A 144,179-nucleotide genomic window follows, 5' to 3' on the forward strand; every position below is an offset into this window, starting at 1 on the left:
CGGCTATCAAGGGCCCGGAGACTTACCAGCTGGAGTTACCCACATACTTGCCCATACACCTCTTGTTCCCCAGATCGGCGCTTTGGAGATGGTGTGGTGCCTCCAGAACATACATTGCCAATATCAGCGGCGTTCGTTTGCCATCAACCTGACATGCAGGTAGTTGCAGGGGTGAACTCTGGATCTGGGTGTCAAAGTTTCTTAAGCTGTGTGCTTAAGTTTGGCTTTGCCCCCGGTGGCCATTAGGATTATTACACAGTGGTGTCTTTTGTTCTAGTTTGACCCCGGTGGTGGTTAGCGTTATTACACAGGAATCACTAACAGGTGTGATTCCTCTGGCTTAACTATAAAGGTGTGTCATGTGCTCTCACTGGTGTTGGTGATAGTGTTCATTTCAACCATCCCTGGTGGAGAAAGGAGCTAAAGAGAGTTCCTTGCAGCACAGTCAGAGTCCTGGTGTGGAAAGAGTCAGAGGGGATTTCCTTGCAGCTCTGACAGAGCTTGGTGGCAGCTATTCAGGAGGAAAGCTGCATTCTGGTGGTGGACTCTGTTGCTGGGAGCAAGAGCAACAGAGCAAAGCTAAGTGGTGTTTCCCTGTTTGTGCCTTTCCTTTATGTGTTTTTAAGTGCAGCGGTGGGATTAGTCTCTGCATCGGCCATTTCACTAGAAAGGGGTAGGTGCAGGGCGAGCTAGGGTTTAAAGGTAACCTGATCGGCGCCCGGTGCGGAACCGGCCTAGGGATCGGTAGGAGTTTAGACACTGACTCAGAGGAGTGCAGGAGGTCTCCACTTGCTCGTTCCCTATCGCAGGGCCTACCATTGTAATTGTTCCCTGGTGTTTCCCCTTATTATTTAAATTCGCCCTGCTGGAGGCGGTGTATCCAGTTTCACGTGTATTTCTGAAATTCGCCTGCTGGAGGCGGTGTATCCGGCTGCACGTCTTATTATTTAAATTCACCCTACTGGAGGCGGTGTATCCAGGGTCGCGTGTGTCATATAAATTCGCCCTGCTGGAGGCGGTGTGTTCAGTCACACATTGACCATTACAATTACTGAAGCTTGTCAACCTTAATTTACTTCATAATAATAGTTACGCATTGGGGGTTATTTGGCTAAAGTTGTGGAGGGGTAGGGCTGGCTCCAGGTTTTCGTGTGCCCTGGGCCAAAGAGTGTCAGTGCGCCCCTTTAACACATACCACAACTCATGATGCTCCGATACGGCACAGAAATATAGGTATAGTAGAATGACAAATACTTCACTGCTTACATGACATGACTGATCTATTTTAAATTGTACAATAGCTCAAAAAAAAGACAGCATATTACTGCATACAGTATTATGGCTACCACATTGTGCACCATACAGAATAATGAGCCCCATATATTTCTCCATGCAGAATAATTGGTCACATATAATGTTCCATACAGTATATGATGAGCTCCACATAATGCTCTAGTATATGATGGGCCTCATGGATGATGCTCCAGTGTATGATGGGCCCTAATAATGCTCCATATATAATGTGTTATGAACGGCAGAACACGCTAAATAAAAATATAAATAAAGCGTGTTCGCCGCTCGGGGTCCACCGTGCCGTAGATATAGAAACCGCTGCTAGAAGGTAGCAGAGCACTATGACGGTAATGTGCACAAGGTTTGATATCACCCCGGTGCAACAAGCCAACTCTGTTAAAGACCCAGAGCTGCTATAACAAATAATAAATATAGTAACGCTGAGCCTGTTAGCAGCACAGGGACACAGCGGCACACACGTGGTAGATGGTCACCGGAGTAGTTATATATAACGGCACTACATCCGAAAAGACCTACCATAGTTACTAGTGTACAGAGCGTCGCAACCGCGGGCGCACAAATAGGCTGCAACTGCAGCGCGGCGAGGAAAGTGCCGCAGAGAGTCACTGCTAAAAACGCAGGTGCGATGTCAGGCGCTAGCAGGTGTGGCTGAGGAGCTATGGCGCTGGCGCAAATACTGGCTCTATCTCATTCCCTCACACATTCGTAATATCATAGGAATGGGGGTTTCAAATGAGTCATTCACCAGATCATGCATCCATCAACAAACACACAGCAGCAAGTATGACTATACTAGCGCATGGCGGAACAGCCATGCGCACTTTTTATAGCGAACGGGACCTTCCAGAAGTCTCCAGAACCCTGAGCTGGACCAATGGAATCAGGAGCAGGACCTGAGCACCTGACTCCTGAACTCCAATGGGAGGTCGTCCCACGAGCATGCTCAGAGGATGGGATGAAGGACTTAGCCTCCGGAGAGAGTTGCTGCAAAGCAATCTCCTCTGCAATCTCTTCTGCAGTGGACAGAGAGCAGGAGACTGCAGAATGTGAGGATCTAGATTCCTGCATAGTCAGGGCAGAAATCTGACTCCTAACATAATGGGCCCCATTTCTAATGCTCCAGTGTATCATGTGCCCCATAGATGCTGCTCCAGTGTCTGATCTGCCCCATTTACAATGCTCCAGTATATGATGGGCCTCATGGATGATGCTCCAGTGTATGATGGGCCCTAATAATGCTCCATATATAATGGGCCACATTTCTCATGCTCCAGTGCATAATGGGCCCTGTAAATGCTGCTCCAGTGTCTGATGTCCCCAATCTGGAATGCTCCAGTATATGATGGGCCTCATGGATGATGCTCCAGTGTATGATGGGGCCTAATAATGCTCCATATATAATGGGCCCCATTTCTAATGCTCCAGTGTATAATGGGCCCCTTAGTTGCTGCTCCAGTGTCTGATCTGCCCCATTTACAATGCTCCAGTACATGATGGGTCTCATGGATGATACTCCAGTGTATGATGGGCCCTAATAATGCTCCATATATAATGGGCCCCATTTCTAATGCTCCAGTGTATAATGGGCCCCGTAAATGCTGCTCCAGTGTTTGATGTCCCCCATTTGGAATGCTCCAGTATATGATGGGCCCCATTTTTTATTAACCCAGGCATGGTATGTGAAAAAAGTTCCATGGAGTAATCTGAAGTGTGTGCTGCCACATCCTTCACTTTTGGTGTGGGTGAATGACACAAGGAAAGGGGTTGCTCCTGACCAGAAGCCTGCACTTACGACTCAGTGCTTGCATTTTGTTAAACTTCAGAAGAGGAGGCGATAGAGCTGGAGGCTGTTTCAGAAATGTAAGCCAAAAACAGTTCCTGATGTTCCGGCTTTAAAAGCAGTCTACCTACTCCCAGAAAACGGAGCCTTACAGGCCTTCCAGAGCTACACCATGACGCAGGCTCAACACCTCCTGCCTTAGCTGCTATTGTGTTTTTGGCACTACCAGCAGCTGCACCACCACCACCATCAGTACCAGGTGGCCCCCCACGATCACGTCCGCGTCCTCTTCAACCATACTTCCTCATGTTTTGGAAAATGGACCCAAAATACCAGCAGCTATATAGTACTGTATCAGAAGCGTACAGCTCTATACAGTCTAGGGATAACAGTAAATCTCTGTATATATTTCATGATTCATACACAGACGCTCACAGGCTCAGTATGGATTACCCAATAAAATAAAATGTTGAAAAAGGGTACACTATCACCAGATACAAGGTATATATAGTATAGTGTAAACATTCTGAATCTCCGTATACATTTCGGGAGGCAGACACAAACGCTCTCAGGCCCAGTATGGATTACACAAGAATATGAAAAGCTGTAAATGAGTAATGTAACACAAGCGTACAGCTGTATACAGTGTTGAGGTAATCTTAAAGCTCCTAATATATTGCCGGAGTAACAGACAGACGTTCACAGGCTCATTATGGATTACACCAGAATCTAAATAGCTAAAAAGGTTACTGTATCAGAAGTGTACAGCTGTATACAGTGTTGGCCAAATTTGAAATCTCGGTATATATTTCCGGAGTCACCCTCAGACGCTCACTCAGTCCGGGTTTGACCATAATAAAAAATGTTGTAAAAAAGGTACTGGATAACAAGATAGCAAGTGTATATATATTATAGGGTACAACTGAAATCTCCGCATACATAGTCCCGCAGTCACTCTCAGACGCTTTCTCAGTATGGATTTGACCGTAATACTAAATGTCGAACAAAGGTACTGTATAACAAGATACAAGCTGTATCGAGTATAGGGTAAAAATTGGTATCTCCGATTCACCGTATATATAGAAGGCGTAAACAACACACGCTCACTCACTATGGATGATACCGTAATACAAAATTTTGAACAAAGGTACTGTATCAGCACATAGCAGGTGTATCCAGTCTAGGGGTAATTGTAAATTTCCGTCTATACTTCTGGTGTCAGACACAGACACTCACAGGCTCACTATGTATTACACCAGAATTTAAAAAGTAGAAAAAGGGAAAGGTAGTCGAAGCGTACAACAGTATACAGTGTTGTGGTACTTTTAAATCTTCGTATATATTTCAATCTCAGTAAGCCAGTCCAGACTCTCCGCTAATGGAAACTACATGGATACAAGTACAGACGGAAAGTCGAGTGTTAGCAGAAATTTGGGAATTACTCATTATGGGAAAACCTCCCGGTAGATGTTGTAGAGGCGATGCAGGCCCTCAATTACTGTGTCTGTGGAGAGAGCAAAAATGGTTCTTTGTGAAGAAAGGATTGCTTTTTCGTAGTAGCGTGGATCACATCACCGTTACTCGTCTCCATCAAATTGTGATCACAGGGAGAGATGTAGACATGGTCCTCACTGCCTATCATGATGTGTCTGGTCATTTTGGAGTGCAAAAGACAGATGCCACAGGCCATAGGCGATTCTATTGGATTGGCATGAGAGGAGACATTGAAAAATGGTGGCAGAAATGTCACACGTCTGTGACTATCACAACTGTGAAAGGTGATCATAAAGCACCACTGCGTCCGCTCGTAAGTTGACGTCCATTACAAATGGTACCATTGATCATCTGAAGGTAGAGGCCAGCAGGACAGGCCATAGCTACATCTTAACCATCATCGATCAATACACCAAATTTCTAGTGGCTGTCCCTGTGAAGGATTTTACTGCCCAGACTACACAGCGGTGGAGCAGGGAGAGGTAAGTATTGCAACTTGCAAGTGATGTGGCCATGACTAAGCAGGGGGGCACACTCGTGGTCGATGGTACTGGCACAGGGCCCCTCATAGTACGCTGGTGTGTCTGACGACGAGTGGGCCCTCCCACCATCAGAGACACTGTTTTGTACTATGAGGGGCCCTGTGCCAGTGCTGTCGGCCATCAGTGGGCCCATCCACCTGTTCAGAGCAACGGCACTTGCCCGGGTGCGCCAGGTGTTGACCCCAGTCATTGGGGGTGGGTGGGCAGCCCACTTAGAGAGGTTTAAAAAATGGCATATGTTGATGTGTTGGCTGGAAATTCAGCTGTTACAAAGAGCGGAATTGGGCAAGTCCGAGGAAGAAAATGACAAAAGCGAGGCAGTTTTCTGGCAACCTATGTGTCATCAGGGGAAGATGGGACAAAATCCTTTGAAACCCATGCATGGTTCATTTTAATGAAGGTTAGATCATCAACATTTTGGGTCGACAGACGGGTCCTTTTTTCTGTCAGGATTGATCCAGCAGCACTGAAGACTCTTTCAGATAACACACTAGCAGCAGGGCAAGCGAGCTCCTGTAAGGCATATTGTGCCAATTCAGGCCAGGTGTCCAGTTTACAGGCCCAATAGTCAAAGGGGAATGACCTGTGAGGGAGAACATCGATATTGGAGGAGAAGTAGTTTGTAACCATAGTTGACAACTGCTGTCTCCTGTCACTTTTAATCGATGCAGTATTAGCAGTCGTGTGAGTGGTACTTGAGAAATCATTCCACAACATGGTCATTAAACCCGTCTCCAACGCCACTTCGGCTGTGTGCACCACGAACACCTCTTTCATTGTGCCCACTACGGCTCGTGTGAGAACCAGCACCGCTGCTGTGTGCTGGGAAAGCCTCAAACGGTTTACCAGAGTTGCTTGTTTGTTAGCCAATATTATCTCTAGTTTCTCCTGTGGCATGATGTTGTGCAATTTGCCTTTGTAGCGTGGATCGAGGATGCTGGCCAGTAGTCGTCATCCCTCATCATTTTGGCAATGCGGTGGTCCCTTTTTAGGATCCGCAAGGCATAATCGCACATGTGGGCCAATGTTCCAGGTGTTAATGCTGCACTGCCACTGCTGGGTGGAGGAGCACTTTCTGGCAAATCCACATCCCTACAATCACGCACAAACACTGTACCTGACCTTGGAACACCAACATTTTCTCTTGCCCCCTGAGAAGCATCCTCCAGCCCAAAATAATCATCCCCCTCCTCCTCCTCCTCCTCCTCCTCTTCGTCTTCTTCCTCCACCTCGTCCAGGACAATTCCCTGACCAGACAATGGCTGACTGTCATCAAGGCTTCCCTCCTCCTCTTCCTAAGCTGCAGACGCCAGATCCTTAATGTGTGTCAAACTTTTCATGAGCAGACGCATAAGTGGGATGCTCATGCTTATGATAGCGTCGACTGCGCTTACCAGCAGTGTGTATTCCTCAAAACACTAAAGGACTTTACAGAGGTCTTTCAGCTTTGACCACTGCACACCCGACAATTCCATGTCTTCCCTCAAACTGCCTGCCCGTGTATCCTCCCACAAATGCATTACAGCCTGCCTCTGTTCGCACAGCCTCTCAACCATCTGCAAGGTTTGCAACAGAAGGGGAGAATTTCGCCCCCATGGAAACACCTGAATTCTGTAAAAAAAATTTGTTGTTGAAAGAAAAATAATTGTGAGTAAGAAGAAAACTCAAAACCTGCAAAATAAATCCAGAAAAATCACTGGTAAAATGACCATATTTCTGTAAATGAAATTTAACAGCTGTTAAAGCCACATGATGAGGTATACTAGTATACAATGTGTTACGATAATTTGAATTGTAACACAGATCATGTAGTGTATATTATAGAATGCAAACAATGCAATTTAAAATATGTAGGTTCCACCATCAGAAAATTAAAGGAACGTGTCCGAGAACACATCTATGATGTTATTAACCCTACAGTGCGCAGCATATCTAATGCTTCCAAACACTTTATTATGTCACACAATAGAGATTTGTCGTTTTTCAATGTTTTTGCTATTGAACAGGTAAAGAGACACATTCGTGGAGGATATAGAGAAAAACAACTATGGGATAAAGAAGCCTTATGGATTCTTCTTCTAGATGCATGTGTTCCCACAGGATTGAATTTACGGAAAGAACTCATGTTGCATTATTGATTGTGTTTGTTTTATTTGGTGGTTTTAAATGTGCATCACATGTTAATTAGTGCCACCTGTGTGTACTAGTTATATTCTCACACCCCTTCCCTTAGAGCTATACTGAGTTTAAGAACTTTTCGTTCGAAACGCGTACAGTGTCTCCTCAAACTTCCCTCCGGTTTTCCGGTCGGGTATATGCATTTTTTGTATTTTGTATACCTATTTTATGGATATCTGAATAAAATATTTTGGATTTTATCCTTTTGAGCTGGACCGTCTTTTCCATATTTTGTCTACTGCCTGACAGAGCTGTGGCCCGTGCTTGAAAGCAACATGGAAGTACAAAGGGTGATCTGAACACTTTTTTTTTTTCTTGCACTTGTTATCACCGACTGCCTTGCCTGTCTCAAGATGTAGACTGCCCAGCCATGACTCAGTTTGTCGCTGCAAGTAGTCGGCCAGTACCTCCGCGGTGTGTCTGTTGTCGCCCAAAGACATCATCTTTAACACAGCCTGCTGACGCTTACCACTAGCTGTTCGATAGCAGGACACCTCGTGTGCAACACTGCCAGCTGCGGATGGAGTGCTCGTGCGACTGCGCTCTGTGGACGAGCTTTCGCTGATGGAGGAGGAGGAGGGTCGAAAGCCTACAGCCAACTGTTTCCTATACCGTGGGCTAGGCAGCACTGTTCTACTGCCGTTGTCCCCTGTGGAGCCTGCATCCACCACATTAACCCAGTGCGCAGTGGTGGACACGTAATGGCCCTGGCCATGCCTACTGGTCCATGCATCTGTTGTGAGGTGCACCTTTCCACTCACTGACTGTTTTAGTGCATGGACAATGCGGTCTTTCACATGCCAGTATAGGGCAAGGATGGCTTTTCGAGAAAAGAAGTGCCAACTGGGTATGTCATAGCGTGGGACAGCGTAGGCCATGAGCTCGCGGAAAGCTTCGCTTTCAACCAAATGGTAGGGCATCATCTCTAATGACATTAATTTGGCAATGTAGGCGTTCAAACACAGTGTACGCGGATGAGAGGATGAGTATTTTCTTGTCCTACTCAGAGTGTCTGGTAGGGTGAGCTGGACTGGAGAGCTGCATATGGGGGAAGTAGCGGTGGATCGGACGGAATGAGAGGGGGCTGGTGATGGTATTGGTGGTGATGGCCTAGATTCAGTGTTGTGTTGCAAAACCATTGTGATTCCCTGAGTGCTTTGGCCTTGCAACGACACCTCCACATTTAGTGCTGGTGGTGTGCTTAACGGTGGCGGTGGTCTTACAGTGGGGGAAGCGATGGAGCGTTGCTGGCTACCTTCAGTCGGAGCAGGTGCACATGTGCTACCTGAGGTTTTGTAGTCTGTCCACGCTTGCAAGTGCATGTTGATTAAATGTCTAAGCATGCAACTGGTATTCAAATTTCTGAGTTGTTTACCTCGGCTAAAGGTCCTTCCGCACTTTTTACAGGTAACCTTTGCCTCATCAGTAGGATTTTGGACAAAGAAGTGCCACACTGCACTCTGTCATGGTCACGTGTGACTGGACACACCGCCTCCAGCAGGGCGAATTTATATAACACGCGTGACCCTGGATATACCGCCTCCAGCAGGGCGAATTTAAATAATAGAACGTGCAGCTGGATACACCGCCTCCAGCAAGCGAATTTCAGTAGTACACATATGTCTGGATACACCGCTTCCAGCAGGGCGAATTTCAGAATAAAGGGGAAAACCAGGAAAACAATTACAATGGTGGCCCTGCGATAGGGAACGGGGAAGTGGAGACCTCCTGCACCCCCCTGAGTCAGTGTCTCTACACTCCTAACGATCCCTAGGTCGGTTCCGCACCGGGTGCCGATCAGGATACCTGAAATCCCTAGCTCACCCTGAACCAATCCCTTACTAGTGAAGTGGAGGGTGCAGAAACTAATCCCACCACTGCACTAAAACACACATTGAGGAAAGTGACAAACAGGGAAACACCACTTAGCTTTGCTCTGTTGCTAATGCTCCAAGCAAAAGAGTCCAACACCTGAGTGCATCTTTTCCTCCAACCGGATCCAAACCTGAGTGCAGCTTTCCAGCAACAGAGTCCCGCATTTGAGTGCAGCTTTCCAGCAACAGAGTCCAGCATCTGAGTGCAGCTTTCAAGCAACAGAGTCCAGCATCTGAGTGCAGCTTTCACCATAGCTGCCACTCCACCAAGCTTTGCAAGAACTCCTCACTGACACCATAGCTGCCACTCCACCATGCTTTACAAGAACTCCTCGCTGACACCATAGCTGCCACTCCTCCAAGCTTTGCCAGACCTCCTCGCTGACACCATAGCTGCCACTCCAGGATTCTGACTGAGCTGCCAGGAACTCTCTCTAGCTCCTTCCTTCACCCAGGATGGTTGGAAAAGACCAATATCACCAACCGTGAGTGAGAACACCTGACACACCTTTATAGTTAGGAGCCAGAGTCTCACACCTGTTGTAGATTCCCGTGCAATAACGCTCACCACCACCGGGGGCAAAGTAGAACAAAAGACACCACTGTGTAATCCCCCTAATGGCCACCGGGGGCAAAACCAACTCTAAGCAACCAGCTCAAAGGAAAAAAAAGGTTACTTATTCAAAACCTGTCATATCCAACCTGGATCATGACACACTCTTCCTAGTATGGTATACATTTTCTGGCCTTGCACGCTGTGCTAAGTTGACCGTCTGGCCATGCTGTCCTGCAACTCATTTAGTTTTTGTTCCATGTTTTTGGACAGCTACGGGCCTGGCAGATAACCGCTGCTGCGATGTCAATGCCTGCTGCGGATCCTTCTCCTTATCTGAACTATTGCCAGCGCCACCCTCCTCCCCCAATGGATGCCAATCTGGGTCAAGAACTGGGTCATCCATCACCTACTCTTCAAAGTCATCTGCACCTTCCTCTTTACCTTCCTCTGTGTCACCGTGTAAGGTGGTATAGTATGCGGGAAGAGGCACCTGAGTTTCATCAGGGTCAGATTCTGGCTCAATAGATTGCGAGGGCAATGTAGTGCTCTGGGTCAATGTACCAGCAGAATCATCTAGCAGTGGCTGTGCATCAGTGCACTCCAAGTCAGATTCATCTTGGACTGGGGAATTCGGGATTTGACTGGATAACCCAGGCATGGTATGTGAAAACAGCTCCAGAGAGTAATCTGAAGTGTGGGCTGCCGCATCCTTAAGTTTTGGTGGGGGTGAAGGACACAAGGAAACGTGTTTTTCCTGACCAGAACCCTGCACTGACGACTCCGTGCTTGCAGGTTTCGAACGTTCAGAAGAGGAGGCAATAGAGCTGGTGGCTGTTTCGGCAATGTACGCCAAAACCTGTTCCTGATGCTCCGGCTTTAAAAGCAGTTTTCCTACTCCAAGAAAAGACAACCTTACAGGCCTTCTTGGGCCAGATGGTGACGCAGGCTCAACACCTCCTGCCTTAGCTGCTATTGTGCTTTTGCCAGAACCAGTCGATGCACCACCAGCATCAGTACCAGCTGCGCCCCCCTGCCCACGTCCGTGGCCTCTTCCACCATACTCATGTTTGGGAAAATGTACCAAAAATGCCAGCAGAGAGATGGTACTGTATGAGGAGCGTCCACCTGTGCAAGGTGTATTAAAAAATTAAATCTACGTATATATTTTGTTAGTCACAGACGCTCTCACAGTATGTATTTGACCGTAATCCAACAAGCAGATATACGGAACTGTATCAGAAGTGTACAGCTGTATGGGTTTTTTGTGTAACTAACAATCTCCGTATATGTATTGTAGGGATTCGACTCGCTCAACTGCAGCGGGAGACAATCATGAGGCAGGTTCTTCCCAAAGTTCAGGAGGTTTATTTGCTCCATAAACCATAAATCTGCATATCACCAAAATAGCCTCCAGCTTAGGCAAAACAGAACATAAACATCCGTGGCTTCAGACTCGGACCGAGAGTCTCAGCTCATGCTGGGAGGTGTAGTCCTCCCCATATACAACTAATATACCCAGCTCAGGGCAATGTCCAGAGCAGCGCTCCATCTGCAGCTGCAGACACAGGAAGGCTTCTCCTTCCTTAGCACACAGGCCACTCTCTGTAGTGTCCCACCTGGACACATGGAAGTCTGTCCACACTCTGACAGACAACCTTACACTCTCTCACATGTGCCAAACACCTCAATTGCATAGCCCTGTAACCACACCCACAGGTGATCACATGGCTATGACATCACTAAAGGTTGTATTGCACATAGACACACACAGGCTTCCCTGACACAGTGTAACAGAAAGATCAGCAGTACCTCTGCTGATCAATACACCCTGGAGCCTGCATCCCAAGGCCACCCACCTTGAGACCCATAATGGTCATTTAGGACCCTGCTCCTGTTACCACACTGAATGTGCCTGTACACCCATCCTGGGACACCCACACAGCGCCCCCTAGCTGACATAGTGGTCACTACACCACATACCTCCCCCCTCTGTTCAAACTTGTGGGGTTGAACACATGACATCACCCAGGTATCTTGAGACCTGGCACCCATGTCACCTTGCCCTACAAGTCAAGAGGACCATCTCCGTCTGTTTTGGTAGTCATACTGCATCATATTTACATTAGGCCTCCCCCGCCCCCAGTGGTCAGTATCTCGGCCCTGGGCTTTGGCCTTCCCATCAACATCCGTCAGTGTGACCAGACACTCTTTAGTCTCCACCTGTCTGCAGTGCGCTCCGTCACCTGACCTTTTTCTCACTGGCCGGCTCTCTCAGTTTGTACGGTCATGAGTCCCACGTCCAGTCGGGCTAACTGGCTGGTCTGAGTCTGACCCTCTGTCGCTATGTCCACCACCGGGTCTCGTGCCTATGTTACTAAGATTAGAATGTCCACTTGCGGACTCTCGACGTTCTTGCCTTCGACTACCTGTCCTTTCATTCCTTGGAGGATCCCTTTGGGTCCTTACATCTTGGGTTGGAGGTGGACGCCACCTGACGTTCTGTATCTGCTTATTCATCTGCAGTCGATCCTGTCTTAGCTGCTCAATCTCCTTCAGGTACGCTACCCGATATTCCAGGAGCATGCGGAGCTTCCCAATGCTTTCCACCGAACCAACCACAATGACAGGAACCATGTCATCTTCAACAACGACTTGGATTTCACCAGCAGGTGGGATCCTCACTCTCTTCACACTGGATCGATTCACCATCTCCTGCATCACCTTTCCAAGTCTGCCAACGACTTTCCCCACCAGATTTCTGGGTACCGGAATTATGTCTTCCACAAAGCCCAGCCGACTTTGAGCTTCCCTTGCAAGCTCCAGATGTCGAGCGGCTTTCCTATTACGCTCCACGAGCATCTATTTTGTGCAGAGACATTGTAGGTGCATCTCCTTCAGGACAGCCACCCTTCTCTCTGTGTCTTCTGTTTCTGCCAGTATCACCAACTGGTTTGTTTCTGGTGCCCAGCTCACACTATAGGCTTTTACTGCCTTTTTAAAGGTCTCATGCACACCTTCGCTGGCACACGCTTCTCGCACGTCTTCGGGTACCTCCATCACGCACTTGAAGGTCATGGACTTGCTCTCATCCTGGACAGATGGCTCTGGGTTCCCCACGGACACTTCCCTCAAGGTATCTGCCAAGACCGGGTGACTGTCTTGTGCAGCTCTTGGCTCACCATCTTCCTGAGATTTACAGTCTTCAGGACCCTTTTCCAAGATGGGCTTTGGCAGTTCTGCCTTGCTATCAGTCGGGCACGGCTGCTGTACGTTTTCGCCCATCCACTTTTTCTCCCGTAGAAGACCTTTTACTACTCCACTGAGTTCTTGCAGAACTTTATCTCGCTCCTCTGCCAGGTAGCGATGCTCATCCTCTCTCCGGAGAATCTCCTGTTGATGCTTCTCTTGGGCCTCTCTGAGCACCTCCATATCCTTCATTATAGCTTTGTGTTTACAGCGAACCCTGATGTTTTTCTCGGTTAGAGAGAAAACGAGAGGAGTTCCTGTCAGAGTCACCTGACTCTCTGATTCCAGCCGACCAAAGGCTCCTTCCCAATGCAGCATCACTGTACACATCTGTGGCCCATCATTACTCCCCGGAAAGGATATTCCACATTCTGAAAAAGACCTGCACATACACTGCGGTACTCCAGACATACCTAATGAGTCACCCAGTGCTGTCACTTCTTCACACTTGGCCCCTTTCTGGACCACCACCCCACTTTGGGTTGCCACTCCAATTTGGGTCACCGCCCCCTTTTGGGACTCCACCCCTTTTTGGGTTACCACTCCAATTTGGGTCACCACCCCTTTTTGGGTTACCACTCCAATTTGGGTCACCGCCCCCTTTTGTGACTCCACCCCTTTTTGGGTTACCACTCCAATTTGGGTCACCGCCCCCTTTTGGGACTCCACCCCTTTTTTGGTTACCACTCCCTTTTGGGTCACCGCCCCCTTTTGGGACTCCACCCCTTTTTGGGTTACCACTCCTTTTTGGGATTTCCCCATGTCCGTTCTGCAGAACTTCTTATGCCACAGTTCACACAGTACAGTTTGTCTTTTAACGATACCACACAAGTCTTTGTTGGCACCCCCACAGCTCCTGCTGTCACCGATCACCGGCACCTCCGGCTGCTGTTCACACACACACAGCGGCTGGTGTCACTGCAGCTCCTGCTGCGCCATCTTCGTGGACCCGCCGATCCACCGAAAGCCGCTTGTCACCTTCGTAACCCCGCCGGGTTACTGGACGCCGCTTGTCACCCTCAAAGATGAAAAAAACACAAAAGTGTGCCCATAGGGCCTTACCAGTGCAGGTATAATGGGTTATGAAGCAATAATTCAGGGTACTCACCCTTAATAGTTGTGTAAAGCCACAACTACTGTATCCGCTTAGTCACATGCAATAAAGCTGCAGCAGGATGGCGTAGACAGACAGCGTCTGCTACCAATGCTCCCAGGGCAGATAACAAAAAGAAAACACCAGGTCCCTGTGCTGCGAGACCTTCGTGACCCCACTGAGCCACAGCAAGCACCTTCAGGTTTTGCAGAGGAAAAGAAAAAAATACACATGCACAGTCTCTCACGTGTCCTGTTCGTGTGCCACTCAGGACGTACCGTCTCCACCTGAGAACGTCCAACACACAGGGCACACCGGGTGCTATTCAGGGAGCCGACCCTCCTCCCAGGGTCTCCCAACACACCGGCCTCACCAGGTCCAGGGGCTCAGCGGGTGCTCTTCAGGACATCCGCCTCCGCCTGAGACTGCCCAACACACGCCTCACCAGGTCCAAGGTCATATCACATGTTCCAGGGATCCGATTCCTCTCCCAGAACCTCCCAACACTGACCCTCCAGGACCTTGTTCACTGACCCCTCCAGGAACACAGTCTCTCACTGACCCTGGTCAGTGCAACACAGACTCCTGTCTGTTACCTGTGTCAGCCACACAGGTTCTCGGATGCCTCTTCTCCTCAGAGGTATTCCACAAATATTAACACAGTCACTTTCTCTGACCTCGGTCAGTATTACTCACGGTTGTCAGACCGTCTGCTCTCCTGGCTCAGAATCGCCAGCACTGCCACACGTGCTTCTGGGAATCGCTGCCCGCAGTCTGTCACCAATTGTAGGGATTCGACTCGCTCAACTGCAGCGGGAGACAATCATGAGGCAGGTTCTTCCCAAAGTTCAGGAGGTTTATTTGCTCCATAAACCATAAATCTGCATATCACCAAAATAGCCTCCAGCTTAGGCAAAAAAAGAACATAAACGTCCGTGGCTTCAGACTCGGACCGAGAGTCTCAGCTCATGCTGGGAGGTGTAGTCCTCCCCATATACAACTAATATACCCAGCTCAGGGCAATGTCCAGAGCAGCGCTCCATCTGCAGCTGCAGACACAGGAAGGCTTCTCCTTCCTTAGCACACAGGCCACTCTCTGTAGTGTACCACCTGGACACATGGAAGTCTGTCCACACTCTGACAGACTCCCTCACACTCTCTCACATGTGCCAAACACCTCAATTGCATAGCCCTGTAACCACACCCACAGGTGATCACATGGCTATGACATCACTAAAGGTTGTATTGCACATAGACACACATAGGCTTCCCTGACTCAGTGTAACAGAAAGATCAGCAGTACCTCTGCTGATCAATACACCCTGGAGCCTGCATCCCAAGGCCACCCACCTTGAGACCCATAATGGTCATTTAGGACCCTGCTCCTGTTACCACACTGAATGTGCCTGTACACCCGTCCTGGGACACCCACACAGCGCCCCCTAGCTGACATAGTGGTCACTACACCACAGTATTTACGAAGTGTCACAAGCTGACTCTGTATAGATGTGACTGTAATGCGAATGTCAGATATACAATACTGTTTGAGAATCGGACAGCTCAATACGGTGTCTGTATGGAAAATTGTCAATCTCCGTCTATTTGTATACGGACTGACACACGCTGTCTCTGTCTAGTTTTGACCGTAATCAAACAGCAGATATACGAAACTGTTTGAAAAGCGGACAGCTCTATAAGGTGTAGGTCTGGAAAAATGGAAAAACTCCTCGGCTTGTTTTTCCAGAGTCACACCCAGATAGCTTCTATTTGTCCATGATACCAGCCGGTACATGGTAGTGTGTGAGGAGCATACACCGCTATACGGTGTGTGTATGGAAAATTGTCAATCTCCGGACTGACACACGCTGTCTCTTTCTAGTTTTGACCATAATCAAACTGCAGATATACGAAACTTTTTGAAAAGCGGACAGCTCTCTAAGGTGTAGGTCTGGAAAAATGGAAAATCTCCTTGGCTTGTTTTTCCAGAGTCACACCCAGATAGCTTCTATTTGTCCGTGATACAAGGCGGTACACGGTAGTGTGAGGAGCGTACATCGCTATATGGTGTCTGTATGGAAAATTGTCAATCTACATCTATGCAATGCAGCTAGCAGGTAGCCTTAAAAGGCAGCCTAATCACCACCAGCGCTGCTGCACAAATCTTCCCCTTTCACTGCACACTAACTGTACAGTGAAAAGCGCTATCAGCAGAAGCAATTTTTTTTTCTTCTTCCCTCCCTAACGCTCTCCCTATTCAGAATCATCATCAACAGCAGCACCTCTCACTATTCTAAGATCGGCAGAAGTAAGATGGTGGTCGGCGGTCACGGCCTTTTATACCCACTGTGACGTCACACAAAGCCAGCCAATCACTTCAATGCCCTTCTCTAAGATGGTGGTGGCCGCTGCGCATGTCATCGCATTGCCCACAGTGTGCATCCTCCATCATTGGCTGAGAAAAGGCACTGGAAGCATTATTTGAAACGCGACTTTGGCGCTCTGCTCGGCGACCTCATGGCCGACCTCACGCTATGGTCGGGTTTCGATCGGCAAAACCCGACTTTAGCTAAAGTCAGCTATTTTTTAATTTGACCGACCCGTTTCGCTCAACTCTAGTCGCAACCACTCTAATGCTAGCGTGTCATGTTAAGAGAGCACCGAATCTCGTACACTGGATGACCTCACCTAGGATTAGACTTAGCATTGATCCTAAAGATATCCTGTATACAAACAGATGGATGATTGTTTGCTTACTGTGTGGTGCTCTATTAACAATTGTTCACAGCAAATAACACCGTTATACAACATCTTACAATGGATACCGCATGTACAGTTCAAGTAGATTTTCGTTATATAATAGGTTTGCACATAAAGTAATTCTTCATATGTCTGCAGGTTGGTATTGCATTTCAAATTGTATAAATCTCACAAGCTGATTCAGTCTCACATATAAACATTAAAGGGGTATTCCTGTTTAGATCAATCAGCTATTCACTGAATTGATGATAAATTGTAGAATGTGGACTTGTGAAAATGACTAGGAGGAGCTGAATGGAGCAGCTGGTCGCACATGTGTCCTGCAGCTCCCTTCAAAGTTTATGCCACTAAATTGTGGCTAGGATTATGCCAGGTTAGAATGGAGTACGTTAATTCCTCTTTCTGGCAATCAGTGAGGGTCTTAATAGTGGAATCTACACTAGTTGAACAATTGTTGCCAATTCAGTGAATAGCTGATAATTTATTTAGAATACCTATTTAAGGCTGACATTAATATTTAGATACATGGAAAAGCACTATATTGTATTCACCTCATCCAGACATGTGATGCACATTTTGCTGTTACATGGGGCAGTCTCAGGAGCTGAGCCTACTCCATACATGGTGGGTGCTGGTAGTGTTACACACTCATGGCCAAAAGTTTTGAGACTGACACAAATTTTCATTTTTCATAAAGTTTGCTGCTTCGGTGCTTTTAGATCTTTTAGCCAGATATTTCTATTGTTATTGAAGTGTAAAGGGGAGTGGACTGTAGGGTTGCATTAGTGCCCCTGAAGACACCAATCGCATTGTATTGTAGTATAGACTATGTCATATGTCTTTTATATACTGTATATATTGTGTATTGTGATTAGGTAATGTATAGTGCATAAGTAATGTAAAGGTAATGCATAGTGCTGGTAGTGTACAGTGTAGGATAGCATAGGGTAAAACATAGTATAGGGCTTAGGACACCAGATAGGTAGTATAAGGTATTGACATTACGGTAAGGTAAGAGTTGATTTTTGTGACTAGCCCATAGTGGGAGGGGCTATGCAGGAAGACAGTGACGAACTGCCTGATAGTTAGTCAGATAGGGCCAAGGTCACATTCATGTATGAAGCAGCAAGGGCTGGACAGCAAGAAATAGTACATGCACATAATAATACCAGCAAAAAATCTCAAATGCCCATGCTATATGGCGACTCAATATGATACTACAAGCAAGGAGAAACAAAGAGTATATGTTGCCAAAAATTCAGAAAAAATGTATCTATCAGAAATTATTTTTAATAAATTATCAAAAAATTGTACAAAAGTTATGTAATATATTAATCACAAAACTGCATGGGCATATATCAAAATCATGTGACTAACTCCATGGGTCAATAAAATGACCAGGAGATACAGGACCAGAATACATAACAACACATGTACCAATAAAAATGTCACCATTAAAGATCTTAAATCATTCCAAACCATGTGCTTAATGATATAGAGAGAGCAAATAAATGAGAATACACAGTGCTAAAATCACCTAGTACATATCAATCACTATACCGCTAGGTAAATATCATATGATAAGGGTAAGTAAATATTGCCAATACTATAATTACCTCATATTGACTAGGCTGAGAATCCCTGGGACTGGAAGAAGTAGGGCCGGCATGGATAGTCCAGGTAGAACAGAAGGAAAATCTGGAAGTGTACTATGCTGTGGAAACAAGAAGCGGAAAGTGTTGTGCCTGATATTACGAGTTGCATTATGATGTACATGGACTGTTAAGTAAAGTTCTTTGTGATGAAACTAAGTTTGTGTCCACTGATCCATATGCAGCGGTTCCTGATACTGAAGGCCTGGAGGTATCTGAGGCCTGCGGCCTACAAGTGAGTTCAACGCACCCCACACATCACACCACATTTGAAAGGGATCACAACTTTGCTGTACAGTGCCAGGCCGACAGAGAGCAGGAGCTAGCCCACTTCTACCACCCTCTGGCACTTTTCAATTGGCATAGCCAGCAGGATTGATGGATGCGAGGAGGGCTGATGTGATGAGAAAGATGGCAACTGCGGCGTGTTCAAAGATGGCGGATGAAGGCACACTGGGAGGAGGAAGCTCTGCCCATCGTCGTGTTGAAAGACAACAAGGGTGGCAAGATTCATTTGGCCTGGGAAGGGTCCTGTTTGGAGAAGTCGGCCTCGGGTGAGTGGGGCCTGTCCCAGGTAGGCGTGGTGGAAGACAAAAGAATCCTTGCCCATTGCAGTAAGCCAATGGAGAACAGGAGGTAGGGGAGAAGAACGCCTACAGCAGAACGGGTTGGCGCCATTGTTAGTAAGGCTGATGCAGAGATAACACAAAAATTAGGTAGAGGTGCAAGTTCTTCCCGGAAGTAGACAGTTGGTGATAAAGCGCAACATTCCTCAAGGGACCAGGAAGGTCGATATCATGGGTTTACGGCAATAGAGAGGAGCCAGAAGACTGCAGTGTCTGATTTCTCCTACTCCTGCACTGATTAGAAGAACTTCATCTTCATATTAAACTGTGTAAATTTCTTTTAGCAGTGCAGGGGTTAATTGGCTCACTTGAGAGCTCCTGGAAGCTTTCCTGGGTTAAGGCTCAGCTGTGCACTGTTAGCCACTCCCATCTCGTGTATAATCTGGGCCCTGCCTAGCACTCATTGTCAGAGAAGGCTTATGCTACGTAGCTGGAGGTTGTGGGTGGTTGTTATTGGAGAAGGCGTTTGGTGGATTTATCTGTGACTCTTGCTAGGTTTTGAGTGTGTGATAATTCCCCTTCTCCTTTAGTTTACCCCATCCTCCACTCCCCAGTGTTTACCTCTGTTGTTTATGTGTGTATATTTGTATGATTGGTATTTTCCTTTATCCCTGTTCGTAGTACCTTGTTAGTCTGGTTGGTGTATTAAGGTACACTATTAATCCCCTCTTCCCTTGGTGGGGGAAGTGTACAGACTGAGGCCAGATTCTGGAGATAAGGTATGTACGTGGTCCTGGTGTCTTCACCATCAGAAGTAATTTGGGGAACAGGGTGAGCTAGGGTGCCCCTAGTGTTAGGGAAAGGGAAGGAGAACCTGGTCTTTGGACATCCGACAACAGAGTCGTGACAGTCGAAGTGGAGGTGATGGCTGGCTCGGCGACTGGAGGAGGTGTGGTCAGGTGGACTGGTGAAACCGGAGGTCCAACAAAGGGTCCACTGTCCGTAAATTGAACTCAAGGGAAAAATGGCCATTTCTGTATGGCCGACGCCCTGCAGCAGGGCCGAACGGTTGAAGACATAGTAACTCACAGCCCCCCAAAGAGGTGCCTTTCAGGAGGCAGCTCTGATAACATGGTATATGTGGAGGAGCAATCCCTGGCCCCAGACCCTGCAAAGGCTAAGTGGGTAGCGAGAGTCATCCAAGAGAAGAAGAAGAGAAGGAACAGTGGGTGCTGGCACAGTTAGAGTGACTCATGGAGCTGTGAGGCACTTTTACCCCAAAAAGGGTAACTGGTTCTCCCAGGTAGCAAAGACTGGCGACCGGGTGTATATCTATGCCTACTCCCCGTGCTATGGAGCCAAGAGACTGGGTCCGATTTGTGAAAGACGATGGGCCAGGGGATACTTTGCGGTGGTCATGACACTGATTCGGCTGGAAGATGGGGATCAACAGGCAGCCACCTAACTTTGTGGAAGATACCTGAAGCCAGAGCCCCTACACTCCTGACAGGATGGGTTAGAAAGAGCAGCTAATAGACCACCTCCAGCACCTCGGTCTCCAGTGTAGACGCAAAAACCTCAGGCCTTTCAGAGATGGCAGGTTCTCCGGCAATAGTATTTGTGAGCCAAAGTCCCTATTCGGCTATTTATGCAGGATGGGTCGAGGCAAAGGACACCTGGGTCTAAAAGCAGACGCAGTATACAGTATGGTGGCTTGACGTCAGAAGTCTGCCCTGTAAAGCTCTGGTTGTGCTTGTTGAACTTTAAAAGAAAAATAGGAACTGTTCCACATTCCTATGGGCTGTGTAAAAAAGACCCAGCATGTACCAGGAAACTTGGTTTTGGCCATAAGCAGCCGAAGATTTTTGTGTCCTCAACCCACCTGTTATGTTTTGCGCATGTTGCTAAAGGGTCACTCCCAAGCTATTTTGTCCCCAATGGATTGTGAGTTTGCCACATTGGCATAATTGCACAAATAAAGGGATTGTTATCCACAAAAAGGGGGAGGGAGGGAAACGGATGACCCGATGTTCTGGCCAGGTCAAGACTTTATGGACTGTGCTCTTGGATGGCTGGATCTGTAGAGTGTTGATCTGTGGGCCTTTATTTAAAAGAACTTGGACACTCTGTTTTGGGGTTGTGATGACACATTTAATCTCAATTGTCCAGAGGTTTATTTTCAGTAAGCCAGTAGGCATAGACTGTTATCTTTATGTTGACTCTTCTTGTAAGTTGAATTGATATTTGTAAATTGATGAATGGTCAGCCCTGAAAGCTCTGAAGTCACAGCTGCTCTTATCCTGGTGAGTCAGCGGAAAGGTGAGACTCTGTAATTTTGCACCATCTTGGGTATTTTTTTCCTGGGTCTGTTCTATGTGTTATTTACCCGTTTTGTGGTTCAATAACGTATTGCCATGCTGTTTTATCCTCACCCTGTGTTGCCCACAGTAAAAGGAGAACGGGCGTTCGGTGGGATGAGTCCTGGTCCATGCAGTTTTGGGCTAGCGGACTAAAGCACCCGCTGACCCGTGTCTCCATAGGGGTCTTGCAGACGCATGATAGAAAGCGGAAATCTGAACCAGCCAGGAAGAGGAGTCGGACGTTGATGTGGGCCTAGTCATGTTGGTTGCACCTGTCTGCTGGATGGAGACCCACAGGATTTTAAATTTCCCCTTTCCCAGTTTTATTGTGCTTTCTGTGCATCCCCCTGCTTTCTTGCAGAGACAATCCAGCCGCTGGAGGGTCCTACACCCTCAGACAAGGACTGAATCCTGGTCAGGTGGAATTAATGAACTGTACCCCATCCTATTGACTGATGGGGGCCAATGGACTGTGTCCTTGTGGGGGGAGGGGTGATGAAAGACCCAATGTTCCAACTGCCCCAAACCGGGTTGAAGAAGTTGGACTGATGACCCATTGTTTTGTTGGTTTGAAGGCCGTTATTCTGAAAGAACATGAACTCTATGTTCCAGGGTCCCAATCTAATGGGACCAGTGTCAGTGCTGACCAATAAAGCACACTTTATACCCCTGGAGGAAGGGACAATTATTTATGTGTATTTTATGTATGCTGTGTTGTATTGGTGTCTTCCAGGTTCCTGAATGGTTGAAGATGACCATCAATAAAGAGGGGAGAAATGTAAGGGGGTGTGGACTGGACAGTTGTGTTCCTGACTATGAAGACAGCAATCGTGTTGTATTGTAGTGTGAACTATGTCATGCATCTTTAATATATTGTGATTTGGTAATGTATTGCGGATGACTGATGTAGAGGTAATACTTAGTTCTGGTAGTGTACGGTGCAGGACAGCATATGGTATAACATAGTATAGTGTTTAGGACACCAGATAGGTAGAATAAGGTAATGACATTAGGGTAAGGAAAGAGTTGATGTTTTGGACTAACCTACAGTGGGATGGGCTATGTAGAAAGACAGTGGGGAACTTCCTGATAGTTAGTTAGATAGGGCCAAGGTCAAGTTCATATAGGAAGGTGTTGTGAATTCACTTTCTGGCCTACCTATGGTTGCTAGTGAAGGTAGTGGAGCTGGTTGTATTGACAGAGGAGTCGCGAGTTCTCTTTCCGGGCTCCCTCTGGAGGTTACAGGAGGTAATAGAGCTGATCTAATTGACAGAGGCCTGCCACCTGATAATGAGGACGACGATTGGACATCTAGAGTCTCTGACTGGATTTAAGACAGCCGACTCCCTCTATCCCTGCTGGTGATTTTTCCTGCCTTCTGAGGTCTTAGTTTCCAGTTCAGTCCCTGCATGCTCAAGCTAAGGGTTCTTTGCTATTGTTCACATTTGATTTGGTTTTGTCTATTCAGTTTTGTGTGGTCAGCCAGCCCCGGCTGGGGCTGTGCTGAATTTCCTTCCTTATGTTACTGTTTGTGCCAGTTTGTTTTTTGTCCCTTATTAGATTGGCCTCTTTTTGCTCTGCTTTCAGAATATGCCAGAGTGCTGATAGAGTGGGTGAAGTCTAGTGACTTCAAAGTTTTTTGCTATCAGAAGTGTTGGACATTTTTGCAGGGTTTTTTGCGTGATTGCAGACAGTGTCTTTCCTTTCCTGTCCTTTCTAGTTAGTGTGGGCCCCATCGTTTTCTCAGCCTATTTTCCCACCTGTGTTTTTGTTTTCATCTTGTCTCACCGACAACATATGTTTGGGGGCTATGTATTCCTTTGGGGTCTGCTCTGGGGCAGTTTAGATTTCCCCTTTTCTTGCTTTAGGCTTATTTAGTTCTCCGGCTGTGTCGAGGCATCTAGAATCATCATAGGTATGCTCCACGGCTACTGCTAGTTGTGTGGATAGGATCAGGGGTCTGCAATCCGCTTAGTTACCAACCTCTCTTGTTTTCTGTGGCTTAGCTTGGTCTTGTTTTCCTCCTCGGTGACCCAATCATAAGAGGAAGGGCTGGACAGCAAGGAATTGTACATGTTGTTCTGGGCCGTACAAGGCTGTTATGAATGGGTCACCGAGGAGGATAGCAGGACCAGGCTAAGAAAACCAGAAAACCAGAGAGGTTGTGTCATGTCGGACGCTGTTCACACCACAGCGTCCGGCAGGCAGAGGTAGTTCCACCTCCAGCCACTATAGCCTCAGTGGCGCCGGCCTGATCTTCAGGCTCTCGGGGGTTAATCCTGCTGGAGACCAGGTTGGATGGTTAGTCACGCCCACGGTCTTTAAATAGTCATGCTGGCCTATGGGCGTCGCCGATTATAGCGTGTGTTTCATACCAAGTGGTTCCGGTCTGGAGTGGAGGTGTTGCAGAGAGAGAGATTCGTATCTGGTGTCGTATGATCCGTCGTTATCCTTTCTCCTTCCCATATTGGTGTTTAGTTGTGCCCTGTTCACATTACTGTATATTCCTGTGTGTGTGCGGCGCAGTGCAGTTTAAGTTCTCCCTGTCTGTCTTTATTTGTGTGGGGGCTTTGGTGGTGTGTCTCCTCACTGGGTGGAGGGTGGAGGGTTAAGTGCAGGGCTGAGCAGGAGACAAGGAAAGGTTGGAGGCTCAGGCATTTGCACCATCAGCAAAAACCCTGGGTTGAGGGTCAGACAGGGTTTTCCCTAGTTATAGGGACATCACAGGGCCCCCGGGTATTACAGCCTTAGTGGGACTAAGCTCCACGTGACAGGTTGGTAACTAAGCTTATTGCAGACCCCTGATCCTATCCACACAACTAGCAGTAGCCGTGGAGCATACCTATGATGATTCTAGATGCCTCGACACAGCCGGAGAACTAAATAAGCCTAAAGCAAGAAAAGGGGAAATCTAAACTGCCCCGGAGCAGACCCCAAAAGAATAGACAGCCCCCAAATATATATTGTCGGTGAGACAAGATGAAAACACAAATGCAGGCAGAAAAATAGACTGAGCAAATGATAGGGCCCAAACTCACTAGACTGGACAGGAAAGGAAGACACTGTCTGCAATCACGCAAAACCCCTGAAAAATCCAACACGTCTGATGCGCAAAAAACACTGACGTCACACGACTTTGCTCCCACTCTATCAGTACTCTGGTATATACTGAAGGCAAAGCAAAAAGAGACCAATATAACAGGGGACAGAACAAACTGACACAAACAGTAACATATGGGCGGTGATCCAGCACAGCCCCAGCAGGAGCAAGCTGACCCGCACAAAGCAGAGACAGAAAAAAACAGATCAAATGCAAAAAGCTAAGCAAGCGAACACTTAGCTGAACCATGCAGAAACAGAGCAGGAGACATCAGACATCAGACCTCAGAAGGCACAGGAAGAAAATCACCAGCAGGGATTGAAGGAAGTCAGCTGTCTTAAATACACCAGTCAGAAACCCCAGATCTCCAATCGTCATCATCATTATCAGGTGGCAAGCCTCTGTCAATCTGACCAGCTCCACTACCTCCAGTAACCACCAGAGGGAGCCCAGAAAGAGAACTCGCAATACCTCTGTCAATCTGACCAGCTCCACTACCTTCAGTAACCACCAGAGGGAGTCCAGAAAGAGAATTCACAACACAAGGCCTTACTAAAATTCCCTGGGCAAATATACTTCTGAAACGTCTGGAACTTAATGCTTGATTCTGGTGCTATGGCAAGCACTTTAACACCTCTATACAGAGGAAGATTGACATGGAAATGCATCTGGGAGAAGTAATTGACCTCGGAAGTACTGCGGGACTAGGCTGGGAATCCCTGGGACTGACAGAAGTAGGGCCAACAGTGATAGTCCAGGTAGAATGGAAGGAAAATCTGGAAGTGTACTATGCTGTGGACACCAGAAATGGAAAGTGTTGTGCCCGATACTATGAGTTGCATTATGATGTACACGGACTGTTGAGTAAAGTTCTTTGTGATGAAACAAACTTGATGTCCCCTGATCCATGTGCAGCAACTCTTGATACTGAAGACCTACAAAGTGAAGCCTACAAAGTGAGTGCAACGCACACCACACATTACAGCACATTTGATCGCGTACACAAATTTCCAGTACAGTGCCAGGATGACACAGAGTAACAGCTTGCCCACGACTACTGCCCTCTGGCACTTTACAGAAGCACAGTTGTAATCATTTTATATTTTTTAACACTTTTATTGACAAATATTGTACATTACGTTTATGCAAAGACTCAATACATGTGTGGGATGGCTTTTCATCCATGGAGTGGGCTAAGTTGAGTTTCCTAAGAACATGAATAAAGAATGGTATCTAAACCTCCTCCAACGGCAACTTCTCCCAGTGATACATGAGCAATGTAGTGATGGACAATCCTTCTTCCAGCATGAAGGAGCTCTATGTCACAAGAAAAAGTGATAAATAAGTGGCTTGGTGAACAAAACATTTACATTTTGGGTCCATGGCCAGGAAACTCCCCATATCTCAATCTCATTCAGAATTTGTGGTAAATCCTCAAAAAGCGGGTGGACAATCAGAATCACAGAAATTGTGGTAAACTCCAAGCGCTGATTAGACAAGAATTTGTTGCCATCAGTCAATAGTTGGCCCAGAAGCTGATATCCAGTATGCCAGGGCAAAAAGTGAAAGGCTTGAAAAATAAGGGTCAACATTTTAAATTCTGAGTCTTTGCATAAAGTTGATGTATTTGTCTATAAAAGTGTAAAAGCCACAACTGTACAGTCGCAACAGCAGTGAATGGAGCTAGATTTGGAGCGACAAGTCCCATAAAGGAGAAAGAAAAATGTGTAAACAATTGTTAAAATAAAAAGCAACCAAAGTATCATTTGGACCCCAAAAAAGTACCAATTAAAGCACAGCTCGCCATACAAAAAGAAACAAGCCCTCATACAGTTTTATATAGGTCCATATTTGCATATCCATGATCGGAAGTTTGTGGAATCGGGGGTTTGCTTGTACAGTATCCTTGAAGTTTCCGGATAATGTCCAATATCAAAACAACATTGGAAAGATAGTAAGAAATATTCATATTGATATTAATCAAGAAGAACTACAACAATTTACAAGAAGAGTCTTGAAAAATATACCAAAGATGGAAATTATTGAATATTTGTTGGATAATTCTGGACATTTGTGTAATAATTATGCTGTCTCTACTTTTTATTCTAGTGACAATGGGAACTTGATATGTATGCTTAGGTGGTTTGTTTCCAATTTGCTTTAGCTCAGTTGTAGGGATCAAGCTTTCAAGCTAGGAGAGTTCATCATGTTCATTATTTGATGCAATTGGAGGGATATTTTCAGAAAACCTGGTATTGAAATGTAATATTCCACTAGGAAAAGGGGTTTGAACATTTTCATTTTAATAGTTACATATTATAATGAATATGCTGATAGATGCCTTATATAATATGGGTTAATTTTTTGCATTAATAATTTAGATATCTATGCAATTTTGTTAGTAACAATCTTTAAATACTGTATCTTACTATAGGTGTATATTTGTTATTAATTCTATTGGGGATATAGATTATTTTTATATAAACCATATATCGGTACTGCTTTGGGTACAATTTCACTTTATTTTTATTTTTATTTCTTCACAACAACATCTTGGTTTATGGTGTATTATTTATTATTATTAATCACAGTTCACTGTATTGTTTTGACATATATTTCTATTGAAAGGAGTTATATTCATTATAATAAAATTGTCACTCTCCCCAAGCCAGAGCTGGCATGTCACTCTCCACAAGGAGAAACCTTACCCCTTAGGCCTGTTTCACATTTCTGTTTTTTGACGTCAATCAAAATCCGCCAATTTTAGAAAAAAACGGATCCGCCAAAAAAGGGGCGGATCCGTTTTTTTCCCCATAACCTTACACTAGTGGAGGATCTTGACTGACGGCCGTCCGTCCCAGCCGTTTTTTGACGGATCCGCCAAGATTTTAGCATCTCCCGTGAGAATGAGACAGACCCTGCAATGCTTTTTTTCCTTGACGGTCCACTTTTTATAAGTACGCATGGCCGGAAGCTTTACTCCGGGAAGCATTTTAACCATGAAATGCCATTCTGGGTCTCTCTCTCTCGCTCCTTCCGGACCGCGATCACATTTAATTTCCAGCACATTTCATCTTCGCCGGATCCGACCAAATTAACGGCCGCTGACATCCATATGTCACAACCGGAGGCGGATCCGCTACTTTTCATTTTTGGCGGATGTAAGCTGTCCGCCAACAACGGAAGTATGAAACAGGCCTTAGACCTCAGTCCAGAGCCTCTCACCTAGCCAAATCAGTTCTCATACTTTGCACTGATGAGAGACAATAGCTCGAAACACTGTGTCTGCAAATTGAGATTCTGATTTGGCTTTTATCCTAAGTCATATTACAAGACTCGTTAAAGGGTTGATTGTGACTTGTAGGATCGCTACTACCAACAGGTGGCGCTATAGCGTTAAAGTCCTCTTTTTCTCTGAAGAGGTAATTTGCATATTATTTTCCCAGAGGAGCATTGCACGGCGAATAAGCCTCCTTACCTTGACAAGCCAGAGCTGGCATGTCACTCTCCACAAGGAGAAACCTTACCCCTTAGACCTCGAACTAAATGTAATAGAGACATATGCATTTGCTCCAAATATAAATGAATATGCTATGCCGTTTTTGATTCACAACTTTTGAATTGCACGTAACAAGGATTGGTATATATTAACATTTGTTTTTGATTTGGTGACTAAAGGTTTTTTGTAACATGTCAGCGCTACACGGCAATGATTAGATGCGGTGTAGCTGCTGGTAGTATACCACCTGTTTTAATTTGTTTGCAAAGGCTAAAAACCCGCAAATTGGTTTAGTTTAGACTGGAGGTTTTTTTGCAACATGTTAGTGCTACATCGCAATGATCAGATGTGGTGTAGCTGATAGTAGTATGACACCTGTTTCAATTTGTTTGCAATGGCTGGAAACCCGTGAATTGATTTAGCCGAGTTCAGATCACTCAGCTACAACCATTAGATTATATGAATGAATGAGTCATCTTGGCTAAACCTTTCCCCCTTATCATGATTGGTCATTGGATTATACAAGTATGGTGATAGTCCATCACATAGACACACTGGAGGAAGCATTGACAGCGAAACGCGCGTCGGGGTTCAGGAGTTTAACCGGGCCACTTGGCATCTATACGTGCAAAAAGCTGGGAACAGGATATATGTATTTTAAGAGATAAAAAAGCATTTTCTATATATTTGTCGGTGGGCTGCGATATGGTTCAGTATTGTGTGAAGCACACAGTAGTAATTGCAGCCATTTAAGTGCGCTCGTTTGCCCATGTGTAAGGCATGCACTTTATTGAGCTATGCGGCTTTCTGCAATATCATGCTTTTGTATTGGAGTGCTAATTTTTAGTACATGTTGTGCAAAGTATAATTTATGAGGCATGTTGCAATATAATTATATAAAAAAGGAGCGCTAAATAAAGAAATAAAGAAATTTTTCTATTGAGCACACATACAAAATAAAACAAGGATATTTTCTCTGGTAATCCTTGTCAGTAATTGTAGCTGAATGGTGCGCCTTTCATTCATGTGCAAAAATATGTTAATGCAGTTTGTGAGACCCTGCGGTTTTCTTGCAATATTATACTTTTGTATTAAAATGTTATTCTAATTATTTAGTGTCATGCAAATCGTATCCTATGAGGCCATGGGGTCATTTATTTCATAACAATTTTTTGAGTGCTAAAAAGAAAAATTCCTATTACTATAAACTATATATGCAAAATTTTGACAGATATATATTTATAAAAATATGTCATTTATTTCTTCTATGTTTCCTAAATTATGCTAGGCTAAACTCTGATTTTTTTCTATGGTGTGAGGCATCTTGTTCTTTTTAAATGTCTATATGTTGTTGAAATACAATTTGTATTTTAATTAATTAGTGTTTCTATCATACTTTTTTGATCTGGATGTAGTTTAATTTCTACAAGGATCAGTGTGTTCTAGTTTTATAAACAGAACAATAAAAAAATGGGTTTCAGAAAACACAAATTAATTTTTATTTTTTTTAGCATCCTTCGAATTGTTTTTAAACCAGATCAATTTTACTGTACAAGAACAAAATAAATGCAGAACTCACAAAAATGGAGAAAATGCTTTTTTTCACCATGCCACACCACTTTTTTTTCTTATTTTCCAGTACATTATTGTTACGGTTCCACACCTCAGTGTGTCTAGGATGTGGTTACTGACAGCTCGGCCATCCAATCTGGTATAGGGATGTGCTGAAGCTGTCAGTACTTTTTTTTAAAATTTGCTTGTTAACAACAAAATAGAATGTTCATACTTGTATATACAGTATTATTAATACACAAAATAGAATGTACACACTCATATATTTTATTGAATATAAAATAAAATGTGTACTCTCATATACATCCAAAATGACACGTGTGACCTACAGAGCATTTACAAAAGGACAATAAGTCGTACACATTAAATCATTTGTACCATGTAGATCAGTGGTCCCCAACCTTTTTTGCACCAGGGACCGGCTTCAAGCAAGACCATTCTTCCATGGCCCAGCAGGGCGGGGATGGAGGTGTGACAGGGGCAGGCTTTGGTCATAAGGGAGCGGGGCTATGGACTTGGTTGTAGTTTAGCAGTGCATACTTATCATTTAATTATAACATTTATAATGTGACTCAACTCACCATAGGTTTTGAATGAGTGGGAGCACCTGGCTTGTTTCTCTGTTTCAGTGGGAGCACTGGGCTACTTCTACTGATTACCCTCACTGCTAATGATGATTGGAACCTACAAGAAAATGTACTGTACATGCTGATTATTTTCTAATCATCAGAAAATGTATGTGTGGTTCCCCCCATCCTGTCCAGCTCTGTGTGGCTCCCCCTGTTGTATGCATGGCTCCCCTGTCCCATCCTTGTATACATGGCTCTGCTCCCACTCTCCCATTCTGTATACATGGCTCTGCTCCCATCCTGTATACATGGCTCCGCTCCCACCCTCCCTTCCTGTATGCATGGCTCTGCTCCCACTCTCCCATCCTGTATACATGGCTCCCCTGTCCCATCCTATATACATGGCTCCGTTCCCACTCTCCCTCCCTTGTATATATGGCTCCGCTCCCACTCTCCCCTGTATGCATGGCTCCGCTCCCACTCTCCCTCCCTTGTATGCATGGCTCTGCTCCCACTCTCCCTCCCTTGTATATATGGCTCCGCTCCCACTCTCCCTCCCTTGTATATATGGCTCTGCTCCCACCCTCCCTCCCTTGTATATATGGCTCCGCTCCCACTCTCCCTCCCATGTATTTATGGCTCCGCTCCCACTCTGCCTCCCCTGTATATTTGGCTCCGCTCCCACCCTCCCTCCCTTGAATATGTGGATCCGCTCCCACTCTCCCTCCCTTGTATATATGGCTCCGCTCCCACTCTCCCTCCCCTGTATATATGGCTCTGCTCCCACTCTCCCTCCCCTGTATATATGGCTCCGTTCCCACCCTCCCTCCCTTGTATATATGGCTCCGCTCCCACCCTCCTTCCCTTGAATATGTGGCTCCGCTCCCACTCTCCCTCCCTTTTATATATGGCTCCGCTCCCACTCTCCCTCCCCTGTATATATGGCTTCACTCCCACCCTCCGTCCCTTGTATACATGGCTCCGCTCCCACCCTCCCTCCTTTGTATATATGGCTCCGCTCCCACTCTCCCCCTGTATATATGGCTCCGCTCCCACTCTCCCTCAATTATATATATACGGCTCCGCTCCCACTCTCTCTCCCTTATATATATATGGCTCCGCTCCCACTCTCCCTCCCCTGTATATATGGCTCCGCTCCCACTCTCCCTCCCCTGTATATATGGCTCCGCTCCCACCCTCCCTCCCTTGTATACATGTCTCCGCTCCCACCCTCCCTCCTTTGTATATATGGCTCTGCTCCCACTCTCCCTCCCCTGTATATATGGCTCCGCTCCCACCCTCCCTCCCTTGTATACATGGCTCCGCTCCCACCCTCCCTCCCTTATATATATGGCTCCGCTCCCAACCTCCCTCCCCTGTATATATGGCTCCGCTCCCACTCTCACTCCCTTATATATATGGCTCCACTCCCACTCTCTCTCCCTTATATATATGGCTCCGCTCCCACCCTCCCTCCCCTGTATATATGGCTCCGCTCCCACTCTCCCTCCCTTGTATATATGGCTCCGCTCGGCTCCCCCATCATACTTACCCTCACATCGCTGACCTTCCTTCCCGTCGCTGAACTTCCCTCCCTGCATCTCGCGGCGCTTCAGCTCCTGTGCGGAGCGGTCACGTGCTACCGCTCATTAAGGTCTATGAATATGGACGCCACGCCTATGGGAGATGAGTGGCATCCATATTCATGACCTTAAATGAGCGGTACACTTGACCACTCAGCGCTGGATGAAGCCGCCGACAGGGACCGGTGAGTATCAGCTGCTGCACCGCCGCCGGCTCCCCTTGTGTCTGCGGACCGGCAAGGGCACTGCAACGGCCCGGTGCTGGGCCGCGGACCGGTGGTTGGGGACCCCTGATGTAGATTATACAAGCCCTTATATTGTTACATAAGTAGTAAACCTATACAAATAAACAAGGAACATTGAGTATCATTAAATCTTGTGCATGTTCGGAAAGGTACGACTCCTACGAAGTCCCTAAACTACAACTACAACAACTACTATCATGCCGCCTAATATTTTACATTGTGTTTTCTTCAATGTGATGTCCCAAAACAAAAATCGTAACATTTTACGATGATGTTGAGTCATTACGCATTAATAGAGTAAGGTGGGAAGAGTTCCACCTATCCCAAATTTTATCAAATTTTCCCAGACACCCCCAATTATCAAATTTTCCCAGACACCCCCAATTCTGATATAGTGTACGGAATAACTGAGTTCACCAATTCAATCCAGGCTCTGAGGGAGGGACGTAAGTTCCCCATCCAATGTAATGCCAATACTTTCCGTGCGATAAAAAGCGTCTCACGTAAGAAAATCCCAACAAAGTGCCCTCAAGTTTCCTCATCCCACACCCCAAACAAACAGACCATTGGTTCAAGAGGAACAGGAGTTTGTACCAGGGATGTCAGCAATGATGTCACCTCTTTCCAATAGAAAAAGGTAACAGGGCACACACATATCATATGTATAAAATCTGCATCTAATGAGTGACATCGCAGACATTCCGATGATTGGAATCGACCCATCTTGAAGAGTCATGTCGGAGTTAAGTATGTTTGGTATATTATATATAACTGGATCAGTCTATTATTGATAGATGTGGACACCCTGATTGGAGACTCCGGAATCTCTTCCCATTCCTCTTCCTGCACATCAAGCATGAGCCCCTCCCACTTTCTCTTGATAGAACTCATAGCAGATTCAGTTCCCACTGATAGCATGTATGCATATAAGGAGGAGATAAGGCCCTTAGGACCTTGTGAGTTAAGAATTCCTATCAAAGGCAGAGACAAGATAGCACGGCCCATACCCATATAATGTATATGTGACTGAAAAGCTGATCTTAGTTGGAGATAACGGAAAAATTGGGATCTCAGGATACCATATTTTGCCTGTATTTGCTCAAAGGACATTAAGGTCCCATGATCATATAAATCGCCCACTGAGGAGACATCATATAGAATCCCGAAATCAGTAGATGGGTGGTTTAACAGCACCTGGAAATAATTGTTGTTCCACAAGGGCATTTCAGCTATGATGTCTTCAAATCTGATAACTTTTTTAATTTGTCTTCAGACTGATCGTGCTAGTTGAAGTAGGGGCAATTGACGAGGGACATTAATTTTATCAGACTCCAGGAAACCCAGGGGGCAGCATGAAGAAAATGACTCTCAGAATTGGGTAAATAGTTATCAGACATCCATTTACTCAGTGCTTACTGACTCTATCAGCCCCCCAGGATACTCCATCCAGCACCGCAGTTTCCATGAGACCCATCCCATCTCCCTCATGTGTTTCCACGTCCAGCTTCCACTTGTTGGAAGAGAATAAGGAAATGCTTCCCAGTGTCTGGTTCAGGCCATAGACCCTAGACTTTACAGAAATGTCTGCTGAAGACAGTCGCCGATGTTCTGATACTGCATGAAGAGTTCATACTTCTTGTGCCTTACAGCCCTCTGGCCTTGAAATCTTACTAAAACTTTATCAACTTATAATCTAATCTCCAACTGACGAAACCAGGAAGTGTTTTCCCTTTTTGCTTGTCCTAGACCCCTCACAATCTGCACTAGATCAAACATTAATTGTCACTTTACTGTGTCTGCCCCAACAGTCTGAAATAAAAATGAGCTTTCTTTACAGATTTTCTGGATAGGTTTGAATGAATAAGATGTGAAAATAATGCAGATAAAAAAGACAAAGAGGAAATTCATCAAGACTGGCGTGGCACACACTCGCAATATACCAGTCTTCATGGAGTACAAGCGACGCTAAATTCATTGAACCGTGCAAGCGAAGGAATAAATTCTGCCCTTCTTCTGAGTTGTGTGCGAAACAGCATAAATGCTACTCTAGTCAAGGACTGGAATAACATTTTTGATGTACAAAAACGCTGGCAGGTTTAATGATTTAGATGGGCAAAATGTGGCTATGCCGTGTTCCTGCTCTGCTCTGTCCTAGCTTTGCCCATTTTGGCAGAACTGATCCTTACTGGTGTGAAAATGTGCAAAACTTTGGCTCAGCTTCATGTTAAGCAAATAAATTGCGACTTTCATAGCTTTTAGGCTGCAAAAGGGGCATAAAAAAGTTGATAAATTGAACCCATATTGCTCTTATTGTGTTTCTGCTGCAGAAACACAGTAAAAATGCATGTGCTCAGCACATGCTGCAGCTGGAAGTTTCCAAAACAAACTAGTTTTATTTAAAACTTGACCTACCTAAGAGATGAACACACCACAGCTGGAAATGAGTTAAAATGCATGTAAAAAAAACCACACAATGAAACCACAAATAGCCTACGGTAAATTAGCTAATTGGTTCAGAAGCGCTGCTGAGTATCCACAGCATCACAAATGCACCAAATCTGCACCATGAAAACGTAACCGAAAAATAGAGTTTAATTTCCTTGTACCACAGCCACAGGGAAAATCGGGAGTGCCCATATATATCAGTGGGTTGTTCGTGTCTCCGGGAAACCCTTCTATTTACCCAAAATTCCCTAAAATATATGTAAATGGATTTTCAAGACAGCTTTTCCCTAGGACATTGTCATAATAAAAAATACAGCAAAAAATTTGTAATCATTCCACCTTGGTGAGGGGTAAGTGAATAACTGAAAACTTGGGGGACACTATAAGAGGGAGCAACTCCTTCAACTCAGTGTCGGTTGTAGCTGAAACGGTGGCTCTTCTAAGATACATAGGCCACCAGGTAACATCTACGCTACTGTCATATAGTATTTTTGTATAGTATGGTTGTGTCTGGATACATTGTTACATGGAATATATATAATTAAATATTGTTTTCTCTTTGCTGAAGGCATTAATTCATTGGTGTCTTACATAACAAGCATAAGAAGAATAAAATATTTATAAAGGAAAAGCAGCCTTTGGCATTAAACACTCCTTTTCTGTGTTACTCACATGAATTTTGGCTGCCGGTCCTCCTCTTCTGATGAATTTTATATCTTTTTAACAAGGGAGATCCTCCATGTATCTGGAGCTCCGGCGTCTGCATCTGCAGGGGATGATGCTCAAAATGTACAAGACATCGATAATAATAGCAAACCTCAAAGCCATTTATGTTGAGACACCTGATCAAATAATGAGCGGTATTGGATGGATTTTTCCGCTCTCCATTATATTTCGAATGCACAATATTTATTCAGATATATGATCTGTGATCTTTTATCCTATACAGTGTCACAGGGAGCCTGTGATATGATGTGATATTGAGGGTAAACTGATTAAATTTGCTGATGACACAAAGCTAGGAGGGATAGCTAATACTAGAGAAGAGAGAGAGAGGATTCAAAAAGATATAAATAAACTGGAGCAGTGGGCAGCAACTAACAGAATGGTTTTTAACAGGGAAAAATGCAAAGTACTACATCTGGGCAATAAAAATGAAAAAAGCATATACAGAATGGGAGGAATAGGGCTAAGCAACAGCACATGTGAAAAAGACTTGGGTATACTAATAGATCATAGACTTAATATGAGTCAACAGTGTGATGCAGCAGCAAAAAAGGCAAATGCAATTCTAGGATGTATTAACAGAAGCATACAGTTTAGATCATGTGAAGTCATTATTGCCCTCTACTCCTCTTTTGTCAGACCTCATCTGGAATACTGTGTCCAGTTTGGGGCGCCACATTTTAAAAAAGACATCAACAAACTGGAGCAAGTTCAGAAAAGAGCGACCAGAATGGTGACCGATCTGCAAAACCTGTCTTATGAGGAAAGGTTGCAGGATTTGGGAATGTTTAGCTTGCAAAAGAGAAGACTGAGAGGAGACTTAATAGCTGTCTACAAATATCTAAAGGGCTGTCACATTGTAGAAGGATTAACTTTATTCTCATTTGCACAAGGAAAGACTAGAAGCAATGGGATGAAACTGAATGGGAGGAGACACAGATTAGATATTAGAAAAAACTTTTTTACAGTTAGAGTGATCAATGAGTGGAACAGGCTGCCACGGGAGGTGATGAGTACTCCTTCATTAGAAGTCTTCAAACAGAGGCTGGACAGATATCTGTCTGGGATGATTTAACGAATCCTGCTTTGAGCAGGGGGTTGGACCAGATGGCCCAGGAGCTCCCTTCCAACTCTACAATTCTATGATTCTATGATATGATGTAGGTATTATCTGTTGACATAGATACATGTTCCAAAGACATACTGATAGGGAATTTAGATTGTGACCGCCATCGGGGACAGTGATGATTATGTGTGCAAACTGTAAAGAGCTGAGGAATATGTTAGTGCTATATAAAAATAAAGATTATTATTATTATATGATAACAAGGACACTAGCAAAGCGCTCAACTCTTGTTTTATTCTTCTGTGAGGCTGGTTTCACATTTGCGTTTTTTTTCGCGGTATTTTAGCGCTAAATAGCGCATGCGTTTTTTTCCCCTATACTTTGCATGGGATGCGCTTATGTGCGCATACACATGCGTTTGTACGCGTTTTTCCGCGCATGCGTTTTTTTGCGGTATGCGCTCGGGCGCACAAAATGCAACCTGTTGCATTTTTTGGGCATCCGACTTGCCTCAAAAAAATGCATGCGCGCACAATGCGTTTTTTTACAGCAAGACACCCATTATAAGTCTATGGTGAGCATATGTGCGCATTGGCATGCTTATGTATGCATTTTTTTGCACATGCGTTTTTCTTTTACCATTAGTTTAGACAATGGAATTTAGGGGTTTGGGTTAGAGTTAGGGTTAGTTAAGGGGGTTTAGGGTTAGGGTTAGGGTCAGGGTCAGGGTTAGGGTTAGGATCAGGGTATGGTTTGGTTAAGGGTTAGGGTTAGGGTCAGGGTTAGGGTTAGGGTCAGGGTTAGGGTTAGGGTCAGGGTTAGGGTTAGGGTTAGGGTCAGGGTTAGGGTTAGGGTCAGGGTCAGGGTTAGGGTTAGGATCAGGGTATGGTTTGGTTAAGGGTTAGGGTTAGGGTCAGGGTTAGGGTTAGGGTCAGGGTTAGGGTTAGGATCAGGGTATGGTTTGGTTAAGGGTTAGGGTTAGGGTCAGGGTTAGGGTTAGGGTCAGGGTTAGGGTTAGGGTCAGGGTCAGGGTTAGGGTTAGGATCAGGGTATGGTTTGGTTAAGGGTTAGGGTTAGGGTCAGGGTTAGGGTTAGGGTTAGGGTCAGGGTTAGGGTCAGGGTCAGGGTTAGGGTTAGGGTTAGGGTCAGGGTTAGGGTCAGGGTTAGGGTCTGGGTTAGGGTTAGGGTTAGGGTCAGGGTATGGTTTGGTTAAGGGTTAGGGTTAGGGTCAGGGTTAGGGTTAGGGTTAGGGTCAGGGTTAGGGTTAGGATCAGGGTATGGTTTGGTTAAGGGTTAGGGTTAGGGTCAGGGTTAGGGTTAGGGTTAGGGTCAGGGTTAGGGTTAGCGTCAGGGTCAGGGTTAGGGTTAAGGTTAGGGTCAGGGTTAGGGTCAGGGTTAGGGTTAGGGTCAGGGTTAGGGTTAGGGTTAGGGTTAGGGTCAGGGTCAGGGTTAGGGTTAGGATCAGGGTATGGTTTGGTTAAGGGTTAGGGTTAGGGTCAGGGTTAGGGTTAGGGTTAGGGTTAGTAAAGTCATGGTTTGGGTTAGTGTGAGGGGCCACCTAATGTTGGAAAAAAATGCAAACGCGGTAAAAACGCACTAAAAACGCATACAAACGCATAAAAACGCTGCGTTTTTTTCATGCATGCTCATAAAAATGCTTGAAAAAAACGCAGCATCTGTATGCGTTTGTATGCGTTTTTTCAATGCGTTTTTTTGCGGGAAAAACGCGCTGCAAAAAAAAGCAAGTGTGAAACTAGCCTAAGCTTGCTAGATGCTAAGCAGAGGTATACTTAAAATGCAGACAGTGATATAATCTACATTATTTTGGTCAGCATAGACAATGGTAAATCTGCATACACATAACATTCATCCTCATGCACACTGTAAAGTCAACAGCCACTATCGTACTCTATTGTGGAGCATAAAAGGGGTTGACTGGTTCAAGTTATCAAGTGACTACATTGATTAGAATGAATGAATAATATCTTTAGCATCTTTACAGAGTGCCAGCTTTTTTCATCCCTTGATTCTTATTGAATAGTACCTTATCAAAGCGCTTGCATATTCTCAGAGTGCTAAACAAGTTATCACCTATCCATAGGATAGATGATGGCTTATAGTTTGGCGGGGGTCTGACCTATGGGACCCGCACCAATTGGCCAAACAGGTCATTTTGTTTTTCGGAATAATGGAGAAACAGTGTTAATGCTCTACCTGTTCTACATTCATTCTCTATTTGGCTGTTGAGTGCTGTTCTTGATTTTTTTCTGGCAGCCCCATGGCAAAACAGTAGGAAAGTCAACAATCAGCAAGTTATCACCTATAATGTGGATAGGTGATAAATAGCCTTGACTAGACTACTCCTTCAAAGCCCACATACACATTACATAGCTGTTGACTGCACAGTCGTTCAACCGACAACCATCTTCCCCTGTACACAGGAATACTTGGAGCACCCGATTGCTTTCATGCTCTCTATGGGAGAACAAGTGGTCTAAGTAGAGTCCAATGGGACCCAGAGCAAAATTTTAACCTGCCCCCACCCCGCATGTTAGTCAGATATATGGGACGCTGTAGCATTCTAAATACTACAAGGACAAACGTATTTCCCCCGCCTCATCTCCTATAATGTCCTCTGTCCTTTACTAATGTACTCCGTCCTGGTATATACAGTGATATTTAGCCAGCCCCAAAGCATGATATTGCCACCCCCATGCTTCACAGTAGGTATGGTGTTCTTTGGATGCAACTCAGCATTCTGTCTCCTCCAAACACAAGTTTTGCTTCTACCAAACAGTTCTACATTGGTTTCATCAGACCATATGACATTCTCCCAATACTCTTCTGGATAATTCAAATGCTATCTAGCAAACTTCAGACGGGCCCGGACCTGTACTGGCTTAAGCAGGGGGACACGTCTGGCACTGCAGGTTCTGAGTCCCTGGCGGTGTAGTGTGCTACTGATGGTAGCCTTTGGTATGGTGGTCCCAGCTCTTTGCAGGTTATTGACTAGATCCCCCTGTGTGGTTCTAGGATTTTTTCTCATCATTATTGTGATAATTTTGACCCCATGGGGTGAGATCCTGCATACAGCCCCAAATTGAGGGAGATTTTCAGTGGTCTTGTATGTTTTCCATTTTCTAATTATTGCTCCCACAGTTGATTTCATCACACCAAGTTGCTTACTTATTGCGGATTCAGTCTTCCTAGCCTGGTGCAGGGCTACAACTTTGTTTCTGGTGTCCTTCGACTGTTCTTTGGTCTTCACCATAGTGGAGTTTTGAGTGTGACTGTTTGAGGTTGTGGTTAGGTGTCTTTTATACTGATAACAAGTTCAAACAGGTTCCATTACTATAGGTAATGAGTGGAGGATAGCGAAGCCACTTAATCAAGAAATTACAGGTCTGTGAGAGCCAGAAATCTTGCATGTTTTTAGGTGACCAAATACTTATTTTCCGCCATAATTTGCAAAATAAATCTTGCCAAATCAGACAAGGTAATTTTCTGGATTTGTTTTCTCATTTTGACTCTCATAGTTGTGGTCTACCTATGATGTCAATTACAGGCCTCTCTCATCTTTTTAAGTGGGAGAACTTGCACAAATGGTGGCTGACTAAATACTTTTTTCCCCACTGTATGTCCCTTGTCCTGCTATATATGTCTCTCATTCGAAGCTCATCTTGTTACATATGTCTCCTGTAATGGAACCTTTCCTAATATATACAGTATATCCCACATCCTGAGCCCCTTCTGTTATGAATGGGTCACCGAGGAGGATAACAGGCCCAGGCTAAGCCACCAGAAAACCAGAGAGGTTGGTAACTAAGTGGATTGCAGACCCGTGATCCTGTCCACACAAATAGCAGTAGCCGTGGAGCATACCTACGATGATCCTATACACCTCGGCACGGCCGGAGAGCTAAAGCCTAAAGCAAGAAATGGAAAATCTAAACTGCCCCGGAGCAGACCCCAAAGGAATAGATAGCCCCCAAACATATATTATCGGTGAGACAAGATGAAAACACAAACGCAGGCAGAAAAATAGACTGAGCAAACGATGGGGCCCACACTGACTAGACAGGACAGGAAAGGAAAGACACTGACTGCAATCAGGCAAAAAACCCTGCAAAAGTCCAACACGTCTGATGCACAAAAACACAGAAGTCGCACAACTTCGCCCCCACTATATCAGCACTCTGGTATATTCTGAAAGCAAAGCAAAAAGTGTCCAATATAACAGGGGGCAAAACAACCTGGCACAAGCAGTAACATATGGGCGGTGATTCAGCATAGCCCCAGCCTGAGCTGGCTGACCCGCACAAAGCAGAGATCGACAAAACCAGATCAAATGCAAACAGAGTAGCAAATGAACCACTTAGCTGAACATGCAGGGACAGAGCAGGAGACATCAGACCTCAGGAGGCACAGGAAGAAAATCACCAGTAGGGATAGAGGGAGTCGGCTGTCTTAAATCCCAATCTGAAACCCCAGATCTCCAATCGTCTTCCTTATTATCAGGAGGCAAGCCTCTGTCAATCAGATCAGCTCCACTACCTCCAGTAACCACCAGAGGGAGCCCAGAAAGAGGACTCACAACCCCTCTGTCAATCTGACCAGCTCCATTACCTTCAGTAATCACCAGAGGGAAGCCAGAGAGAGAATTCACAACACCCTTCCTAGTATATATGTCCCCCAACCTGGTATATATGTCCCCCATCTTGAGCCCATCCTGGTATATATGTCCTCCATCCTGGTATATACATCCCACCTCCTGTTAATTAATGTCCTCCATCCTGGGCACATCCTGGTATTTATGTAACCCTTCCTGATTTACTGTATGTCCCGCATTCTGTTGCTGCTCTTTAACTCATAAAAAAAACCTTGATTCTAGTCAGCTTCTCACACTTCAATGATGCACGGTGTCCTCTTCAGTAGCCGGCAGCTGACTTCAGCATTCAAGTAATGGGAAAAAAATTTCACACAGTTGATGCCTAAATCGAGTGTCTGCAAGTGAGCACCACCATCTGCATAATAGGAAAAGAGAGAGAGAGCAGAGAGAATTACAGTAGTAGGGACTGAAGAGTGAAGTTTATGTTCCCTGAGGGAAGATATTGTCGGAGACTCCAGGTCAGGTGATAGTTGTGGCTGCCATTATGAGTGAGGAACCACGTAACCAGACCCGAGTGAAGAACCGAGTAACCAGACCAAAGTGGGGAATCGAGTAACCAGACCAGAGTGACAAACTGAGTGACCAGACCCGAGTGAAGAACCAAGTAACGAGATATCAGACTGAGTGACCAGAACAGGAGATGGGTGACCAGAGCTGGGAGATCTGAGTCGAGTGAGCAGGGCCAGGGCTGAGAGTGAGAAGCAGGCCACAGGAGAGGAACGTTCGTGTTAGACATAACTTCCAGTGTAAAATTACAGTACAAAGAGGATTTGGGCCATGCAAAGGGAATTGGTGCCATGCTTAAGTGGATGAAGGCGGCCAGCTTGACAGATGTACAAAATGACTCATTGACAGGGCTTGGGACAAGTGGTAGGCAGGGTAGGCACCTGCCTATGGCACTATCTCCAGCTTCCCTGAGGGGGGTGCATTTTTGGGTCTATAAGGTGGCTGTGGGGGGGGCAATGGAGAAGGAGGAGCAGGGTCAGGAGGAAGGAGCAGGCTACGGCCAACACATGTGCCCGCTATTAAAGAGAATTAATATTCACTGCTCCCCACGCCCGTAACCCCAGCCACCTCTCTGCACTTAAGCTGGCGCCGAGAGGTGGGCGGGACTATGGGAGTGGAGAGCAGTGAATATTGATTTCCCTTAATAGCGGGCACACGTGTTAGCTGCAGCCATGGGCTTCCTGCTGTGGCTGTACGATCACTTGTGTCTGCTATTAAGGAAAATGAATATTCACTGCTCCCTGCGCCCATAATCCCAGGCATGGGGAACAATGAATATTCTGGATCTGATGTTGGTGTGTGGGGGCGCATGGCAGTGACATCACGCGCTGCTTACATGCTGAAGTCAGCTGCCGGCATCAGAACAAGTTGCCCCCCTGTGAGAGAGTGGAAGGATGGTGAGTAGAATCTTTTTTTCATTTTATTTTTTCATGTGTGAGGCGTGATGGAGGCCATATATACCAGGATGGGGGAGAAATATATCAAGATGGGGTGCCATCTATACAGGGATGGGGCACCATCTATGCTAGAATGGGGGGCCATAAACACCAGGATGGAGGACAATATATACCAGAAAGCGGGGCCATATATTCCAGGATGGTTGGCTATGTATACCAGAATGGGGGGCCATCTGTAACAGGATGGGGGGCATCAATAACAAGATAGGGGGGACATCTATACCAAGATAGGGGGGCCATCTATACCAGGATTTGGGCAGTATATTAATATAGGGTAAGTGAACTGACCTATGGACCTGTCAGCAGCAGCAATGTATATGTACAATGTGCTTGACGTGGACTGCTGTATACGAATGTGGGAGACAGCTGGAGACAGTAGAGGATGGTGAAGTACTGGGTTTGGCCTCTAGGAGGAAACCAAGAACAGCAGGAAAAGAAGACGGTGTAGTACTGTAGTTTGGCCACAAGATGGAAGCAGGGAGCAGTGAGGAAAGGGTTTAACATCAGCTTAAGGCTACAAAACCGCAGAGTAATGGGGGGCCGAGTTACAGGAGCTCTAGAGGGGAATTCCCAGGGAGGGGAATATAATATAAGAAGAGGTAGAGAGTTTCAGAAGCCAAGCCTGTCCAGGAGGAGGAGCTTAGGAGAAGAAGAGATGGAAGGGAGAGACAGACAGAAGAGGAAGCTCCAGAAGGGACTGAGGAGAAAGACAGTCAGGGGGGTGGCCCTGACAGGAGAGCCGTGGACAGAGAAAGCCCTGGGGGTACCAGATGGACAGACTCGAGCAGGGGAAGCGCTGTGTTGGTAGACCTAGGGCAGCCACGTTGAAAGAACCACAAGTGATGTCACTGTAAGAGAAAAGAGAAGAAAAGTGAAAGGTACCCTGGCCTGTGCGTGAAAGGTGTCGTGCAGCTCCTGTGTGGTGCTGCGGTCGTCGAGAGGATGGCCAATAAAGAGGACCTGTTGAACGCACATCTGTCTCTGTCTCAAGTCTGTTCGCGGCGGCAAAAAAGGGACCACCCCCCGTACCTACATTAAATCAGTATCTGTAAGCCAAAATCATGAGAGGAATAATTGTAGAAACAGTATAAAAGAAACACGTCACCACTTCTGCATTTTTCACCTCCTCCTAATTTTGATGGAAGTCATTCCTTTACCCCTTCCCGACATGCGCCATACATATATGCCTGTGCGGGAGCTGCATTCCCGCAAACAGCAGTATATGTACGGTGGCACGATTGTGCGGCCTCACACCCATTTACGGGTGTCAGCTCTGTCTGCGGGCTAACACCCCGCAGCCATTCCCATGATTGGTGCTAGCACTTAACTCCACTGATGCTGCTGTCACTAGTGACAGCGGCATAGAGGAGCATCATGCAGGGAATGAGCTCCCTGCTCTCCTCCATCGGGACAAAGTGTTTCGATTGCATTGTCCTGAGTGTCTTTATGGAGACTCCCGGAAGTAACATGGCAGCGGGGTCCTTCAGGGTACTGCAGAGTAGATGGCTTGTGAGCGACTGCTGAGAGTCCTTACCAATTTTACCACACACTGAATTGTTGTTTTTATGTTCATTCTATCTCACAAAAATCGGGAAATTTACTCTATAGCAAAAAGAAACACTTAGAACAATGAGGGTAATGTACTAATAAAAATAATAAAATGAAAATCCACAACCCCTCTAAAAATGTGGATGGCAGACCATCCGGTGAAAGAACCCAATACCAATGAGTATGGTGGAAGATGATACTGACAGAGTGCCAAGTGGAAATAATATATACTGCAACACGTGGAAATAAATAAAAACACCTTTATTGATATATAAATGGGTGTACACTTAAATGAAATAAAAATTGATAAAAAGGCATCCCAAATAAATGGGTAATATTAGATTATAATAACCTACAACATAGGGTTAAGTATATACCCATGAGGTACAGGCTCAAAAGGAATGTGAAAAAAGAAAATTAAAATAAATATTAATGGAACTTGGCACTCTGTCAGTATCATCTTCCACCATACTCATTGGTATTGGGTTCTATAGCAAAAAGGCATATTTAGCGTTCCCCCTTTAGCAGAATTGAGTCGTTTTAAAATTCCGGCATAAATAGGGTTAAAGCCCTTTTTTTCTTTTTTCCATATTTTTAAAAGATATATATATATATATTTTTTATGATTTCTATCATCTCATATTTTACATTTAAAATATGAATATTTAATTGGTGTATCGGGTATGTGTAAAAAATGTTTTTCTAGTTACGTTTTAGTAAATAAGTATATACAGTTTCATGTGTTTTTTTATAATGGTTTGTTTTCCTTGATTGTTGCAGCCTTCGTGGGTGTTTTTGATGCATACTCATCCGTGTGGATTTTTTTCCCGACACAGGGAGCAATCTTGTTGTGCACTTGTCATTTTTTTTTTTTTTGCTGTGGATCGGCCCTTTGCGATCCATGCCACTAATGATCATAAGTTGCTGGTAGAAGTTTTCAGTGTAAGATGAGGAAAATTAACTTCCCCCTTTTCTTTTTCTTCATCTTTTTATAAATACGGGGAGAAAATTTGTTGTGCTCTTGTCTTTTTCCTGGCTGTGGATCAGTCCTTTGTGATCGATGCCACTAATGATAATGATTTTTAGACAGAATTTTTCAGTGCAAGATAAGGATAATTAACTCCCCCTTTTCCTCGTCTTAGTTAGATTGATTTTTTTATAAACCCGACATGAAATTCTCTCCGCTATAAACATTGGAAAATTATCAATTAATGATTATATACACAAAATCATTTTTAAACATATATTTTTATTTTTTTATTTTTTCTGCGCAGCTGGTGGATATGTGTTTATTCATATATATACATATATATACTGAATATATTTTCAATATTATTCACATATCTACATGATCTTTTTTATTGCTTCTGATTTTCTCTTTCTTCAAGTGAGATCATTTTTTAGGATGTAATTAAAAATCTTTTTTGTTATATATTTTTGCATTTCTTTCTTCTTTTTTTCTTTTCTATATTTTATCTGTGAATGAATAAAAATATGGTTTTATATTTATATTGAAGATTATGTTTTAAACATGTGATTGATCCATACGTCATTTGAACTTTGACCGCTTGTAAAAAACATGTGACTATTGGCACCAAATTTCAAATATGGAGTGTATTTAATCTGTGAGCAACGCTATTTTTTCATGTCTGTCATCCCCTGAGGAAGAAGTAACTATTACTTGAAACGCATTGGGAATAAAACAATAATCCTTCATTATAACTGGAAATGTGTCTATTGTTCGGCAGCAAAGTCCATAAAAAAAGTTCCATATGGTTTTATCTCACAAAAATCGGAATAGAAAACGATCAAAAAATGTCATGTGCCCGAAAATGGAACCAATAAAAACATCAGCTCATTCCGCAAAACACAAGCCACAACATAACTCTGTCGGCCAAAATATGGAAAAATTATAGCTCTCAAAATATGGTGATGCAAAAACTAGTTTTCACAATAAAAAGCATCTTTTAGTGTGTGACAGCAGCCAAACATAAAAACCCGATATAAATCTGGTAACGCTGTAATCGCATCGACCTGAAGAGTAAAGTCACCTAATGACTTATACCACACAAGGAATGGCGTAAAAAATGAATAAAACCAACTCTTCACCTGCTGTTGATTTTTTCATTCTGCATCCCAAAGATTGCAGTAAGACTCGGCGCACATTTATCCTGCACTCTGCGCTGAGCGCTTACACTGAGGTTACCATGTAAATCTCTGAAATATGTGATTCAGACAGAACCCCGATGGAATATTCCCTATAGTAAGGTGGATGGAGGCACTGTGAACACCATAGGACCTGTGATGCAATGGTGTCTGTCTTTTTAGGATTGCATAAAAGTGCCGGCGGCTACAGTTTTGTGCACTTCTGAAAAGAAGGACACCGCTGAACAGAGGCCAGACATAACTGCTGCCTCATTATAGTGAGCGCCTCCCTCGGGGGTTTCATCTGTCACGTCACTTGGAGATTTAGATGGAAACCTCGATGTAAGTGCTCAGCGTAGAGCACCGGATAAATGTGACCATAAATGTTATGTAAAATGTTCCCAATAAAAGCTTCAGCTCAATCCACAAAAAAAGTGAGTCCCCACTTAGGTCCATCATCTGTTAATGGAAATATAGGAGGCTTCCCCGTTACTGGTAGCACAAAGGTTCTGGAAAAGCAAAATGGCTTCTCGCCCGCCAAAAGAAATTCCAAATCCAAATCCCTCCGGCCTTCTGAGCCCTAGTGTGCCTAAACCACATTTAGTGCTCACATGTTTGGCATTTCTGTAGTGATGAGAACCCGCCTAACTTACGGATGCATGTCTAAATAAACATGAGAAGGGTATAACGTACTAGTCACTACCATAGCAGTTTGCAATTTTCACTCAGCAACATCCACTGCTACCTTTTTCTTGAAAACACCCAAGGAGTCAAAATCGTCACTACATCTGTAAATAAATTCTCAAAGGGTTATAATTTCCAAAATAGGGTGACTTAAGGGGATATTCTGCTTTCTATCACTTAGAGGCTCTTTATATGAAATCCATAAACTGTTCTCGGAGGCAAATGGCATTCTGTCCCTCCCGAGTCTCTCCATATGGCTAAACAGTACTGTACAGCCACATATGGGGTATTGCCAAATTCAGTAGAAATTGTGGGACAAATTTTGGTGCCATTTTTACCCACTTCTTGTGTGAAAATGTAAAATCTGGGGCCAAAAGATTTTTTGCAGGAAAATATGATTTTTTTTTATTTTCACGGCTTAACGTTATAAACTTCTGTGAAACACCTTGGGGTTCAAGGTATTCAATACCCATCTAGATAGGTTACCTACTGTAATTCCACTGTTTGCTTATCCCTTTCATATTGTGTCATAGGCATCACATATATCTGTGTTAATCAAATAAATATCTGTTGGTTAAGTTACCACTAGGTCATCATTCTCTGCGCTGTGGCATCCATGTACAGTATCTGTTTACAGTCGGACCCTCTGTGACTGCAATCGTTATGTCCCTGGGGTAAGCCACTGTCAGACTCCTCTGGTAGTGTCTTATCTACACGCAGAACAAGAGGAATTCCAATGGTCAGATTCTACCTTCCCCGACATAAAATGACTGGGAAGAATTGGGAGGCCCCCATTAGACTGTCAGCTAATGTCAGCAGCTTCGGACCACTTAAATGCGTATGTGGGCTTTTAGCCGCTCGGTCTGCTTTTATAGAGTCTTCTTTAGATTACCCATTTAACATGACGTGCAAACAATGGAACATGCATTTTTTTTTTTCTTATAGATTTCTTCATGTAAATACTCTGTATGAAAGAGGAATCGGGATAATGTATAATATGGACCCATACATTTCTTAGGATGCCGTACGTTTGATTAGTACAATGTGGATTCATAACACAGCTGTGTTCTGCATAAGGCACTAGCGTCTAAGGCAGTGTTCCACAAACAGCGGCTTAAAGTCACTTCTAATTCCTATGTTCCTGCACACTAGTAGAGATGAGCGAATTTGTTCAGTTTCGAATACGATCAGATTCGAATATTGTTTTTGCAATATTTGTCGAACACACCAGAACGTCATTAGAGTCAATGGGAGTAGAAATGACCGAATATGCTCGGAACCGATCAGAAGGCATACAATTGGCATGACTAGTGTTCGAATATGGCTTGAATATGTCAAAATCAGATTTGGGGGCAAAATCCGAACAAATGCGCACATCTCTACACACTAGATCTTGGCACTTTTAGATAGAAATTCAACCCAATTGTCTAATATTAACTAAAGCCTGGAAGTGCATGATCTTGCCACCAATGCACCTCCAGGCTAATTTGCATATGGTGCAAAGCTTGATTTCTCAGTGATGGCACATCGGTTTACTTCAAAACTGGTATTACTTTTATTTTTGTGCTAGGACCTATACAGCCAAATCGCTAGTTTCAGTAGTAAAATCATCCTGACAGGTTCCCTTAAGGCAGTGTTTCTCAACGCCAGGCCTCAAGACCCACCAACAGGTCAAGTTTTCAGGATTTCCTTAGTATTACACAGGTGATAATTTCATCACCTGTTCAAGCATTAACAGCATTAAGGCTGGTTTCACATTCGCGCTTTTTAAGCGCACGCACGGCCGGGGGTAGCTCCGCCCCCGAGCCGGCTCTCTGCCCGGCGTGCCCGCCCCTTCCTTGTAGCGCCGCCTCCTAGCGCACAGCGGTGCCTGCGATCGGCGCACCCTATCTTTAGCATAGGGTGCGCAGATCGTGCGCAGGCCGTGCGCTAGTTGCGCTTTGACCTGCGCTGCGCACTTTTGACGGTGCGCCGTGCGCGCCAAAATCCGAAAAGTTTGATTTTGGCGCGCACGGCGCACCGTCAAAAGTGCGCAGCGCAGGTCAAAGCGCAACTAGCGCACGGCCTGCGCACGATCTGCGCACCCTATGCTAAAGATAGGGTGCGCCGATCGCAGGCGCCGCTGTGCGCTAGGAGGCGGCGCTACAAGGAAGGGGCGGGCACGCCGGGCAGAGAGCCGGCTCGGGGGCGGAGCTACCCCCGGCCGTGCGTGCGCTTAAAAAGCGCGAATGTGAAACCAGCCTAACCTGTGCAATACTAAGGAAATCCTGATAACATGACCTGTTGGTGGGTCTTGAGGACTGGAGTTGAGAAACACTGCCTTAAGGGCTCATATTCACTTGCGAGAGACTTGCACGAGAAAACCTGACACTACTGCTGGCACTGGGACCGGAGCGTGCGGCTACATGTATTTCTATGCAGCTGCACGCTCTGGTCCCGAGTGCCGGTGGATGTGCCAGGTTTTTATGCGAGAGACTCGCACAAGAATCGTGCGAGTCTCTCGCAAGTGACTATGAGCCCTTAATGTGATTTTAGAACTGACTAAGAAAATGACTCATGTCATCCTCAGAAGTTGACTAACTTAGCTTGGCACTTATCAGTAATGGGGTCAGAGGTTAACCCCTTTACACCCAAGCGTGGTTTGCATGTTAATGACCGGGCTTATTTTTACAATTCTGACCACTGTCACTTTATGAGGTTATAACTCTGGAACACTTCAATGGATCTTGGCGATTCTGAGAATGTTTTCTCATGACATTTTGTACTTCACTTTAGTGGTAAAATTTATTCGATATAACTTGCGTTTATGAAATAAATGGAAATATGACGAAAATTTTGCAATTTTCAAACTTTGAATTTTTATACCCTTAAAACAGAGAAATATGGGACACAAAATAGTTACTAAATAACATTTCCCACATGTCTACTTTACATCAGCACGATTTTGGAAACAAAAATTTTTTTGTTAGGAAGTTATAAGGGTTAAAAGTTGACCAGCAATTTCTCATTTTTACAACAAAATTTACAAAACCATTTTTTTAGGGACCACCTCACATTTGAAGTCACTTTGAGGGGTCTAGATGCCAGAAAATACCCAAAAGTCACACCATTCTAAAAACTGCACCCCTCAAGCTACTCAAAACTATATTCAGTAAGATTATTAACCCTTCAGGTGTTTCACAGGAGCAGAAGCAACATTGAAGGAAAAAATAAACATTTAACTTTTAAGTCACAAAAATGATCTTTTAGCAACATTTTTTTATTTTCCCAAGGGTAACAGGAGAAATTGGACCACAAAAGTTGTTCTCCAATTTGTCCTGAGTACGCTGATACCCCATATGGGGGGGGAACCATTGTTTGGGCACATGGCAGGGCTCAAAAGGGAAGGAGCGCCGTTTGACTTTTTTCAACCTAAAATTGGCTAGAATTGAGATCGGATACCATGTCGCGTTTGACGAGCCCCTGATGTGCCTAACCAGCAGAAACCCCCCAAAAGTGACCTTATTTTGGAAACTCTACCCTCTAAGAAACTTATCTACATGTGTGGTGAGCACTTTGAACCCCCAAGTGTTTCAGTAAAGATTATATTGCCCGGGCCTAAAAAAAATAATATTTTTTTTCCACAAAAATTATCTATTAGTCCCCAATTTTTTATTTTACCAAAGGTAGCAGAGAAATTGTACCTGAAATGCTGTTCTCCAATTTGTCCTGAGTACGCTGATACCCCACATGTGGGTGGGAACCACTGTTTGGGCACATGGCAGGGCTCAGAAGGGAAGGAGCGCCGTTTGACTTTTTCGACCTAAAATTGGCTGGAATTGAGATCAGATGCCATGTCGCGTTTGACGAGCCCCTGATGTGCCTAAACAGTGAAAATTCCCCACAAGTGACCCCATTTTGGAAACTAGACCCCTAAGGAACTTATCTAGGTGTGTGGTGAGCACTTTGAACCCCCAAGGGCTTCACAGAAGTTTATAACGCCCAGGCATGAAAATAAAAAAATCATATTTTTTCCACAAACATGATAGTTTAGTCCCCAATGTTTCATTTTTCCAAGAGTAATAGGAGAAATTGGACCCCAAAAGTTGTTCTCCAATTTGTCCTGAGTACGCTGATACCCCATATGTGGGGGAGAACCACTGTTTAGGCACACGGCAGGGATCGAGCGCCATTTGACTTTTTCAACCTAAAATTGGCTGGAAATGAGATCAGACGCCATGTAGCGTTTGACTAGCGCCTGATGTGCCTAAGCAGTAGAAAGCCCCAACAAGTGACCCCATTGTGGAAACTAGACCCCCTAAGGATCTTATCTAGATGTGTGGTGAGAACTTTGAACTCACTGCGCCTGTCAGGTGCTGGTTGCAGCTGGACTGGGACCAGAATGAGAGACCAGTGGGCAAATTGACAGGTCTGGGGTCATGAGTTTTTCCAATCTTTCCCTTCTGAGTTTTTTTCCTCTTGAAAAGACCCAGAGAGGTGCTGAGCTTGTGCCAGCAGCCTTTCTAGGCTGTGTGTGAGTGCTTGTGTCATTTGCTAAGCTGGTTGTAGCTGAACTGAGACCAGTGGGCAAATCGACAGGTCTGGGGTCATGAGTCTTTCCCTTCTGAGTTTTTTTCCTCTTGAAAAGACCCAGAGAGGTGCTGAGCTTGTGCTAGCAGCCCTTCTAGGCTGTGTGTGAGTGCTCCTGTCAGGTGTCATTTGCTAAGCAGGTTGCAGTTGGGCTGAGACCAGCAAAAAATCAACAGGTCCGTTGTCTAGCATTTTTCCCTTCTGAGTTTTTCTCCTCTTTAAAGACCCAGAGAGGTGCTCAGTTTGTGCCAGTGGCCCTTCTAGACTGTGTGTGAGTGCTCCTGTCAGGTGTCATTTGCTAAGCTGGTTGCAGCTGGACTGGGACCAGAATGGGAGACCAGTGGGAAAATTGACAGGTCTGGAGTCATGAGTTCTTCCAATCTTTCCCTTCTGAGTTTTTTTCCTCTTGAAAAGACCCAGAGAGGTGCTGAGCTTGTGCTAGCAGCCCTTCTAGGCTGTGTGTGAGTTCTCCTGTCAGGTGTCATTTGCTAAGCAGGTTGCAGTTGGGCTGAGACCAGCGAAAAATCAACAGGTCTGTGGTCTAGCATTTTTCCCTTCTGAGTTTTTTCCTCTTGAAAAGACCCAGAGAGGTGCTGAGCTTGCTCCTGCTGCCCTTCTAGGCTGTGTGTGAGTGCTCCTGTCAGGTGTCCTTTGCTAAGCAGGTTGCAGCTGGGCTGAGATCAGTGGGCAAATCAACAGGTCCGGGGTCATGTGATTTTTCCGTTCTGAATTTTTTTCCTCTTGAAAAGACCTAGAGAGGTGCTGAGCTTGCGCCAGCAGCCCTTCGAGGCAGTGTGTGAGTGTCCCTGTCAGGTATCATTTGCTAAGCAGGTTGCAGCTGGCCTGTGACCAGAATAGGAGACCATTGGGTAAAGCGACACGTCAGTGGTCATGTGCTTTTCCAATCTTTCCCTTCTGAGTTTTTTTTCTCTTGAAAAGACCCAGAGAGGTGCTGAGTTTGCACCAGCAGCCTTTCAAGGCTGGGTGTGAGTGCTCCTGTCAGGTGTCATTTGCTAAGCAGGCGGGAGCTGGGTGGGGACCAGAATGGGAGACCAGCGGGCAAATCGATGTCATGCGTCTTTCCTTTCTGAGTTTATTTTCCTCTTGAAAAGACCCAGAGAGGTATTGAGCTTGCACCAATGGCTCTTTTAGGCTGTGTGTGAGTGCTCCTGTCAGGTGTCATTTGCTAAGTAGGTTGCAGCTGGCCTGTGACCTGAATGGGAGACCAGCGGGCAAATCAACAGGTCTGGCGTCATGTGTTTTTCCCGTCTTTCCCTTCTGATTTTTTTCCTCTTGAAAAGACACAGAGAGGTGCTGAGTTTGCACCAGCAGCCCTTCTAGGCTGTTGGTGAGTGCTCCTGTCAGGTGTCATTTGCTAAGCCAGTTACAGCTAGGCTGGGACAAGAATGGGAGACTGGTCTGCGGTCATGCATTTCGCCCAATTTCACTTCCGATTTTTTTTTTGTCTTGAAAAGACCCAAAGAGGTGCTGGGCTAGTGCCACCGGCCATTCTAGGCTGGGCGTGACTGCACTCATCTGGTGGCAGCTTGATCCTGGGCTACAATTTGAATGGGAGACCAGCCCATGCTTGCAGGTCCAGGCTCATGCATTTTGACCTATTTCACTTCTGTTTTTTTTATTATCTTCAAAAGACTCAAAGAGGAGCTGGGCTAGTGCCACCGGCCACTCTAGGATGAGCGAGACTGCATTTGTCAGATGCTGGTGCCAAATGGGAGACCATCCCATGCTCACAGGTTTGGGGTCATGCCTTTTGCCAAATTTCACTTCCAATTTTTTTTGTCTTGAAAAGACCCAAAGAGGTGCTGGCCTGATGCCGTTGGCCATTCTAGGCTTAGTGTGACTGCATCTGTCAGGTGGTGGCAGCTTGAGCCTGGACTGGGCCCCAAAAGGGAGACCATCCTGTGCTCGCAGGTTTGGGTTCATGTATTTTGCCAAATTTCACTTCCGATTTTTTTTGTCTTGAGAAGACCCAAAAAGGTGCTGGGCTAGTGCCACTGGCCATTTTAGGCAGAGTGTGACTGCATTCGTCAGGTGGCGGCTACTAAACAGCTTAGGCTGAGACCCGAATGGGGGACCGGTCTGCAGTCTGCAGTCATGCAATTTGCCCAATTTCACTGCCGATATTTTTTTTTCTTGAAAAGACCCAAAGAGGTGCTAGGCTAATATCACCAGCCATTCTAGGCTGAGTGTGACTACATTCTTCAGGTCCTGACTGCTAAATAGCTTGACCCTTGGCTGGCACCCGAATGGGAGACAAGCCCATGCTGGCAGGTCCGGGGTCATGCATTTTGTCCAATTTCACTTCCGATTTTTTTGTCTTGAAAAGACCCAAAGAGGTACAGGGCTTGCGTCACCAGCTATTCTAGACTGAGCGTGACTGCAATCGTCAGGTGGCAGCTGCTAAGCATCTTGAGCCTGGGCTGGGACCCGAAAGGGAGACAAGCCTGCGCTCGCAGGTCTGTGGTCATGCATTTTGCCCAATTTCACTTACAATTTTTTTGTCTTGAAAAGACCCAAAGAGGTGCTGGGCTAGTGTCACCGGCCATTCTAGGCTGAGCATGTGTGCATTTGTCAGGTGGTGGCCACTAAGCAGATTGAGCCTGGCCTGGGATCAAAAGGGAGACCAGTCCAGGGTCATGCATTTTGCCCAATTTCTCTTCCGATTTTTTTTGTCTTGAAAAGACCCAAAAATGTGCTGGTCTAGTGCCACCAGCCATGCAAGGCTGAGCTTGAGTGCATTTGTCAAGTTGCAGCCATTAAGCACCTTGATCCTGGGCTGGGACCCAAAAGGGAGACCAGCCTGCACTTGCAGGTCCGGGGTCATGCATTTTGGGCTAGTGCCACCAGCCAATCTAGGCTGAGCATGAGCACATTTGTCAAGTGGCAGCTGCTTGAGCCTGGGCTGGGACCCAAATGGGAGACCAGCCCCTGCTCGTAGGCCTGCAGTCATACATCTTGCCCAATTTCATTTCTGATTTTTTTTTTCTTGAAAAGACCCAAAGAGGTGTGGGGATTGCGCCACCAGCCATTCTAGGCTGAGCGTGACTACATTCATCAGGTTGCAGCTGCAATGTAGCTTGAACCTGGGCTGGGACCCGAATGGGAGACCAGCTCGCAGCTCGCAGCTCGCAGCTCACAGGTCCAGTGTCATACATTTTGCCCAATTTCCCTTCCAATTTTTTTTTCCTTAAAAAGACCCAAAGAGGTGCTGGGATTGCACCACTGGCCATTCTCGGCTTATCGTGACTGCATTCCTTAGGTGGAGGCAGCTAAGCAGCTTGAACCTTGGTTGGGAGACCAGCCCGCACTCGCAGTTTCGGGTTCTTGCATTTTGCCCTATTTCCCTTTCGATTTTTTTTTTCTTGGAAAGACCCAAAGATGTGTGGGGATAGTGCCACCGGACATTCTCGGCTGAGCATGACGGCATTTGTCAGGTGTCAGCCACTAAGCAGCTTGAGCCTGAGTTGTGAGCCAAATGGGAGACCAGCCTGAGCTTGCGGGTCCGGAATCCTGTGTATCGCCTAATTTACCTTCTGATTTTTTTTTTTCTTGAAAAGACGCAAAGAGGTGCTAGCTTTGCGCCACCAGCCATTCTATGCTGAGCGTGACTGCATTCGTCAGGTGGTGGCCGCTAAGCAGCTTGAGCCTGGTTTGGGACCCGAATGGGAGACCAACCCACATCTGGGGTCATGCATTTTGCCCAATTTCCCTTCCTATTTTTTTTTCTTGAAAAGACCCAAAGAGGTGTTGGGCTTGTGCCACCAGCCATTCTTGGCTGATCGTGACTGCAATCGACAGGTGTTGGCCGCCAAGCAGCCTGATCCTGGGCTGGGAACCGAATGGGAGACCAGCCTGCGCTCGCAGGTCCAGAGTCATGCATTTTGCCTAATTTCCCTTCTGAGTTTTTTTCCTCTTGAAAAGACCCAGAGAGGTGCTTAGCTTCCGCCAGCAGCCATTCTAGGTTGTGTGTGCATGCTCCTGTCAGGTATTATTTGCTAAGCAGGTTGCAGCTGACCTGGGACCAGAGTGGGAGACCAGCTGGCATATGAACAGGTCATGTGTTTTTCCTATCTTACCCTTCTGAGTTTTTTCCTCTTGAAAAGACCCAGAGAGGTGCTGAGCTTGCGCCAGCAGCCCTTCTAGGCTGTGTGTGAGTGCTCCTGTCAGGTGTTGTTTGCTAAGTAGGTTGCAGCTGTGCTGGGACCAGAATGGGAGGCCAGCAGGCAAATTGACAGGTCCAGGTTCATACATCTTTTCCTTCTGAGTTTTTTCCCTCTTGAAAAGACCCAGAGAGGTGCTGAGCTTATGCCAGTGGCCCCTCTAGGCTGTGTGTGAGTGCTGCTGTCAGGTGTCCTTTGCTAAGCAGGTTGCAGCTGGCTTGAGACCAGCAGGCAAATCGACAGGTCCAGGTTCATGCATCTTTCCCTTCTGAGTTTTTTCCTCTTGAAAAGACCCAGAGAGGTGCTGAGCTTGTGCCAGCGGCACTTCTAGGCTGTGTGTGAGTGCTTCACTAAAGTTTATAATGCCTGGGCGTGAAAATAAAAAATCCTATTTTTTGCCCACAAAAATGATCTTTCAGTCCACAATTTTTAATTTACCCAAGGGTAAAAGTATAAATTGGACCCCAAAAGTTGTTCTCCAATTTGTCCTGAGTACACTGGTACCCTATATGTGTGAAAAAAACTGTTTGGGCACACGTCGGGGCTCAAAAGGGAAGTAGTGATGTTTTGGAATGCAGACTTTGTGGAATGGTCTGTGGGCGTCATGTTCCGTTTGCAGAGCCCCTGATGTGCCTAAACAGTAAAAAAACCCCACAAGTGACATCATTTTGGAGACTAGACCCCCAAAGAACTTATCTAGATGTGCCCCCTTTGGAACTAATCTGTTTCCTGTAAAGTAAATTAGTAGTGCATGGAGGTGTGGTACAGTTTGAAGCAATCCTTCATACACAGGCCAGGTTTCTCGGGGCAGGTGTTGCATTGATAAATGGTGTGCTTGCGTATTCCCTTTTTGTATTACCTTTTCTTCCAGTTGGCGGGACCACCCCCAGAAAATGCTGACCTGGTACAATACGAATACCTTCAGTTCCGGAAGTACTGGGGCCCGCTCCTTCCGGAGTGCCAAACATCAAGGCCTTAACCACTACCTCCTGGAACTGAAGGTATGACTTATCGCACGGAGGCGCCGCAAAGGGGGGTGGAGGGGGGTAAAAAGAGGGAGTAGGAGGAAGGGGGAATGGGGGGATTGGGGGATGAAGATAGATTGGGCAGGGATCAGGGATCAGGTAACACAGTTGTAGGGTTTTTCTTCTTTTTCTTTCTTATTTCTTCTGCAGGGATTGTGGTGCTACAGGCTGCTGTGGCACCACAATACCAGCACAGCAGGAGATCCAGCAGTATGACCGCTCGTAGGGAATCCTCAGCTAGTGTGAGGACCCCCGAAGAGCGGTCAGACAGGTTACTGGCAGGTCAGGGACAGGTCACAGAGCGGTCACATCACTGCTGTGACCTGTCATTTTTGGGATTGAATGATCACATCGATCCCACCAATCACTGCTCTGCCTGGTGACCATGGCAACTTGCTAGCATCGGAGCTCGCAGCTCCGATTCCTAGGCAGGTCACAGCCAGGTCACCAGCAGGTCACAAAGCGTTCACAGAGTGACCACGGCTGTGTCCTGTGATTGGCGGGATCGACGATGACATCGATCGTGCCAATCAGCTCCTGTAAGACCTGCTGGGCCTGTCCTAGGCTCCAGCCTAGGATCAGTGCTATTACAGCACCGATCCGGGTCAGTACTGGCAGGGCACAGCGGCGGTATACGGCCGTTGTTCCCTGCGATTGGTGCGATCGGCGATTGCACCAATTCGGGGGGGTTTTGCCGGTGCCTGGCGTTGCTAGGCACCGGCCTAGGATCAAGTACATCGGTACTCGATCCTAACCTGTGATATCATTGTTTCAGCGGCTCCAATTGGCTGAAACAATGAGAAGCGCTCGGGAGGAAGGGAGGGCGGCGACAGACCCCGTGATGCCGAGGCCATCTACCCTCAGGTAAGATGGCATCGGAATTTTAATGTGATCACTGTGACTTAAGTCGCGATGTCGCATTAAATGCCATGACGTACTATTCCGTCCATGGGTATTAAGTCCCAGGTGACATGGATGGGATAGTACGTCATACGGCAGAATGGGGTTAAACATTCTGGTTTGCATTTTTTTCAACTAATTATCTGTATATGTAAGTGGAGCCTGCCTTAACACTTTTAAGCCTTTTACACCCAGTACACAATGCTGTTTTTTTCTCATAATAACTAGGAATAATTGGGAATAGAAGAAAAATATCCTCATTTTGGGACTGCAATTACACTTATGGGCAACAGGTGGAGATCCAACATTTCATCACTGCTTACCAACAGATCCATTGCATGTATCATCTAATAAGAGAAGTTTCACCTTTAATTTTGCAAAAAAAAATTTTCATTCAACCAAATCCGATTTTTTTGGTGATTAGCTTCATGCAAATAAAGCAAAATGGTGGTCAGGAAAAGGGTTAAAAAATTATATACTCACCTACCCTCGCAACTCACAATCTGGTTCTCAATCGGCTCTCACCAGCTCCGGTGTCTTCTGGTCTTCCTGTCCTGTTCCACATCTGTCCTCACTATGCGATGGCCTCATGTGGCGCAAGTTATAATGTCTGGACAATACATGAAGAGACCAAACTCATCTTCTTAGGTCAGCAGAGGATGGAGGAAAAGAGGTACGGTGGCACAAAAAATGAGTGGTGAGTAGAGTATGCTATGGCCCCAATTCTTCATTGCCTTTTCACCTGTATTTTGTGCAGCTTTGTGTTCTTTGTGCGACTCATTATTTTATTTGCACCTTATTTAAGTCTATTTTATATGTGCTTGCATTTTTTTTTGTTTTCCTCTTTCTGGCAGAGTTTATCGATTCCAGATGTTTTAGCCCAATTCATCAACTGCTGCTTTTAAAAAAAGTTGCAGCATTTTGTGAAATGTGCAACTTTTGGCAATAATAGGTTGCAAAAACACTTGGAGACAGAAAAAAAAGTACGGTAAATTTTGGATTTTGGGAGGAAGAAATTGGCGTCTAAAACTGCAACTAACACCTGAAGAGATAAAGGAAACTGAGTTTAAAAACATCCCCAAATGATGAATCCAAGGTCTATGTCAAATTTTGTAACTTGCACTGCATCAAATACTTGGGAGGCTATAGTAATATTAATACTGTGACTTCTTTAAAGGAGCCTCTCCATGAATGTTTCTTCATTCAATATGTGTATGTGTTTGTGGTGTGTACTGTCAGTATATTAATATACTCACTAGAGTGACCGGATCCCATATGGGGGGGAAAAAAATATCAGAATCTTGTTCGTCTGGACCCCACAAAACGATTCCCCTTTCCAGATATTGAGAGAGCCAAAATTTGAGCTCGATCAAACGACGTTAACCCGTGCCGCTCGTCGCTCAAAGTTTAAAAAAATCCAAATTGAGGTATTTTAAGATTTAGGTATTTTGCATAGTCTGTTAGACTATAAAGAATGTTACAACAACATTGCAGAAATAGCCCTGACCAAATTTTCGAACCATTTGTGGTATTTGAATGCAGAGTTGGTGGGATTATCGTTTTTTGATCCCACCATTACAGACAATGAAAAGTTGTTAATGGCTAATAAATTGCTCAGTAGCACAGATGAACCATCAGAGCACGCTAACCTACATGAGTTGATAATTTTACATAGTTATCTAATCTATTCTATTCTAATCTATTCTGCTGCATTGTGCTTAAACATAAGATTTCAGAGAAAATCAACTCTGTTTCTCCTGGACTCTTATTACAAGTCAGTGTGGCCGAGTTGGAACTATCTAAGGACGTATTGCATGTGAGTACAACAATCATACAGATATCTAAGGGATTGATGGCTAAGGATTTAGAGACTCACACTGCCTTGAAGAGTCAGAATACTATCAGCCTGCAAAAAATGATTGTTCCATAGTGGGACAAAGTAAAAAAGTTTGAAAAAAGTAAAAAAGAAATGTTTAAATAATTGTAAAAATATTTAAAAAAACAAAAATAATAATGATAAAAAATATATTGTATTTTAAAGCAAATATTTGAATAAAAAAATAAACGTACACTTATTTTGTATCACCACATCCGCAATGACCCAACCTATAAAACTGTCCTGCTAGTTAACCCCTTTAGTGAACACCATTAAAAAAAACAATGATTTATCGTCATACCGCCAAACAAAAAGTGGAATAACACGCAATCAAAATGATGGATATAAATAAACATGGTACCGATGAAAACTTCATTTTGTCCCACACAAAAACAAGATGATATACAGCGGAAAAATAAAATAGTTATAGCTCTCCAAATAAAGCGATGCAAAAATTATTATTTTTCCTATAAAAGTTTTTATTGTATAAAAGCACCAAAATCTAAAAAATGTATAAATGAGGTATCGCTGTAATTGTACTGGGCAAAGGAAGAATTGGTTCCAGCTGCGTATAAAATCCTTTTCTTTTTTATTGAGGTGCCATAACAGACAGAGGCTACGCGTTTCGACCTTGTCGGTCTTTAACCAAGCCATACTAGTACATATACAGCTTATCTCTATATAGAAAATTGTAACCAATCACAACACAATAGTATATCACATGACAGATAAGCAGGTCCTATACAAAATTTAAAAGCATTAACCATGATATTTAAGGTACAAAACAAACATAAAAATTAATGAATAAAAAAATAGAAAAATAAACAAAGATAAAATTAAATTAAAAAATTATGAATGAATGAGAAAAAAAAACCCATGGTAAATTAACATTTCTTGATTTGGAATTAACTGGCACAAATAATCAAAATATATTTACAAAAACCTATCATAAACCACTGAGTGGCAATACTTTATTGCATGCCACCAGTAGTCACAGCAGACACACAAATCTATTACACTGGGAGAACTCACCAGAGTAAAACGTAATTGTAATGTGGATGGGGATCTAAAGAAGGAATTTGATTTTGTTACAGAAAAATTAAAAAATTGCAAATATCCATGCTGGGCACTAAACAGAACACAAAGGAATGTGCAACAAAAAAAAAAAAAAAAAAAAAAAAAAAAAAAAAAATCGCACTGATCTAATCAAATCATCAACCAAAAAACAAAATGAGACTTTTACAAACAAACCATATATCTGTTTTCAATATAGTCCTCAGTTCACAAAGATCAGAAAAATTGTAGATAAATATCTTCCAATTCTATTTGAAGATGACAAATTAGCCAGTATTTTAACCCCTGGTATTAAGGTGGTATCAAGAAGGGCTCCAACATTGGGGAACAAATTATCTCCAAGTTTAGTTTTTCTGGATAAAAAATCCCCAAAAAATTGGTTGAACTGCACTGGATTTTTTAAATGCGGGTCTAATAATTGTAAGACGTGCAAATATGCATTATTTCAAAATATTTCTCAAATACAGACAACAAGGTCAATTTTAAAATAAAAAATTATATTAATTGCAATTCAACCAATGTTGTATACAAAATAGACTGCAAAGCTTGTAATTTATCATATATAGGTTGTACTTCTAGGACACTAAAAACATGAATTAGAGAACATCTTAGTGATATTAATAATACCAACAGTACAGACCGTAATGTATCAGCAGCTTCTTACCATTTCATATCACAGCATGCTCGCAATACAGCGCATTTTCGGGTACAGTGAATAGAACGTGTCACCATACCTTTTCGGTGAGGGGATGCCAGATGGCGTCTCCTTACCAGAGAAGCTTATTGGATCTACCGCTTAAAGGGAATCTGTCACATACCCTTTGGCGGGAGATGAAAACGAGGTCGGTCCGGTCCGATGGGCGGTGTTCCCGATGTGTGCCGCCTCCCCATCCTTGCCCGCCGTCCACAGGTTATTGCTGAATTGGAGTAGGTGTACGACATTTTTTGCGCGTGTGCTAAGCATTCATAGCTAGCGCAGTATGCTTTACCCAACTGCGGGCAAAGCCGAAAAGCCGGACTGCGCATGCGCCGGTTAACTAAGCCCCGGAACACAGCAATACTTCCGGGGCTTAGTTAAACGGCGCTTGCGCAGTCCGGCTTTTCGGCTTTGCCCGCAGTTGCAAGGCTTGCTGCACATTTAACCTGCACTCTGCGCTGAGCACTTACATCGGGATTTCCATGTCAATCTCTGAAATACGTGATTCACGTGGAACCTCTGGTGGAAGATTCCTTATAATGAAGCAGTTGGAGGCACTGTGGACGCCGTGTGACCTGTGATCCGGCGGTGTCCTTCTATTTAGAATTGCATAAATGTGCCGTCAGCCACAGTTTTGTGCACTTCTGAAATGAAGGACACCGCTGAACAGAAGCCAGACAAAGTCCAGAGTAACTCTGATGCCTCATTATAGCTAATGGATCCCTCAGGGGTTTCTTCTGAATCACATCACTCGGAGATTTAGATGGAAACCCCAAAGTAAGGGGCCATTGTAGAGCGCCTGATAAATGTGATCCCAGAGATTATATAAAATATTCCCAATAAAAACTTCAATTTATTCTACAAAAAAAGCAAGCCCTGGCTCAGGTCCGTCATCTGTATATAGGGGACTTCTACATTATTGGTAGTACAAAGGCTCTGGAAAAGCGAAATGGCTCCTCACCCACCAAAAGAAATTCAGCAAATTCTCGGTTCTGAAATCCAAATGTCCCCTCTCCTTTCTGAGCCCTACAGTGTACATCTTCCACATATTGCGTCCACGCTTGGCATTTCTGAAGTGATGAGAGCCTTCCTAACTTATGGGTGCATGCCTCCAGAAGCATAGGCGAGCCATAACGTTCTGGTGACTGCAACTTACCCGTCACTACAGCGTACTGGTCACTACAACGGCAGTTTGCAAATTTCACTCGGCAACATTCATTGCTGCTTGTTTCTGGGAAAACACCCATTGAGTCAAAATCGTCACTACACCTGTAGATAAATTCCCCAAGGGGTATAGTTTCCCAAATGGGATCACTTGAGGGGGGATTCTGCTCTTCTAGCAATTAGTGACTCTGTATATGGAGTCCGCAGACTGTTCTAGGAAACTCTGCGCTCCAGGAGGCAAATAGCGCTCCATCCTTCCTGAGTCTCTCCGTATGGCTAAGTAGTACTGTACAGCCACAGATGAGGTATGGCTATGTTCAGTAGAAATTGTGGGACAAATTGATGAACTAGTGTGACACCCGTGGTGTAAATATTATCACTGCACCCCTAGACAAACTCATTGAGAGGTGTAGTTTGTAAAATGGGGTCACTTATCGGGGTTCTGCTGTTCTGGTACATCATGGGCTCTCCCAGTGGGCCATGGCACCTGCAAACCATAACAGTAAAATCTGGTGCTCCTTGCCTTTTGAGCTTTGCACCGTGCCTGAAAAATATTTCCAGATTACATGTAGGTTGTTATGAATGAGTCACCGAAGGAGGAAAAAACAAAAATACAAGCTAAGTCCAGAAAACCGGAGAGGATGGTAGCTATCGGATTGCAGACCCCTGATCCTATCCACAACAACTAACAGTAGCCGTGAGGGGTTCCTACGATGCCCTAGACCCCTCGATCACAGCCGGAGAACTAAATAAGCCTAAAGAAAGAAAGGGGAAATCTAAACTGCCACAGAGCAGACCCCAAAGCAATAGGCAGCCCCCAACATATAATGACAGTGAAGCAAGATGAAAACACTAACACAGATAGAAAGATAGGTTGAGCAAATGATGGGGCCCAAGCTAACTAAAAAGGACAGGATAGAAAAGCTGCTGTCTGCAATCCGTAAAAAGCCCTACCAAAAAATGTCCCAACCGTCTGATAGGAAAAACAGGCCCTGAAGTCGCTAGGACTTCAAAATGACTATATCAGCACTCAGGTAAATTCTGAAGACAGAGCAAAGAGACAAACTGATCAGAGACAAAAATGGAACTCAGCACACCCCCGACCGGGGATGGCTGAACTCCAAAAAACAAGGTGAACAAAACAAAACTAAAAAGTTCAATAGCAGAGCAAAAACTTATCTTTGGGAAGCAGGAATCAGACTGGTCTCCAAGAATCCAGCAGAGAAATCACCAGCGACTCAGAAGGGCGTCGGCTGCCTTATATCCAGTCAGAAGTTCCTGTTACCCAGTCATCATCTACCAGATCAGGTGTTTGGCAATCAGCCTCACTACCTTCCTTCACCAGAAGAGGGAGTTCATCGGACATCGACGGTGAAGGGGAAAATGAACTCACAACAGTAGGGCATTGGTGCACTCAGGAAAAAATGGAGCTCAGTTTGTTGTAAAAAAAAATCCTATTAGCCCTTAGAAAAATTAAAAACCTTGAGGCTAAAGCAACATTTTAGTGGTAAAAATGTAATTTGTTCTTTCTTCACCGCTCAGTGGTATAAAATTCAGTGAGGCACATGTGGTGTTAATACGATCACTTCACCTCTAGATGAATTCATTGAGGAGTGTAGTTTGTAAAATGAGTTCACATATAGGGGGTTTCTCTTGTTCTGGCACCTCAGGGGATCTGCCAATGTGATATGGTAACCTCAAACCATACCAGCAAAATCTGAACTCCAATATGGTGCCTCTTCCCTTCTGAGCTTTGCACTGTGCCTCAAAAGTAGTATTCCCCCACAAATAGGGTATCAGCGTACACAGGAGAAATGGCACAACAAATTGTATGGTACAATTTCTCCTGTTATCCTTGTGAAAATGCAATATTTTGGGGTAAAAACAAATTTGTGAGGAAATTTTTTCTTTTCTTTCTTTTTACGGCTCAACATTATACACTTCTGTGAAGCACCTGTAGGTTCATTGTGCTCACCACACATCTAGATCAGTTCCCTGAGGGCTTTAGTTTCCAAAATGGTGTCACTTGTAGGGGATTTTTACTGTTTAGGCACATTACAGGCTCTCCAAATGCGACATGGCATCTTCCGATTGTTCCAGCAAATTCTGCATTCAAAAAGTCAAATGGCGCTCCTTCCCTTCTGCTCTGCCGTGCACCAAAACAGGCTTTATCTCCCTCATATGGGGTATTGGCATGCTCAGGAGAAATTACACAGCAAATTTTGAGGTCTATTTTTTTCTGTTACCCTTGTAAAAATAAAAAAAATTGGATCTGAAGTCAATTTTTTGTGAAAAAAGTTAAATGCTATTTTTTTTTCAAAAGATTCCTGTGATGCACCTAAAGGGTTAATAAACTTCTTGAATGTGGTTTTGAGCACCTTGAAGGGTGCAGTTTTTAGAATGATGTCACTTTTGGGTATCTTCTTTTATATAGGCCCTTCAAAGTGACTTCAAATGTGATGTGGTCCCTAAAAAAAATGGTTTTGTAACTTTTGTTGGAAAAAGTAAAAATCGCTGGCCAATTTTTAACTCTTAGGCCGGAATCACACTACAGCGAGATACGGCCGGGTCTCGCAGGTTAAAACCAAGCTCTGGTACTGGCACTCCGGAGCGGAGCGTGCAGCTGCACAGCAATACATGGAGCTGCATGCTCCGCTCCGGAGTGCCGGCACCAGAGCTTGGTTTTAACCTGCGAGACTCGGCCGTATCTCGCTGTTTGTGATCCCGGCCTTAGGCCGTCGTCACACTAGAGAGGAATACGGACGAGGGAGAGGGGTTAAAAAAACGCATTGCACACGGACCAATGATTCCCTATGGGGTAGCTCCCATCAGCTGTATTTTTCTTGCGTATAGTTTACTGTCCATGCCAATCGCAGCATGCTGCGATTGTCAGCTTACTACGGCCGTAGTACGCCAATGCAAGTCTATGGGTGCGCAAAAAATACGGATTACACATGGACCAGATGTGTGACTTGCGAGAAATACGCACCCGGTGACTTTTAGAAAAGCCGGCAACTCAGTGCGCTATACAGTAAAATCACACTGACAGGTTTAATAAAGATACAAAAGAATAGATATAGACACATAGAATACATTGCCGTAGTACGTCAATGCAAGTCTATGGGTGCGCTAAAAATACGCACGGTAATTAGTTCATCTACAGGCAGCCATTGAGGCTGCGCAGAGCTGAATCAATTGATTTTGTAGTAGATTACAGTGAGGCTGGTCGCATTAGCACCGGTCCTCATTGTAAACTATTTAACCCCTTCTGATGGATTGCAGCGTGGGACATGACTGAACAGCAGAGAGGTAAGGATATTGGTGATTTTTTATGTTATTTCTGTTGCAGGTCATGGTTTTATTTTGGATGACCAGACTAATAAAAATTTGTCAAAAACTTGGTGTCTTTATTTCATTAAAAGACTTTTTAATTAATGTCTGTGTGTGGTTTTTAAGCCTTAGTATAGGGTTAATAATGGATCGGTGTCATATTGACACCTCTCCAGTATTAATCGGCTTAATGTCACCTTACGATCAAATGGTGACATTAACCCTTTGTTATATTAACCCATTCGCCACCGCTACAGGGCAATGGGAATAGAGAGGATAAGTGCCAGAATTGGCACATCTTATAGATGCGCCATTTCTGGGGTGTCTGGGGGCAGATTTTTGTAGCCAGGGGGGGCCAAAAACAATGGTCCCTCTCATGGCTATTAAAATCTGCCCTCACTCACCTGCTTTACCTCTCTGGTTGACAAATTACAGCGGGAGCCCACGCATTTTTTTACAACGAATTAACCCCTTAAATTAGCACCTACACCTCCCAAATTTTGCACACAAACCCTCATCTATTAGTCAGGGACATATAAAAAAACATGAAATGAAATGGTTTACTGTATGTAACCATGTGTCATTTCATGTCGGGTTGGGGAATGATTTGACAGAAGCCGGTAATTGAATTAGCGGCTATTCTGCTATGAAGAACTCTGTGAAACATAAATATATATATATATGTCTCAATGACATGTGTATATATATATATATATATATATATATATATATATTCAATGTGTCTAGATCTATTCTTTCGTTTGGATTTGAAAACCTGTCATCGGGCTCCATTATATGTCCGTTTTGCAAGTCTGCGATAAAAAAATGGTATACGGATGCCATATGGATTACATACGCATGCTTACATGAGAAAAATACGCGGCCACACCCTGACAACGGATGACATACGGAGCACTATTTAGGGACCATTTATGCGTATTACAGCCGTACAATACGGTCCGTATTTTTCTACATTGTGTGTGACTCCAGCCTTATAACTTCCTAACCCAAAAAAATTTTGTTTCCAAAATTTTGCTGATGTAAAGTAGACATGTGGAAAATGTTATTTATTAACTATTTTGTGTGACATATCTCTGTGATTTAAGGGCATGAAAATTTAAAAATTGAAAAATTTTCGCCAAATTTCCATTTTTTTCACAAATAAATGCAAGTCATACCAAATAAATTTTACCACTATCATGAAGTACCATATGGCATGAAAAAACATTCTCAGAATCACTGGGATCCTTTGAAGCATTCCAGAGTTATAACCTCATAAATTGTCATTGGTCAGAATTGCAAAAATTGGCCCGGTCATTAACGTGCAAACCACCCTCTGGGTTAAAGAGGTTAATAGCATGGTTTCTGGTGACAGGTTCCCTTTAATACACTCACACTACATTACATACACATATGCACACAATTAATAATTAAACATATTCATGGGAGTGCTTCTATAACTCTTTCCCAACCTTCGACGTATCCATAAGTCCTGTTGGGAATGACTTCCTGACCTTGGACGAGTGGATATGTCTTGATGATTTTGCGATCACAGCAGCTGTGCATGCGCGATCACCGCCAGGTGTTGAGTAATAGTACGCCGATGTCGGACTCCCTCCCTTTGATGTGGGCTCCAGCAGTGAGTCCACATCTTTCCCTGCATATCAGCTATTTTGAACAGCTGACATGTGCCTGGAACCACCCACAGCTATTAACCCGTTAAATACCGCTGTCAAACTCTGACAGAGGCATTTAGGCTATGTGCACACGGTGCAGATTCTGCTGCAGATTTTCCCGCGCAGATTTTACTAAATCCGCAGATCAAATGACCTGCATTTTTCCTGCGGATTTAGTGCATATTTTGTGCGGATTTACTGCAGTTTTTGTGCGGTTTTACCCTGCGGTTTTCCACCTGGGGATTTCTAGAATGGAGCAGGTGGAAAAATGCAGCAAAACCTCACAAAAGAAGTCACATGCTGCAGTTTTCAATCCACAGAAAATCTGCGCAGAAAAATCCGCAGCATGTGCACAGCAGATTTTGCTTTACATAGCCAATAATGGTATTGTACATCACCTATATCACCTGCAGTTCTGCTGTGGATCCGCAGGGACAAATCTGCTGCGGATCCACAGCAGAATCCGCACTGTGTGCACAGACCCTTAATATGCTCTTCCGAAAAGCGCGCCTGAAATCCGCCCATCGGTGACATCGGTTAGCATCAACTTGTTTGGCATTTCTGTAGCGATGAGAGCCCGCCTAATTTACTGGTGGATGACTCCAGAAGCACAAGCTGGGCATAATGTACTGGGCACTACAAAAGCAGATTTGTAATTCTCACTCAGCAACATCCACTGCTGCTTGTTACTGGGAAACATCCATGAAGTCAAATCATCATTACATCCAGAGATAAATTCTCAAAGGGGTTTCATTTCCAAAACGGGGTCACTTGAGTCGGGTATTCTGCTCTTCAAGCACTTAGGGGCTTTGTATATGGAGTCTGCAAACTATTCTAGGAAAATCTAAGCTTCAAGAGGCAAATAGCTCTCCGTCCCTCCCGAGTCTCGCCATGGGGCTAAACATTAATGTACAGTCACATATGAGGATTTCCACATTCAGCACAAGTTGTGTAACAAATTTTGGTGCCATTTTTTAACCATTTCCCAGTGTGAAAATGTAAAATCTGGGGCAAAACAACATTGTGTGGTAAAAATGTAATTCTTTTTTTTTTCACTTCCCACTGGTATAAAATTCTGTGGTGCCAATATGATCATTGCACCCTTAGATGAATTTATTGGAAGGTGTAGATTGTAAAATGAGCCCACTTATAGGGGGTTTTTGCTGTTCTTGCACCTGAGAGGCTCTACCAGTGTGTCATGAGACCTGCAAACCGTAACAGTAAACTCTGCATTGTAATATGGCGCTCCTTCCTTTCTGAGCTTTGCACTGTGCCTCAAATGTGGTTCCCGATTACATATAGGGTATTTGCTCCCTTAGAAGAAACTGCACAACAAACTGATAGGTCCATTTTTTCATATTAGCTTTTATAAAAAATAAAAATTTGGGGCTAAAATGGTAAAACAGCAAAGCGATAAAAATGTAATTATTCTTTTTTCACAGTTCAATAGTATAAATTTCTGTGAGGCACATGTGGTGTTAACATGCCCACTGCACTCCTAGATTAATTAATTGAGAGGTGTAGTTTGTAAAATTACATCAGTTATGGATTTCTGCTGTTCTGGCACCTCAGGGGCTCTGCTAAAGTGACATGGCATCCTGAAACCATTTTAGCAAAATCTGAACTACAATATGGTGTGTCTTCCCTTCTGCTCTTTGCACTGTGCCTCAGAAGTAGATTTCAATCACATATGGGGTATCTGTTTACTCAGGAGAGATTGCACAGTGGTCCATTTTGCTCGTGTTACCCTTATGAAAATGAAAAGTTTAGGGCAAAACCAACATTTTTGTGGGTAAATTTTTTTTTTCATTTTCTGATTTCAACATTATGAACTTCTGTGAAGCACCTGAGGGATTAAGGTGCTCACCACACATCTAGATACATTTCTTAAGTGGTCTAGTTTCCAAAATTGTATCACTTGTGGGGGGTTTCCACTGTTTAGACACATCAGGGGCTCTACAAACATGACACGGCGTTAACAATTCCAGCCAATTTTGCCTTCTAAAAGTCAACAGGCTTTCCTTCCCTTCCGAGCCCTGCCGTGCACCAAAAAACTAGTTTTCCTTCACATATTGAGTATTGACGTACTCAGGAGACATTGCACAACAAATTGTATGGTGCATTTCCTCCTGTTTCCCTTGTGAAAATGCAAAATTTGGAGGAAAAGTTCTTGTAGGAAAAATGTGATTTTTCTATTTTCACAGGTCTGTGTTATAAACTTCAATCAAGCGCCTGGAGTTTCAAGGTTCTCACCACACATCTAGATACATTCCTTGAGGGGTCTAGTTTCCAAAATGGTGTCACTTGTAGGAGTCCCTATTGTTTACATTGCCCATTAGGGGCTCTTCAAATGCGACATGGTGTCCGCTCTCTTTTCCAACAAATTTTACGTTCAAAAAGACAAATTGCGCTCCTTTTCTGCCGAGCCCTGCTGTGTGCCCAAACAGTATTTTCCCTCAACATATGGGGTATAGGTATACTCAGGAGAAATTGCACAACAAATAAAAAAAAGGCGACTAAAGCAAAATTGTAGTGAAATAAAGTAAAATGTTCTGTGACAAAGTCACTGGAGGGGAGATATGTTTTACTGAGGCTATTAGCTTCAGTGATTTGAAACCTGAAAGTTTGCTCCAGCATACTAAGTGCTGAGAGGGGTTAATTGGCCATTTTAATGGCTAGGCTGTTAAGTGAACAGCTGAAGAGGTTGGTAGGCTGTTTACCACATCTCCTTCACAGGGTGGGTTTTAGGAGGTAAATAGTCAGCCTTTTGAGTCATTCAGTGTTTTGTGTTTCTGAGCCGGCAGCTTCAGAGAAGTGTTTTGTGGTAAACTGTACTGCACATGGTTGTATCCAAAGCAGGCGGATCCCCGTGGCTGCAGGCATATGGACTGTGCTATACTTTGTTTTGTTTTCCCTTTATGCCAGAAAGGCTGTGTTTATTTTGTTGAGCCTGCAGTGGTTTATGCCATATTTTAAATAAACCAGTAGAAGAAACGTGCCTGTGTCTACCTCTGTGAGCTGCCGAGTGAGTCTATCTTCCACAGTTCATTTTTTCTTTCCACATTGGATTAATTCATGTGAAGCACCTGAGGGTTTAAAAAGCTTCTTGAATGTGGTTCTGAAATCTTTGAGGGGCGCAGTTTTTAAAATTTTGTCACTTTTGAGTATTTTCTGTCATATAGGCCCCCCAAAATCTCTTCAAATGTGATGTGGTCCCTAAAACAATGGTATTGCAAATTGATAAATTGCTGATTAATTTTAACCCTTCTAACTTCCAAACAAAAAAAAAGTTTTAAAATTGATGCAGATGTAAAGTAGGCGTGTGGTAAATGTTATGTATTAACTATTTTCTGTAACATAACTCTCTGGTTTAATCGCATGAATTCTGATCATGAAGGTGAAAACTGTCTGGATTGTGAAGGGGTTAAGTAGAGAAAAATGTAGTTTTTAAATTTGCCTTTTACATAGTCTAGGTGAGTTAAGGGTGGAGTTACACTCTAATATTTTCACCATCCACATTGGTGACTTGAGTATAGCCAATAATGCATTTTCAGGGACCCTGAACACATGTACAGTATGTGGCTTGCCTCTAAACACCTGCACTACACAGAACAATTACTTACACTTGCTGAACTACTTTTGTAATCCTTTTTTTCTGCATTATACCACCTTTTCTCTGTCCTGTACAAGGCGGGTCTGCTAAGAAATTGCAAAACAAAGATCAGATTATATTAATCTTGTTTGCATACAGTATGATGTAATTAGACTCAAGCATAAAGACTGGAGGATGAAATGAAAATTGGTTACTGGAAAATACTAAATGTGGAGACAACATTCAGGTAAGCAAGATTTCTTCCATTCTGCAATGAAAGAGTTGTTGCTGAGAGCTATTGAAATGAACCCCAAAGACTACCACGTGGCGAAGGACATAAATTACTAATTTATACATGCAGTTATTTTGTCTTTTTTAAATTTAATTTGTACAAAAGTCACTGCAACAAAACCAGCAGATGAATACACACACCACAGTTTTATGTCACTCCTTTATATTTCCCATTCTTTTACAATCCACTCCTGACCTTGGCTTAAAAACTGCTGAAAAATAGCCACAAAAATTGTGGTGTGTTTCTAAAGATCACTTTATGTGAAATCAGCCAATGGCTTCCTTCGCAGTTTTTTCGCATGTTTTTCATTCATTTTTTGCTTGGAATTTTATTCCCCGATATTTTTACATTTTTTTTCCCTTTGGAATAAAGCCTAAAACAAAAATGTGCTGAAAGTACACTTTGTTTAGACTTTTTTTTACACACACATTAAAGAACATGTACAATAAAAAAGCATAAAAAGGCAATGTTTGTACTGCATAGCACACTTCCCTATTGCCTCACCACTCAAAAAATAATCCTATTTTTAATGTACGAAACAAACTAAAAAGATATTGTTTATTGCTATTATTATTATTATGCCAAATAAAAATGCAAAAACCCAAAACAAAACCCTCAGGCGAAGCATTTGTGAAACGCGCATCGAGTATTTGGTGTGTTTAGCTTTTTACTACTAACAATATTTGGTTACTGTTTATTAGGGATGGGCGAATCCTGAAATACTCGGAATCGCTAGACTCTAACGAGTCCGACTCAGAAACTCGCTACTCGTTGCGAGTCTAGCGAGTCCAATGTTAATGAATGGGGATGCGAGTATTGCAGCGATTCCTGTGCTGCCATTTTTTTTGTTCCGCTTACTTCCCGCATGTGGCTGTGCACACCATGCGGAAAGTAAGCAGAACAATTGCGGATGGTACCCACGGTCCGGAGGAGAGGAGACTGTCCTCCAGGCTTTGGGTACCATATGCCTGTAAAAAATAGAATTTAAAAATAAAAAATATTGTTATTCTTACCCTCCGACGTCCCGCGCAGCCTTCCCGCCTCTCCACGCATCCGTTCCCAGTAGTCCTTTGCAAAAATGCCCGCGATGGCGTCCGTTCTCGCGGGATCGCGAAGTCTCGCGGTCATTCGCACGACGTCATCGCGAATTACCGCGAGACATCGCGATCCTGCGAGAACGGATGTCATCGCGGGCATTTTCGCAAAGGATTACTGGGAAAGGATGCGTGGAGAGGCGGGAAGGCTGCGCGGGACGTCGGAGGGTAAGAATAACAATATTTTTTTTTTTTTTTTTACATTCTATCTTTTACTACTGATGCTGCATAGGCGGCCTCAGTAGTAAAAAGTTGGTCACACTTGTCAAACACTATGTTTGACGAGTGTGACCAACCTGTCAATCAGTTCTCCAAGCGATGCTACAGATCGCTTGGAAAACGCTAGCATTTTGCAAGCTAATTACGCTTGCAAAATGCTAGTTTTTCCGCAGGAAAATCGCGGGAATTTAAAATGCGATTTTCCCGCGGAATGGAATTCCGGAATTCTCGCGGTAATTTCCGCGAGAGTTCCGGTACGTGTGCACCTAGCCTTATTTGCATTGGACTCGTTACTGTGCGAGTAAGGCTAGTTTCACACTAGCGTTTATGAGCGCAGCGACGGCCTGCGCACGGCCGCCGCTAAGCCCCGCCCCCTGACGCGCCTCCGCCGGTAGCTGCATGCGCCCTGCGTCCCCTATCTTTATCACAGGGGGCGCAGGCCGTGCGCAGTATGCGTTTGGCGGCGCATGCGCCTTTTTGACGGTGCGCCGACGCAACCAAACTGCAGCAGGTTGCGTTTGGCGCAGGTCAGCGCACCGTCAAAAGGACGCATGCGCCGCCAAACGCATACTGCGCACGGCCTGTGCCCCCAGTGATAAAGATAGGGGGCGCATGCAGCGTCATGCGCCGGTGGGCGGAGCTACCGGTGGAGGCGTGGCAGGGGGTGGGGCTTAGCGGCGGCCGTGCGCAGGCCGTCGCTGCGCTCATAAACGCTAGTGTGAAACTAGCCTAATCGCTTGGAAACTCGCAGAGTACCGACTCCTGCGAGTCCCCTACTACTCGCAGAGTAAGGAGTCCTAACGAGTAGATTCGCCCATCCCTACTGTTTATGACTTTTATCTGTAGGATGCATTTTGTATAAGTTTTTCATGTACATTACTATGTAGTCATAGACATTGGGTGACTACAGGTCATTTCTGTTACTATATTGGTTTGTCAGATATAGTACTGAATCATGAAAATGACAGCCTTGTTTGCTCAGGCTGTTTGCTATAGGTTATATGCATTTTATTTTGGAAAAAATGTGATGTATTACGCAAAGACTTACCATAGTTTTCAGATTATAATTAGTGAAGATCGAGTATGCTCATATATAAGGTGTTTTCCGAGCACAGTCATGTGCTAATAGGTTTCAAGCACGGCAAAGATACTCTATGTTCAAGTCGCCGTGGCTGCATGTCTTGCAGCTGTTCAACAGCCGCAACACATGCAGGGATTGCCTAACAGCCGCAAGACATTCATGCAAGGCAACTCGGACATAGTTTTCGAGCATGCCAAAGATATTCTGTTAGCACTTGAGCGTACTCGGAAAACACTTTATCCGAGCTTATCACTAATTATAAAACGTACTTTTTAGCCCCCCCTCCCCCCCCCAAAAAAAAAATTGCTACAGCGTCCTAAAGTTAATAGTCAGGGAGTGACCAGTAGGTCCAGAAGAACCACAATTGCTTCCAAAATAATCTAGAACATTGCATCTTAAACTGTCAGGAGGGCTGTAATTGCCATTTTCCTGGAACTACGGACTGTCAGTGCTGGGCAGGAGGAGCAACAGCTGCAGTGACCAACATGCTACTGCTCACACTTCTTGAGGATGTTGAGTGCACCATGCTTGGTGGTATGCACAGAAGATGGATGAATCTGAGTTCGATCCTCTGAGCCTGTGTCTTGTCTTCGGTTTCTCTGTCTGCTGAACCACAAGCAGATACACCTTTTCTCCAGGTGTTTAGTTTCTATTCTTGCTGCAGTCTTTTTTGATAACAGCTGTTTTCATTTGCTCATTTGTCTGCCCTTTCGCCTTTTGGGTGCGGCTTTATATTCTTTCCTCCTGCTAGTGATAGTCTCATTTGGATGTAGAGCCACATTCCAGCTAGATTTTATCTCTTTGCTGTGTATGTTCTTTACACTGCACCTATCTTCTTTCTTTTTAGGAAGTAGGCTGCAAATTTTCTAACAGTCTTGTATTGCGTGGTTTGTTTTGTCACGCAAGTGGCATATGTGGTTCATGGACCCACTATACCACGGGGCCAGGCATTCCTAGGAGTGGCCTAGCTATGTGGCTACCTGCTTCTCACTGGAGCTCCTGATGATGTAGTCAGACTTAAGCTGCAGGTAACCGCCAGGTACCACTGGCCCCAAGGGTCATGCACATTGATAAAGACTCGAACTTGGGCTCTGTTCAGACAACGCAAGCTCTGGATTCACAGGCAGCGATACTGACATAGAGTCACAGACAGGACAGGATTCGAAGACTGGTTTTAGCAGTCCAGACATACAAAGTAAACGTTCAGGCACTGGCCACACATGGACCAGGGGAGCTGATTTGGGAACTGGACTCACACGGACCAGGGGAGTGGATTTAGGCCCTGGCTGCAAATAGATCAGGGGACGAGGTTCAGGCAATGGCCACACATGGACTAGAGGAAGAGGTTCAAGCACTGGCCACACATGGAGCAGGGGATGAGGTTCAGGCATGGCCACACACAAATAAGGGATTCAGGTTGAGACACTAGTAGCACACTTCACTCGCTAATGACCCAATGTTGCTTAGGCACCTCACTGATGCGGAGGGTGATTTTTAAATGAGATGCCTCACAGCTATTGGATGGGGTAATCTTAGTAGGTGCGCGCACTGCTCCTTTAAAAACAGGGGAGTGCACGCCGCAGGAACACAGACACAGGAAGCATGCCAGTGAACATGCCACGAGGCCAGGGCGGTATGTCGGCATCCCTGCATGGAAAGGGGAAGGGAAACCATACAGGGGTGCAGACATAGGTGTTGCATTTTACTTACTCTGGGATCTCTCTCTCTATTTCAGCATATTTTCCATTCTGCAGGTACTCTGCCCTCCGATTCTGTAGGAGGAAAATGAAGCGCTCAACAGCATTTCAGGCAGCATAGGTCCAAGTTGCCATCTAGTCTATGGTTAGGGCTATCTCAGCTCACGCAGGAACCACTAGGGACTGTGGGGTCCAGATATCTTGTTCATACAGGAACCGGCAAGGTCAGTTGCAGTTTTTTAGTTTGTTACCTATTTTCTTGAGTGAGTTGCTAAACAATCATAACAGATGCTCTGTAGTTTGAAGGCAGACCAGTGTGCCGTACAGATGAACTATCCTTAATGCAAGATATTATGGTTGTTACATAAAACACATTTTATCAGGCTACTTCTGCCCACAGTTAAGTTTCATTTAGTCGCCCAATTTTTCTCGTACAGGAAAAAAAAATGACCAATTTCCATCAATGTTTTGATTCAGAATTCCATCAGTGTTTGATCATTGTGTCTCTTAATATTAAAGGGAATCTGTCACCCACTAGGATGCTTTTAAGCTTTTACTATGGGAACAGGTAATAGAATAGTTAAGCCAGTCTTACCTGTATGCCTCCTAGCTGCTTTTAAGCTATTACTATGAACATACAGGTAACAGAATGGTTAAACCAGTCTTACATGTATGCCTCATAGCTGTGATCTAGATGTTGAGAAATTAACTTTTAGTCTTTTATGCTAATGACTTCTACTAGGCTCCGGGGCGTGCGGTGCCTGGAAGAAATCCCTGCCTCTTCTCTTCATTAGAATGGCACCCCCCTACCATGCTGGTCGCATTGTAAGACTAGTTTAACCATACTATTACCTAAATGCCCATAGTAATAGCTTAAAAGCATTCCAAAGGGTGACAAATTCCTTTTAACCCTTCCCCTACCCATTACGGAGACTGTTGATGACTGTGACTTTCATGGACCCATAGACTTGTTTGAGTGATTTTAATCTGTGCCTTGGATCAGAAAATGACATGACTCAGTTTTTTTAATCGGGTCTGTCACAGATTCCAATGGGTACTTTTTTATCCACGAAAAACATGGATAGAACATATAACTGAAAAAAAGGAAGGCAGAGTGAAGCCAAATGGCGCTAATGGAGGCAATATAATGCAATATAAGCAGTATGGCTGTTCTGTTATTTGTTCCTGTCATGGATCACACTCCTTTGATATCTCCAGGCGTCTTATTACATGAGACTTGTGAAACATTCCTCCATTACAAGATGTCTGCTAACAACCACTAACCAACAAGTTCTTAAACTCTATAGTACACACATCAACGTAGTGAGACCCCTAGAGGCCACATCACATATAACATATTGCTACATCCTTTCTCATTTAACTGGAAGAACAATAAAATTAATAAAACAATGTATACCATGACCAAGTTAGAGCTATAACATAATAAGTCCAGTTAGATATAATCCTTGAGGTGCGCCGGCTTTCTGATTAATTCTGCCAGCTCTAGTAACATAAGGGAAGAGTCTTGAGGAGATCATTTGCATATTCCCAGTGCCTTCTGGGATAAGTGAAGAGTCTCCGCGAGCTCAACGATCACTGGGTTTTTGCCGTTGCAGCTGAAAAGAGGAAATCGGAAAAACCGCGTGCCTGTCGGCGCGCAAATTTTGGCTCATCTTTTCATCTTTCATCGTTTTTAAGAAATCTCAAGATGGAAGAGGCCAGGAGCCATTTGGTGAGCTGCATTTCTTGCTACATGTTCACAGATTTACCAGTGGAAAAGCCAAACTTCACATGCCACAAATGCAAGCTTGTGTCCCTGTTGGAGGAAAAGTTGCAAAATCTCGAAGAGAGGTTAGCTACGTTGAAGATCATTAAGGAAGGTGAAGAGTTCTTGGACAGAGCAGAATTATCTCTTCATGTTACAGAAAGAGAAGAAATTCGAAGTGCACCTGAAGAAACAGAGGAATGGAGACATGTGACCCAGAGAAGCAGGAGGATCAGGAGGCAGTCAGCACCCATACTGCTCAGAAACCAGTACCAGGCTCTCACGCAGGAAAACGATGAAGAAATACATCAGGATAAGACTTTGCCAACAAACAGCAACCTTGTACGCCTTCAGAGTTCTCCTGGATGGAGAAAGAAAAATGTTGTGAAGAAGAAACGGAGAGTGGTGGTCATGGGGGATTCCCTGTTGAGAGGAACAGAGGCCGCAATCTGCAGACCGGATATAACTTCAAGAGAAATGTGCTGTCTTCCAGGTGCAAAAATTAAAGATGTGTCTGACAGGATATCAGGACTCTTCAGACCTACAGATGACTACCCATTCCTGCTACTACATGTGGGGACAAATGACACCGCAAGAAACGACCTGGAAACCATCTGCAGAGACTTTGAAGACTTAGGCAAGAAAGTGAAAGAACTGGGAGCGCAGGTGGTCTTCTCTTCCATCCTCCCAGTGGATGGCCATGGAACAAGGAGGTGGAATAAGATTCTGCAGGTGAACAACTGGCTACGTCGATGGTGCCGTCAGCAACGATTTGGATTTCTGGATCACGGAGTGAACTACTTATACGATGGACTACTTGCTAGAGATGGGGTGCACCTTACGAAGACTGGAAAGCATGTATTTGGAAGTCGCCTTGCTACACTTGTAAGGAGAGCTTTAAACTATAACAACATGGGAAGGGAAGCAAAAGACCCGAAAAAGCCATACACCTGACAAATGCTATTGAGAACTCTGCTATTAGAAGTGGAAAGGAAGAACAAAGACGAAAGAATCTAATTAATAAAAATATTGGAGAAAGAGAAACCAATCACAAACTAAAATGTTTCTATACTAATGCACAAAGCATGGGCAACAAACAAGGAGAATTGGAACTACTAACACAGGAAAAGAAATATGTTGTCATTGGAATCACTGAAACTTGGTGGGACAATACACATGATTGGAATACAAGACTAGAAGGATACAACTTATTTGCAAGAAACAGACTTGATAAACGAGGAGGGGGTGTCGCATTGTATGTTAGAAACACATATATCTGCACAGAGATTGAAGCTTCAGAGACTGGGAGTTCTGTGGAAACTGTTTGGGTAAGAATACAAGGACAGAACAATGGAAAGGACACCATTGTAGGCATTTACTACAGGCCGCCTGTGCAAGCTGAAGATATGGATGAACTCTTTATGCATCAAATGGCTAAGTTCTCCAAAAAATATGACATAGTTGTCTTGGGAGATTTCAACTATCCAGACATTTGTTGGGAATCTCTCTCAGGCAAAACTAACAGGTCAAGGAAATTCTTATCCTCTCTTGCTGACAACTTTATCTTCCAAAAGGTAAGGGAGAAAACAAGGGGAACTGCTACCTTGGATCTAATCCTTATAAACAGGGAGGAAATGGTTGAGGAGGTAAAAGTGGCTGGGACCCTAGGAGGTAGCGACCATGCTATTTTAGAATTTTGGATAACTAGAGGCGGAAGACCTGTGAAGACTCAGACGTTAAGGTTAGATTTCAGAAAGGCAGATTTTAAGGGATTCAGAAAGAGAATTGGAGGGATCCAATGGCTGGATATCCTTAAAGACAAAAATGTCCAGGAAGGATGGGAAATCTTGAAAAATGAAATTCTCAAAGCACAGATGTTAACAATTCCGAAAAAAGGGAAGAATAGGAAGCATTTAAGGAAACCAGGATGGATGAACACAGAACTTAAGCACATGCTATAAAAAGGAAGAAAAAAATGTTTATAAAATGGAAAGAGGGAGGCATATCTAAAGAAGAATATAATGCTGTCTGCAGAACCTGCAGGGCACAAATCAGATTACTAAAGCTGAAAATGAATTGAGGCTTGCAAGAGATGTCAAAAGCAATAATAATGGATTTTGGGGATATGTCAAAAGTAAAAGAAAAGTCAAAGATGCTATAGGATTTGAGTTGAGATGGCTGAACTTTTAAATTCCTATTTTGCATCTGTTTTCTCTCAGAAAGGAAATGTAACATCAACTGTTATTCACTGTCCTATTAAGGGAATAGAAGAATCCAGGATATCTATAAACAGAAAGTTAGTGAGGAAACACTTAGCTAACCTAAATGAATTCAAGTCTCCAGGTCCAGATGAATTACACCCCAGAGTACTGAAGGAGATAGCAGAAGAAATTTTTGAACCTCTCTCCATAATCTTTGAAAATTCTTGGAGAACAGGAGAAGTGCCAGAAGACTGGAGAAGAGCAAATGTTGTTCCTATCTTCAAAAAGGGGAAGAAGGTGGACCCAGGCAACTATAGGCCAGTGAGTCTGACTTCTATACCAGGAAAGATCTTTGAACAAATTATTAAACAACATGTATGTCAATACCTGGATAAGAATGAAGTGATTAAACAGAGTCAGCATGGGTTTGTAACTAATAAGTCATGTCAGACTAACTTAATTTCCTTCTATGACGGTATCACTGATTGGGTGGATCAAGGAAATGCTGTAGATATAGTATATCTTGACTTCAGCAAAGCATTTGACAAAGTCTCTCATACAATCCTTATTGAAAAAATGACTAAGTATGGAATGGACAAGGCAACTGTTAGGTGGATTCATAACTGGCTTAGTGATCGGACCCAAAGAGTGGTCGTAAATGGCTGCACATCCAGTTGGAAGAATGTCTCAAGTGGGGTACCACAGGGCTCTGTCCTGGGCCCTGTATTGTTCAACATCTTTATCAACGATTTAGATGAAGGAATTGAGGGTAAACTGATTAAATTTGCTGATGACACAAAGCTAGGAGGGATAGCTAATACTAGAGAAGAGAGAGGATTCAAAAAGATTTAAATAAACTGGAGAAGTGGGCAGCAACTAACAGAATGGTTTTTAACAGGGAGAAATGCAAAGTACTACATCTGGGCAATAAAAATGAAAAAAGCATATATAGAATGGGAGGAATAGGGCTAAGTGACAGCACATGTGAAAAAGACTTGGGTATACTAATAGATCACAGACTGAATATGAGTCAACAGTGTGATGCAGCAGCAAAAAAGGCAAATGCAATTCTAGGATGTATTAACAGAAGCATACAGTCTAGATCACGTGAAGTCATTATTTCCCTCTACTCCTCTTTGGTCAGACCTCATCTGGAATATTGTGTCCAGTTTTGGGCACCACATTTTAAAAAAGGCATCAACAAACTGGAGCAAGTTCAGAAAAGAGCGACCAGAATGGTGACCGGTCTGCAAACCCTGTCTTATGAAGAAAGGTTGCAGGATTTGGGAATGTTTAGTTTGCAAAAGAGAAGACTGAAAGGAGACTTAATAGCTGTGTACAAATATCTAAAGGGCTGTCACATTGTAGAAGGATCAACTTTATTCTCATTTGCACAAGGAAAGACTAGAAGCAATGGGATGAAACTGAATGGGAGGAGACACAGATTAGATATTAGAAAAACCTTTTTGACAGTTAGAGTGATCAATGAGTGGAACAGGCTCCCACGAGAAGTGGTGAGTTCTCCTTCAATAGAAGTCTTCAAACAGAGGCTGGACAGACATCTGACTGGGATGATTTAGCGAATCCTGCTTTGAGCAGGGGGTTGGACCAGATGGCCCAGGAGGTCCCTTCCAACTCTACGATTCTATGATTCTATGATTCTAAGATGTGTCACTGTCTACATCTGGTAGTTCTTCTGATCCTGGTAATATGCCTTCTGATATTGCCTGTCTCTGGCCAGAATCCTCACCCTGATGGTCAGCTGTCACTATTGGTACTTAACTTGTACTTTCTGCCTTGTTGTCTTGGGTGTCAGGATACTGCTCAAAAGGCCATGAATCATCTCTTTCTTGTTATTTTCTCAGGTATCTCCGATTTCTCCTTAGTCTTCTTCCTTCCTCTGTTAGAATTTCGTAGGACCAAGGTCCTAGTTTCTGGACAACTTTTACCTTTTGCCAGTGTATGTCAAACGTGCTGCTTGGCTGCAGCCGAAAGTTGTCATTTCTCTGGAGCTCAGGCAGATCCTTTGCAGATTTATTGTAATAGAAAGCTTGCCTATCTCGATTCTTCTGTAATTTAGCTTTGATGGTTCCCAGCAACTCTGGCTTTAACAGATGACTCGCAGTTGGTAAGAGTGTCTTTGTACGCCTACTCATGAGCCTCTGTGCCGGACTGCTGTCTAGGCCTTGGGTGGGTGTGTTTCTGTGATCCAGTATAGATAGCTATACATCAGTACCTACTTGTTTTGCTTTCTGCATGAGTCTTTTGGCTGTTTTTACTGCTGACTCTGCTTTCCCATTACTCTGAGGATATCTGGGAGAAGACGTCTGGTGTTCAAATTCCCATTTCTTGCTGAAGGTTTTGAACTCTTCCGAAGTAAACTGTGCCGCATTGTCCAAGAAAACGATATATGGAATGCCATACCTGGCAAAATGGGCCTTGAGTTTTTTAATCACTGTTCCCGCCCTTGTGTCTATTCCCCCTCCAACCTCCAACTGGCTATAATCTACCGCCCCCCAGAACTAGCCATCTCCACCTTTCTCAACCACTTCACCACCTGGCTACTCCATTTCCTTTCTGCTGACCTCCCCACCATCATCATGGGCGACTTCAACATCCCCATTGACACTTCCACCCCGGCTGCCTCTAAACTTCTATTGCTCACGGCTTCCCTCGGCCTCACTCAATGGTCCTCTGTGGCCACTCACAAAGATGGTCACACGCTGGACCTTATCTTCACCTGTCTCTGCTCCCTCACTAATCTCAATAACTTACCCCTCCCCCTGTCTGACCACAACCTACTGACATTCTCTTCCCTCTCCTCTCCTACTGCGCAAGCCCCGCTCCATAAACTCGCTCACCCTTGCAGGAATCTCAAACACCTCAATTTACAATCACTCTCTGAGTCCCTTCTCCCTCTTAGACATAGCTTCCCTTCATGACACAGATGCTGCTGTCACTTTTTATAACACCACAATAACAGCAACACTTGATTCGGCTTGCCCCCTCACGCAGAGCAAAACTTGAACAATCAACAGGCAGCCCTGGCTGACCAGCCTGACCAAAGAACTGAGACGGGTTTCCAGGGCCGCTGAGCGGAGATGGAAGAGAACCCATTCTACTGAGCACTTCAGCGCATACAAGCAGTCCCTTGCCAGCTTTAAGTCCACGCTCTCTGCCGCAAAACAAACTTACTTTGCATCTCTCATATCCTCCCTGTCTCACAACCCTAAACAGCTCTTCAACACTTTCAATTCTCTACTCCGTCCCACAGCACCTCCTCCCCCCCTCTCATTTCTGCTGAAGACTTTGCCTCCTTCTTTAAGCAGAAGATCGACACGATCACACAAAACTTTGGCCCGCAGCCCCCAATGCCCCTCTTAGCCGCTCAGCCCTGTTCTGCAAAAGCCAGCTTCTCCACCATGAGAGAAGATCAGCTCTCCACAATTCTGTCAAGATCACACCTCACCACTTGTGCCCTCGACCCACTCCCGTCTCACCTCATCCCTAACTTGGCCACAGTCTTCATTCCATCTCTAACACACCTCTTCAACCTTTTACTTACAAATGGTGTCTTTCCCTCATCCTTCAAACATGCCTCAATCACACACATCCTCAAAAATCCCTCCCTTGACACATCCTCTGTGTCTAACTATCGCCTGATATCTCTTCTCCCTTACGCCTCAAAACTACTGGAACAGCATGTATATCTTGAACTGTCCTCCCACCTCTCCTCCTGTTCCCTCTTTGACCGGTTACAATCTGGCTTCCGACCGCATCACTCAACTGAATCTGCCCTACCTACTTACTAACCGCCAAGAGCAAGCGACACTACTCTGTCCTCCTTCTCCTGGACCTGTCCTCTGCCTTCGACACCGTAGACCAGTCCCTCCTGCTACAGACTCTCTCATCTCTTGTCATCAATGACTTGGCCCTTTCCTGGATCTCATCATACCTAACAGACCGAACATTTAGTGTCTCCCTCTCACACACCACCTCCTCACCTCGCCCCCTGTCTGTCGGTATTCCTCAAGGCTCTGTCCTAGGACCCCTACTATTCTCCATCTACGCCTTCGGCTTGGGACAGCTCATGGAATCCCACGGTTTGAAGTATCACCTCTATGCCGATGACTCGCAGATCTGCCTATCTGGACCCAACCTCGCCTCCTTACTGACTGAAATCCCACAATGTCTGTCTTCTCTGCTCGCTTTCTCAAACTGTACATGGACAAAACAGAATTCATCATCTTTCCCCCATCTCACTCTACCCCTCCACCAGACCTATCCATCAATTTCAATGGCTGCTCTCTTTCCCCAGTGCCGCACGCTCGGTGCATTGGGGTGATCCTCGACTCTGCGCTCTCTTTCAAACCACATATCCAAGCCCTCGCCTCCTGCCGCCTCAAACTCAAAAATATTTCCTGGATCCGCTCATTTCTCAACCAGGAAAGCACAAAAACACTAGTGCATGCTCTTATCTCCCGCCTCGACTACTGCAACCTCCTACTCTCTGGCCTCCCCTCTAGCACTGCTCCAGTCCATCCTACGCACTGCTGCCCGACTAATCCACCTGTCTCCCCACTATTCCCCAGCCTTTCCCCCCCCCCCATGCCAGGTCCTTCACTGGCTTCCTATTGCCCAGAGGCTCCAATTAAAAACCCTAACCATGACATACAAAGCCATCCACAACCTGTCTCCTCCATACATCTGTGACATGGTCTCTAGGTACCTACCCGCACGCAACCTTCGATCATCTCAAGATCTCCTTCTCTACTCCCCCCTTATCTCTTCTTCCCACAACCGCATACAAGACTTCTCCGTGCTTCCCCCATACTCTGTAACTCTTTGCCGCAACACTTCAGACTCTCACTATCAACGGAAACCTTCAAGAAGAACCTTAAGACCCACCTGTTCCGACAAGCCTACAGCCTGCAATGATCCTCGGTCTACTGAACCACCGCACGACCTGCTCTACCCTCTCCTACTGTATCCTCACCCATCCCTGTAGACTATGAGCCCTCGCGGGCAGGGTCCCCTCTCCTTATGTACTTGTGTGTCCCTTGACTTACACATGTTTATTATACTTGTCTACATCTCCACTTTTCACATGTAAAGCGCCATGGAATAAATGGCGCTATATAAATGCATAATAATAATATCATAGCCAGACTGGTGCCAAAAACAAAAAGTACTATAAGCACCTTATGTAGGTAGGTTGTGCTGTACACTTCCTTTATTTAGGTTTAAAATGCACGAAACCACATTGTGTGAACATCTTATCTTTAAAGAAATATACTAATTTGTATACCTGCATGTTGTAGTGATTCATGCACAGAGGCTGCTCTTTGATACAATTACACCATTGAGCTACATTAATTACAATTGGCTTCCACCATTTGTTGTTCTAGGGCATCTGAGTTTGTATTCTGAGGTAACTTAAGTTTCTTGGCGCTGGGAATGATCTGAATGAGTCATTATGTATATTGCATGTGGAAAGCAAAGTTGACAAAAGTTTCTGGTAATAGGCTATGTAAACTGGTTGTTTGCGTAAGCAACTTTCAAAGGTGATGCTAGGCCTGTATTGGTGATCTAGTTATATCAAGTATAAACTGTAAATCAGGGGGGAGCAATTAATGTTCCCAAAGGTTCCATATTAGAGACTGTGACTGTTCTGAAGAGCCATACCAAGAGTCTGAACTTCAATATGATTATTAAGGCTACAGTATGTTCACACGTTCGGAAATGATGCGGAAATTTCCGCAACATTTCCGCAACTCCCGCCGCGGTTAAAACGCATGAGTAATTTGCATGCATTTTCCCGCTAAACGCAAGCATTTTGCAAGCGTATTTAGCTTGCAGAATGCTTGCGCTTTCCAAGCGATTTGCAGCATCGCTTGGAAAGGTGATTGACAGGTTGGTCACACTTGTCAAGCATAGTGCTTGACAAGTGTGACCAACTTTTTACTATTGATGCTGCCTATGCAGCATCAGTAGTAAAAGATAGGATAATAAAAAAAATTTCAAAAATGATTATTCTCACCATCTGATGGCCCCCCAATCTCCTCAGCCATGCTGCCAGCACCTTCCGGTCCCAGTGATGCTTTGCACGTAGGACCTTTGTGACGTCATGCTCACGAGAGCGCAACATCATCTCAGGTGATTCGCGCAAAGCATCACTGGGACCGGAAGATGCCGGCAGCGTGGTGAGAGGCAGGAAGGACTCCGGGGGCCACCGGAGGGTGAGTATATCACTATTTTTTTATTTTAATTTTTTTTTTTACAGGATTATGGTACCCAGGGCCTGGAGGAGAGTCTCCTCTCCTTCAGACCCTGGGTACCATCCGCACATGAAGCGCTCACTTCACGCATGGTGGCTATAGCCACATGCGTAAAGTGAGCGTTTCAATGCAATCCTATGGGTGCTGAATCGCCGTGATTCCGCATAAAGAATGAACATGCTGCGTATTTTCCACTATGCGATTCCGCAGCAGTAAAATTCGCAACATTAGCACAGCAATGCGGAATCCCATAGGATTGCATGGGATGCAATTACTTAGCGTTTTCGCAGCGGAAAAATGCTGCAAAAACGCAACGTGTGCACACAGCCTCAATATCTATTTTTACCACTTAATATTTAGCAGCATTAAAGGGTTTCCCTCTGTCAGACAAGGTTCTTCCCCGGCTGCAGTTTGATAAAAATAAAAAAAAGCGTGGTACTCATTTTACCCAGGTTCACTGCCGAGTTTCCACCACTACAGCCGATGTCTGGCATTGGCTATGGCGCTGATGACACGTCAACAATGTGGCAGCAAATCAGTGAGCACAGCTGCACCGCCAGTGTAGACTGGCCCCCTTCAGTGCAGCTGTGCTGATTGGCTATTGATGGACATCATCACCGCAACAATGCCAGATGATTGCAGCAGAAGTGGAGACTCACCGGTGAACCTGGGGAAGATGAGTACAGCGTGGTTTGTTGTTTTGTAACAAACTGCAGCCCGGGCAGAACATTGTCTAAAAGAGGACAACCCCTTTAAGTTTGTTGATTTGCTGCCACTGCTGTTACGTGTTAACTAGGACTTATTGTAACCTATAGCAAAACCATAATTTACTTCTTTTCATAAAGTTATAATACACACAGTATAATGTCCCCATAGCATAATGCCCCAACAGCTTTCAAGACAGTATGATGTCCCCAAATCTCACCATATAGTGCAATCCAATTCCAAAAAATTTGAGTCACTGTGTAAAATGTAAAGAAAGCAAGAATGCAATGATTTGGAAAACTTTTATAGCTAAAGAAGGGAGAATTGATTCACTGAACTGAATTGCAAAGGAGCCCTGCAAATCTCCTTACCTCCTGGCATTCCTGGCTCTTCTTTTTATCAACCGGGCACACTTTCCCTTCTTTAGGTAATTTTTCTCTCTGCTTCTGCCCTCCGGTTTAGGAGGAACGTGAAGCGCTTGACGGCCTTTCAGGTATCTTAGGTCTGAGTTGTCATTGTCTAGTCTGTGGTTAGGACTATCTCTGCTTATGTAATTACCACTAGGGACTACGGGGTCAGGATCTCCAGTCTGTAGAAGAAATGATTGACCGCATTCAACAACTTGATAGTATGCAAAAATCCGTGAATTTATTCAGAATGTCCAATCCATCAAAGAATGTGCCAAAACAAGATTAGAATATGTACAGTCAAAAAAATACCCGACGTTTTGATCCTCCAGGATCTTAATCATGGGGTACACTAAAACGAGAAAGAACATTTAACAATAAATATACAATGAATTATCAAATGTACACAGGATGTACTCAGAAGATGGATAGATGACAACAGTGTATATACAAATGACAAATATATGGAGAGACAAAAAAGCAACATGAAAAAGCAACATAAAAGATACAATACTGAAGCATTGCTAGCCAGCTAAAGTATATTAATTGGATTGAATGACAAAAAATAGACAAAAAATGGCTTCAGGAAATTAAGAGACTAGAGACTGCTGATTTACCTTAATGGACATAGTAGTGGACCTAAGGCACTTGGAAAGGATATATGCCCCCTTAAGGTGGTTGCAGGTACTATAGGTGGAAATATATGTATCTATTAGATGCTAAATATAGATAGAATGATAGGCCAGGAGAGAAGTGCATGGTATACAGTACCTGAAAAGCTTTGTTAATGCTGAAAAAGGCTCAAATGGATGCTGCCGAATTTTTGCAGTTGGTGCAACGGAGGCACCATATATTGATTTTAGCTGGATTAATGAAAAGGAGAATAACTTAGCATGATGTTTGTAGAGAATCAAGATCAACAAAAGTATATACCGAAGTCAAATAGTATACCTTGTAGTAAGGGGGTTTTAGCCTGAGGCTGTAATGGCCGTCATATGATATTCTCCACCTGTGGAGTGAGTGGCACACAATGAGGGAAGTGTTACAAATATCAGAGTGCAATGTAAAATGCACCTGGGTACCACGGGATACCTGGGGGATACTCTGAGTAGGGGAACAAGTCGTAGAGGCGGCTCTCCCGTGCCCTGTCCTGGGGTGAATGGAAGGCTGTGCTGGTCCGTGACATAGGGTTTAAATGCCGCGCTCTGTACCGCTGGACTGGAAGATTATCATCTGGTCCGGAAGTGACACAGCGCTGTAATGAAAAAAGACACCGCTCATGCGCGGTGGTTGCAGAGATCGCAATAGAATGTATAAGTGACCGCGCGTCCGTGGCCAAAGAGAGAACAGCGATGTTATTGCAGCATTGGCATGGAGAAGGGGGCGTAATCGTAATGCAAAGGGAAGCATAGTACAGGCATAAAGGGGAGAAATGTGTCAATCGGAGATAGGGGCATTAAACTAAGGCCGGGCAGATATTCCAATAGGGGATAAATAGATTATAGCACGAAGCAGCATATTAGTAGTAATAAGGGTGTGTGCAGACGCTGCGGAATCCGCTGCGGATTGATCCGCACGGATTTTGCAAAAACCGCAGATAAACCGCAGGTCAAAAGACCTGCGGATTATCTGCGGTTTTGCCTGCGGTTTGGTCCTGCGGATTCACCATCTCCACAATGGTGGAGATAGGAACCCGCTGCGGATTCCGCAGAAAGAATTGACATGTCAATTCTTTCTGCGGTTTCAAAACCGCAGCAAATCCGCGCGGATTTTTCCGCAACGTCTACACAGCGTTTTTTTTTACCATTCATTTGAATGGTACTGTACACCGCAGCTAAAACTGCTGCGGGTCCGCAGCGGCCAGAACCGCTGCGGAAACGCAGCGGAATCCGCAGCGTGTGCACATACCCTAAGAGGCAATCTTGTGGATGAGAAAGATGAAATGATGGCAAGGTAATGAAAAATAAAGGAATAATGAAAAAATAAAAATAAAAATGAATGTGCAAATAGTCCAAACAATAATAATATAAGAATAATAGAAAAATATACATTCTATTGCGATCTCTGCAACCACCCCGCATGCGCGGTGTCTTTTTTCATTACAGCGCTGTGTCACTTCCGGGCCGGATGACGCACTCCGGTCCGGCAGTACACAGCGCGGCATTTAAATCCTGCTATGCCACGGACCAGCACAGCCTTCCATTCACCCCAGGACAGGGCGCGGGAGCGCCACCTCTACTACTTGTTCACCCACTCAGAGGATCCCCCAGGTAACCCGCGGTGCATTCTACATCACACCCTGATATTTGTAACACTTCCCTCATTGTGTGCCACTCACTCCACAGGTGGAGAATATCATATGACGGCCATTACAGCCTCAGGCTAAAACCCCCTTACTGCAAGGTATACTATTTGACTTCGGTATATACTTTTGTTGATCTTGATACTCTACAAACATCATGCTAAATTATTCTCCTTTTTATTAATCCAGCTAAAACCAATATATGGTACCTCCATTGCACCAACTGCAAAAATTCGGCAGCATCCATTTGAGCCTTTTTCAGCATTAACTAAGCTACCATGCACTTCTCTCCTGGCCTATCATTCTATCTATATTTAGCATCTAATAGATACATATATATTTCCACCTATAGTACCTGCAACCACCTTAAGGGGGCATATATCCTTTCCAAGTGCCTTAGGTCCACTAATATGTCCATTAAGGTAAATCAGCAGTCTCTAGTCTCTTAATTTCCTGAAGCCATTTTTTGTCTATTTTTTGACATTCAATCCAATTAATATACTATAGCTGGCTAGCAATGCTTCAGTATTGTATCTTTTATGTTGCTTTTTTATGTTATCTCCTCTGCAGCAGAAGAAGCGCAGGAGACTGCAGAATGTAAGGGTCTAGATTTCAACATAGGAGAGGTAGAAATCTGACTCCTAACATTACCCCCCTCCTAGGACCCCCTCCTCCCTGAGCCTTCCTGACCCTCAACTTGTGCCCCACGGAGGCACAAGGCTCAAACTCGTCCGAAGGCGAGCTTGGTGTCCTGGTAGGTGTTACCGTAAACTGGGACTGTTATGAATGGGTCACCGAGGAGGAAAACTAAACAAGCTAAGTCACAGAAAACCAGAGAGGTTGGTAACTATGCAGATTGCAGACCCCTGATCCTAACCACACAACTAGCAGCAGCCGTGGAGTGTTCCTACGATGAATCTAGATGCCTCGTCACAGCCGCAGGACTAAATAAGCCCAAAGCAAGAAAAGGGGAAAACTAACTGCCCCAGAGCAGACCCCAAAGGAATAGACAGCCCCCACACATGTATTGACGGTGAAACAAGATGAAAACACAAACACAGGAAGGAAAATAGGCTGAGCAAACGATGGGGCCCAAACTACCTAGAAAGGACAGGAAAGGAAAGACACTGTCTGCAATCTTCCCAAAAAAACCCTACAAAAAATAATGTCAAACACTTCTGATAACTAAATTACCCCTGAAGTCACTAGACTTCTACCACTATATCAGCACTCTGAAATATTCTGAGACAGAGCAAAAAAGAGGCCAATCTAATAAGGGACAAAAAGCAAATTGGCAAATACAGATAAATAAGAGTGGAAATTCAGCACAGCCCCAGCCGGGGCTGGCTGACCACAAAAAAACTGAATAGACCGAAAAAATCAAGTGTGAACATTAGCAGAAACACTTAGCTTGAGATGACTGGAACAGAGCTGAAAACCAAGACCTGAAAAGCCAGACGGATTCACCAGCACCAGAATAGGGCGTCGACTGTCTTAAATCCAGTCTGAGATTCCAGAGATCCAATCGTTATCCTCATCATCAGGTGGCAGATCTCTACTAATTAAATCAACCTCACTACCTCCTGTTACCACCAGAGGGAGCCCGGAAGGAGAACTCACAACTGGTAGACCAGAAAATGAGTTCACAATAGTACCCCCCTCTTGAGGAGGGGTCACCGAACCCTCATCCACGCCATCAGGCCGATCAGGATAGGCCCGGTGAAAAGCAAGAACCTATCTATTGGCATGAATATCAGAGGCAGAGACCCAAGAATTATCCTCCTGACCATAGCCCTTCCATTTGACCAAATACTGGAGTCTCCGTCTAACCAAATGAGAATCCAATATTTTCTCTACCTCATATTCCTGTCATGATCTGAATTTGATCTGACAGTTTTAAAAGCACAGAGTGAACTTTTTTTCCTTTTGGCAAGTTGCCAAAGTGACTTGACTGTCCCCGGTGGTGGTTAGTGGTATCACACCTTAGGTTTCAGTTTAATGTGCACGTAATTAGGAATCAGGTGTGGGCCTCTATAAATGAGTCTCAGGGTGTGTAATCACTGCTGGTGATATTCATTGATTCTGAGTTTGTGAGGGCCTGGTGGAAGGATGGAGCTGAGGAGGAGTCCTGCGCAGCTTAGCCAGGGGGGACGTGTGTCAGCTATGGTGTCTGGACGAAAGGCTGGCATGGCGTGGTGGGGTCGCAGTGATGGTGTCAGTGGGAAGTGTCTGCATGGACTGGTGGAGTGGCTACTATGGAGAGTGGCACTCACCATGTGGGACTTGGCTGCTGAGCTGGACTCAAGCATGCTTGACTTCATGGCAGAAGCTGAACTCATCCTTGGGACTCTGTTACTAAGCAGCAGCAACTGGTGGTGGACTCTGCTCCAAGGCTGCACTATGGTGAAGGATCCTGTTATGGTGATGGATCCGGGTGGAGGAGAAGATGCACGCAGGTGGAGGGCTCTGTTGCAGGAGCATAAGCACAGAGCATAAAGCTAAGTGGTGTCCCCCTGTATTGTCTCTTTCCCTCATGTGTGTTGTTAGTGCAGTGGTGGGATTAGTCTTCGCACCGACCAATTCCCTAGTGAGGGTTTAGGGTCAGGGCGAGCAAGGGTTTAAGGTTCGCGTGCGGCGACAGGTGCGGAGCCTGTATAGGGAACGTAAGGAGTGCAGGGACGCTGGCTCAGGGGAGCTTAGGAGGTCTCCTCGTCCCCATTCCCTATCGCAGGGCCCACCATTGTTAATGTTTCCCAGGTCCCCCTTATTATTTAAATTCGCCGTACTGGAGGCGGGGTTTCCAGAATTTATATTAACGTGTAATACCTAAATTCGCCAGGTGGAGGCGGTGTATCCATCTGCACGTTTTATTATTTAAATTCGCCCCACTGGAGGCGCTGTATCCAGGGTCACGTGTGTTATGGGTTCGCCTTGCGGAAACATCTGTATCCAGACACACGTGACCATGACATTCCACATTGCCTTTAACCAATACAGGGTCAGGAGGTGCTGCCATAGGAACTACTGGCTCAACAAACCTCTTCAACAGTGATTTGTGAAATACGTTATGGATCTTGAACGTAACTGGAAGAGCCAATCGAAAAGAAACATGATTAAGAATCTCCAAAATCTTATAAGGTCCAATAAATCTTGGCTTAAATTTTGGAGATGCAACCTTCATAGGAATATTCTTAGACGACAACCAAACCATATCATGCACTTTATACCGGGGACCAATGTTCCTATGCTGGTTGGAAAATCGCTGGGCCTTTTCCTGAGAGAGTTACAACTTATCCACCACTTGGTCCCATATCTGCTGCATTCTCTCAACCACAGTGTCCACACCTGGGCAGGACGAAGATTCCACTTGCCCTGAAGAGAATCGAGGATGAAACCCAAAATTACAGAAAAAAGGTGACATCAAAGAGGCAGAACTAGCTCTATAGTTCAGCGCGAATTCGGCCAAGGGCAAAAATGAGACCCAATCATCCTGATCAGCAGATATAAAACATCTTAAATAAGACTCCAAGGTCTGGTTTGTTCTCTCAGTCTGCCCATTGGTCTGGGGATGAAACGCGGAGGAGAAGGTTAACTGAATTCCCAGATTGGAACAAAAGCCTTTCCAGAATCTGGAAACAAACTGGACTCCTCTGTCCGACACAATGTTCTCAGGAATCCCATGTAACCGAACCACCTGTTGTAAAAACAAGGGCACAAACTCAGCGGAAGATGGCAACTTTGGGAGTGGCACAAAAAGGACCATCTTCGAAAATCTATCACAAATCAACCAGATAACAGTCATTCTCTTAGAGACAGGAAGATCAGAAATAAAATTCATTGAGATATGGGTCCATGGCCTCTTGGGCATCGGCAGGGGCATCAGCAACCCACTAGAACGAGAACAGGGTTTAGACCGAGAACAAGTTCCACAGGACTGTACAAAATTCCTGACATCACGAGATAAGGCAGGCCACCAAAAAGACCGACTCACCAAATCTCTGGTACCAAAAATACCTGGATGACCAGCCAATGCGGAGCAATGAACTTCAGACATCACTCTCTTTCTCCACTGGTCAGGAACATACAATTTTCCCATTGGGCAACGCTCAGGTTTATCCTCCTGAAATTCCTCCAGGGCGCGTCTCAAATCGGGCGAAATGGCAGAAAGAACTTCCCCCTCACCTAGGATGGTAGTAGGCTCGGTCACATTAAGAGAATCAGCAGAAACTCCTAGAAAGGGCGTCTGCCTTAACATTCTTAGTGCCCGGAAGAAAAGAGACCACAAAATTAAAACGCGTGAAAAACAAGGCCCATATAGCCTGTCTAGGATTCAAGCGTTTGGCCGACTCCAGATAAATCAAATTCTTGTGATCGGTGAGGACCACAACTTGATGTCTAGCTCCCTCCAACCAATGTCTCCACTCCTCAAATGCCAATTTCATGGCCAACATTTCCTGATTCCACACGTCATAGTTGCGTTCAGATGGGGAGAACTTTCGAGAAAAGAAGGCACAGGGATTCATCTTAGAAGTCACAGGGTCTTTTTGGGACAAAACAGCTCCTGCACCAATCTCAGAAGCATCTACCTCCACCTGAAATGGAAGTGAGACATCAGGTTGCCATAAAACTGGAGCTGAAGTAAATCTCCGCTTAAGCTCCTGAAATGCTGAGACAGCCTCAGGAGACCAATTCAGCACATCAGCGCCCTTCTTGGTCAGATCAGTCAGTGGTTTGACAATACCAGAAAAATTACCTATAAATTTACGATAGAAATTAGCAAAACTCAAAAACTTCTGGAGAGCCTTCAAAGAAGTACGCTGAACCCAATCATAAATGGCCTGTACCTTGGCCGGGTCCATTTCAATAGTCGACGGAGACAAGATAAATCCCAAAAATGAAATCGTCTTTACACCAAAGAGGCATTTCGATCCCTTAACAAACAAGGAATTCTCCCTCAAAATCCGGAACACAGTCCAGACATGTTCCACATGAGAATCCCAATCACTAGAAAAGATCAAAATATCATCCAGATAGATGATCAAAAGCTTATCCACAAAGTTACGTTAAATATCATTCATAAAGGACTGGAAGACAGAAGGGGCATTAGTGAGCCCAAAAGGCATCACCAGGTACTCAATGTCCCTCCGGAGTATTAAACGCCGTCTTCCATTCATCCCCGTGCTTGATGCGAATAAGATTATACGCCCCCCTGAGGTCAAGCTTAGTAAACCAGCAGGCACTCTTAACTCTGGAGAATAAATCAGACATCAGAGGTAACGGGTACTGATATTTAACCGTCATCTTGTTAAGGGAACGAAAATCAATACACGGTCTTAATGAACCATCTTTCTTGGCCACAAAAAAAACCCAGCACCTAAAGGTGTCGAGGATGGTCTAATATGACCCTTCTCCAACGACTCCTTATTATAGGATCGCATAGCATCATGTTCGGGTACTGATAAGTTGAAAAGCCGACCCTTGGGAAATTTACACCCAGGCATCAACTCAATTGCACAGTCAAAACTCCTATGAGGAGGCAAAGATGCAGACTTACTCTCACTAAATACATCAGAAAAATCGGCCAGATAATCAGGAATATCATGAGAATGAGGAGAGGTGGAGAAAACAGGAGCGTCCCTAAGAACACACTGACAACCCCAACTCACCACAGACCCAGATTTCCAATCCAAAACTGGATTATGAGTTTGCAACCAGGGAAAACCCAGAACAATAGTATCATGCAAATTATGCAGCACCAAAAATTTACAATTTTCTTGGTGGTCTGGGGCAACTCACATTATCACCTGGGACCAAAACTGAGGTTTATTCTCCGCCAAAGGAGTAGCATCAATACCCCTCAAAGGAATAGGCGTCCGCAGAGGCATCATGGAAAAACCACAATGTTTAGCAAAGTCCAAATCCATCAGATTCAAAGCTGCTCCTGAATCCACAAAAGCCTTAATGGAAAACGTGGATAAGGAGCAGATCAGAGTAATTGCCAAAAGGAACTTAGGTTGTACACTGCCCACAGCAAATGTGTGTGCAAAACGTTTCTCTCATTTAGGGCAGACAGAAATAGTATGAAAGGCGTCTCCACAGAAAAAACACAGCTTATTACGCCTTCTAAACTCCTGACGTTGTGCCCTAGACAAAACCTCATCACATTGCATAGGTTCAGACGTTTGTTCAAAAGGTGGCAGCGCCTCCCGTGTAGTTTTACGTTCACGTAAACGCCGATCAACTTGAATGGCTAATGACACAGAATCATCCAGACCAGGGGGAACAGGAAATCCCCACCATAACATCTTTTACGGTCTCTGATAAACCCTTCCGAAAGTGAGCTGCCAAACCACTATCATTCCATGTAGTAAGGACAGCCCACTTTTGGAATTTTTGACAGTATAACTCTGCAGAATCCTGACCCTGGTTTAATGCCAACAGGGTTCTCTCAGCTTGATCAACAGCATTAGGTTCATCATACAACAACCCCAAGGCTTGAAAAATTGCATCCACATTAGTCAGAAAAGGAGTCAGAGAAAAAGCCCAATCCTGGGGATCGCTGCGCAGCAAGGAGATGACAATTTTAACCTGCTGCGCAGAGCTCCTTGATGAGTTAGGCTTCAAGGCAAGAAATAATTTACAATTATTCTTAAAATTCAAAAATTTAGACTGTTGTGAGTTCATTTTTCCCTTCACCATTGAGGTCTGATGAACTCCCTCCTCTGGTGAAGGAAGGTAGTGAGGCTGATTACCATACACCTGGGCAGCTAGTTGATGACTGGGTGGCTGGAATTGAGGACTGGATATAAAGCTGCTGACGCCCTTCTTCCTGGCTGGTGATTTTCCTGCTGTATTCTTGGAGACCAGTCTGATTCCTGCATCTCAAAGCTAAGTTTTTCTACTCTGCTTTGTACTCTTCAGTTTTGTTTTTGTTTTGCCTTGTTTTTTGGGAGTTCTGCCATCCCCGGCCGGGGGTGAGCTGAATTCCATTTTTGTCTCTGATCTGTTGATCTTTTGCTCTGTCTTCAGAATATACCTGAGTGCTGATATAGTCTTTTGAAGCCTAGCGACTTCAGGGCCTGTTTTTCAGTCGGTTGGCTCATTTTGATAGAGTTTTTGCGGAGGGCAGACAGCAGCTTTCCTATCCTGTCCTATGTAGTTAGCTTGGGCCCCATCATTTGCTCAACCTATCTTTCTATCTGTGTTAGTGTTTTCATCTTGCTTCACCGTCATTATATGTTGGGGGCTGCCTATTGCTTTGGGGTCTGCTCTTGGGCAGTTTAGTTTTTCCCCTTTCTGTCTTTAGGCTATGTAGTTCTCCGGCTGTGATCGAGGGGTCTAGGGCAACGTAAGAACCCCCCACGGCTACTGCTAGTTGTTGTGGATAGGTCCAGGGGTCTGCAATCTGATAGCTGCCAACCTCTCTGGTTTTTCTGGACTTAGCTGGTATTTTGTTTTTTCCTCCTTCGGTGACTCATCATAACATTAGACTGATCCCCAGAAAACACATCAGGAGTAGGGATCTTAGGTTCAGCAGCATGTGACTGAATGAGGTAGGTGGAAATTCCCTGCACTTCAGCAGCGAGCTGCTCCACCCAATCAGACAATTGCTTAATCTCCATTAGGAAAAAAAATTCCTCCAACGGCCCCAGAGAAAAAGAGGAAAAAATACATTACAAAAAAAATTCTGACACTTTTTTTTTTTTTTTTTTTAAACAATTTTTTCCTGCTTTTGAGTACCCTAGAATCTGCGGTATGGCTGGTAATTCTGTTATGAATGGGTCACCGAGGAGGAAAACTAAACAAGATAAGTCACAGAAAACCAGAGATGTTGGTAACTATGCAGATTGCAGACCCCTGATCCTAACCACACAACTAGCAGCAGCCGTGGAGCGTTCCTACGATGAATCTAGACGCCTTGTCACAGCCGGAGGACTAAAAAAGCCCAAAGCAAGAAAAGGGAAAAACTAACTGCCCCAGAGCAGACCCCACAGGAATAGACAGCCCCCACACATGTATTGACGGTGAAACAAGATGAAAACACAAACACAGGAAGGAAAATAGGCTGAGCAAACAATGGGGCCCAAACTAACTAGAAAGGACAGAAAAGGAAAGACACTGTCTGCAATCTTCCCAAAAAACCCTACAAAAATAATGTCCAACACTTCTGATAACTAAATTAACCCTGAAGTCACTAGACTTCTACCACTATATCAGCACTCTGAAATATTCTGAGACAGAGTAAAAAAGAGGCCAATCTAATAAGGGACAAAAAGCAAATTGGCAAATACAGATAAATATGAGAGGAAATTCAGCACATCCCCAGTCGGGGCTGGCTGACCACACAAAAAACTGAATAGACCAACAAAATCAAGTGTGAAGATTAGCAGAAACACTTAGCTTGAGATGACTGGAACAGAGCTGAAAACCAAGACCTGAAAAGCCAGAAGGAATCACCAGCACCAGAATAGGGCGTCGGCTGTCTTAAATCCAGTCTGAGATTCCAGAGATCCAATCGTTATCCTCATCATCAGGTGGCAGATCTCTACTAATTAAATCAACCTCACTACCTGCTGTTACCACCAGAGGGAGCCCGGAAGGACTCACAACTGGTAGACCAGAAAATGAGTTCACAACACGGGACACTTGGAAGGCATCAGTGGAGGCAAGATCACCAGGTATCAGAAGGTACACCTGGGAAACAACAGGAGCGGGCGAGGCAACTGAACGCCGCCATGAGTCAGTGACCATTACCACTCTCCGCCTAGGAAGGCTGTCCTGAGCACATAAGGTGCAAGCCTGGATTTTTTGATGTCCCGAGCCCTATGGGGCCACCAATACGCTCCGGCCAATAGCTTCGAGATTTGCATGTAGCCCCGATGGTGGGGCGCATTGGACGCATGTGCCCAGGCGAGAACCTGAGCCCTAAGATGAGGAGGGAGAAAGGTCTCGATAACCGGTTCAGACTCCGACCATTGCGGGGAGCTGGCTTCCGGAGAAACCGCACATACATGGTGACAACCGCAAATGGATTCCTGGTCCGAGTCTGTATTAAGATTGGTACGAGACAACTCCATGGGCTCAGGGGGTAGAACCTCCGGCTCAGACCGCTCAAGAGGTTTAAAAAATTTAGGAGCCGAAACAGCTCTTCGCTTGGAGTGAGCCCGCTCTGAAAAACGGAGGTCGATACGTGAGGAGACGGAAATTAACTCCTCCAAGCTGGTGGGGATCTCTATAGTGGAGAGAGCATCCTTCACGGGCTCTGCTAGACCTCGCCAAAAAACGGGGATGAGAGCTTTGTCGGACCACTCCAACTCGGACACCAGTGTCCGAAAATGGACGGCATACTGGCTAACCGAAAGTGACCCCTGAGTAAGGGCGAGAAGCTGCATAGACGTATCGTGCGTGACCCGTGGACCGAGAAATACTTGCTTGATGGCTGTTAGCAAGTTGGCCGCTGTCCGAATCTCGAGGTCACCACGTTCCCATAAAGGCGTAGCCCATTCCAAGGCCTTGCCCGTCAGTAGGGAGATAATAAAGGCCACCTTAGCCCGCTCTGTAGGAAATTGCGCAGCCAGCAGCTCCAGGTGTATTGAACGCTGGCTGATGAAACCCCTGCAGGAGACGCCATCCTCGCAGTATTTTTCGGGCAACGGGAGGCGGGTAACTGTCGGCGCAAGGGCGGACATGGACATACGCCCTACCGCATCTGTGAGTGCCTGAACAGCAGCATCCATGGCCTGCGCAGCTGCGAGAGCTCTCTCAAGGGTATCCAAGCGTGCCTCGAGCTGTCGCACACACTGCAAAAGTTGCTGCTGGTCTGCCATCTCTAGCCAGACCCTGGTGCTAGTATTATGTTAGGAGTGGCGGAAGGTACTAAATAAAAAATATAAATAAAGTGCCTTCGCCACTCGGGGTCCACCGTGCGGTGGATGGAAAAACCGCAGCTAGAAGAGGCAGAGCACTATGGCGGTAATGTGCACAGGGTTTAACTGCACCCAATGTGCACTGAGCAAGCTCTGTTATACTCACAGAGCTGCAGGCATAAAGCATACACAAAACGCTGAGTCAGTTCAAGGTCACAGACTCTCAGCGATGCAGACACGGTATTCAGGGTCACAGGAGTAGCCTTAGACAATAGGACTACTCCGTCAAGACCTACCGTTAAATAAGGTGCGTAGCGTCGCAACAGCGGACGCAGAGATAAGCTGCAACTGCAGCGCGGCAAGAACTGAGCCGCTGGTAAGGCGCTGCAATAACGCTGGCACAATGCAGATGCTAAGCTGCTGAGCAAGATGGAGCTAGGCGCGCTGGCGCTACTACTGGCAGGAACCAATCACTCACACAAACATATCATCAGAGGGAAGGGGTTTCTTAATAAGTCATTCACCAGTCCAAGCATCCATCATCAAACATACAGCAGCAAGTATGAAAAATACTAGCGCATGGCGGAACAGCCATGCGTGCTTTTTATACCAAACGGGACCTTCCGGAAATCTCCAAGGCTCCAAGAGGAGCCAATAGGATTTGACACAGGACCTGAGCACCTGACTCCCGAACTCCAATGGAAGCTTGTCCCACGAGCATGCTCAGTTAAGGGAACAAAGGACTTAGCCTCTGGAGAGAGTTGCCGCAAGGCACTCTCCTCTGCAATCTCCTCTGCAGCAGAAGCGCAGGAGACTGCAGAATGTAAGGGTCTAGATTTCAACATAGGAGAGGTAGAAATCTGACTCCTAACAGTAATGGAGCTGATCTAATTAACAGAGGTCTGCCACCTGATAATGAGGAGGATGATTGGACATCTGGAGTTTCTGATTGGATTTAAGACAGTCGACTTCCTCTATCCATGCTCAAGCTAAGTGTTCTTTTGCTATTGTTCACATTTGATTTGGTTTTGTCTATTTCAGTTTTGTGTGGTCAGCCAGCCCCGGGTGGGGCTGTGCTGAATTTCCATCCTTATGTTACTGTTTGTGCCAGGTTTTTTTTGTCCCTTATTAGATTGGCCTCTCTTTTCTCTGTTTTCAGAATATACCAGAGTGCTGATATAGTGGGAGAAGTCTAGTGACTTCAGTGTTTTTTCTATCAGACGTGTTGGGCATTTTTTGCAGGGTTTTTTGCATGATTGCAGACAGTGTCTTTCCTTTCCTGTCCTGTCTAGTTAGTTTGGGCCCCATCGTTTGCTCAGCCTATTTTCCTACCTGCGTTTGTGTTTTCATCTTGTATCACCGACAATATATGTTTGGGGCTATCTATTCCTTTGGGGTCTGCTCTGGTGCAGTTTAGATTTCCCCTTTCTTGCTTTAGGCTTATTTAGTTCTCTGGCTGTGTCGAGGCATCTAGAATCATCGTAGGTACGCTCCACGGCTACTGCTAGTTGTGTGGATAGGATCAGGGGTCTGCAATCCACTTAGTTACCAACCTCTCTGGTTTTCTGTGGCTTAGCTTGGTCTTGCTTTCCTCCTCGGTGAACCAATCATAACAGAATCACCAGCCTAAACCGCAGATTCTAGGGTACTCAAAAGCAGGAGAGAATTGTAAAAGTAAAAAAAAAAAGTGTCAGTATTTTTTTCATATATTTTTTTCCTCTTTTTCTCTGGGGCCATAGGAGAATTTTTTTTTCTTTAATGGAGATTAAGCAATTGTCTGATCGTGTTGAGCAGCTCGCTGCTGAATTGTGGGGAATTTCCGCCTATCTCGCTCAATCACTTTCTGTTGAACCAAAAATCCCTACTCCTTATGTGTTTTCTGGGGATCGGTCTAAATTTTTGAATTTTAAGAATAATTGTAAACTATTTCTTACCTTGAAGCCTAACTCATCGGGGAGCTCTGAGCAGCAGGTTAAAATTATCATCTCCTTGCTGCGCGGCGATCCCCAGGATTGGGCCTTTTTGTTGACACCCAGAGATCCTATTATTAACTTGTGGGTAGTGTACAGCCTAAGTTCCTTTTGTCGATTACCCTGATCTGCTCCTTGTCTACATTTCCCGCTAAGGCTTTTGTTGATTCAGGAGCAGCTTTGAATCTGATGGATTTGGACTTTGCTAAACGTTGTGGTTTTCACATGATACCCCTGCGGACTCCTATCCCTTTGAGGGGTATTGATGCTACTCCTTTGGTGGAGAATAAAGCCCAGTTTTGAACCCAGGTGATAATGCGGGTCGCCCCGGACCACCAAGAAAATTGTACATTTTTGGTGTTGCACAATTTGCATGATACTATTGTTCTGGGTTTTCCTTGGTTGCAAACTCATAATCCTGTTTTGAATTGGAAATCTGTGTCTGTGGTGAGTTGGGGTTGTCAATGTGTTCTTAGTGACACTCCTGTTTTCTGCAGCTCTCCCCAGTCTCATGATATTTCTGACTGTTTGGCTGATTTTCCTGATGTATTTAGTGAGAGTAAGTCTGCGTCTTTGCCTCCTCATAGGAGTTATGACTTTGCAATTGAGTTAATGCCCGGGTGTAAATTTCCCAAGGGTCGGCTTTTCAACTTATCGGTACCCGAACATTATGCTATGCGATCTTATATCAAGGAGTTGTTGGAGAAGGGTCATATTAGACCATCCTCTTCACCTTTAGGTGCTGGGCTTTTTGTTGTGGCCAAGAAATATGGTTCATTAAGGCCATGTATTGACTATTGTTCCCTTAACAAATCACTGTTAAATATCAGCACCCGTTACCCCTGATTTCTGATTTATTTTCCAGAGTTAAAAGTGCCTGTTGGTTTACCAAGCTTGACCTCAGGGGGGAGTATAATCTTATTCGCATCAAGCATGGGGATGAATGGAAGACGGCGTTTAATACTCCAGAAGGACATTTTGAGTACCTGGTGATGCCTTTTGGGCTCATTAATGCCCCTTCTGTCTTCCAATCTTTTATGAACGATATTTTCTGGGACTTTGTGGATAAGTTTTTGATAATTTATCTGGATGATATTTTGATCTTTTCCAGTGATTGGGATTCTCATGTGGAACATGTCCAGACTGTGTTCCAGATTTTGAGGGAAAATTCTCTGTATGTTAAGGGATCGAAGTGCCTCTTTGTTGTACAGAGGATTTCATTTTTGGGATTAATTTTGTCCCCGTCTGCTATTGAAATGGACCCGGCCAAGGTACAGGCCATTTATGATGGGGTTCAGCCCACTTCTTTGAAGGCTCTCCAGAAGTTTTTGGGTTTTGCTAATTTCTACCGTAAATTTTAAGTAATTTTTCTTGTATTCTTAAACCACTGACTGATTTGACCAAAAAGGGAGCTGATGTGGTGAATTGGTCTCCAGAGGCAGTCTCGGCATTTCAGGAGCTTAAGCGGAGATTCACTTCTGCTCCGGTTCTACGGCAACCTGATGTCTCACTCCCATTTCAGGTGGAGGTAGATGCTTCTGAGATTGGTGCAGGAGCCGTTTTGTCCCAAAGAGATCCGGTGACTTCTAAGATGAATCCCTGTGCCTTCTTTCCTTGAAAATTCTCTCCATCTGAACGTAACCATGACGTGAAGAATCGGGAATTGTTGGCCATGAAATGGGCATTTGAAGAGTGAAGACATTGGTTGGAGGGAGCTAGACATCAAGTTGTGGTCCTCACCGACCACAAGAATTTGATTTATCTTGAATCAGCCAAACGCTTGAATCCTAGACAGGCTAGGTGGGCCTTGTTTTTTACGCGTTTTAATTTTGTGGTCTCTTTTCTTCCAGGCACTAAGAATGTTAAGGCAGATGCCCTTTCTAGGAGTTTCTTTGCGGATTCTCTTGATGTGACCGAGCCTACTACCATTCTAAATGAGGGTGTAGTTCTTTCCGCCATCTCACCCGATTTGAGACGTGCCCTGGAGGAATTTCAGGAGGACAAACCTGAACATTGCCCTATGGGAAAATTGTATGTCCCTGACCAGTGGAGGAAAAGAGTAATGTCTGAAATTCATTGCTCCACATTGGCTGGTCATCCAGGTATTTTTGGTACCAGAGATTTGGTGAGTCGGTCTTTTTGGTGGCCTGCCTTATCTCGTGACGTCAGGAATTTTGTGCAGTCCTGTGGAACTTGTTCTCGGTCCAAGCCCTGTTCTTGTTCTAGTGGGTTGTTGATGCCCCTGCCGGTGCCCAGGAGGCCATGGACCCATATCTCAATGGATTTTATTTCTGATCTTCCTGTCTCTCAGATAATGACTGTTATCTTGGTGATCTGTGATAGATTTTCTAAGATGGTCCATATTGAACCACTCCCAAAGTTGCCATCTTCTTCTGAGTTGGTGCCCTTGTTTTTACAACAGGTGGTTTGGTTTCACGGGATTCCTGAGAACATTGTGTCAGACAGAGGAGTCCAGTTTGTTTCCAGATTTTGGAGAGCTTTTTTTTTCCAAACTGGGAATTCAGTTATCTTTCACCTCTGCATTTCATCCTCAGACCAATGAGCAGACTGAGAGAACAAACCAGACTTTGGAGTCCTATTTGAGATGTTTTATATCTGCTGATCAGGATGACTGGGTCTCATTTTTGCCCTTGGCCGAATTCGCGCTAAACAATAGAGCTAGTTCTGCCACTTTGATGTCGCCCTTTTTCTGTAACTTTGGGTTTCATCCTCGATTTTCTTCAGGGCAAGTGGAATCTTCGACCTGCCCAAGTGTGGACTGTGGTAGAGAGAATGCAGCAGATTTGGGACCAAGTGGTGGACCAAGGGGGGTACTGTTGTGAATTCTCTTTCTGGCCTCCCTCTAGTTATTACTGAAAGTAGTGGAGCTGGTCAGATTGACAGAGGGGTTGCGAGTTCTCTTTATGGGCTCCCTCTGGTGGTTACTGGAGGTAGTTGAGCTGATCTGATTGACAGAGGCTTGCCACCTGATAATGAGGATGACGATTGGAGATCTGGGGGTTCAGATTAGGATTTAAGACAGCTGACTCCCTCTATCCCTGCTGGTGATTACCTTCCTGTGCCTTCTGAGGTCTGATGTCTCCTGCTCTGTCCCTGCATGGTTCAGCTAAGTGGTTCATTTGCTATTCTGTTTGCATTTGATCTGGTTATGTCTATCTCTGCTTTGTGCGGGTCAGCCAGCTCCGGCTGGGGCTGCACTGAATCACTGCCCATATGTTACTGCTTGTGCCAGTTTGTTTTGTCCCCTGTTATATTGGTCTCTTTTTGCTTTGCTTTCAGAATTTACCATAGTGCTGATATAGTGAGGGCGAAGTCGTGCGACTTCAGTGTTTTTTGGACTTTTTGCAGGGTTTTTTGTGTGATTGTAGACAGTGTCTTTCGTTTCCTGTCCTGTCTAGTCAGTGTGGGCCCCATGATTTGCTCATTCTATTTTCCTGCCTGCGTTTGTGTTTTCATCTTGTCTCACCGACAATATATGTTTGGGGGCTATCTATTCCTTTGGGGTCTGCTCCAGGGCAGTTTAGATTTCTCCTTTTTTGCTTTAGGCTTAGTTAGCTCTCCAGCTGTGCCGAGGCGTCTAGGATTATCGTAGCTACGCTATATGGCTACTGCTAGTTGTGTGGATAGGATCCGGGGTCTGCAATCTACTTAGTTTCCAACCTCTCTAGTTTTCTGTGGTCTGGATGCCTTTCTTGAAAAGTATAATATTACAGGTTATATACACTAGTTTCCTTGATATTGCATTGATCCAGGGAGCTAGTCTGATTGCCGTATGAGGAGTCGAGAAGGAATTTTTTTCTCCAATGTGAAGCATACTCTTTGCCACATGGGGTTTTTTTTGCCTTCCTCTGGATCAACATGTTTGGGCAGGTTAGGATAGGATATGAGTTGAACCAGATGGACTTAAAGGGAACCTGTCACCCCCCCCAGGCGTTTTTAACTAAAAGAGCCACCTTGTGCAGCACTAATGCTGCATTCTGTCAAGGAGGCTCTTTTAGTTGGGGTCCCTTTCACCGCTGAATCGTTTTTATAATTTTTTGTCACTCATACCTCTAGTTTGTCCGGAGGGCAGGTTTTTCCCCCCGGACACGGACGCCTCTCAGCCATCAGTCATTTCCTCCATTCTTCTGGGCGCCGCCTCCTCAGCGTTCAGTTATTTACCCGGCTTCTGCGCTGTAATCTTGTTTCTTGGGCATGCGCAGTTACTGCTGCCCATCCACTGACATCACATGATGCCTTCTCGCGCCTGCGTGGACACGCGGCCCGAGATCCCGCCCGCAGTCTCTTCTGATTTATTCACACTGCGGGGCGGGATCTTGGGCCGCGCGTCCACGCAGGCACAAGAAGGAAGACATCATGTGCCCCTCTGCAAAATATACCCCAACACATATTGTGCATCTCCATAATATTTCCCCCATGCTGACGATCTCCATAATATTCCACCCACGCTGCAATATATCCCCCGTAACACACATGCTGCCCCTCTGAATAAAGCATCTCCTCACTGTTGCTGGCAAAACTATGCCCCCTTTTACAGTTGTTCCCCATTATGTGTCTTAACTCTCTACCCCACTCATCCACATTGATAAAAGATTTCATCTTCGGCTCCTTGATGGAGCACTTGCCGGTGCCCGACATTTCTATGCGGACCCAGCAGCAGAGTCATGACATCAGCAGCGCAATATGCTTTGGGTCATTGTCTTGTTGGAAGGTGAACCTCCGATCTAGTCTCTAATCACTGACAAACTGAAACAGGTTTTGCTCAAGAATATCCTTGTATTTCGCACCATCCATCTTCCCCTCAACTCTGACTATTTTCGACTATTTTCCCTGTCCCTGCGCACGAAAAACATCAACACAGCATGATTCACTATGGGGATGATGTTCCTGGGGTGATGAGCTGTGTTGGTTTGGCGCCAGACATAACATTTACATTGGTGATTAAAAAGTTTAACTTTGGTCTCATCTGACCACAGCACCTACCTCCATACATTTGGGAAGTTTACCACATGTGCTTTGGCAAACTGAAAACGCGTCTTACAATTTTTGTGTGTAAGTAAAGGCTATTTTTGTCCCATTAAAAGTCACTTCTATGGAGTGTACGGCTTATTGTGGTCGTATGGACAGATACTCTAATCTCTACTTGGGACCTTTGCAGATCATTCAGGGTTACCTCTGGTGTTTGTGCTGCCTCTCTTTTTAATGACATCCTTGCCCAGGCTGAGAGTTTTGGTGTGCAGTCCTCTCTTGGCAGGTTTGTTGTGGTACCATGTTCTTTCCATTTGTTGATGGATTTGATGGTGCTTCAGGGGATCAACAGAGATTGGGATATTTTTTTTATAACCCAACCCTGACTTGTACTTCTCAGCAACTTTGTTCCTGATTTGTTTGGAGATCTCCTTGGTCTTCTCGGTGTTGTGTGGTTAATGGTACATCTTGCTTAATGGTTTTGCAGCCTCTGTGGCCTTTAAGAAAAGATGAGTATATACTGACAGACCATGTGACACAGATTGCACACAGGTGGACTTCCTTTCACTAAGACAGCTGCGGGCTGATATTAATAGCCTGGGATGGGGCCATGGATATTGGCACCACCCCAGGCTAAAAACATCAGCTCTCAGCCACCCCAGAAATGGCGCATCGTATAGATGCACCAATTCTGGCACTTAAACGCGCTCTTCTCACTTGCCCTGTAGCAGTTGCGGTTCATATTTGTGGGGTTGATGTCACCTTTGTATTGTCAGGTGACATCAAGCCCACAGACTAGTAATGGAGAGGCGTCTACAAGACACCTATCCATTACTAACCCCATAGTGATATTGTATAAAAACACAGACACCCAGAATAAAGTCCTTTATTTGAAATAATCACAGACTCCTTTATTTAATCTAAATTTACCATACTTACTGAATGTCAAATCCCCGAAGTCCTCGTCTCCTGAAAATAATAAAAAATAATAAACCAACATATAATACTATCCTGGACGACGTAGTCCACTTAATACCGGGTGTCCCACGGTGATCTCACATATAGAACAGTCACATCGGGAGATGAGACTGCTCTACCCGGCCGCCGGCGATACACTGACAGGAGGTAATCGCTCCCGCAGGTTATTATTGCACTGCCGTGAGAGTTCATCGGAGTTCATCAGCTCCGGTGCTCTCACTTCTACCGCTGTGTGAGAACTTTCTCACTCAGCGGTGCCCCATAAGTGAGAGCACCGGAGCTGATCAGCTGATGAACGCCGGTGAACTCTCACAGTGGCTCAGTGATACACTGCAGGAGCGATTACCTCCTGTATTGCCGGCGGCCCTGGTGAGATCGATGTGGGACACTTGGTTCTAAATGGACTACAGTGAAAAGGTGAGAATATGTTGGTTTATTATTTTTGATTGTTTGTAGGAGACACGGGCATCAGGGATTAGGCGTTCTGTGAGTATGTATTTGTTAGGGCTGGCGGAACGCACCAAATAATAAAATAATAATAAGGTGCATTCGCAGCCCCGGGTCCACCGTGCAGGTGTGGTAAACTGCTGCTTAGTAATGACGGAAGTATAAAGCGGTATACAAAAGGTCAAACGTGGGTTAACGTCACCCAGTGTGAACAGAAGCTAACTCTGTTACAACACAGAGCCGCACTACCGCTGAACATAAATGCCGGAGCCTGTGAAACTCAGAGCACTCGGCAAGAGAGGACTCAGTATGTGGTCACAGAACTCAGCCCCAAGGACACGAGGTCTGAGTCCCTCTAGACCTACTGAGCATGCGGCATCGCACCTGCGGACGCCTCTAATGAACGCTGACCACAGACCACATGCACTGTGGCGTACACACAAAGCCACCGGTGGATGTTGATGCCAGTCTCTGACTCTGCCTCTACCTGGACCTCAGCCTGGGGACTAGCAGGCTAGGTTACACAACACATGCGTTCCAAGGGTAGGGGTTTCCAATGAGTCATTTACCAGAGACATTCGTACATGTATACAACACTCACTCCACATGGTCTAAATCTTTCTCTATATTAGCGCATAGCCGAGCGGCCATGCAAACCTTTTATATCAGCGTCCTTCCGGGACCTTCCTGACCATCCTGATGGTCCAATCCGAACTGGAGAAAGACCTGAGCATGTGACCTCCGATCTCCAATGAGAGATCGTCCCACGGGCATGCTCAGTGGACCGAAAGGAGGACTTAGTCTCTGGAGTAGCTCGCTGCTGACCAGCATGCGTCGCTATAGCTGGACCAGAGGTGGCAGCAGCAACCAAACCCACAGAGCTGGTCTGAGCAGAGCACCAGGATCAATGAGTCTGCTGAGCAGCCTCGTCTGCGGCCAGAGAGGAATGGGAGACTACCAAATGCAAGGCTCGGGATTCCTGCTGTGTAGCGACAGGAACCAGAAGCCTCAGGCTAAGTGCACACGTAGCAGAAAATTTCTGGTCAAAAACCTGACTCCCTTCCCAGAAACCGCACTGTTTTTTTTCCAGAGCGTTTTCAAAACGCATTGAACAAGCCAGAAACGCGGAAAAATCGGCAAAATTAATGAGCATGCTGCGTTTTTTACCGCGATGCGTTTTTCCAGGTCACCACCTGACAGCACACTGGAGGACGTCCTTCTCATCCGCAGTGGGACAGGAAACCACAAGAGTTCAAAAAGATCCTCCCCCTACCATCCCTCAGTGTTTTTCCTGTCCCACTGCGGATAGGAATGACAAGAGGAATATCCGACTGTTCTATGCAGATGGTCAGGATCGGGGGGCCCAGCCTTTTCCCTTCCTACCTGGAGAGATCTGCAGCTGACACCTGACAGAGGGTCCCTCAGCTATTCTGGTGTAGTGCTGCTCCCGGATGCACAGTCGCTTCCTCCTGACGGGGGCTCTCGACTCTGGACGCCACCACCGCCAGCCGCCTCTGGAAGCCAACTGAGCCCATAAGCGGTGCACCGACAGCTGCCGCACCCGCCTGCCCCTGAGAACTAGTCGCCGTGCCTGGAGTCAGAGAGGCCGAGGGCGCCGCAGCAGTCGCCCCCATCCAGACGCGCAGACCAGGGCGCGCATAACAGAATGGGCGTGTTACTTCCAGCAGGAGCAGGGCGCACGTCGCAGGCCGGGGGGCGCGTCATCAGCGGGGACGCATCACTTCCAGTCGTGTCATCAGCCGGGGACGCGTCACTTCCGGTCACGTCACCGCAAAGCCCGCTGTCAGCAACCGCCCGGTACCACAAACCGCAGCGGCATAGGCCCACCAGGGAAGTGGGCAGGCGTCCGTAGGAACGGATCAACAGCGCAGACAAGGTGGTACGCAGGCTCTGCTCCGGGGGGCCAGGGAGGAGACCCATCACCACTTACAGGTCGGTGTCTCCACAGTGGCCAACAGACAGCGATCTCCACCATTACCAATGGAGGACCAGAAGACGGAGACGGGAGCAGAGATCCAGGGTCACGTGAGTAACCTCTGAAGAGTTCACTGCAGAGCCCATAATGATAGACCCCACAGATCCCGTATTTTATATGTTCTAGGGGGAGCCTCCACCTCTGAGAGAAAGGACCCTAAGCGGAAGGATAAGAAGTGTCCGGTTTGCACTAAGAAGCTAAAGGACACGTGGCAAAAGACCTTCTGTGGCGCTTGTGCAAAGCGTATAGTAGGGGAGGAGCAGGATACTTTCATGTCTAACATGAGAGCGATAATCAGGGAGGAAGTACAGGCCTCGGTATCCGGTCTAGCCACTTCCCAGACCCCGCAGGCAAATCCCCATTTATCCAGGAAGAGACAGAGGGAATCGGATACGTCGTCTGAAGACGTTCTGTCCGAGTCAGACGCAGAGGAGGAGGAGATCAGAGAGCACCTGGAAAGGGGAAGGAAATATCTGTTTTCGTCTGGGGATACAGACGAACTATTAGGGGCGGTACGGCAAACTATGCAGATCGAGGAACCTCCTCCTTCCCGCTCAATTCAGGACGAAATGTTTGGAGGGTTGCGCTCCCAGACTTCAATGGTCTTCCCAGTAAATACCCACATACGGGCAATGATACTGGAGGAATGGGAGGAGGCAGAAAAAAGGTTAACTATCCCCAGAGACTTTAGGTTACGTCTGCCGTTTCACCCGGAAGAGGTCAAAGTCTGGGAGGAGGTCCCCAAGATAGACATCCCTGTAGCAAAGGTGTCAAAGAAGACTGCAATTCCGTTCGAGGATTCCTCAAGCTTGAAGGAACCCCTAGATCGGAAGGCAGATGGGGTCTTAAAAAGGGCCTGGGAAAGCTCAGCAGCGGTCATAGAAACGAATATAGCTGCAACGTCAGTAGCACGCTCCATGCATCTATGGATAGATGACCTGGAGGAGCATCTGTCAGATAGAACCCCGAGGGAAAACATTCTGAAGTCCCTCCCTTTACTTAAGTTAGCTACGGGGTTTTTGGCCGACGCCTCGGCAGAATCGGTTAGGTTCACGGCCAGGAGCCAGGCCTTGTCCAACACAGCCAGAAGGGCTATCTGGCTTAAAAGTTGGGGGGGCGACATGCAATCAAAAAATAAGCTGTGCTCAATTCCCTTCTCGGGGGGCAGGGTCTTCGGGCCCGTGCTCGATGACATCCTGGAAAAAGCATCAGATGAAAAGAAGGGGTTCCCTGAAGAGAAGCGTAAGAGATATCAGCCTTTCCGTAGACCCCGTTACAACCAGAGAAAGGACTACAGGGGGAAGGGCAAGTCGGGTCGATGGAGCTACCCCAAGGGGGGCGAGGGTAGAAATAGGAACAGAGATAACAACATCTTTTCCGGCCCTGGGTCCAGCTCCCGAAAAAAATGACGCCACCAGAGTAGGGGGGAGATTGCTCAAATTTGCGGGAGAGTGGCAGAAAATTACCTCCAGCCCCTGGGTACTACAGATCATTTCTCAGGGGCGCTGCTCGAGCTGCTCGGGACCCGTTGAAGCGCTCGAGCAGCGCGAAACGGCCGTTGTCAGCCTTTCTTGCACTCCTTATGTCACTCCCCCGACTTGACATGTTCATGATATGTCAATAAATCAGTGAAACTTCCATCTCGATGAGTGCGACCTCTTTTCTTTGCATGGATTCCCAGGATTGACTGTTTCCAGGTCTGGCACCCGAGATTCCCAGCTGCTGAGCTTCTGCATGCCGCACATCATTTGAAGTGCCGTCCGCTTTTTATCTTGAATTTTATGAGAACCATAATAAACCTCAAACCCCTAAACAAATGGGTAACATACAGACGCTTCAAAATGGAATCAATAAGATCTACGATTCCACTCCTGGGGAAGGGAGCAGTAATGTGCACGCTAGATCTAAAAAAAGCGTATTAACATGTCCCTATCCACCCGGATTACCAAAAGTACCTCAGATTCGCGGTCGAAAGGGACGGCACGATTTACCATTATCAGTTTCGCTGCCTACCCTTCGGCCTTGCGTCAGCCCTGAGAATCTTCACAAAAATAATGATGGAGGTAGTGGCCTACTTAAGGGAACGGAACATCTTGGTGGTCCCATATCTAGACGACTTCCTAATTATAGCCGATTCGGCAGCCCAGCTCAGGGCCGACTGTCAGTCTTTGATCTCCACGCTGCAGAGTTTAGGAAGGATCGTAAATTGGTTGAAGTCAGATCTTGTACCCAAGCCCAAAATAAAATTCTTGGGGGTCATGCTAGACTTGGAAAGAAGAATGTCTTATCTACCAACCGAAAAGCAGACCATGATGCCGAAGAAGATCCGGCAATTCTCAAAGAATCGGGTATCGATCAGGGACGCAATGAGAGTCCTGGGGCTGATGACTTCATGCATTTCCTGTGTCAGATGGAGTCAGTTCCACTCCCGCGACCTGCAACGCACAGTCCTAGCATCCTGGGACAGAAGGTAGAGCTCACTGGACAGCAAGATACTGTTGACCCCCCGAGCCAGAAGATCGCTATTGTGGTGGACCATTCTGAGAAACCTAAAGAGGGGTGTCTCATGGGTTCAGTCTCTGGAGGTTGTAGTAACAACGGATGCGAGTCTATTTGGCTGGGGCGGACATGTCGCAGGGAGGTACTACCAGGGGCGATGGAGTCCGGAGGACAGCAACAGGTCCTCCAACGTCAGAGAATTGCATGCAGTCTGGAAAGTACTGCTAGTCGCCGGGTCTCACATGAAGAACAGACACGTAAAAATTATGTCAGACAATACCACAACAGTGGCCCTTCTCTGTCACCAGGGCGGACCAAGACTCCCAGCACTTCAGGGCTTAGCAGATCAGATTTTTAGATGGGCAGAAAAGGAGGTCCTCTCAATCTCGGCCGTGCATTTGGAGGGCTCCCGGAACCAGATCGCAGACTTCCTCAGCAGGAAAAGGATAACTGCGACAGGCTGGGAGCTCAACGACGAAGTGTTCAGCAGCCTGTGCGATCGTTGGGGACAACCGACAATAGACCTGTTCGCGGACAAATGGAATACAAAGCTCAGGACCTTCTACTCCCTGACCCCCCTGGGAGATCCGGCGGGAATAGATGCTCTATCACAATCCTGGAGCAGGGGTCTGTTGTACGCCTTCCCGCCCCTAGCCCTCGTTTCACGGGTCCTCAGAAAGATCTGCGAGGACAGAGCCAGGATCATACTGGTGGTTCCCTACTGGCCAAGAAGAAGTTGGTTTCCCCTACTCAGGAAATTAGCGGACGACGAACCCATTCTCCTGCCAAGAAGAGAAGACCTCCTCCATCAGGACCCGGTCCTACATCAAAGACCAGAGGCTTTCCAGTTGTCAGCCTGGATCCTGACCGGCAGGTCCTAAGAGCAAGAGGTCTGTCGGACGAAGTTATTTCCACCTTACAAGCCAGCAGGAAACCCGTGACCATGGCAATATATAACAAGATCTGGAAAAAGTTCTGCAGCTTTTGTGGAGAGGCGACAGTCGGAACTGACCAGCCCAACATCCCGAAGATACTTGATTTCTTGCAGGAAGGGTTCAGAAAGGGCCTTAGGCCCAGCACTCTGAGAGTGCAGATAGCAGCCTTGAGCGTGTTCTATGACACAGCTCTATCATCACACCCATGGATAGCACGGTTCTCGAGAGCGGTAAAAAGGCTAAAACCCCTAATTAGAAAGAGCATACCACCCTGGGACCTTAACCTTAATATCGGTAATCTCTCTCTCAAAACAGCCTTTCTAGTGGCAGTCACCTCAGCCAAAAGGTTAGGAGAACTGCAGGCCTTATCAACCCAAGACCACTATTTACAGGTGTTTAGTGACCGTTTAGTCCTAAGACTCGACCCGGCTTTCCTGCCCAAAGTTATCTCAAACTCTAACATGAACCAGGAAGTAGTACTCCTTTCCTTTTTCCAGTCTCCCAAGAATAGCAGGGAAAGAACCTATCATAATTTGGACGTAAGGGAAACTGTACTCAGGTACCTGGACGCAACCAGACCCTGGAGGCAGGATAGCAACCTCTTCGTCCAATACAGAGGCCCCAACAAGGGGAAGAAGGCGTAAAAATCAACAATAGCAAGGTGGATTAGATCCACTATTGGCATAGCATACAGATCACAGGGTCAGATTCCCCCAGGGAACCTTAGAGCCCATTCAACCAGGGCCATGGCCGCTTCATGGGCAGAAAGGGGGGGGAGCCTCTGCAGGGCAGCATCTTGGACCAGTCTTAGTACTTTCTCCAAGCACTATAAACTAGACATAGCATCCACGCAGCTTACTTTTGGGAGAAACGTACTCCATGCAGTAGTCCCACCCTAGGACCAATATACTTTGGTACTACTCCAGTGTGCTGTCAGGTGGTGACCTGGAAAACGGTAATTAGACCTACCAGTAATTGTGTTTCCAGGAATCCATCCTGACAGCACTGTTAGATCCCTCCCGATAATACTTTCCATACAACTGTGATGTAACATGTGTATGAAGAATGTTGGTGTAAATAAAGACTGTTTGCATCCATCCAGATGTGTTACTTTGTGAGATCACTGAGGGATGGTAGGGAGAGGATCCTTTTGAACTCTCGTGGTTTCCTGTCCCACTGCGGATAAGAAGGACGTCCTCCAGTGTGCTATCAGGATGGATTCCTGGAAACACAATTACCGGTAGGTCTAATTACCGTTTTTTTGCGGTAAAAAACGCATCAATGTGCACAAAAAGTGCAAAATGAATAGAAATGACTGGGAAGCTTATTTTTAGCAGTTTTATAGTTAAAACCGCTAAAAAAACGCTGTGTGTGAACACAGCCTAACAGTATTTTGTATGTGAATGGCAAACAAGGAGGGGCATTCTGAGCTTTGAAAGCTTGCGAATATAATTTCTCTGGTTAGCCAAGAGATGTAAATACTTATGTCCCCAAACAAATTGAGAAAAGTATTCAAGGTGTGATACCTTTATTGGCTAACCAGAGAAATTATATTTGCAAACAAGCTTTCAGGACTCAAAAGGCCCCTTCATCAGGCTAGATTACAAGTGAATTACTGAGAAAAGATGGCAACATTTAAATAGGAATTACAACAGGACATGAGATGATGCTAGCTATAGACAGGCCAAGGAAATCAAATTAAGGTTTTTGTTACACATGCAGATGAGGACCAAGTGTTCTATTAGAGATCTGAAGACCTTCTTGTGGAGGTGTGAACTGTGTTCATGTAATGAGTCATGAACCCAGATGTCAAATTCAGTCCTATTGTTAGTGATTGGAACATATTTATAAATTTAAACTCCCAAATCTTCCTTTCTCTGTCACTATTAAAATGACCTTTCAATATTAGGACTTTTAGATCTGCCAAGCTGTGTCCAGGTCTAGAGAAGTGTATCCCTACAGGTGTGTCCAGCTCACTTTTTATCATGTCTATGCAGATTCATCCTTGTTTGTAGTTTTTGCTTAGTTTCCCCGATGTATGTCCCTGCATTGCACCTTGTACACTGTATCATGTACACGACATTGGAGGATGCACATGAAAAAGAGTCCATGATCTTATAGTCCTGATTTGTGTTTGGTATGGGGACTTTATCTGTTGGTGATATGTGGGTGCAGGTCTTGCATTTCTTACTGTTACAGGGGACTGTGCCTGTCTCTGATGGTGATGCGAGGGTACTTCTGACAAGGATATTCCTTAGGTTGGGAGGCTGTTTGTAGGAGAGCAGTGGCAGTTCCGGGAATATTGCTTTGTCTGTGGTCTTTGTGGAATATGGGTTGGAGGTCAGCGCCAATTTTCCTTAAAATGTTCATGTGAGGGTTGTACGTGACCACAAGCGGGACCCTGTTGTTTTCCTCCTTCTGTTTGTAATCCAGGAGGCTGCTTCTTGGGATCCTTGTAGCTCTGTGGATCTGTTCATCAATTACAAGTGGATGATATCCTTGGTGTAGGATAACACGGTAAGACAATTTTATTTTGTATTGTACATCTAGTTAGCCAATAAAGGTATCACTCCTTGAATACTTTTCTCAATTTTTTGGGGGGACATAAAATATTATTTTGTATTGTACATCATTTTCACAACAAAATTTACAAAACCATTTTTTTTTAGGGACCACATCACATTTGAAGTTACTTTGGGCGACCTATATGACAGAAAATACCCAAAAGTGACACCATTCTAAAAAGTGCACCCCTCAAGGTACACAAAACCACATTCAAAAAGTTTATTAACTCTTCAGGTGTTTCACAGGAATTAATGGAATGTGCAAGGAAAAAAATAAACATTTCACTTTTTTCACAAAAATTTTCCTTTAGACCCAATTTTTTTATTTGTTGTGCAATTTCTCCTGAGCATGCTTATACCTCATATGTGGGGGAAAACCGTTGTTTTGGTGAATGGCAGGGCTCGGAAGGGAAAGAGGTCCATTTGACTTTTTGAATGGAAAATTTGCTGGAACAATTAGCTGATGCCATGTCGTGTTTGGAGAGCCCCTGATGTGCCTGAACTGTGGAAAACCCCCACAAGTGGCACCATTTTGGAAACTAGACCCCTCAGGGAATTTATCTAGTTGTGTATTGAGCACCTTGAAACCCCCAAGGGCTCCTCTCACTATAAGGCCGATTTCACACGTCAGTGGCTCCAGTACGTGTAGTGACAGTTTTCTCACGTACCGGAGACACTGACACACATAGACCCATTCAAATGAATGGGTCTATGCAGATGTCAGCGTGTTTTCACGGACCGTGTGTCCGTGTGCAAAACACGGAGACATATCCGTTTTAACACAGACACACGGCCCGCAACACGTGCTGCACACGTGCAATCGGAGAACAGGTCTCACTGTCCTCCGTGAGCACGGAAGGCTGCAGGGGAAGTAGCGCTACTCTAAGCGCTGTTCCCCTGCATGTGGTGCTGAACGCGGCTGTCATTCTTCCCTGCTCTGCCGGCAACAGCGCAAGCAGGGAAGAATGGATGAAAAAAACGACTTGGGGTCCCCCTTATTTTTTTAACCGTAGGAAAATGATGGTGCTGAGGTCACAGGAGTTCATGCCATCAGCGAACAAAGTCTCAGTGACGTCACCGCTCATCACTGAGCCTGTGCACGCTGCTTCCCATTCATTCTTCAGTAGTTAACAGCTCAAGCGGTAGCATTAGCATTAGGTGTCTTATTGCATTAAGTGTCTTATTGACACCTCTCCATTACTAAGCCAGGATTAATGTCACCTTACAATAGCAAGGTGACATTAACCCCTTATTACCCCACTTGTCACCAGTACAGGGCAAGTGGGAAGAACCCGACAAAGCTCCAGAATAGGCGCATTTAATAGATGCGCCTTTTCTGGGCAGCTGCAGGCTGCTGTTTTTAGGCTGGACAGGGCCCATATTCGTGGCCCCTTACCGGCCTGAGAATAGCAGCCCACACGTGTATAGTTTTTCCGGGTTGGTTAAATAAATGAGGGGGACCCCACGTTCTTTTTCTTTTTTCATTCTTCTCTGCTCTCGCTGTTGCCGGCAGAGCAAGGAAGAATGACAGCTGCGTTCAGCACCACATGCAGGGGATCAGCGCTCACTGTAGCGCTACTTCCCCTGCGGCTGTCCGTGTGGTACTGATACAGCACATGGGCGGCACACGGTTGCCACACGGATGTGCCACATGGAAACACGGACATGGATGAAACTGCCCTAATGAGGCAGCAGAGTTACTGTGGATTCCATCCGGCCTCAGTTCAATGGTCTCCTTCTTTTCAGAAGTACACAAAACTGTGGTCGACCGCACTTTTATGCTCACCTAAAAAGATGAACACTGCCGAATCACAGGTCATACGGCGTCCATAGTGCCTCCATCTGCCTCATTATAGGGAATATTCTGCCAGAGTTTACGAATGAATCATGTATTTCAGAGATTTACACGGAAGCCTTACTGTGATCTTTGGGAGGCAGAATAGAAAAATCAACAGCAGGTGAAGAATTAGTTTTATTTATTTGTTTCGCCTTTCCTTGTGCGGTATAAGTGATTAGGCGACTTTATTCTTTGGGTCAGTTTGATTACAACGATACCAGATTTATATTGGGTTTTCATGTTTGATGTCACACAAAAAGACTAGTTTTTGCATCCCCATATTTTGAGGGCTATAATTTTTTCATATTTCAGCCGACAGTCATGTGATGGCTTGTTTTTTGCGGGACGAGTTGATGTTTTTATTGGTACCATTTTCAGACACATTGATAATTTTTGATTTCCTTCTATTCCTATTTTTGGGAGGTAGTATGACCAAAAACCAGCAATTCAGGATTTTTTTTAATACCTTTTCATGTGTGGCAAAATTTATTCTTTGGGCCAGTATGATTACAGCGATATCCTATTTATACTGTTTATTTATTATGTTTTGGCGCTTTTACACAATAAAAACTATTTTATAGAAAAAATACTTATTGCTTTATTCTGAGAGCTATAACTTTTTTTTATTTTTCTACTAATGGAGCCACATGGTGACTTGTTTTTTTGTGGGACAAGATGACGTTTTCGGCGGTATAGTTTTTATTTAAATTTGTCTCTTTGATCGTGTTTTATTCCACTTTTTGTTCAGCAGTACGATGACAAAGCATTGTTTTTTATTTATTTTTTTTACGGTGTTTAACAAGTGGGGCAGTTTTATAGAGTGGGTCCTTATGGACGCGGCGATACCAAATATCTGTACTGTTTTGTTTATTTTTTTATTTACATAAATGTATACATTGAATAATATTTTTTTCTGCTCTTTATTTGGGGATTTTGATAAAAGTATTTTAACACATTTTAATAACTTTTTTTTTAACTTTTTTACGTTTTCCCAAGATGGGACATCACTGTACAGTATCAGATAGCTAATCTGATACTCTGCAATGCGTCTTCACTGCAGAGCATCAGATCAGCATCTGACAACCGGTGAAGGAGGCAAGCCACCTTCCCTGCATAACCCTGAAGGACCCCGCGGCCATCTTGGGGCTGGGGGTCTCCATGGAGATCATCAGAACAACGTGATTACATTGCATTGTCCTGCTAGAAGAACGCAGGGAGCCCCCTCCCTGCTCGATGCTCGTCGATGTTGCTGTCACCATCGATGTTGCTGCGTTGCTACAGTTTGTCAGCTCTCACATAGAGCTGACACCTGCACCTGATCGCTCAGCGTGAGGCCCGCGGTGCCGTATTTCTAAGGCTGTTTGTGGGAATGCAGCTCCCACAGAGCAGTATATATACGGCGCATGTTGGGAAGTGGTTATTGTTCATTTGCTGCCTGATTAATCTTGTCCAATTGGAGGTGCACAGCCACTGATTGCATTCATGCAGCGCTCCCTGTAGCACTGTCAGTCACGATATGTCAAGGTGTTGAGTATGCAAACTGAGGAAGTGCAATGCTGCACTGAGACCCTTGGCCATGCCAAACGTGCATCGGAGCCCCTCAATTTGCATATGAAATTGTTTTTTTTTCCTGCCAACTAAACCACTAAAATCTATACTACAGGTTGATTTCAATAGGGGCTAAGCCTACAGCGCTGTAAGGCTATGTGCCCACACTGCAGAAATGCTGCGTAAATGTCCATAGCATTTCCGCAACTCCCTGCCGCGGGTAAAACGCGTGTGGAATTCTCTTGCGTTTTTCAGCAAAACTCAAGCGTTTTGCAAGCGTTTTTAGCTTGCAGAATGCTTGCGATTTGAAGCATCGCTTTGAAAAGTGATTTACAGGTTGGTCACACTTGTCAAGCATAGTGCTTGACAAGTGTAACCAACTTTTTACTATTGATACTGCCTATGCAGCATTAATAGTAAAAGAATTTAAAAGATAAAAAAATAATTAAAAATATGGTTATTCTCACCTTCCAACGGCACCCGATCTCAGTGACGCTGCTGGCAAGCTCCGGTCCCAGGGATGCATTGCGAGAATCACCCCAGATGACATCACGCTCGCAAGATCGTGACGTCATCTGGGGTGATTCACGCAATTCATCCCTGGGACCGGAAGATGCTGGCAGCGTGGCTAGAGGTGGGAAGGACTCCGGGGGCTGCCAGAAGATGAGTATATCCCGATTTTTTTTTTATGTTAATTCTACTTTTTACAGGGATATGGCACTCAGGGACTGGAGGAGAATCTCCTCCAGACCCTGGGTACCATCCGCACATGAAGCGCTCACTTTACGCATGGTGGGCATAGCCACATGTGTAAAGTGAGCGTTTCAATGCAATCCTATGGTGGTGGAATCGCCGTGATTCTGCAGGAATAATGAACATGCTGCGGATTTTACCGCTATGCGATTCCGCAGCTGTAAAATCCGCAGCATGGGCACAGCAACTGCACAATCCCATAGGATTGCAAGGGATGCGTTTTAATAGTGTTTTTTAAGCATTTCCACTGCGGAAAAAACTGCAAAAAACGCATAAAAAAAGGAAAGTGTGCACACAGCCTAAGTAGTTTAGCTTTTGGAGGTGACAAACTCTCTTTAACCCCTTCCTGACATCCGACGTACTATCCCGTCCACGGTACCCGGGCCCGTATGACCGTGGACGGGATAGTACGTCGGGCCCTTTAATGCGATACCGCGACTAAAGTCGCGGTGATCGCATTAAAATTCCGACGCCATCTCACCTTACAAAAGATGGAGTTGGCATCCCTGGCTGCGATCCCGCCCCCCCGGCATCCAGAGCGCTGTGATTGGCTGTTCAATTCTGAACAGCCAATCGCAGCGTTTCTCATTGTTTCAGCCAATCAGCTTGGCTGAAACAATGATGTCCTAGGCTGGGATCGAGTACTGATGTACTCGATCCTAGAGCCGGTGCCTGGCAACGCCAGGCACCGGCAAAAAGCACCCAGATTGGCGCGATCTCCGATCTGATCGATCGCGCCAATCGCAGAGCACAGCGGCGCTATATCGCCGCTGTGCCCTGCCAGTACCGGCCAGGATCGGTGCTATATTAGCACCGATCCTAGGCTGGAGCCTGATGCAGGCCCGGCAGGGCCTGCAGGAGTTGGCTGGCGCGATCGATTAGATCGGCGATCGCGCCAACCACAGGGCACAGCTGCGGTCACCTTGTGACCGCTCTGTGCCCTGCTTGTGACCTGGGCATGACCTGCCTAGTAATCGGAGCTGTGAGCTCCGATTCTAGGCAGTTGCCATGGTCACCAGGCAGATCAGGGATTGGTGGGATCGATGTAATCATTCGATCCCACCAATGACAGGTCACAGCAGCGATGTGACCGCTCTGTGACCTGCCCCTAACCTGCCTCTGACCTGTCTGACCTGTCTGCAGGGGTCCTCACTCTAGCTGAGGATTCCTGCAGAGAGGTCGGACGCAGCAAGAGTTCCTGTGCTGGGTATTGTGGTGCCACAGCTTATAGCATCACAATCCCTGCAGAAGAAAGAAGAAAGAAAACTACAACTGTAAGTGTTAATTGATCCCTGATCCCCTGCCCAATCTATCTTCACCCCCCCAATCTATCTTCATCCCCCATCCCCCTCCACCCCCCCTCTTACCCCCCTTCACCCCCCTTTTACCCCTCCACCCCACTTTTGCGCCACCTCCGTGCGCAGCCGCCGAGCGTTGATCGGTGACGCAGTTCACCGATCAACACTCGAGCTCGCTTTTTTTTCCTTAGCCCCCTTTGCGCCACTTCCATACACACATCCCGCAGCCGCAAAAGTTGGATAAGTGACACACGTCACTTATCCAAGCTTGTGCCTGCCGTTTTTCATTTTTTTCACCCCCTTTGTGCCACCTAACTACAACCCTAACTGTTGATCCCTGCCCAATCTCTCTTCATCCACCCCAATCCCCCATCCCCCTTCCCCCTATTTTTACCCCCCTCCACCCCACTTTTGCGCCACCTCCGTGTGCAGCCGAGCGTTGATTGGTGACGCAGTTCACCGATCAACACTCGAGCTCGCTTTTTTTTCCTTAGCCCCTCCGTACACACATCCCGCAGCTGCGAAACTTGGATAAGTGACACAGTTCACTTATCAGAGCTTGTGCCTGCTGTTTTCCTTTTTTTTTTTTTCCACCCCCCCTTGCGCCACCCCGTGCGCACATTCAGCAGCCTAGTTTTGATAAGTGACACTTATCAGCTAGGGCCTGCTGTTTTAGACTTTTTTCCACAGCTTTTTCTTTACAGAAAGTTTACACCAATCACTCCCCCCCCTCACGTACACATACAGTTTTCAATAAAGTGTACACCCAAGCACCATATTTACACAAAAATGTCATCAAATTCATCCCAACAGCGCTATTCAATGGAGTAGGCATATGCTATACTTGCCTCCGACACTGATAGTGATTTGGATGACGATCCGACTTTTCTTTATTTTTCGGATTCTTCATCCTCTTCTTCTTCCTCTTCCCCCACCTCATCTTCCTCCTCGGGTCCTGCGGAACCGCCACGCAGACGCTCCAGGACAGAAGATGAGGCAGCGCCCACCATGCCCGCAGCTGACCCAGTGCTCCCCGTATGGACCTCGCCCCCCGAAAATTACGAGCCACTGATTCCTGATTTTGTGGCAGAATCAGGAATCAAGTTTGACACCACCGGCCTCACAGAAACTGACTTTTTCAAAGTCTTTTTCTCTGAGGATTTTGTTAACCTCATGGTGGAGCAAACTAATTTGTACGCTCGTCAATTTTTGGAGCAAAACCCGTGTTCAACATTTTCAAACTGGTATCCTGTAGACGCAGTTGAAATGACGCAGTTTTGGGGCCTGGTCCTCCATATGGGGATACTGAAGAAGCCGGAAATTCAGCAATATTGGAGTGTTGATATTTTATACAACACTCCAGTGTTCCGAATGGTCATGGCCCAGACGCGTTTTGAGGCCATCCACAAGTTTCTGCATTATACTGATAATGCAGAGTGTCCCGCACGAGATGACCCCAACTTTGACTGTCTGTTCAAAGTTCGGCCGGTCATCGAACACTTCAACAAAAAGTTTGCTGAAGTGTATGTGCCCCAAAGGGACATCTGCGTGGATGAGTCCTTGGTTCACTTCAAGGGAAGGCTGCGATTCCGTCAATACCTGCCCAGTAAGAGGGCCAGGTACGGAATCAAACTCTATAAGTTATGTGAGAGTACCTCAGGGTACACCCACAAGTTTAGAGTTTACGAAGGGTAGGACACCCGGATTGAACCCCCTGAGTGTCCTCCTTTCCTGGGAGTGAGTGGGAAAATTGTGTGGGATTTGGTGCACCCACTGCTGGATAAAGGTTATCACCTCTACACTGATAACTTTTATACCAGCATCCCACTCTACAAATCCCTCTCTGAGCGACATACCGCAGCCTGCGGTACTGTCCGCAAAAATCAGAGAGGCCTCCTGAAGACGCTACTTGGGCAGATGCTCCGAAAAGGTGAGAGCAGAGCCCAATGTAGCGACCACCTGCTGGTGGTCAAGTACAAGAACAAGAGAGATGTCCATCTCTTGACCACCATACACGGTGATGGCAGTACCCTTTGCACTGTATGGGGTACCTCTACACAGGTCCGCAAACCGACATGTGTAGTGGGGTACAACAAAAACATGGGGGGAGTTGATCTCTCCGATCAACTCCTCCAACCGTACAATGCATTGAGGAAGGCCAAGGCATGGTACAAAAAGCTGGCCGTGCACATCATCCAAATGGCAATGCTCAACGCATTCCTGCTGTCACAATGTGCATGCCCCAGCGATACGACGTACCTTCAGTTCCAGGAGGTAGTGGTTAAGGCCCTGATGTTTGGCGCTCAGGAAGGAGCGGGCCCCAGTACTTCAGGAACTGAAGGTGCTCGTATTGTCCCAGGTCAGCATTTTCCGGGGGTGGTCCCGCCAACCCCAAGAAAAGGTAAGCCGCAAAAAAGGTGTCGAGTGTGTTACAAAACAGGAATACGCAGGGACACCACTTATCAATGCGGCACCTGCCCCGAAAAACCTGGCCTGTGCATGAAGGATTGCTTCAAATTGTACCACACCTCCATGCACTACTAATTTACATTAGATTAGTTGGGGACACATCTAGATTTGTTCTTTGGGGGTCTAGTATCCAAAATGATGTCATATGTGTTTTTTTTTCCTGTTTAGGCACATCAGGGACTCTGCAAATGGAACATGACGCCAGCAGACCATCAAAGTCTGCATTCCAAAACAACACTACTTCCCTTTCGAGCCCCGACGTGTGCCTAAACAGTTTTTTCCCACATGTGGGGTACCAGAGTACTCAGGACAAATTGGACAACAACTTTTGGGGTCCAATTTCTCCTGTTACTCTTGGGAAAATTAAAAACTGGGGACTAAATGATCATTTATGTGGGAACAAAACAGGATTTTATATTTTCACGCCTGGGCATTATAATTTTTAGTGAAACACTTGGGAGTTCAAAGTGCTCATCACACATCTAGATAAGTTCCTTAGGGGGTCTAGTTTCCAAAATGGGGTCACTTATGGGGGGTTTCTACTGTTTAGGAACATCAAGGGCTCTGCAAATGGAACATAACGCCCGCAGACCATTCCATCAAAGTCTGCTTTCCAAAACGTTATTACTTCCCTTTTGAGCCCTGACGTGTGCCCAAACAGTAGTTTTCTCCCACATATGGGGTATCAGGGTACTCAGAACAAATTGGACAACAACTTTTGGGGTCCAATTTCTCCTGTTACTCTTGGGAAAATTAAAAATTGGGGACTAAATGATCATTTATGTGGGAACAAAACAGGATTTTATATTTTCACGCCTGGGCATTATAATCTTTAGTGAAACACTTGGGGGTTCAAAGTGCTCACCACACATCTAGATAAGTTCCTTAGGGGGTCTAGTTTCCAAAATGGGGTCACTTGTGGGGGGTTTCCACTGTTTAGGCACATCAGACGCTCGTCAAACGCGACATGGCATCCGATCTCAATTCCAGCCAATTTTAGGTTGAAAAAGTCAAACAGGGCTCCTTCCCTTCTGAGCCCTGCCATGTGCCCAAACAGTGTTTCCCCCCCACATATTGGGTATCAGCGTACTCAGGACAAATTTGACAACAACCTTTGGGGTCCAATTTCTCCTGTTACCCTTGGGAAAACAAAATATTGGGGACTAAATGATCATGTTTGTGGAAAAAATATGATTTTTTATTTTCACGCCCGGGTGTTATAAACTTCTGTGAAGCCCTTGGGGGTTCAAAGTGGTCACCACACATCTAGATAAGTTCCTTAGGGGGGTCTAGTTTCCAAAATGGGGTCACTTGTGGGGGGTTTCCACTGTTTAGGCACATCAGACGCTCGTCAAACGCGACATGGCGTCCGATCTCAATTCCAGCCAATTTTAGGTTGAAAAAGTCAAACGGGGCTCCTTCCCTTCTGAGCCCTGCCATGTGCCCAAACAGTGGTTCCCCCAACATATTGGGTATCAGCGTACTCAGGACAAATTTGACAACAACCTTTGGGGTCCAATTTCTCCTGTTACCCTTGGGAAAACAAAATATTGGGGACTAAATGATCATGTTTGTGGAAAAAATATGATTTTTTATTTTCACGCCCGGGTGTTATAAACTTCTGTGAAGCCCTTGGGGGTTCAAAGTGGTCACCACACATCTAGATAAGTTCCTCAGGGGGTCTAGTTTCCAAAATGGGGTCACTTGTGGGGGGTTTCCACTGTTTAGGCACATCAGACGCTCGTCAAACGCGACATGGCGTCCAATCTCAATTCCAGCCAATTTTAGGTTGAAAAAGTCAAACGGGGCTCCTTCCCTTCTGAGCCCTGCCATGTGCCCAAACAGTGGTTTCCCCCCACATATTGGGTATCAGCGTACTCAGGACAAATTTGACAACAACTTTTGGGGTCCAATTTCTCCTGTTACCCTTGGGAAAATAAAAAAATTGTTGCCAAAATATTATTTTTGTGACTAAAAAGTTAAATGTTCATTTTTTCCTTCCACGTTGCTTCTGCTCCTGTGAAGCACCTGAAGGGTTGTTAATCTTCTTGAATGTAGTTTTGAGTAGCTTCAGGGGTGCAGTTTTTAGAATGGTGTCACTTTTGAGTATTTTCTGCCATATAGACCCCTCAAAGTGACTTCAAATGTGAGGTGGTCCCTAAAAAAAATGGTTTTGTAAGTTTTGTTGTAAAAATTAGAAATCGCTGGTCAAATTTTAACCCTTATAACTTCCTAACAAAAAAAATGTTGTTTCCCAAATTGTGCTGATGTAAAGTAGACATGTGGGAAATGTTATTTAGTAACTATTTTGTGTCACATATTTCTCTGTTTTAAGGGCATACAAATTCAAAGTTTGAAAATTGCAAAATTTTCAAAATTTTCGCCATATTTGTTTTTTTCATAAATAAACGCAAGTTATAGCGAAAAATTTTTACCAGTAAAGTGAAGTACAATATGTCACGAGAAAACAATCTCAGAATCGCCTAGATCCGTTGAAGCATTCCAGAGTTATAACCTCATAAAGGGACAGTGGTCAGAATTGTAAAAATTGGCTCGGTCATGAACGTGCAAACCACCCTTGGGGGTGAAGAGGTTAAAAGTAAAGAATTCTGGAACAATATTTAGATCATGATAATACTGTGCGATAAAGTTAACTAGCCATACCTCCTAATTGTAGCTTTTAGCCACGGATATATTGATATTTCATAAATGAAAGCAGTGGTTTATTGTACAGTTTGAGGCGCACACCCTGAACTGTTTCACTGGAAAGCTGCTTGACTAGTAGAGAAAAAATAAATAAATGTGATCTTTAATCATGCACATGATTAAAATATCTCCTTAGGTTTTTCTTGCTATCTCTACATTACTACTGAATATGAACTGAGAGCAAACATGAACTCTGGTCAGAGATGATAGCTTTCATTAGAGTCATGTGAATCCATGGCAGCCGCAGGTTAAAGTGTGCACGTCCTAAATAGTTTAAGCTCAGGGATGACTCCAAGGATATTTCAGCACTTATCTGCTGACTGTGCACTGAAATACTCATTATCTGCTAAGTTATATAATTGCTATAAGAATCACTCACATGAATATATGGGCTAAATAAGTGAAAATGTGTATCTAATGCAGTGTAGGTGCTTTAATATACTCACCGATCACCATTTTTCCTGGTCTCCAGTGCTGCTCCGGTCCTCTTCTCAGTTATGTGATGGCTATTCCAATTTGCCTGCTTTTTCTTAGAAAAAGCCAGTAATCCGGCGAAACACATGTCAGGGATAGGCCGGGGTCACACTAGAGAGGAATACGGACGAGTGAGAGGCGTTAAAAGCACGCATTACACACGGACAAATGATTCTCTATGGGTCTGCTCCCAACAGCCATATATTTCTCGTCTGTATTCTACGGTCCGTGCCAATCGCAGCATGCTGCGATTGTCAGCGTACTACGCCCGTAGTACGCCAATGCAAGTCTATGGGTGCGCTAAAAATACGCATTACACAAGGACCACACATGTGACTTGCGAGAAATACGCACCCGGTGTCTTTTAGAAAAGCCAGCAATTCAGTGCGCTATACAGTAAAATCACACTGACAGGTTTTATAACACAAACGAAAGAATAGATATATAAACATAGAATACATATATATATATATATATATATATATATATACATGTCATTGAGACACACACACTATACATATATATATATATATATATATATTTATATTTCACATAGTTCTTCATAGCAGAATAGCCGCTAATTCAGTTGCTGGCTTCTATGAAATCATTCCCCAACCCGACATGAAATGACACATGGTTTACATACAGTAAGCCATTTCATTTCATGTTTTTTTTTGTATGTCTTTCATTAGTAATTAGATGAGGGTTGATGTTTAAATTTTGGGAGGTGTAGGTGTTAATTTAAGGTGTTAATTCTTTGTAAAAAGATGTGTGGGCTCCCGCATTGACAAATTACCGCGGGAGCCCACACATTTTTTTTACAATTAACACCTACACCTCCCAAATTTTACACATCAACCCTCATCTAATTACTAATGAAAGACATACAAAAAAAAAAACATGAAATGAAATGGTTTATTGTATGTAAACCATGTGTCATTTCATGTCGGGTTGGGGAATGATTTGACAAAAGCCGGCAATTGAATTAGCGGCTATTCTGCTATGAAGAACTCTGTGAAATATAAATATATATATGTGTCTCAATGACATGTGTGTGTGTATATATATATATATATATATATATATATATATATATATATATATATATATATATGTATTCTATGTGTCTATATCTATTCTTTCGTTTGTGTTAGAAAACCTGTCATAGGGCTCCATTATATGTCCATTTTGCAAGCCGGCGAGAAAATCTCAGCATACGGATGCCGTACGGATTACATATGGAACTTACATGCGCAAAATACGCGACCACACCTTGCTTACGGATGACCTACGGAGCACTATTTAGGGGTCATTCATCCGTATTACGCCTGTAAACTACGGACCGTATTTTGCGTCGGTTAGGGTGACCCCGGCCATACAGTCTTGCTCTGCAGAACAGGGTTAGCAATATGAGGGGCAGTAAACAATTTAACAGTGGAAAGAGGCTCAGATATTGTGAGGGACTCTATAATTACCTCTGCCTATAGTGCCTGACACAGCTGCACACCTTATTCATGAGGGGCAGTCAGTGTTAGAAAACAATCAATTAGTGGAGAGAGGATCAACTATTGTGAGGCACTCTATACTTACGTCTGTCTACCTATTTCAACTGCCAGAGGAGGACAACTTTTTCATGTGTATCACTGAAACAATATGTAGAAACCTAAGATATTGGAGATGTCGGCAATACAGCGCTGCCTCCTGCTTTTTCTCCTTAGGGCTCATACTCACTGGCGATTAAAAAAACGGTCAGATTTCTGGACTGTAAAAAGGGTGGAGTGCTATGCGAGTGTCATGCGATTTCTATGCGATTTTTAATCTTTCCATCCGTTTTCTATCCGTTTTGCATCCGTTTTTTTTCGCAGCAACTATTTTTCTACAGTCATTTACAGGACCATTTACATTGTTCTATGCCACAGAATGGTAATGTATCCGTTTAAAACGGATGGTCCATTTTTGATCCACTTTTTTAATCGCACCCATTGACTTGCATTGGCGAAAATAGCGGCAAATCACAGCATGCTGCAATTTTTTTTCTCAGTCCGATTTTGGATCGGAAAAAAATCGCAAATGAGATGTCACCCTTTGACTAACATTGGTCAGAGTGCAATCCGATTTTAAATCGGATTCCAAACGTCCGATTTTATCGCCAGTAAGTATGAGCCCTTAGGGCTCATACTCACTGGTGCGAAAATCGGATGAGTGCAATCCGTTTAAAAATCGGATTGCACTCTGACCAATGTTAGGCAATGTGTGACATCTCATTTGCGATTTTTTTCCTCAGCCGAAATCGGACTGAGAAAAAAATCGCAGCATGCTGTGATTTGCTGCGATTTTCAGGGGAAAATCGCCAACGCAAGTCAATGGGTGCGATAAAATATCTGACAGCACTCGCATACGCACCAGTGTCCTTTGAAAAAAGCCGGCAATTCATATGCGGCTACTGTACAATCACACTGACATGTTAGAATAGAATAGATAGTATAGATATATACACATAGAATACACAGATATATATATGTCTGTCACTGACATGTATATAACTATGTATTCTATGTGTATACATCTATTCTATCTATTCATTTTTGAGCTGTCAGTGTGATTATAGCCGCATATGAATTGCCGGCTTATCTATCTATCTATCTATCTATCTATCTATCTATCTAATATACATATACACTCACTGGCCACTTTATTAGGTACACCTGTCCAACTGTGTGTTAAGACTTAATTTCTAATCAGCCAATCACATGGCGGCAACTCAGTGCATTTAGGCATGTAGACATGGTCAAGACAATCTCCTGCAGTTCAAACCGAGCATCAGTATGGGGAAGAAAGGTGATTTGAGTGCCTTTGAACGTGGCATGATTGTTGGTGCCAGAAGGGCTGGTCTGAGAATTTCAGAAACTGCTGATCTACTGGGATTTTCACGCACAACCATCTCTAGGGTTTACAGAGAATGGTCCGAAAAAGAAAAAAAATCCAGTGAGCGGCAGTTCTGTGGCCGGAAATGCCATGTTGATGCCAGAGGTCAGAGGAGAATGGGCAGACTGGTTCGAGCTGATAGAAAGGCAACAGTGACTCAAATTGCCACCCGTTACAACCAAGGTAGGCAGAAGAGCATCTCTGAACGCACAGTGCGTCGAACTTTGAGGCAGATGGGCTACAGCAGCAGAAGACCACACTGGGTACCACTCCTCTCAGCTAAGAACAGGAAACTGAGGCTACAATTTGCACAAGCTCATCGAAATTGGACAGTAGAAGATTGGAAAAACGTTGCCTGGTCTGATGAGTCTCGATTTCTGCTGCGACATTTGGATGGTAGGGTCAGAATTTGGCGTAAACAACATGAAAGCATGGATCCATCCTGCCTTGTATCAACGGTTCAGGCTGGTGGTGGTGGTGTCATGGTGTGGGGAATTTTTTCTGGGCACTCTTTGGGCCCCTTGGTACCAATTGAGCATCGTTGCAACGCCACAGCCTACCTGAGTATTGTTGCTGACCATGTCCATCCCTTTATGACCACAGTGTACCCAACATCTGATGGCTACTTTCAGCAGGATAATGCGCCATGTCATAAAGCTCGAATCATCTCAGATTGGTTTCTTGAACATGACAATGAGTTTACTGTACTCAAATGGCCTCCTCAGTCACCAGATCTCAATCCAATAGAGCATCTTTGGGATGTGGTGGAACGGGAGATTCGCATCAGGGATGTGCAGCCGACAAATCTGCGCCAACTGTGTGATGCCATCATGTCAATATGGTCCAAAATCTCTGAGGAATGCTTCCAGCACCTTGTTGAATCTCTGCCACGAAGAATTGAGGCAGTTCTGAAGGCAAAAGGGGGTCCAACCCCTTACTAGCATGGTGTACCTAATAAAGTGGCCAGTGAGTGTATGTGTGTGTGTCACTGACATGTATATATGTATTTATATTAGATAGATAGAACAAAAGCCGGTAATTCATATGCAGTTATACAGTAAAATCACTCTGACATGTTCTAATACAAAAGATATAATACATGTATACACATAGAATAGGCGAATATATATATGTCAGTGAGACACACGTATATATATACAGTGGGGAAAAAAAGTATTTAGTCAGTCAGCAATAGGTTGCCACACACTTTTGTTGGTATGTTGGCCCATTCCTCCATGCAGATCTCCTCTAGAGCAGTGATGTTTTTGGCTTTTCGCTTGGCAACACGGACTTTCAACTCCCTCCAAAGGTTTTCTATAGGGTTAAGATCTGGAGACTGGCTAGGCCACTCCAGGACCTTGAAATGCTTCTTATGAAGCCACTCCTTCGTTGCCCTGGCGGTGTGCTTTGGATCATTGTCATGTTGAAAGACCCAGCCACGTTTCATCTTCAATGCCCTTGCTGATGGAAGGAGGTTTGCACTCAAAATCTCACGATACATGGCCCCATTCATTCTTTCATGTACCCGGATCAGTCGTCCTGGCCCCTTTGCAGAGAAACAGCCCCAAAGCATGATGTTTCCACCACCATGCTTTACAGTAGGTATGGTGTTTGATGGATGCAACTCAGTATTCTTTTTCCTCCAAACACGACAAGTTGTGTTTCTACCAAACAGTTCCAGTTTGGTTTCATCAGACCATAGGACATTCTCCCAAAACTCCTCTGGATCATCCAAATGCTCTCTAGCAAACTTCAGATGGGCCCGGACATGTACAGGCTTAAGCAGTGGGACACGTCTGGCACTGCAGGATCTGAGTCCATGGTGGCGTAGTGTGTTACTTATGGTAGGCCTTGTTACATTGGTCCCAGCTCTCTGCAGTTCATTCACTAGGTCCCCCCGTGTGGTTCTGGGATTTTTGCTCACCGTTCTTGTGATCATTCTGACCCCACGGGGTGGGATTTTGCGTGGAGCACCAGATCGAGGGAGATTATCAGTGGTCTTGTATGTCTTCCATTTTCTAATTATTGCTCCCACAGTTGATTTCTTCACTCCAAGCTGGTTGGCTATTGCAGATTCAGTCTTCTCAGCCTGGTGCAGGGCTACAATTTTGTTTCTGGTGTCCTTTGACAGCTCTTTGGTCTTCATCATAGTGGAGTTTGGAGTCAGACTGTTTGAGGGTGTGCACAGGTGTCTTTTTATACTGATAACAAGTTTAAACAGGTGCCATTACTACAGGTAATGAGTGGAGGAAAGAGGAGACTCTTAAAGAAGAAGTTACAGGTCTGTGAGAGCCAGAAATCTTGATTGTTTGTTTCTGACCAAATACTTATTTTCCACCATAATATGCAAATAAAATGAAAAAAAAAACAGACAATGTGATTTTCTGGATTTTTTTTTCTCAGTTTGTCTCCCATAGTTGAGGTCTACCTATGATGTAAATTACAGACGCCTCTCATCTTTTTAAGTGGTGGAACTTGCACTATTGCTGACTGACTAAATACTTTTTTTCCCCACTGTATATATATATATATATATATACAACTTTATATTTCATAGACAGATACCTAGTAGATTAGGTGATAATTCATTTGTTGGCTTCTGTCAAATCACACTGACAGCTCACAAAACACTAGATATATACACATAGATATATATATATATATATATATATATATACACACATGTCAGTGACACACATATATATGTTATATATATATATATGTGTAACATAATATATATGATTCGTATATATATAAGATATATAGTTACATATAATATATGTATATGTAATATATATAAAATATATATACATATAAATATTGGTAATATATATAATACATATATATTTACATAATATATACACATAGAATAAGATATAGATAATTTATATGTAATATAGATATAATATATATATATAGCCATACTATATATATAATATATTATATTGAAGACATAAAAATATATATATTCAAATTCAAAGAAGCTTTATTAGAAGGACTAAATACACATTAGTTTTGCCAAAGCAAGTGTACAAAAGGGAGTAGGGATAGGGACTGTAGGGATGTTGGGTAGGTGCTGTAGAAAAGGTGGATGGGGGCAGATCCAGGATGGGGCTATAGAAGTCCATGGCATAGGGAAGGTGGATGGGGGGATGGGGCAGATCCAGGGTGGGGCTATAGAAGTCCATGGCATAGGGAAGGTGGATGGGGGGGCATGGGGCAGATCCAGGGTGGGGGCCATAGAAGTCCATGGCATATCATAGTTCTCTTTCTCGCAGTCTATGGCATGCGCTCACATATTGCGCTGCTATCTTCACTGCTCTCTCTTCTTCCCCCAGCAGGATATATGTTTTCTCTTCCTCCTTCATGGTGATGAAATCCGGGAAGAGATGTGAGAGTCTCCTGAAGTGAATGTCCCTCACTGCTGAGTATTTGGGGCAGTGTAGCAGGAAGTGGGTCTCATCCTCCAGGGCCTCCTGGTCACAGTGTTGGCACAGTCTTTCCTCCCTGGGCTTGAAGCTATGCCTGTGTCGGCTGGATTCGATGGCCAGACTATGGGCACTGAGTCTATACCGGCTCAGGATCTTGCGGTCTCTGGGGTCCGGGAGTTTCTCCAGGTATGGGGCCAGTCTGTAGTCTCTCTGTAGACTCTGGTACATGGTAAGTTCCTGTGAGCTGATGATGTCGTTCTTCCAGTCACTGACATACCTCTCCTGGCCTTCGTCTACCATCTTCCTGATTCTGGCTTTTCTCAGGTTGTTGTGATTGGTGTTCTGTTCAGATTGGATTTGGGTGAGCTGTTCCGAGCGTCCTGTTTTTTTCTGTATATGTATATATCTAATATAATACAGCGGATATTGCTCAATTAATACACATAAGAAATGAAGAAACAGCGAAAGGAATGTGAGACACATTGAAAAAGCTATATGAAAGATCTAGTTTAAATCACAAGTTATTTCTATTAAGAAAGCTTTACAGTATGAGATTGAGTGCAAATGACAACATGCAGAAGCACATATTCTCAATGATGGAAGTAATATTACAGCTAAAGTCTATTGGTGAAGCCATTAAAGAAAGTCATGTAGCAGCAATATTATTGTGCAGTTTACCAGATTCGTATACAGCTTTGATAAATGCCCTAGAGACAAGACCAGAAAAAGACATCACATTAGATTTTGTGAAAACCAGACTAATAGATGAATATCAGAGAAGAAAAAAACAAACAAATGATTCTTCTACTGAAAAGTACAGTGGAAACGCTCTTAAAGCTACAGAATTTAAAAAACCCTATAATAAAGAGACAAGAGAATGTTTCGGATGTAAGAAAAAAGGTCATTAAACAAAGTCTGTACCATATGGAAAGCAGAACAACAAAAATTACAACATAAAGAGCATACACAGGAAAAACACAATTTCCAATTCATGTGAGAATAATTAGAATGGCACTTTTAAAGTAACAGACAAGAAATCACCACTTGGTTGGTTTATTGATTTAGGAGCAACGAGTCATATGACAAGTGACAAGAATTTCTTCACTGATCTTGATTTAGATATGAAAGAAGACATTTATCTTGCAGATGGGAGCAAAATAACCGCAGAAGGTATAGGACAAGGTATGCTAAACTGTTCAAACAAGTTTGGACAAGATTCAAAGATACTTGTACAGAATGTGTTGTATGTTCCAAAAGTGGAAGGTGGATTGTTATCTGTGAAGCATTTAACAGCCAATGGACTCACAGTAAAATTCAAAGACAATGAGTGTGCAATTCTAGCAGGAAACAAGGTGATAACCAATGTCAAGGCAGATGAACAATTATATCATCTCGAAACACCAAAGGAACAGATGAAGGTATGTACACATGATCACAAGAACTGTATTCACGTGTGGCATAGATGTCTAGGACACAGACACCCTGACAGTATAAGGGAACAACAAAGAAAAGAATTGACAAAAGATCTAGAGATATCAGATTGCTCAATTACCGTAAGATGTGAATGTTGTATAAAATCTAAAGCCACAAGGATATCTATTCCAAAAGAAAGTGAGATGAAAAGCAAAAGACCAGTTGATTTGGTGCATACTGATGTATGTGGACCCATGAAAGTGACTACATCAGGAGGAAATAGATACATGGTGAGTTTTATAGATGACTACTCAAGATACACAGTCACATACTTAAGAACAAAAGTGAAGTTTTTGATAAACTTGTAGGCTATGTAACAAGGTCGAGTAACAAATTTCAAAGGAAGCCAATGGTCATCAGAAATGATAATGGAGGTAAATTTACAGGTCACAAAATAGAAAACTACTTAAGACAGAAAGGAATAGAACACCAGAAAACTGTTCCGTACACACCTGAACAAAATGGAGTAGCAGAAAGGAAAAACACAACTCTGACAGAAATGATGAGATGTATGCTGACAGATTCCAAACTACCAGAGAAATATTGGGGTGAGACAGCAATGACAGCTACATATCTACAGAACAGACTTTTTTCCAGAAAACTGAAGAAAAACTCCATATGAACTGTGGCAAAGTATAAAACCAAGTGTCAATCATTTAAAAGTTTTTGGATGTAAAGTTTTTATATTCATTCCAACAGAAAAACGTTCAAAACTTCAAAACAGATGCATGGAGGGAGTATTTGTTGGATATAGTGAAAATTGCAAGGGATACAGAATCCTAGATCCCAAAACAGACAGAGTCATGGTGAGTAACAGTGTGACATTCATTGAGGAGCTAAATGATTTCAATTGTCTCAAAAAATGAGAAAAACAGCAGTGACATAGCTGAAGAGGTATCTGATGAGAAAGTAGTTGAAATTGATGAAGAACAGAATACTGAAAATGAAGAAATACAAATGCAAACTGCTCCAGCTCTCTCATATTTGAAGGGTGCCTTCTCCCAACAGAAATTTTAAGATCTTTTAGATCTCTCCACAGGTGTTCAATGGAATTTAGATCTGGACTTAATGCTGGCTATTTCAGAAATCTACAGCGCTTTATTTCCATCCATTTCTGGGTGCTTCTTGAAGCATGTTTGGGGTCATTATCCTACTGGAAAACCCATGACCTAGGACACAAGCCCAGCTTTCTGACAATGGGCACTACATTGCAACCCAAAATCCTTTGGTATAACAGTAATCTTCAGATTTCATCATGCCTTGCAAATAATCAAGGCACCCAGTGCCAAAGGCAGCAAAACAACCCCAAAACATCTTTGAACTTCCACCATATTTGACTTTATGTACAGTGTTTTTATCTTTGTAGGCCTCATTCCATTTTTGGTAAACAAGTAGAACTATGTGCTTTACCAAAGAGATCTATCTTGGTCTCATCTGTCCACAAGATGCTTTCCAAGAAATATTTTAGTTTACTCACGTACATTTTCGCAAACTGCAGTATAGCTTTTTTATGTCTTAGTCTTAGCAGTGGGGTCCTCCTGGGTCTTCTGCCATAGCAATTCATTTCATTCAAATGTTGAAGAATAGTTCACGCTAACACTGATGCACCCGGAGCCTGCAGAACAGTTTGAATTTCTTTGGAACTGGATTGGGGCCGCTTATCCACCATCCGGACTATCCTGTTTTGCAACCTTTCATCAATTTTGCTCTGCCATCCACGTTCAGCAAGATAAGCTACTGTGCCATAGGTTGTAACTTTCTTCATTATGTTATGCACCGTGGACAAAGTAACTTTAAGATCTCTGGAGATGGACTTGTAACCTTGAGATTGTTGATATTGTTCAACAATTTTGATTCTGAAGTCCTCAGACAGTTCTCTTCTGCGCTTTCTGTTCTGCATGCTTAGTGTGGCACACGCAGACATACAATGCAAAGATTAAGTCAACTTCTCCCCTTTTTATTTGGTTTCAGGTGTGATTTTCATATTGTCCACACCTGTTACTTGCTACAGGTGAGTTCGAACAAGCATCACATGCTTGAAACAGAGTTGTTGTCTCACAATTTTGGAAAGGTGCCAAAAATTTTGTCTGGCCCATTTTTGGGGTTTTGTGCGAAATTATGTCTAATTTGCATTCTTTTCCTCTGTTTTTCTGTTGTTCCAACACACACAAAGGAAATGAAATAAACATGTGTATAACAAAACGTGTGTAGTTGCCATAATTTTCTGGAATAAATACTTTATTTTCTTGAACAATTTCAAGGGTGCCAACACTTTCAACCATGACTGTATAATTAATGCATTCAAGTTTCAAGTTTGAAACATTATTTTTGCAAATATAAGGATGCTAAATATTTTGTTATACTAATTTTCTGATATTAATTTAGAGGAAACTTAGCAACAATTCAAATAACTAAAACATTTCTAAACAATATTGTGAAATTACAGAAATTGCAGTACAAAATTTGGTCCTCATTCATTGACAACTCTTTTTTGATTGTCTCTTGTACTCCCGCATGGGATCATCTCTTACAATTGTCCAACAGTAATCTGCAAGCATTAATGGATTCAATTCTCCTTGATAACTTTTCTCCATAGCCGCAATATCTTGGTGATATCTCTCACAGTGCTTGTTGCTCATTGATCCGCAGTTTGGTGGGAAAAAAGTCTAGAGGGAATGTAAGAAATTAATCTTTAAGGACATGTTACAGCCAAGATCCTTAGATTTGGGTCGCCCTCCCAGGGCCGTGGGGTACTCGGTGCCGGGCCGGTATCAGTGGGATGTGTTACAGCAGCAGTGACCCGGACCGTGGCCCTGGGCGCCCAAGTAATGGGGAAATTGTGTATGGTGGAATGTAGTTAGATGGAATAGTTCGTGACGCCACCTCTGGTGTTCGGCAAGTGAGATGTTAGGCCGGCGCTGCTTGCAGATCCTCTGGGGCTGGTGATGGGTTGCAGCCAAGATGGTGAAGCTCCCCACAGGTGGAGCTGTAGCCCCAGGGCAGTGTAGATGTAGGGGAAGAGGAGAGGCGCAGGCGGTGTAGCAGCTGGTACCCAGATGTAGCGGTGCTGAGTGTGTTGGCGCAAGAGTCAATGGAGGACACCAGGGCTTGTAGTTCCAAAGCTTTACTCACAGTCTGTAGTACACACACAGGTGCCGGCCTCCGTGCCATGTCCTCTGGGTCAGGGACTCGGCCAACCTCCAGGCAAGATGGAATGCTCCCTTCCAACGCTCCGCCAACATGTGCCTTTCTGAACGTCTCCTCTTATAGCGCCTTTTAGTGTGAAGATCTCCTAGTACTGAGTTACACTGGAGTTCTTCCTAACAGATGTTCCCAAGAACTCTACTTGTATGGCAGACATCTGTAGCCTGCTTTGGGGACTCCTTACTCCTGAGTCCCTTCTCTCTATCCGTGTTGCTGTTGTGCCCCCAAGCCTTAGATAGGAGTAGTGCATTTACAGCCCACTACTCCACCGGTGTCTGCTGCAGAACCATTAGTGTCCATACAACCTCGGGGACCGGGCCCCGGCCTTGCATTTAGAACTTCTAGGCAGGGTTCTTCCTCTAACCCACGTCCTCTGTGTTCTCTTATTCTCCTACGTTCCGTACTTGTCTTTCTTTCCTATGGAAGCTCAGGCTTCAGTTCAATGTCTTTCTCCTTCTTTCCTTTCCCGTGCCAGCAGACCCGGGTCACTCTGGTCTGCTGCAGCACTCCTTCCTCCATCCCTCTCTCAGGGACCTTCTTTCCTCACTCCTCTCTGAGTGACTGACTGACGACTGACTGACTGACCTAAATCTTCCCACTCTTTTATGCATTCTAACTCCACCCACCTCCCAGCACGTTTCGTGTTCCAAGCAGGGAGCCACCAAAGGTGCTCTGCTACACTCTAAGCAAGAGCCGCAATGTGGCTTTGCTGAACTACCCTGTTGTGTGGGGCGTGAGTGTTGGAGCGTGGTCAGGAGCTCCCACCTTACCTGGATGGTGGGGCACCACACCTTAGGAGAAGGTGCAGTACCTCTGTGGCGACTGACCCTCAGAGGCGCCACACATGTTTTGAGGAGATTTTCAACCAACATTTTGCTATCTGCTCTTGAGTTTCCCATAAAATAAATACTACTAATGCGAATGCTACCTATGTAGCCTTTTGCTTGCCATGCATTAAATGGAGAAACTTCTCTTATTGAAGAAGCTTACGAATCAGAGGACCAATAAATACTCCTGACTTTATCCTTACTTCACTCAATCTTGGAAATTTATCAATGAGATACTTTAATGCTTTTTCATTTTTATCCATTGTCTTTACAAAGTTCTTCATTAGGTCCAACTTAATATAAAATGGTGGTAACAATATCTTATGTGTGTCAAGTGCTGGATATGGGACATTTTTACTTCCTGGCTGAAGTGACTGTCGGAGATCCCAGTCTCTTTTATTTTAATAATATTCTTTGGCAGAACTATCCCACTCACACAGAAAGCATCAATATTTTGCATATCCATCCTATAGACCAAGTAAAAGGGCAACCACCTTTAAGTTACCACTGAGGGACTGCAAATGTTAGTCATAGTTCAGGCACCTCAACAGCAGTTTTATGTTGTCATAGGTTTCTTTCATGTGGACTGCATAACCAACTGGAATTGGAAGTAGCGCATTGCCATTATGTAGCAAGACAGCTTTTTTGCTTGTTCTTTTATGAATTGATGAAGAGCCTCAATTCCTCTTGACAATGACTTATCCAAAGCTTCCATTAACCTTTTGGTGTTGTTAAATACCACAAGATCGCCCTCCATGAAGAAATATTGGATAATTTCCCTCTCCGTGGGTGGCACCACAATAACACCCCGGCAGCAGGCGCGCTGTCTGGGTGTTATGTTTGACACGAATCTCTCCTTCACACCCCATATACAATCTCTTGCCCGCTCTTGCTACTTACATCTAAAGATCATCTCTAGAATCCGCCCTTTTCTCACCATGGAAACAACAAAAATCCTCACTGTAGCATTGATCCACTCCCACCTGGATTACTGCAACGCTCTATTAATTGGCCTCTCCGTTACTCGACTATCCCCTCTCCAGTCCATACTTAATGCTGCAGCCAGGGTCAACCATCAGGCTAATCGGTACTCAGATGCGTCCGCTCTTCGCCAATCATTACACTGGTTGCCCATTCATTATAGGATCCAATTCAAAGTACTTGTTCTCACCCACAAAGCTCTCCACAGTGCAGCACCCCCCTACATCTCCTCCCTCATTTCTGTCTATCGGCCTAACCGACCGCTGCACTCTGTAACGACTTTCGACTAACCTCTGCACTAATCCGTTCCTCCAACTCCCGACTCCTAGACTTCTCCCATGCTGCGCCAATCCTATACCCCAAGAAATTAGGATTATCCACAATTTGCATAGTTTCAGGTGCTCCCTCAAAACACATTTGTTCAGAGCGGCCTAGCACATTCACTAATCAAAGTCATTCTATGTGTAAGTGTGCATGTGTAGCCCATTCACTATCTCCATCCATCCCTCACTCCCTCAAGATGGCTGGACCATCATTGTAAATACACCATTGTAAATACACACCTGTACTTTGTATCTCCCCCACCTCATTGTAGATTGTAAGCTCTCACGAGCAGGGTCGTCTTATTTTGCTTTAATTATTGTATTGTTAATGTTGTTACTTATGACTTGTGTTTTGAAACTGTTGAACTGTAAAGCGCTGTGGAATATGTTGGCACTATATAAATAAAGATTATTATTATTAAGATATTTATCACAGTTGCGGGGGGGGGAATCCAAACATCACCCAGTAGTCATAGAATCATAGAATCATAGAATCGTAGAGTTGGAAGGGACCTCCTGGGCCATCTGGTCCGACCCCCTGCTCAAAGCAGGATTCGCTAAATCATCCCAGTCAGATGTCTGTCCAGCCTCTGTTTGAAGACTTCCATTGAAGGAGAACTCACCACTTCTCGTGGCAGCCTGTTCCACTCATTGATCACTCTAACTGTCAAAAAGTTTTTTCTAATATCTAATCTGTGTCTCCTCCCATTCAGTTTCATCCCATTGCTTCTAGTATTTCTTTGTGCAAATGAGAATAAAGTTGATCCTTCTACAATGTGACAGCCCTTGGGATATTTGTAGACAGCTATTAAGTCTCCTCTCAGTCTTCTCTTTTTCAAACTAAACATTCCCAAATCCTGCAACCTTTCCTCATAAGACAGGGTTTGCAGACCGGTCACCATTCTGGTCGCTCTTTTCTGAACTTGCTCCAGTTTGTTGATGTCTTTTTTAAAATGTGGTGCCCAAAACTGGACACAATATTCCAGATGAGGTCTGACCAAAGAGGAGTAGAGGGAAATAATGACTTCACGTGATCTAGACTGTATGCTTCTGTTAATACATCCTAGAATTGCATTTGCCTTTTTTGCTGCTGCATCACACTGTTGACTCATATTCAGTCTGTGATCTATTAGTATACCCAAGTCTTTTTCACATGTGCTGTTGCTTTAGCCCTATTCCTCCCATTCTGTATATGCTTTTTTCATTTTTATTGCCCAGATGTAGTACTTTGCATTTTTCCCTGTTAAAAACCATTCTGTTAGTTGCTGCCCACTTCTCCAGTTTATTTATATCTTTTTGAATCCTCTCTCTCTCTTCTCTAGTATTAGCTATCCCTCCTAGCTTTGTGTCATCAGCAAATTTAATCAGTTTACCCTCAATTCCTTCATCTAAATCGTTGATAAAGATGTTGAACAATACAGGGCCCAGGACAGAGCCCTGTGGTACCCCACTTGAGACATTCTTCCAACTGGATGTGCAGCCATTTACGACCACTCTTTGGGTCCGATCACTAAGCCAGTTATGAATCCACCTAACAGTTGCCTTGTCCATTCCATACTTAGTCATTTTTTCAATAAGGATTGTATGAGATACTTTGTCAAATGCTTTGCTGAAGTCAAGATATACTATATCTACAGCATTTCCTTGATCCACCCAATCAGTGATTCCATCATAGAAGGAAATTAAGTTAGTCTGACATGACTTATTAGTTACAAACCCATGCTGACTCTGTTTAATCACTTCATTCTTATCCAGGTACTGACATACATGTTGTTTAATAATTTGTTCAAAGATCTTTCCTGGTATAGAAGTCAGACTCACCGGCCTATAGTTGCCTGGGTCCACCGTCTTCCCCTTTTTGAAGATAGGAACAACATTTGCTCTTCTCCAGTCTTCTGGGACTTCTCCTGTTCTCCAAGAATTTTCAAAGATTATGGAGAGGGGTTCAAAAATTTCTTCTGCTATTTCCTTCAGTACTCTGGGGTGTAATTCATCTGGACCTGGAGACTTGAATTCATTTAGGTTAGCTAAGTGTTTCCTCACTATCTTTTTGTTTATAGATATCCTGGATTCTTCTATTCCCTTAATAGGACAGTGAAGAACAGTTGATGTTACATTTCCTTTCTGAGAGAAGACAGATGCAAAATAGGAATTTAAAAGTTCGGCCTTCTCAACATCCTGTCTTACCCTTTCATCATTTTCATCCTGTAAAAATCCTATAGCATCTTTGATTTTTCTTTTACTTTTGACATATCCCCAAAATCCTTTATTATTGCTTTTGACATCTCTTGCAAGCCTCAATTCATTGTCAGCTTTAGTTAATCTGATTTGTGCCCTGCAGGTTCTGCAGACAGCATTATATTCTTCATAAGATATGCCTCCCTCTTTCCATTTTATAAACATTTTTTTCTTCCTTTTTAGCATGTGCTTAAGTTCTGTGTTCATCCATCCAGGTTTCCTTAAATGCTTCCTATTCTTCCTTCTTTTCGGAATTGTTAACATTTGTGCTTTGAGAATTTCATTTTTCAGGGCCGTGATTACCGCGGTCCAGTGATCGCAGCTGCAACGGGGCCCGGAGTGCTTAGGGGCCCGATCGAGGAGCTTCAGTCGTTGATTGGCTGTGAAGCTCCATGCTTTGATTGGCTGCCAGGCTGCAGTTGGCCTGACGTGATGACTGCTCTGTGCGCACAGGACCTGTGATGAGGTCACAGGAGGGGAGGTGTCAGAGGTCACATGATCAGGAGCCTCCATGTATGTAGGACTCTGCTGTGCTGGTTGACATGGTGCTGGATGAGGGTAAGTTTGTGTGGGGTCAGGAGGGGTTTACAGGGTGGATGTAGCAGAGCCGTCTGTGTACAAGGTGTACAGAGCAGAGCCATGTGTGTACGAAGTGTATGGAGTGCAGCCGTGTGTGTACGAAGCGGAGCTGCATGTGTACAAGGTGTACGTAGAGAAGCCGCATGTGTACGAAGTGTACGGAGCGGAGCCGCGTGTGTATGAGGTGGACAGAGCAGAGCCGAGTGTGTACGATGTGTACGGAGCGGAGCCACATGTGTATGAGGTGGACGGTGAGGAACCGTGTGTGTACGAAGTGGAGCTGCATGTGTACGAGGTGGACGGAGCAGATCTGCGCGTGTACGAGGTGTATGGAGAGAAGCTGCATGTGAACGAGGTGTATGGTGCGGAGCCGCATGTGCATGAGGTGGACGGAGGGGAGCCGTGTGTGTACGAAGTGTACGGAGCGGAGTCGCGTGTGTACGAAGTGTACGGAGCGGAGCCGCGTGTGTACGAGGTGGACGGAGAGGAGCCGCGTGTGTACAAGGTGTACGGAGCGGAGCCGCGTGTTTACGAGGTGTATGGAGTGGAGCCGCATGTGTATGAGGTGGAATGAGAGGAGCCATGTGTGTACGGAGTGGAGCTGCGTGTGTACAAGGTGAGCGGAGTCATGCATGTACAAGGTGTGCGGAGCGGAGCCACGAGTGTACAAAGTGTATGGAGGGGAGCCGTGCATGTAAGAGGTGTACGGAGTGGAGATGTGCGTGTACGAGATGTGCGGAGAGAAGCTGCGTGTGTACGAGGTGTACGGAGCGGAGCCGCATGTGCATGAGGTGGTCGGAGGGGAGCCGTGTGTGTACGAAGTGTACGGAGCGGAGCCGCGTGTGTACGAGGTGGACAGAGAGGAGCTGCGTGTGTACGAGGTGTACGGAGCGGAGCCGCGTGTTTACGAGGTGTATGGAGTGGAGCCGCATGTGTATGAGGTGGAAGGAGAGGAGCCGTGTGTGTACGGAGTGGAGCCACGCCTGTAAAAGGTGTGCGGAGCGGAGCCACAAGTGTACAAGGTGTACGGAGGGGAGCCGTGCATGTAAGAGGTGTACGGAGTGGAGATGTGCGTGTACGAGGTGAGCGGAGATGTGCATGTATTTTGGCATGGGGGGCCCCATTTGAAAGTTCGCACCGAGGCCCATAACTTTGTAGATACGCCACTGCCAGTAGTTTACCCTGCTGTAGCTTGGAACCTAAGAGTTCATCCTTACTCTTGCGCACATCCCAATATCTGACAAGATGGTTCAGTTTACTTTGGGTTATAAGTAGAGATGAGCGAATATGTTCGAAAAACGATCGCCAAACATAAATTTGGCACGAATATGCCACATTTGGATTTGTGATCGGAAACACGAGCAAAATGTCATAAATTCGTGAAAAATCGGTAACATTCTGTAAAAAGTGTGGGAAAATATTTGCATTGCCACTAAAGTATTTTGAGCACTTTGACTAGGATAGTTGCAGTGTATGATAAGCGTGGGGCACGTGTTTAATGAGGATAGGGGGTGGGGAGAGCTCAGAAAAGCGGTGTGCTTGTAAAAAAAAATTTTTTTTTACTAACTTTATATGTGCACTTTGCAGCTAGCCAATCAGGGTGCAGGAAACATCCACAATGTCCAGACACAACAGCTTGTGTCAAATACCATAAAAAATGGATTTTTATTTAGTATATGCAACAATGGCGATTAAAAGCGTGTAACACCAATACAAAAAGTTGCTGCACAAATATCCTATGGTATAGATGGATGATGCATTCCCTGCATAAAAATGTACCCAGATAAAGTTTGATGCAAAAAGGTTATTTTACCAAAAAATGTCCAAAAGACTAGCCTACATGACCAAATCCTTGTGAAATGTTTATATATGGACGAAGGCTTATACCAAATATAAGAGAGAAATCTCTATTAATAGAGCAATGCAAGCATAACAATAGTGGAGTAAATAAAATGACTGTGCAAAAAAAACCAATTCCAGACAAACAAGTCTACAAAAGGGATAAATCCATGGTCCTC

This window comes from Dendrobates tinctorius, unplaced genomic scaffold, assembly GCF_039654945.1.
Source record: "Dendrobates tinctorius isolate UK_male_01 unplaced genomic scaffold, ASM3965494v1 ptg000007l, whole genome shotgun sequence".
Classification (NCBI taxonomy): domain Eukaryota; kingdom Metazoa; phylum Chordata; class Amphibia; order Anura; family Dendrobatidae; genus Dendrobates; species Dendrobates tinctorius.